The sequence below is a fragment of the Lepidochelys olivacea genome (genome assembly GCF_965140295.1).
Source record: "Lepidochelys olivacea isolate rLepOli2 genome assembly, chromosome: 18".
Taxonomy (NCBI): domain Eukaryota; kingdom Metazoa; phylum Chordata; order Testudines; family Cheloniidae; genus Lepidochelys; species Lepidochelys olivacea.
The window spans coordinates 13661349-13769266 of record NC_140428.1 but is presented as its reverse complement, the minus strand read 5'-3'; the positions used below and the strand labels follow the sequence as shown (position 1 = coordinate 13769266).

Below are 107918 nucleotides of genomic sequence, written 5' to 3'. Positions count from 1 at the left end.
TGTGTGTGCCCCTCCTCCTGCCACACAAGTACATACACTGTTCTATGCACACCGCGTCCTCTGAGGACCTGATTGGCTGGAGAAATCAGCATTGCTAGTTATTCACGGCTGTGGGTAAAATGTGTGCAGTAAGGTGTCTGTCATGTCCCTCCCCCCGCCCCAAGCATCTCATCCCCCCCAGTGATGTACCCCCCACCCCGAGAGGGGCTCACCTGCCAGTTTGAGAACCTCTGACCTAGAGGAAGCACTTCCAATCAGAGCTCGGTCTCCTTGGCCCAATCAGTCTCTGGCCTCTGCTGAAACTAGCAAGGGTGCCAACCACCAAAATGTTTGCATTGTTCCTGATTTCTAGAAACTCAGCTGAGACCACCAACTCATTCCTCCTAGGCCACCAAACTGCAGTTAGATCAGGCCTTTTGTTCACTGCTGACCGTAGCCTGTGCCAACATAGTAGCTTTTAATGTCTTTGGCCGTTTTGTGCCTATTTGCTGCTGGGTTAGCCCAGTATGTCATTGGCACAGAATAGTTAAACATCGGACAAATGTCCTTTGCGCTTTACCAGCAAATGGCGGGGCTAGCATAGTAACGTCTGTAGAGGGCAGGGAAAGCAATGCCTGTGTTGAAGTGCTAAGGAGCCCCCGTCATGGACAGGACCCCATGGTGCTAGGCGCTGTACAAACAGAACAAAAAGACGGTGCCTGCCCCAAAGAGCTGACAGTCTGAGCCTCTTGGGCTTCCCATCAGTTTGATGGAAAGAGGTTCTGCGTTACAGGGTGAGCCATCCAGCAGGCTTACGGGAGTTTTCTGTTCTCCCTGCTTTCAACCCCACTTCCAAACACTGTCATCTTAGATCAGCTGCAGCTTGATAAGGAAAAAGAAAAGGAGGACTTGTGGCACCTTAGAGACTAACCAGTTTATTTGAGCATGAGCTTTCGTTAGCTACAGCCCACTTCACGAAAGCTCATGCTCAAATAAATTGGTTAGTCTCTAAGGTGCCACAAGTCCTCCTTGTCTTTTTGCGAATGCAGACTAACACGGCTGTTGCTCTGAAGCGTGATAGGGGTCTCTCTTCAAAAGACTGGTCGCTGGGAGAGGGTTGTAATCCTACATCTGAACAGGGAATTTCAAGAGCACTACTGCAAATTTCACCTGCCCTGATAGGCGCCTGCTTGCAGTGCAGTTGCTGTCTGAGAAGCGACCACAAAAGTGGCAGGGCAGGATTCCACGGTTGTGCCGCAACGGCTCCCACAGCAGCTGCCTCAGTTTACAAATAAAAACATGGGGAGAAGGGTTTTTCCTAGTTGTCACTGCTGCAAACTCCTCTGGGGCTCTGAGGTGCAAGCTGGGTTCTTTCCTTCACCTGGACAGCTCCCTAGAGTTCTGTTAATGATAGCATAGGGTCTCGGTCGCTCTCCCAGGGCTGACCCTGGCTCTGCAGGGCTCACAGGTGTCAAATGCTCTGTCGCTGTGCTTTGGGCACGATGCTCAGATATTGTACCTCTGCTGAGTCACGATTGGAATAGCCTCTGCTGAGTAAGAAGCGGCCGTAGAGTATTGGCAGCTGTTCGTACCCTAACAGCTCTTCAAGATTTCTTCCTTGATTTCTTAAATTGACGCCTCAAGCATTGTATTACCACCCAAACTGCTCCTTTCGGACAAGAGCCTGTGTCCATGTCCACTCTTTCCTTGCTCTATTCCCTTGCCCTTTCTCTTCAGCGCCCCAAACTGAATTTGACTTGTTCCAGGCAGCACATAGGGCGGCTGGTGAGACGAGCCGACCCCTCTTACGTAGAGAAACCAAGAGGTTAAAAAAAACTTGTGCCCTTCTAAAAACAAAGGCCTCTGGGAACGCTTAGGCGCAATACCCAAAATCTGCTTGGTACGGAAGTCTCTTGGGTGCCGCTACTGATTGCAATCCACTCACTGGAACGGGTTTATTAGATCAGAAAGTCTTTTCAGCTCTAGGATCCTATGTAGTCTCAATGCTTTACCCAATTAAACATGCTCAAGCACTTCAGTGTAAAGACTCCATGCTAGAAAGCTGTTTAAATTGTCAAGACAACGTGAGTTAACCCTTTCACCGCCTCTCCCCTAGTACTGTGGGATTATGAACCGTGGGGGGTTATTAGCCATGTCTTGTAATTTCCTAATCTTAAAAAGAGGCTTAATTTACAAAATGTAGCGGGGATATAAACCCCCATGCTCCAGTCCCTAACTAGCAGGGGCTAGGAAGGCATTTCCTCCTGGCATGGTTCTGTTTTAGTTACCCGCTGCAGGGTGTCCTGCTCTTCCTGTGAACCATTTAGTACCGGCCAATAGGGTTGCCAGCTTTCTAATCACAAAACTGAGCACTCTTGTCCTGCCTCTGCCCTGCCCTGTCCCCAAGGCCGCACCCCTTCTGAGGCCCTACCCTCCACTCACTCCATCCCCCCCCATCACTCGCTCTCCCCCACCCTCACTCACTTTCACTGGGCTGGGGCAGGGGGTTGGGGTGTGGGAGGGGACGAAGGCTGGAGGTGTGGGCTCTGGGGTGGGGCCAGAAATGAGGGGTTCAAGGAGTGGGCTCAGGGCTGGGGTGTGAGAGGAGCTGTGGGGTACAGGCTCCGGGAAGGGGCTCAGGGATGGGGTTGGGGTGTGGGCTCTGGGAGGGAGTTAGGAAGGGGTTCCAGGCAGGGGTTGGGGTGCAGGTGGGGGTTCAGGATCCAGTCAGGTGGTGCTTACCTCAGGCGCTTGGCAGCTCAGCAGGGCTAAGAAAGGAACCCTGCAGCTCCCGGAGCTGGCTGGCACGTTTGCCTCCTAGGCGCAGGGGCGGCCAGGTGACTCTGTGTGTTGTGTGCGACCCACATCCTCAGGCACTGGCTCTGCAGCTCCCTTTGGCCACAGTTCCCGGCCAATGGGAGCTGCGGGGCGGAGGCAGCTTGGGGAGCCTCCCTGTTGCACCTGCACCTAGGGGCCACAGGGACATGCCAGCCGCTTCCGGGAACCACGTGGAGCCAGGGCAGCCAGGAGCCTGCCTTAGCCCCACTGCGGTGCTGACCGGAGCCGCCAGGGTCCCTTTTAGACCAGGTGTTCTGGTCAAAAACTGGTCATCTGGCAACGCTACCGGCCAATGTCCCAGACAGAAGGCTGGACTATATGGATCCCTGGTCTGACCCATCTTGGCAGTTCCTACAGCACGGGAAGTGGCTAGGCATTCCGTGAACCAGTCCGGCACGGTTCCAGCTCAAAGAGCTGACTTTAGAGATGGGCAGTAGCAACAATCAAGACTGAGGGAGGATGAAAGTTACAAGAATATTACGTGGCTACGTAAACTGGGTGTGCACGTGTTGGAGCATGTTTCTGGGTGTGGGGGTGCTTTGGGTTGTGGATCTGAGCACGGGAAGTGAGAGCTGGAGAGGCTGGGTTGGAGGAGGGAGGACGGGTGTGAGGGATGGGCAATGGGAAGGTGGCGGTGACCAGCAGCATGAATGCAGGTAGTGGGGTGAGCCAAGGCAGGGAGGTAAAATCAGCTGAGGGGCAGTGGAACGGATTAAAGCAAATGGCAGGTGGGTCCGTCGTGTGGGCCCCAGGCAGCTGCCAGGTGGTCGGGTCCCACAGTGAAGGGAGAGGGTGAGTGGCAATGAAAATGCTCCTCTGATACCCGGCTGCAGCTGTATCAGGGGCGTGGGGCTAACCAATTTAGTCTCTAAGGTGCCACAAGTACTCCTGTTCTTTTTGCGAATACAGACTAACACGGCTGTTACTCTGAAACCAGAAGGAATAAGGAATCCGGACATAACCCCCAATTTGCATCTTCCGCTCTAACCAAAGGACAAAGGGACTGGATCAGCCAGTAGAGGGCAGTAGTAAGCCACAAAAAGCATCCTAGCACAGTCCACAGATCTTTCTCTTCCGCATGAAGGGGGTAAGACAGGAATGCAATGGGCCCGATGCTCTTCTCCCACGGCTGTACGTCAGGATTGACCCTACTGGAAATCAAAGGAGCTGAATCTGTGTGAAAACAGACAGAGGAGCAATAGGCCCAATGCACTTACTGTTTATTATCTGCACCGACGTATAGATGAATAAGCTTTCGGAAGAGTTTATCCAAAGTGGATATTGCTCTGCCGTTCGGACTGTGACGGCACTGGCTAGCTCTTAAATAGCTCATTCAGACGCACGCTGGGTGACAAAAATGCTGCATGTTTAATTCTGCCCTTTCTTCACATCCTCCACTGTGATCTTTTTTAAAAAAAAAAATGGTCTGATGGTTCCCTTGGCTCCCTCATAGTCTTTACCTCGACCTGCAACACAGGTGAAAGCTATGAACGGCTTTGTCTTCACTAGGATATTGTGTCATAACAACAGTCATGTTGTGTCAGACCAGTGGTCCATCTAGCCCAGTATCCGGTCTCTAACAAGGGCTAGTACCAGGCCTTCAGGGGCAGTGTATAGAACAAACAGGGCAATTTTGGAGGGATCCAGCCCGTCTTCCCCTCCCATCTTCTGGCAGTCAGAAGCTAAAGGTCATCCCAAGCACAGGGTTGCATCCCTGACCACTTGCCTAATCCTCATTGCTGGACCTTTCCTAATGATGTCATGATATTTTTCTTATGTTGTATCCCTTTCCTAATCGTTAATGCTAACATTCTGTTAGCTCGTTTTGCTGCTATGCATTGAGCTGAAGTTTTCAGAGAAATCTCCACAGTGACTCTATGATTTTTTTCTTGAATGGTAACCGCTAATTAAGTTATCGTGTGTTAGCCACAGGAGGGTAAGAACACACACGTTGTTTTGCCCTCGCAAAGAGATTTTACAAGGAGCTTAAGGGTATGACTACAGAGTATGCTACGCCCAGATTGACTCAGTATCTATTGCCCCGCCGTAAGAGTTCACTGAGTATGTAAAACCTATATGCTCCGTGCATCTTACTGTGAACTCTTGAACTTTACATAACACAGGATGGTGGTCAACTTCCAGGTGGCCAGAACTTTACTGTCCAGTCAGGTGTTTTCTCCAAACTCAGGACATCTGGCCCTTGATGTACTCTGTGAGAAATATTACCATGCCAGGTCTGAAAGTTGAATGGTTGGAGTGGAAGTGATGAAAAGTTACTTTTCACCCTCCAAATGGAAAAAGCTACAGCCCTGCATGCCCCTTGACGTCTTGTAATTCAACAAGGTGTGGTTGTGAGGAGGCCCCTGTGCTTAAGTACTCAAATAACTTCTTTAAAGCGGTGGCTCTCAACTTTTCCAGATGACTGTGCCCCTTTCAGGAGTCTGATTTGTCTTGTGTACCCCAAGTTTCACTATACTTAACGAGTTGCTTACAAAATCAGACCAGCACCCTACTCCTGAAAAAAGTGCGGACTTTCTCATTTTTACCCTACAATTCTAAAATAAATCAACTGGAATATAAATACTGTACTTACATTTCAGAGTATGGCATATAGAGCAGTATGAAATTTTAGTTGGCCCTAACTTCACTAGTGCTTTTTAATGTAGCCTGTTGTAAAATTAGGCAAATCTCTAGGTGAGTTGATGTCCCCCTGGAAGACCTTTGCGTACCCCCAGGGATCCGCGTACCCTTGGTTGCCTTAAATAACAAACCAACAAAAAAAAAGAAAAGAAAAGAAAACTTACATGGAAAGTTGCAGCTCCCCCAGGTAATGGGGAGAGGAGCGAGCCCGAGAAGACAGGTTCAGCTTTCACTACTCTCCCTAACTTGTAGCTTTTCCTTTCTGTAGCAGAAGTGGGACCCTGTGCTTAAAGCTGGAGTTAGCTTTTTTCAACAAAATATGTAGTTTCATCAAAGTCAATCCAGGGAGGAGGGAGAGAGAGACTGTAGCCTGGTGGCTAGGTCCCGGGCTTGGAATGTGGGAGACCCTGGTTTACTCCCTGAATCAGAGTGAGGTGAGATTAAAACCATCTGCTTTGAATGAGCCGAACAGGGACTTGACTTCTGCATCCCAGCTCGGTGCCTTCCCCATTGCCTGCCTTCCTTCAAAATCTTGAAAGTTGCCATGCGAGGGAATTGTCGTCCTCCAGTCAGCTGTCGTTAAGGCACAGAACTGGGATACTAGACTATTCTGTTCCTGGCTCTGCTACAGTCTTCCTGTGTGACCTTGGCCACGTCACTTAAATGTTCTGTGCCTCAGTTTCCCCAACTGTAAAACGGGGCTGCTAGTACTTCTCTGCTGCACAGATGAGGATAAATACATGATGATTGGGGGCCTTATAGGTTCCTAGGTAGCTATAATAAATTAGGTGACACACACATCTTTAAGGTTCTATATTTGATGAGCGGCAAGAAACAGTGGTGGGGATTACAGTCCCAGCAAACTGTCTGACTTGTGCGGCAGAGAAGGGGATGGGGTAGCTAGCAATTTCATATGCAGGTTAGTAATGGGTTTCTTTAGAAAGTATTGCTTTTATTGAAGTTACAAATTCAGTGGTGGGTGAAGTGAACCCCAGGAAACTGTATGTCACGTTCATCTTTAGGTCACCTCCTCTGAAAAAAAGCAGTGAGCTTTATTTCACGCCCTTTGCTCAGGGGATCATATTCCACCACTTGAAGGAGAAGGGTTTCCTGCGGACGTTGGTGCCGCAATGGATCTCCCCGGAGAGGGTGTGGTAGGAGAAAAAGTCATTGATGAAGGTGCAGGTCAGGCCCAGCGGCTCCAGCAGGGAACGAACGTTCTCTTCCAGGCAGCACTGCCCGTCGACGATCGGCCCAAATGGCTTCGGAATGCCCAGGTGTTTCCCCAAGACGATCATGTTCACCTGTAGCCAGGAGAGGAAAGAGCGGATGGGAGCACTGAATATACTGTTAGGCCAGCCAGACACCTTCCTTTGCGGATTTCACTGCAGTGTCTTCTGCATAACTCCAGCGTGACGACAAGAAAGAGCGCAGAGCCAAGTGTTGGGGGATACAGTGAGGACTCAGCCTACAAAACTACAGCGTGCAGCTAGATTCAAGCCACAAACCTCAGCTGCAGATCCAGCTCCAGGCACCCCAAAGTTTGGTGTGAGCGCCTCTGCTACTGAGAGTTTTTATTTATTTTTTTTAAACAAGGCGTCGTATATTGACTCCTCGTTATACAGACCCCGCACTGACGAGTCACACACAGAATCGGGAGCTTGCTGAATAGTTTTAAGCTGAGGATCTCAAAGTTGGGCCCCAGCTTAATGCTGAAATTCTCGTAGGCACTAGCTCCCTTTCCTGTTTGTGACTGGGAGAACACTTCCCTTCCCATGCGTGATTGTGCACGGCGGGAGAGAGGGTCCATGCCACAGCCCAACAGCCCCCTGGCACCTACCGCAATTGCCCTCCTGGCCAACGACAATAAGAAAATCAAGGCCGCTGAGCCGTTCTTAAATACTGTCTAGCAGCTGGAAATGGGAAGGAGCCAGAAACGTGTAATTTCTACAGTTCCTAACTGATGGGGGGGAGAACGTTTTGAGTCACATGGCCTTGCCTGAGCCAACTGGATTGTGTTTAGCCATCAAGTAGCAGATGCTGTCTCCATTCTTATAGAAAAGAGTGTACCGTTAATGGAAAGCGACTCCCATGGGTGTCCCTGGCCATGCTGCAACCAGGGTTAGCTAGTCTCTACTGAGGTCTCCTTGGCTATGCCTGCACTGCAGTAAAACACCCGTAGCGCCGAGTCTCAGAGCCTGGGTCACCTGACTCGGGCTGCAGGGCTAACATCACCAATGTATATGTTTGGGTTGGAGCCTGGGCTCCAAGACTCTCTCCCCTCGCAAGCCCAAATATTCAGCCCAAATGTCTCCACGACTATTTTATAGCCCGGTAGCCTGAACCACATATGCCCAAGTCCGCTGAGCCTGGCTAGCCACGGCCCTGCCTCGGCTCTGATTGCAGCGTAAATGTACCCTCCGGGTCTGACTACACCAGAGCGGGAGGTAGAATTTCCAGCTTGCGGAGACGTACCCGCGCTCGCACTGGTTGAGCTAGTGCACTAAAGATCGAAGTGTGGCTGAAATCCAAGGCACGTGCTCGGGGTGGCTGCCCCGTCCTGCTTCTATTTTTTAGCAGGTTGGCTCAATCAGAACTAGCGTGGGTACGTCCTTCTAGCTCCAGCGTGGACGTGCCCTGCGTGGCAGAAGAGAATGATTTTGCTCCTCTGCACAGACAGGAGGCAATGCTGCCCAGGCAAACTGTAACGCACCGTTTTAGGATCCATTTTTATTTTTGGCTATTTTTAATTATGAATCACCGATTATCATGGTGGTGCCTGGGGGCTAAGATCAGGACCCCCCCTATGCTGGGTGCTGTCTGAACACAGCCCCTACCCTGAAGTACACCTGACAAAGGGCCTGACCTGAAGTCAATGGAAAGGTTCCCCCGACTTTAATTGAGCTTTGGAGTGGGCCCAGAAGGCAGACCAGGCACCTAAAGGAGGCAGCATTGTCTAGTGGAAAAAGCAACTATACTGAGACTCAAGAGACCTGGCTTCTATCCCCTGCTCTACCCTTCACTTGCTTAGTCTCTTCCCCACTCTGTGTCTCTTCCCCAAGTCTGTGTCTTAGATTTCCCCATCTGTAAAGTGGGTGTAATGAGACTGGCCTCCTTTGTAAAGTGCTTTACAATCTATTGATGAAACGCACTAGGTACTGTTAATTAAAGCAGCATTGCCAACCCCAAGATGAGTCTGCATATGCAATCCCCTCATCCGCCCCAGCCCCCTAAGACCCCAAATCCCATCACACTGGATTAAAAATCATGTAATTTTTTGCAATAATAAATGTTTACTCTTTTGGATTTGCCTTTGGCTTCCAAGCCATTAGGGGACTTCACATTTTCAGCTTTCCTTCACAATCATGAGGGTTACAAAGTGAAAAAGCAGAGATTCTCTTGCATTCACTTGACTCCAGTAGTTGGCACTTTATGGAAAAACAGCTGCCCCAGAAGAGACCGTGCTACTCGCAATAAAATCGTGAAAGTCAGCAACAGTGATCCTAATAAAACTGCAAGAGTTGACAACGCTGTGAAGGAGGCTGGACTCTGAATGGGCTGTCTGAGGAGGAGGACTGGTCACGAAGATTAGCCTTGTACTCAGCAAGGTTTGAATGTTTTCAGCGAAACCCAGTCCCCAGAGAAGAATCCAATAGAACGGGATGAAATTTTTCAGGTGAAACTGTTTTTCTGGTGAAAAATGCAGATTTGGCAACACTGAAATTTTTGTGACTTGAGGTTGGTTTGGCCAAATTGGAGAAACAAAACAAAAGTCTGGAGAAACCCTGTGTTTTGTGTTGACATTTTTGAAATGTTTTGATTTTTTTTCAGTTCAAAGGGACTTTTTGTTGCAAGATTTCCTTTAGTTTTGGGTTTTTAAATCAGAACTATTTAAAAATAGTCCAAACTGAAACACTTCATCTGAACCAAAACCTACTTTTTAACCCCTAGAATTGCAAGAAAATGGGAGAGACCCTTGTTCCTACGGCTCTTACCATGTCTGGGAAAAAAGCAGTGGCTTCCTTGTTGATTACGGTGAAGAGCTGGGGGAGGTCAATGATGTCTTTCTCGCTCAGGCCCAGCTCGCGTTTCAGGATGTCTCTGTTCCAGTCGATGCAGCTCTGGGGAGGAAGGACAAGGTCACAAAACCCTTCCTCCTACAGGCAGCCCTGGGAGGAGCAGTTTGGAGAGGCAGCGTTTTTGCTGTCTGTTCAGTAAGAGACAACGTGGGAAGTAAATTGGGAATTGAAATGGAGAAAGAACCTCGCCTGGAGGGCCGGTGGTGGCGGCATGTGAAACCCAATACCCAGCCATGAACCCAACTCTCCCCTTGCTAGGGTCTTATATCAGAGCTGAGATAAATCGAGGCAAAGTCTTCCCCGGCTATTTCACTGGTTCTCCGGCTCCACTGTGAATCTGGACACACTCGGCGCTTCCTATGCTCTCTCTCACCTGTCCCAAGGGTTGCAGTGCAGTAGCCCTGACCTGCTTATTGTCGGGACACAGCCATTTCTTCCATTTTGGCCACAAAGCCACCTCCTCTTCCCTTCATACATGACCCATGTTTACTCAGTACTTCATCCCCTTTGAGCTAGACCATGGCCCGTTGTGAGTAAAAACAGGACAGTCTGAGTGCAAGAATCTCAAAAAATGTCAGATTTTCTTAGTAGTGGCAAAATCCTATTTTCAATGTGGCTGTATGTATTTTGAGCAGCCCCCTTACACCAGCCTCTCTAGGCCACGTCTCCAATCTGCCACAAACTGCTTCCAACCAGACATTTTCAGTAAGGTTCTCACGTGCAACAGTGATTGGTTCTTACACCGGCACCTAGATGGACAGAAGGTGGGTCAACTGGGTTACCAGAGTCCTGCATCCAATATCGCCGAGTTATTGCTTTGTCTCCTGTCCCTACCTGAACGTAGTCGTTCTCCCACCTCAGGGTTTCATTGGCCAGAATCTCATCTATTGTTGTTGTGGTGACTGTCTCTAACTCTGCAAGAAGAAAGAAATTTAAGAGACGAATGAAAATTCATGTGCTAAGCAGGGATGTACATGTGACCTACGTGCATATGTAGATCTAAGAGCCTCATTTCAGCTGGTCAGAAAATGGTGTGTTTTTCCCCAGGGGAAGTTGTGACAAAAAACAAAGCAAGTGTCATTTATGTCAACATTTTCCATGGAAAATTTGAATACTAAAAAATTTAAAACTCAAAAAAAATATGCTGCTGTCATGCCTCATGGTGATTGTAATTCGGCTGCCTCAAACTCGCATTCTCCTCAACAGATTAGGTACCTTGGTAGGACTACATGTCCCATGATGCACTACAGTCTCCCCTCTTGGAGAGGGGAGGCGGTGCATCATGGGAAACCCTGGCCATGGTGTAGCATGGGAGATGTAGCTTATTCCAGGAGCCTAGTCTATAGAGAAGATTTGGACATGAGGCACCACGCAACACAACCAAATAGAAATTTTACCTTTTGGGGAGAGGCGGGGGGGAAATGAAAAATCAAAAGTATTCCATGGATAAACTTTTTCCTCGACAAAATTTCTTGTAATTGAAGACTTTCTGTTAAAACAGTTTTGACAGGAAGTTTTTGAGCAGCTCTTTGCTGAGCTGTCCTGTGCCCGTAGAACAGCTTGTTGAGGCAGGCCTGTTCACCACAGACGGAAACTTCCGGATGGTTTGTTCTAATGTGTGAAGTGGTGCAGGAGAGAGAAAAAAGATGAGCTATCCTACCTTCAAACATCCTGGCTTCTCCATAGCCCTCTTCCTGCTTCTCTTTGAAGAACTTGTAACAGGCACTGGGGCTGGCTAAGAGCAGCCGAAAACCCTGACAACAGACAAACCGGTTCATTGACAGATCTTTGCCATTCAATCACATTTCACATTACAAATCCTCTGCCCAGTGGGTTCAGTCTACAAGGAACGGTTGCAATAGTCTGGATCAACAGGTGTGGTACCCACGCTCATTACACCCTCCCTGGAGCAATCAGTTTTCTGGAGTGAGGTAAATTCAGCTTGAAAAGAGGGATCTTGCAGAGGAGAGTTCCACATGTTTTGACCTCCCTAAAATGTTCAGGTGTCTAAAAAGCAGACGGCAGTGCTGGAGCAGACATATGCTCTGGGGGTTTGAGGTCTCACCCAGTGAGCAGTATGCGTCTGCCCAAGGCCAGTCCGAGACGTCTCACCCAGTGTGTGGTACCTGTCTGCCCGGGGCTGGTCCCAGATGTCTCACCCAGTGTGCGGTACCCATCTGCCCTTGGCTGGTCCGAGACCTCTTGCCCAGTGTGCGGTACCCATTTGCCCTGGGCTGGTCCAAGACCTCTTGCCCAGTGTGCGGTACCCATTTGCCCTGGGCTGGTCTGAGACCTCTCACCCAGCGTATGGTACCTGTCTGCCCGGGGCTGGGACAAAGCTCAGGAATTCATCCACGTGACCCACAAACAACCAGTCAGAGTAGAGCTCCACAGGGGCCTGCACTTTCTGGGCATAGAGGAAGTCCCTGACGGCCCTTGTCATCCTCCTGCCGCCAACCCTAGAGGCCAAAGGGAAGCAAGAGAAGAGCCAGACACATTCTTCAGTTAATAGCAGAATGGGGATGCAAGGTGGACAGGGCCAAATTAAGGCATAACAGTTACAGGCTCATGGCTAGGCCCCCCGCCCCGGGAGTCAGATGAAAGTAAATTTCTAAGCCCTCATGGCTGCAGAGGAAAGCTTGAAAACATGACGTGAGTGGAACTCATGCAGGGACGTCTGCCTGAGTTTGCAGAGAACCTGAAACGACTGCTCTGAAAAGACCAGCCGTGTGCATCTCAGGGAGGAGCTAACCCCATGACTCACTGATCTGGGGGCCCCACCCAGCCAGTGGCCCTGGGTGTGGCAAGAGGAGAAGAGAGCAATAGTTCTGGCCTAGTCACATACCCAACAGCTCCTGGGGTAAGTACTGGGGTGGGGTAGGGGAGGTAGTCAGGAGACAGCTACTCTTTCTCCTGCCTCTGTGGGAGGGCAGAGCAGGCCACCCTCAATCCAAGCAGGAAGCAACACCATGAAATGGAGATGGGGCACGGGCCCCCTTGTCATGACATGCCTGTTACCCCAGATTCCCTTCATCTAGCACTAAAGGCTGATAAACTCTAGATCAGTGGTAGGCGTGTAATTGCTAACCTGACCGCCCCATGCAAAGTGTAAATACTACTTCGTGGCTTACGTAATACGTTGCCAGGAAGCTGAGGCCAACAACTTGAATCATCCTGAAATCGTCTCAACTGCAACTTGTCTAATGTGCGCCTAGAATCCGCCTCGATTAGGCCAGGGTTCCTGGTGATGCTGCTTTATTTGGCCGCTTCCGCCAAGGGCTTGCAGCCTGTCTTTTCATTAGCTACGTCTGTGCAGCGCTCAGCACGAGGCCCCGATCCCCGATGACTTAATCCCTAGCTGTGCCTAATCTTGCCTTAGCGCAGGGGGATGGACTAGATGACCTTGGAGGTCCCTTCCAGCCCTGCATGTCTATGGTTCTACCACCGTCGTATGCAGTGTCGTTGTAGCCGTGTTGGTTTCTGGATATTAGAGCGACAAGGTGGGTGAAGTAATGTCTTTTATCTCTTCCTCAAGCCCTGTGTAAGGTCGAAAGCATCTCTCTCTCCCTGGGGAACCCACCATGGCCCTCGGTGGACTGTTCTAATGGTTAATGACTCTCACATTAAACGTGCCCCTCGTTCCCAGGCTGTGGCAGCCGTGGCACCTCCGATGCAAAATCACACAGAAAATACCGAGGCCAAATATAGAGCAAAGCTTGTTTTTCAAGTGATCCCACATCTCAACCTGGCCAGATCATGGGCTTCTATCACTGCAGAAGCCTGGACATAATTATTGCTTGGCCCCACGCTGATTAGCTCATCAGATGGTAGCTTTATTGGGTACAGGTTGCAGGACATTAGGCATCAAATAAGGGATGTCCACTAAACTGGAAACCCAGTGGTTAAAATACTTGGAAGTCCCTCTGATGCGGGGCATGTCATGAGGTACTTCTGGAAGCTCTTTGGGGCAGAGACCAGCTTTTTGTTCTTGGTTTGTACAGCACCTAGCACCTTGGGATCCTGGCCCAAGACTGGGGCTTCTGCATCCTACCACAATGCAAATAATAAATGATAAGCCTAATTTGTAGGTGCTCCATCAATGTAAGACTGTTCTGTGATGAATTAAGTGAAGGACTGCAGCAGTAGGCATGGAGAAATTCACTGGTTATGGCTGCCGACTGTCTGCATATGAACAAGCAATTCAGTAGTTAAATGTCTGTCTTGTTGTGGGATGGGAGTAGGTTGTACCCCTTTCTCTGGGTGTCTATCTCCAGGGCTGCCACTTTCCCTATTGCCATGCTTCCCTTCATCCTCTGCTCCCCTGGCACTGATATTCCACGGATGCATCTGGAAAGCTTGTAGCACTTGCAACTTTGTCTTATTGCCACATCTACTCCTATTGAGCTCAGCTGGGAGGAGATGCTGGTCTATTCTCCCTAGGCACATGCTGTCCCGAACCATGCTCATGCCTCTCACCTGGGGAAGCTGCTGCCAATGAGGATCCTTCCCAGTGGATACTCCTTCCCTTTGACGGTCACTGGAGGGCTGACTTCCAGGTTCCCAAAAGAGTCGAGGCTGGAGACTCTTTCGTTATAAGGTTCTCGGGTCACGTAGCCAAAATCGGGGCCCTTCCAGGGAATAAGATGACAATGAAGTTGAGAGCAATGAATTGCTTAACGCGGACAAAGTGAGGCCCAGGCCTTAAATGGACATGCTACACAAGATACACTGCACCCTGCTGCAATTGAAGCAGTTAAAGTCGCCGCCTCACGGGGCTGGTGTTGGTGCTAAAAGCTCTGTCTGGAGTGGCCAAACAAAGAGGCACCATGGTCCAGGGGACCAGGTACAGCATGGCAAGTCAAACCTACATTATTCTATTCCCAGCTCTGCCACCAACTCCCTGTAAGACCTTGGTTGAGTCACTTTGCCTCTCAGTGCTTCAGTTTCCCAATATGTAAAATGAAGGCATGCTCCCCTCACCCTTTGCAAACGACTTGAGGTCTGTGGGTGGAAAACCCTACAGAAGCCTATGCTTAGTATTGTGAAAGTAGAATGAATTATATTGAAATTATAATTCTTTAAAGAAATGCTACTTGAAGGGTTTGTTGAAATATAGTTGTCAGGAAGAGAAACATTAAGGAGTGTGAGACAATGGGTCCTCAGACTAATTAGCTTAGAGCTCCTACTGAAAACCGTCAGGCATCGGACATAGTGCTGGCAGCAAAAGGAGGGACTTGTGCTCTCATTGGAAAAGACTGCTGTGTGTATATACCAGACAACACCAATGAGGTAATAGATCGTGCTAGCCACTTAGAACAAATCGCATATCTTCCCCACGAAGAGCCAAGTTCTTTATGGAAGTGGCTAAGTAACCTTTTCAATTTCTCTGGCATAGGAAACTGGTTGTTTCAGGGAGCCCTAACTCTCCTGTTTGGAATCCTAATAATTTTTGTATGTTTTCAGTTACTTTCCTGTTGTATCCAAAATTGTGTCAGGCATGCTACACAGATAGCTGCCCCAAACCAGAGTGCTAATTTGATGATTTTAAATATCACTGATGAACAAAGAGATAAAGAACGCTTGATATTTGGAACCCAGTCATTGCTGGTCATTGCGTAGCTTGACCAAAAGGAGGGATTGTGAAAGTAGAATGAATTATATTGAAATTATAATTCATTAAAGAAATGCTACTTGAAGGGTTTGTTGAAATATAGTTGTCAGGAAGAGAAACATCAAGGAGGGTGAGACAATGGGTCCTCAAACTAATTAACTTAGAGCTCCTACTGACCTAGAAGATTGGTAAATGTTAGTATGCAAATAAGATATGTATGTATATTTGTCAGTTTCTGCTTCCTTTTGTCTTTTATGTTAAATTGTCTTTGGCTTATTTGTATAAATAAGTTAGCTTGAGCCTCAGAGGGGGACTCACATATCTGGGTGCATTGGCAAAGCGCTTTGCTAATAAACAGAGTGGTCTGACAAATTATGTGAGTCCTGAATCTGACTTTGACAGTATTTTGAATACAAGTTAACAGGGCTGCACATCTGGCTGTGAAGAACAGAATCTGAGTCGGTCCTACAGCCCTCCAAGGAGTCAGAATCTCATCGCAGAGGCACGGAGCTGGACGGAAACCAGATTTTCTATTTCACCAAAAATAAGACACGTCAACATTTTCTGCTAAATGAAACGACCCCAAAAAGTTTGTTTTGGGTCGATCAAAACATTTTGATAAAATCACAACATTTCATGTCGATTTTTGAACTTTAAATAAAAATTATATAAAAAAGCCCAATGAATTTAGTCTTGAAAAATTCTTTCGGAATGAAAAATCCAAATGTTCCATTCTGAAATACACTTCATTCCATTTTTTAAATTAAATTTAGTCAAAATCGATGCATTTTTCAAAATGTCTCAATAGCTGAAAACTGCAATTTCTATCCAAAAAACCCAAAGCCTTTTAACACAAACTTTCCAACGAGCTGGTGTTAAATTGAGGGCTGGCACCGCTAGACAGCGTCACATACCAAAATGCTCTTAAAAGGGAAGTCCTGCAGCTCTTGGTCCCTGGGTGAGTCGAAGACCACGGGAAACGTTTTATGGGGAGCCTGCACATAGCCAAACTCCATCTCGTCCTGTTAGAGGGGACAAAGAGAATGGCAAATAAACAGCCAGCCAATACGGGGCTTGAACCAGAACCTGCAGAAGTGATTGCTGTTGATTTGGATGGGCTTTGGATCAAGCCCACACGGGATTGCGGTTGTACCGTTGCTGAACAGATGCAGGCAGGTTCTTCGTTTCGACCCAGCCTGTTCTTGGAGCTACATCTTTAGAGTGTTAGCTCCACTCCTCCAGCTTTGAACCTCGCTGGTTTCATCCAGGGACCCTTGTGATGCAGCAGGACGTGACTGAGCTTTGTGGCCCGCTTCCCCCGCTGCTCTGCACTGAGTGACTGACTGCCGCATAACAAGGGCACAAAACGCCACCTGGCAGCCGTCAATGACTCTGCAAGGCAGCAGAGACGCAGGCCCCGTGCATTTGGCTTTCCCGTTCCCGGTGGTATGACCTGGATCCAGCGGTCGCTGCGGTTCTCCACCTCCGGGCAGATGGTCAGCTTGCAGTGGGCTTTCCTGGCGAGTTCGCTCACGGCTTCCACAAAGTCGGCGTTGTCGCTCACACTGGGAATGAAAGGGGGGAGGAGAGTGAGGCCTAAACTAGGGGACAGACAGACACCTTCCCGCCAGCCCAAAAAAAACCCGTCATTGGGGAGATCCCAGCAGGTCCAGGTCAAACAACAGTGGGGAATGGATTGGCCAACCATTATTTATCCAACAGGGGATTTGGTATGTTAACGAGGTGCTAATTGGCTTGGTGCCTGAGAGTAGCCAAGCCCCTTTCCTGGGTATCAAGAGAGAATTTTTCACCCATCAGTCTCACTGCCACCACTTGGGGCTTTTGGCCCAGGTGTTCTTGCCCTCCCATGGCACAAAGGTGTGTTGATGGAAATGGTCCAGGCTATAATCAAGTGATTCCAGGCATGATGGGTCCAGGGACAGTTGTAAGGTCTCCACAATCTGACTTCATGTGCCTAAAGAGGCCCATACTAGTATGGGTCTTTGGGGGTGGCCTCTTCCAATCTGGCTTGCTCTTAAATCCCAGTTAGGCCCTTGGGGCTTGATCCAAAGCCCATTGAAGTCAACGGGGCTATGCACGTGTGTGATGTTATGCGTGTGCTGAAGGGCTGCGCTGGACCAGGAGCAGAGGGCTCAGCACCTCGCAGGATCAAGCCCCTGGGTAGAAAATGACAGCTCAGCCCATTTTCCCAGGGCAATTGACCCATCCTGCCCTCACCTGCAGACAAAGACCTCCAGAGGCCGCTGAGTGTTGGGGGTCATTATCCAGGGAGCCATGTGGAAAACCACCGTGTCTGTGAAAATCGGGGTCTCGGGAAGATTCTATGGGGGGAAAAAAAACAAGGGGTGATTGATGGATCTTAGTCCAACTTCAAAGATCTCTCTGGAGCAGGGGGGAGATCCCTGCTTGCATGTGGCCTCTGCCATCTCTGCTACGTCATCCCCACAGGATCTGGAGGGCAGTGATGCCTTTTATCATTCCCTTTGCTGCTCCCATGCATTTGGCCCTTTACCCCACTGTAATTCAAGCCTCTGCCTAGAAGGAAGGGGAAACTCAGGCCTGGCTCAAATGGCAGGAGACCTCGATATAGTTGCTATTGAAAAGCAGTTTCCTCCTGTTAAGTGTTTAGCATCAAAACCCTTGGCTCAGCTAGGGTAGCTCCTCATCCAGCCAGGACATTTTCGCCTTCTCCTACCAATGTTATGGCCCCCAGCATGGGTCAACCCAATGACCTTTGCTGCCGAAGCCTGCGACCACGTCAGCTAAAGAAGCAATTCCGTTAGCTGGCGGCAGTTGTAGGTAGTTATCCCGTAGTGAACCAGCTACTAGCTGTAGACTCACCACACTCTCTTTGCCAGCGTGTTTCATTAGTACCGAGGTGGTTGGCACAGCGATCTCCACAGCAGCAGTTACGGACCAAGCAGCCCATTGGGAAAGCATACCACTCACGTGGAGACCGCGCCCAGCCCTGCTGGTTTTAGGGGCCGTGGGATGTGTTATTCCGATACTGTTCCGTTTCCATCCCCTCTCCCCAAATCCTCCAACAAGCCTGCCTAGAAGCAGCTTTTCCTTTGGGTGGCCCACCAGAGACACCGATTCTGCAGAGGCTAATCCCGCAGGCTAGCAGCCAGTGGCCTGGCACCAGTGGCAGGACTCCAAAGCTGAACCACTCCATGACCAAAACGTCCAGCGCAGGGGAGGGGGACACGAGCCCGTCAGTCCCCATGACTGGATCTCCTACACCCAGGCTGTGCGGTGCTCTGGCTTCCTCCGGTGGTGGTCATGCCACGTGCAGCAGTTGACAGGCCTGCCATGGCTGAACCTATGCTCCAGCATAGAGCTCAGGCTTTAAGATCAAGCGGGCCACGGCTCAGTCCTTGCTGCTGCTGAGCCACCAAGGGGCATGGTGGACTGGCAGCACCCCCGCTAGAGAAGCCGCTCTGCAGAGCTTTCGTTCTCTCCAGCCCAGATAGGCGCAGGCCAAGTGAGCGCAGCGGCTTACTGTACCTCAACTGGGGCGTCCAGCAGCGTGACATGGAAGGACACCAGCCCTGAGAAGTCAGCGTCCGGGAAGGCAAATCCCTCCACGTAGAAGGTGTCCTGTTCTTGTCCGCTGGGACGATCCACTATGTAGGAGAGCTCATCTGACCCCAGCACGTGCTCATACTGGTGGAGAACGTCATCACCTACGAATGTAGAGAAGTATAGTGATATGTCGGGGGAACCACACTGAGTACAATGGAGCTAGCAGAGGTAGCTCACCTGTTCCCAGCTCCTGGGGATCAAGCTTCCAGACATGACAGGAAGTGCATTGTTGGACGATTGGACTAGACCTTGCATGCTGTGTGTGTAGGGCCTTGTCTACATGGAGAATTAGCCCCAGCATTGTGGCTGCACCAGTGCAAACCCCTCATGGAGATGGGCGAAGCCATGATTTGCACCAGTGGACCAATTTCCTCGCAGGAGTTAAATCCACCAGTGTAAATTGCAGCCTACACTGATGCAAATACACCAATGCTAGCAACTGGGGCCAATTTTCATGATAGAAAAGACCAGAGCGAGTGGACTTAAAGTCTGATTACTTCAATCTCATGAGAGGTGCTTTACAGGCCTGGATGCGGTCTTGCTGGCTCTGCATCAATCTCTAGTTTGGACTGGAATTTACAAGAGGAAAGGCCGGGGGTTAGAGGTGATGTTACCCAAAGCCCTGAAAGCAGCTTCATAATCTTTTAGAGCTAGTCAGAGAGCATCCAGTCAATGGTAGCCTTGGGATTTCAGGTGTGAACCAGCCCCATCAGCTGCCCAATGTATTTGGTTGGATGAGTAGTTTTCAGGTGATGGATTTGAGAACCAAACATAGAACATAGGAGCCTAGCTAATGACAAACAGTGGGCAGTGCATTTCAGCTCTGAATTCATGAAACTTTCAGGATGGGTGAAGGGTTTCAAAAACATCTTAGAAGTCACTGAATGTTCACAATGAATAGTGTGACCCTACGAACAGCAAGACAGATTGGAGGGGTTTATTCACCATTGATTTGCTAACCTGCTATCTCCTCGCACTCCATTATTACAGCAGAATCCGGGGCAGCCCCAGTTTTGATCATTTTATCCATTTACACTGCACGGGGGTGCGGTTGCACCTAGGAGCTTACTGACAATATTTAAGAAGCATCACTTAAATATACCCATATTGGGTCCACCCAAGTAACTGATGCTCCCAGCTGCAGAGAGGCTAATCCCAGCTAATCTTAGCCCTGGTTTACACTATGAGTTTAGGTCGAATTTAGCAGCATTAGATCAATTTAACCCTGCACCCGTCGACACAACGAAGCCATTTTTGTCCACTTAATAGGTTCTTAAAATCGATTTCTGTACTCCTCCCTGATGAGGGGATTAGCGCTGAAATCGACATTGCTGGGTCAAATTTCAGGTAGTGTGGACACAATTCAATGGTATTGGCCTCCGGGAGCTATCCCAGAGTGCTCCATTGTGACCACTCTGGACAGCACTCTCAACTCGGATGCACTGGCCAGGTAGACAGGAAAAGCCCTGCAAACTTTTGAATTTCATTTCCTGTTTGGCCACCATGGCAAGCTGATCAGCACAGGTGACCATGCAGATCTCATCAGCAGAGGTGACCATGGAGTCCCAGAATCACAAAAGAGCTCCAGCATAGACCGAACAGGAGGTACTGGATCTGATCACTGTATGGGGAGACAAATCCGTGCTATCAGAACTCTGTTCCAAAAGACAAAATGCCAAAATATTTGAAAAAAATCTCCAAGGGCATGAAGGACAGAGGCAATCACAGGGACCCGCAGCAGTGCCGCGTGAAACTTAAGGAGCTCAGGCAAGCCTACCAAAAAACCAGAGAGGCAAACAGCTGCTCGGGGTCAGAGCCCCAGACATGCTGCTTCTATGATGAGCTGCATGCCATTCTAGGGGGTGCCCCTACAATTACCCCACACCTGTATGTGGATTCCTGCAAGGGAGTCTCAAGCAACAGGGATGAGGATTTTGGGGACAAGGAAGATGATGAGGAGGAGGAGGTTGAAGATAGTGCACACCAGGCAGCAGAGAAACTGTTCCCCCTGACAGCCAGGAACTGTTTATCACCCTGGAGCCAATACCTTCCCAACTCGGGCTCCCAGATCTTGAAGGCAGAGAAGGCACCTCTGGTGAGTGTACCTTTGTAAATATAACACACAGTTTAAAAGCAAGCGTGTTTAATGATTAATTTGCCCTGAAGACTTGCGATGCATTCATGGCCAGTACAGCTACTGGAAAAGTCTGTTAACATGTCTGGGGATGAAGCGGAAATCCTCCAGGGACATCTCAATGAAGCTCGCCTAGAGGTACTCCCAAAGCCTTTACAAAAAGTTTCTGGGAAGGGCAGCCTTATTGCATCCTCCACTTTACCACGGCAGGCCAGTAACACATAGTCTGGCATCATTGCATCAGAAAGCCTGGCAGCGTGTGGTCCCGGTGTTTACTGGCATTCAAGCAACATCTGTTCTTTATCTCTCTGTGTTATCCTCAGAAGAGTGATATCATTCATGGTCACCTGGTTGAAATAGGGGAATTTTATTAAGGGGACATTCAGAGGTGGCCGTTCCTGCTGGGCTGTTGCCTGTGGCTGAAAATAAATCATCCCCGCTGTTAGCCACGTGGTGGGGGGAGGGGTGAAGCGATCATCCCAGAGAATTGTGGGGGGGGAGGGGGTTAGTTGGGTTTGTGCTGCACGTTAACCTGAAAACATCAGCCCCTCCTTTTAAGTAGCCAGCGTGTCTTTCTCAATTTTACTCTCCCCTTTTTTCCTCCCGCAGCTGCAAATGTTTCAACGCTGCCACTAGCATCTCCGTCCCAGAGGCTAGCGCAGATAAGAAGGTGAAAAAAAATGCACTCGCAATGAAATGTTCTATGAGCTCATGCAGTCCTCCCAAACTGAAAGAGCCCAGCAGAATGCGTGGATGCAGACAACGGCAGAGTCCAGGACAGCACAAAATGAACATGAGGACAGATGGCTGGAGCAACAGGACAGGTGGCGGCAGCATGATGAAAGGAGGCAGGATGCAATGCTGAGGCTACTGGAGGATCACACTGATATGCTCCGGCGTATGGTTGAGGTGCAGGAAAGGCACAGACTGCCGCTGCAGCCCCTGTATAACCAACCACCCTCCTCCCCAAGTTCCATATCCTCCTCACCCAGATGCCCAAGAACGTGGGGGGGGGAGGCCTTCCAGGCACCCAACCACTCCACCCCAGAGGACTACCCAAGCAACAGAAGGCTGGCATTCAATAAGTTTTGAAGTGCAGTGTGGCCTTGTCCTTCCCTCCTCCCCCACACCACGTGGTGCTTCCCTCCCAGACTACCTTGGCAGTTATCCTCCCATTTGTGTGATGAATTAATAAAGAATGCATGAATTTGAAACAATGACTTTATTGCCTCTGCAAGCGGTGATTGAACAGGGGGAAGGGAGGGCGGATGGCTTACAGGGAAGTAGAGTGAACCAAGGGGGCGGGTTTTCATCAAGGAGAAACAAACAGAACTGTCACACCATAGCCTAGTCAGCCATGACACTGGTTTTCAAAGCTTCTCTGATGCTCAGCGTGCCCTCCTGTGCTCTTCTAACCGCCCTGGTGTCTGGCTGTGTGTAATCAGCAGCCAGGAGATTTGCCTCAACTTCCCACCTCACCATAAACGTCTCCCCCTTACTCTCACAAATATTGTGGAGCGCACAGCAAGCAGTAATAACAGTGGGAATATTGGTTTCACTGAGGTCTAACCAAGTCAGTAAACTGCGCCAGCGCACTTTTAAACGTCCAAATGCACCTTCTACCACCATTATGCACTTGCTCAGCCTATAGTTGAACAGCTCCTGACTACTGTCCAGGGTGCCTGTGTATGGCTTCATGAGCCATGGCATTAAGGGGTAGGTTGGGTCCCCAAGGATAACTATAGGCATCACAACGGTTATTTTCTGTTCTGGAAAGTAAGTCCCTTGCTGCAGCTGTTCATACAGACCAGAGTTCCTGAAGATGCGAACATCATGTACCTTTCCCGGCCATCCCACGTTGATGTTGGTGAAATGTCCCTTGTGATCCACCAGTGCTTGCAGCACCACTGAAAAGTACCCCTTGCGGTTTATGTACTGGCTGCCTTGGTGATCTGGTCCCAAGATAGGGATATGGGTTCCGTCTATCACCTCACCACGGTTAGGGAATCCCATTGCAGCAAAGCCATCCACTATAACCTGCACATTTCCCAGAGTCAGTACCCTTGATAGCAGCAGCTCAGTGATTGTGTTGGCTACTTGGATCACAGCAGCCCCCACAGTAGATTTGCCCACTCCAAATTGATTCCCGACTGACCGGTAGCTGTCTGGCATTGCAAGCTTCCAGAGGGCTATCACCACTCACTTGTGAACTGTGAGGGCTGCTCTCATCTTGGTATTCTTGCGCTTCAGGGCGGGCGAAAGCAAGTCAAAGTTCTGTGAAAGTGTCCTTACGCATGCGAAAGTTTCGCAGCCACTGGGAATCACCCCAGACCTGCAACACTATGCGGTCCCACCAGTCTGGTGGGAGTGTCCCGGGCCCAGAATCGGCGTTCCATGGCATGAGCCTGCCCCATTGCCACCAGGATGGCCAAAGTGCCGGGGCCTGTGCTTTGAGAGAAGTCTGTGTCCATGTCCTCATCACTCTTGTCACCGCGCTGCAGTCGCCTCCTTACCTGCTTTTGCAGGTTCTGGTTCTGCGTATGTACTGCATGATGGTGCACGAGGTGTTTACAATGCTCATAACAGCCGCGGTGATCTGAGCGGGCTCCATGCTTGCCATGGTATGGCGTCTGCAGGAAAGCAGAGTTGCAGGGGAAGCGGTGGTTGGATGACCAGTTTTGCAGATCTACTGCACCGTCTGCTGCCAGGACACAACAGCTGAGTGGGCTTCACGCTTGCCGTGGTGTGGCAAGACAAGAGCAGCTGAGCAGAGTTGCAGCAGATGACAACGGTCATATAGAGGACCTGCGAGACCACCAGGAGAGCAGAGTGGCAACGGAAGCGGTCGTTCGATGATGACAGTTTCCAGACCTACTGCACTGTCTGCTGAAAGCAGTATGGCGCCCGCATGGAAAAAAGGCGCGAAACGATTGTCTGCCGTTGCTTTCACGGAGGGAGGGGCGACTGATGACATGTACCCAAAACCACCCGCGACAATGTTTTTGCCCCATCAGGCATTGGGAGCTCAACCCAGAATTCCAATGGGCAGCAGAGACTGTGGGAACTGTGGGATAGCTACCCACAGTGCACTGCTCCGAAAGTCAACACTAGCCTTGGGACTGTGGACGCACTCCGCCGACTTAATGCGCTTAGTGGGGACGCACACAATCGACTGTATAAAATCGCTTTCTAAAAATTGACTTATAAATTCGACCTATTTCATAGTGTAGACATATCCTTAGTGTATGGCAAAGACTTTCAGAAAAAGGAGCCTGCATCCCTAAATCTACATTTGGACTCCTCCAGACGTGCTCTCGTTTTCAAAAGTGCTAAGCATCCAGCAGCTTTCATTGAAATCATCGGGCAGCTCGGCAGGTTTGAGAACCAGGCAGTCTTTTTCAGAGCCCAGGTGAGGCTCTAGGAGCCGTGATGGGGGGGCACTGACCAGAAGGGGGTGCATGAGGCCTGTGGACCCAATTGGCCCTTGTCCAGCGACACTGGCAGCAGGCATCACACATGGACAGGGGAGTTAAAAGGGGATGGCCCAGCTCAGTTTGGGGCTGACCAGGAAGGAGACAGAGCTCTAAGACCCACCCCGGTGAGGGAACCCTGGTTAGAGCCTGGAGTCTGGGACAGCTTGCGGATGGGACGGCTGGACCCAGGGAGACTGGTTTGAACACAGGCCCTAAACAGTGCCAAAGACTCATCGGCCAATCCTATTTTGAATTCTTATTTTTCTCTTATTTTGGGGACTTCAGTACCCGGAAGGGGTGGGACTTGAGCCTTCCTTAGCCAGCGGGCTAAAGCACGACTGCATCAGACACCACAAGAGGGGGAGACCCATACTTGGCGATCCAATGGCCAGGTAAGTTGGGCCACAAAGGGGCCTTGCACAGGCAAGTCCTGGCAAAGGACCCTAACATTCAGTTCTGGTTTGGAATTAGTTTGACCTACATTTGGCTCCATAAGCAGGCTTGGAAAGGTTCGATTTTTATCGGTAAAGGTCGATTTCACCGTACACATGCAAACCAACAACTAAATATTTTCACCGACAATAATTGAAATTTACAGATTGGCAAAGTGAGGAAAAATGCTACATAAGACTATATTAGAGTCAAACTCCAGGGATTTAGGCTTTTGAATTACGCTTGTTACAAATGGACTAGCGAACGGCTAGGAAAAACGGGTCAGCATTGTTGATTTTAAGGATATTTACTTTCTATATTGTGACCTGTGATGTTGAAAAATTTGTGGTTGAAAGGTTTATGAAGCTTTGACTCTTTGAGTCTCAGTGTCTGCTGTCACTCAGTAATTGTTTGACAGCCCCCCACTGCCACAATTCCCAGCCACTGTAAAAATGTAAATCAATATTATTGGTTGAAATTATAGAAATCAGATTCTGCCAAGCCTATGCTCTACACACATCAGCCTCAAGCACCAAACAGAATCGCCTTCTCTCGAACCCTCACCATGTCCTTGCAGAGTTTTTAAGAGTGAGGTAGGGCAGTCAAGTCAGTTACCTCTAACTCTCCCACAAACTGTGTCGTTCTTTGCCTGGAGCCCAGTACCACTTAGAAATGGGTGAAATTCTCTCTCTGCCTTTGAAAGCCATCAAAGGAATTGCTTCCACTCTGATCCTGCCAGCCAGCCACCCCGCTCATCCACGTACTTGAATTCCCCCTGCGCATCTGATGTTTGCTCCTCACTGACCCCCAGGAGCCCCATGGGACTCTCTGGATTTTCATTTCCCAAATTGGAAAAGAAGCAGAAGCAGTCAGTCTCCAGGTGCACTGCCCTGTCCCTCGAACACAGCACCTCTGTCCTTCCCCAGAAACTAGGTTTTAACATCCTTTAGGAGAGCCCAGCAGACACTCTGCATTTACTTGCTGCCCCTGTTCTGGAACTGGTCATGTCTCTCTGGGATGTCTGGTCTCAGTAACTTATTTGGGCAATACTCTCCTTTTCACTGCATTGGTAGCTGATATCACATCTTCACTTCCACTGCCCTAACCCCAGTGCACTAAACACTTATAATTCAGATCTTCCCCAAGTTAAGATACTGTTCCATAAAACAAACACCCACTGTGCTGGATCTACTTGGAGCAGGTCAGTAGCGGGCATGTGGTGGATCATGGGAACAGGTCAACAGAAGCATGTGTTGGATCTGGTGGAAGTGAGTCACTTCTTCCAGCTGGGGAAGACACTGGCAGGAGGGCACTTGCATGTTGGGAAGGGTGGGGCTCTGAGTGGCCCTGGAAGGAGGGTGGTGTTAGGGGTAGTTGGCAGAGCACACATTGGAGGCCCCCAGGTGTGAAGGCGCACAGAGACTCGGCAGCTGAATCACTTGTGGCACTTGCCTCAGCTGTGGGGCATCTGGCACACTAGCAGGGGTGGTGCCAGGACAAAAGCTGGCCCGGACATCCATAATGGGCAGCAGTGACACTTGATTACACTAGGATGTCGCACTGGAAGGATGTTAAGGTGGCACGGAGAAGTACTCAATAAAAAAGCAGAGAAGTGCAACAGTTAAGGTCAACCAGACACCCTTAACTCTGCCCGCTCCTGTATCATCATTGTGATACAGTACAATTACAGCACTGCACTCTGGCCATGAGCCTCCAGTGCTGCTCAGGAGTGCCCTGGAGTGCAAAGAGGGCCTGTGAGTTCCCCCAGTCCAGGGCTAGCCCACTGTTTCTCAAACAATACAATAGAAAACCCCAACTGTGCAAATATCCAGGCACAAGTTAAAGCACCTGAATAGGTCCACTTGAGTCAATGGAAGTACTCACTCGCTTAGAGCTGAGCCTGTGTGTAATAGGGTGGTCTGCCTCTTTAAGGGCTGGCGCCCTGGGATCCCCCCACCCTCAGCCCTGTTTGGGGATGGAGCAAACAGGGAGTGGGGTGAGCAGACCCAGCTGGGAAGTGGGCAGGAGATTCCTTGTCCTGTCCAGGCCTGAGCACTGCAGGAGGGATGCTGGCAGGCCCTGGAGTAGGAAGGAAGACAACAGGGGAAAAGCCACTGAAGCCTGCTTTGGCTGGCGGAATAGCTTTGTTTTGGTGTGCTGCGGGGTTTGTGCCTAAAGAATAAAACTGTGTCCTTCAGGAAGGGCCGGGCCAGCTTTGGGGCCTGTCGTTGGTCTTCCCTGAGCTGGGGAGCCAGGCCAGCAGCATGCCATGTGTGGAAGTATTTGCGAGACCGGGGTGAAAGGGTGGAGGTAAATGGACGTGGATGCAGAGAGCAGCCTTCCTGAGAGGGAACAGCTAGAGAACAGCTAATTGAAGGGCAGATTTAGAACTTGATCCCACCCCCCTTGAAGTCAGTGGCAAAGCTCCCACGGGCTTCACAGGGAGCAGGAGCAGGTCCTCGGATGGATTCAATATTCCAGCCAATTTTTACTACCAACTTCCACTTGCTGTGTAGCAGACTGTTGAAGTACCAGCTCCCACCATAATAGGTTATCATGGCATGCACGACTGCAGTGTAACACAGCGGCGCAAAGGCAGAGACAATTCTAGACACTCTCAGAATGCCTTGGCCAAGAGCTGTGATTCCAAGCCCGCAGCAGCCAGAAGGCCAGATACTCACCCCGAGCGTGGAAAACTCCCACTTTGTATGCGTCTGACACGGAAACGTGAAGAACCAGCTTGTGGTCATCAAAGATTGCATCAGGGCCTTGAGTTCTCAAGATCATACAGGACATGTCCTGAAGGTCTGAGGGTAAGAGGAGACCAAAAGAGAAAAGAGTGGGGCTTATTCAAGCAGCTGCTTTCAGATTTGGATCATCACGTCTCTGGAACCTAACGTTCAGCTACTGCCTATCAGCCTAGCCCCACCAATGTCACTGGATGTAGGCCAATGTACACCGGGGGAGGATCTGGTCCATAGTGCATGTGATCCCTCTACAGAAACTCAGGTAACGCTATGTCTGATAGGACCACTGTATATATATCTCAATTGTATCAAGAAGGGATGGGGAAACCACTTTTGGGCTGGTCCTAAAGGAGGAAGATGCAGCTCATTATGAAGCTATGAGGTTAGAGCATCGGAACACGGGACCCCTGTGCTTTGTCCACCCTATCGGTTTCCATTGTGTTCCTTTTTTCAGGTGTGGGTTAGGGAAGACTGTAAGCTCTATTGTCAATCCAGGTGTCTCTTGTTTAGCATTGGAGACTCAAAGATGACCCTCCAAAAATCAAAACTAAAAGTGGTTGGGTACCCAAGAGAGAGAAGGAGATATATGCCCCCTTGGCTATTCCGTTCAACAGGCTTATTTCCAAGAGACTTGCACCTTAAGGTTAGTAGTATCACAATGTAAAATAAACCCCCTGGATATCTTGAACATGTTCTTCCATAAGAGGCACCCAACATCTAGACTTCCCGAGAAAGTAGACCAGCTATGGTTTGAAAATTGGCCTAAGCTGGAGCTGTCTCACTGCCCAACCAGTAGTCTGGCAGTCACATGGCTCAGTTAGAGGGTTACACTTCTAATACAGCCACTTGGCAAACATTTTTGCAGATCTTATGGTATCACTGAGATCCCTTGGATGTGCCTGGAGCCGTGTTCGGAATAAGTGAGACATCCTGATAAGCGGCGGTTATAGTGGACGATCTGGGCATTTTCCAGAGTACATGTTTTACAGCTCTACTGGTAGCAATTCATGGATGGGGGCCATGAAAATCCAGGCCCAGCTCTGATGAGTGGAGCCCATGAACCGCTCCTTGGGTTAGTGCCCAGTGTTCATACTCTCACTACTCCCTTTTATATAGGTGTAGTTTCTTCTTAGGACTCAGCTAACATCTTGCATTCTGGCCTGACCTGGCTGGAATTTCAAACATTCTGCATCATCTGATTAATGCCCATTCCAAAAGCAGTGATCCATTCCCAGTCAGTACCTGCATACGATCGCACACAGAAATCCATGTTGTCCATATCCGAGGACTTTGGGTCATCCCTATCACAGTTCACTAGCAGGATAGCTCCTTGCCCATCTGGGCCCCACGTCCACTCTCTCTGCAGAGGCAAGACACAGACAGGCTTGGTACGGAAACGAGGAACAAGACCAGAGAGCTGGAACCCAATTCTTTTCACTACTACAGTAATAAAAGCCGAGAGGACAGGCATGTGACATAGCTGCTTCCTATTGCACTAGCCCCTATGGAAAGTGTTTCCCTCCCAGCTGTTCTCCATGTTACTCATTCCCAACTCAGAAATATATGAGCTTCCAGGTTCCAGCCACTCACACACATACACTGTTGTAAGGCAAGTGGTGTGGTTTGAGCATAGGACTGGGAGCCAGGGTCCTACTGATACAGCTGGGTGGAGGACTGTCTTCCCATCCCAGGAACATTTCTGAGAGATCAACAAATTTTGTGTCAATTGAAACACTTCAGTCATTTAGAAACATTTTGGTTACTATTTTTACTATAATTAGCTTGAATTTCTACATGAAACCCAGAAAACAAAACATGTTTTTATCTTGGAAATGTCAAAACCAAAGATTAACAATTTCCAAACTTCTCAGAGTTTTTTCCAAGTCAAAAAATTTGTCAAAACTGACCCTTTCCTGTGAAAAGTTTCTGTTTTGATGAACTGACATTTTCCAACAAAAAAAAATAAAATCACTTAGGGCTTGTCTACACAGGGACACTCAGGAAAATTAATCCAAATTAACTAAAGGTGTGAATTTTAAATCAATTAGTTAAATGCATTAAACCCCTTTGTGGAAGCTCTTCTCCAGAATTAAAGTAGCCTTAATTCAGTTTAATTAATTTCCAAAGTGAATTAATAAATTGAATTAAAGCCACTTTAATTCTGAATGAGCATGTTCACACAGGGGTTTAATGCCATTTAACTAATCCACTTGAACTTCACACCTTTAATTAATTCAGATTAATTTTCCTGAGCATCCCCATGTAGACAAACCCTTAATTAATGCTACTGTAGCTGGTGCTCTAGGCTGCAGACCACAGTACTAGATAAACCATGTCTCCTTTACACTTGATACTCTGCTGGGGAGCTCTGGGATGTTCAGCTCAGGATTTACTCAGCCTACTGGTCTCCCTTATTCCTTGGGTACAAAGATGAATCATTCTTACCATATCTGTTGTTTTCCTCTTCACCGCCCCACTGCGAGTTGTATCCGCATCCAGGGAGATGTCTGCAATGGCACAAGAGAAGAAGAGAACCCATCAGGCTGGAGGGCTCTGAGAATCAATGAACTGGACTCGACCATGTTCTAGCCAAGCTTGGGATCTTCAGTACCAAAAGCGGAGATAGAGGGGGATCCTTCGGTGGGTATGTGCCATTATAGGCTTCTTTAAAAGTGTGCAGCCCCCATAGCCTCAGGGCAAGACAAGGCCTGGACTGAACTGAACACAGCTCAATGGGGAGAGGAGTGAGCTACAAGGGAACCGGTCTCCATTACATGGGGCTCAGATCAGCTAGCCTGTCCCTCTAAGCAGGGCTGCTTGAAAATTTTCCATCAAAACTGTCTTTGACTAAATGAAAGTATTCATGAAAAGCATTTGCTTTCCACAGAACATTTTGATTTTTTTTTAGTTGAAAAACAGAACACCCAAAAACTGAAATATTTTGAAACTGTGGGAATGCTGCCATGGTGCCTTATTGGAGTTGTAGTCCAAGTGCCTCTTATCCCCATGATCCCCTGTGGTCCAGTCTCCTGGCTGAACTACATCTCCCAGGATGCACCATTGCCAGCGCCAGCCATAGTGCACCAGCCAAGGGGGAGACAGTGGTGCTTCTTGGGAGATGTAGTTTGACTGGGGATCCTAGCCTACAGAAGAGAATGGGAGCATAAGGCACCCAAACTATAACTCCCATGAGTCACTGTTGCAGCATTTCCAAATAGAAATATTTTGGCTTTTGAATTTCTCCTGAAAAATTGAAATTTCTGTGCCCCTCTTCCACCTTCCCCCACCGATATTTTTGCCAGTGTACCCAGAAGCCAACCTAGAAAACGTGTCCTCCCACCCTCCTACCCAGTGAAGGGAGCGGCATTTTGGGGCTGAGTTTATTGAACAGGTGGATTCTTCGGTTCTACTTACCAACACAGGTAAGGTAGAGCATGGCTGTGTGCATAGGAGGCCCCCCATCTTGCCCATAGTATGAAATCCTAACCTGCAAAGACACCACGATCAGCACGACTATTTTCAGGACACCATCGCCTGTAGCAAAGCTAAGAGTAAAACAGATACTGCCTGGGGACATAATGCTGCCACGGATGAGACCAGAGTGCGAGTCTTGCACGTGGTCTTCCGCTCTCTACGCTGGGAGCAACTGGGAGTGCTGTGCAGATGACTCCTTCATTAAAATTCATTAGTTTAAGACAAAGAGGATAGTCATGTGGCTTGGGACCTAGGCCAGGACTCAGGAGTTCTGGGCTCAATTTGTGGCTCTGTGCCGTCAGGCAAGTCCCTTATTCTCTCTATGTCCCTGTTCCCCATCTGTGAAATGAGGATTATACTATCCCACTGTCTGTCTTCTCCATTTAGACCAGGGGTTTTCAACCTGTGGTCCACGGACCCTTGGGGGTCGGCAGACGATGTCTAAGATTTCCAAAGGGGTCCGCACCTCCATTCAACATTTTTGAGGGGTCTTCAAATGAAAAAAAAGTTTGAAAACCACTAATTTAGGCAGCTCTTCTGGGCAGGGACGGCCTCTCACTGTGTTTGTACAGCACCTAGGACAAGGCGGCCTGTGGGTGCTACTGTAATGCAAACCCTAATGCAGATTAGAGTCGTATTGCTCCCTCATGGAAATGCACAATAGGATAAGGAGTCTAAATAATAAACAACCCATCAGCAAGTAAAACCAAAGCAACAGGTCCCGGCTGCTGAAATGAAGCGGTTTTACAACTGGGCTGTTCTCTCAGTCTGTGAGGTGACAAAAGCCCCAAATGGGAACGCATCGCCCAGGGATTCATGGGATACCCCGCTCATTCTAATGCCCAGGACGTGGGCACCCTTAGCAAGCAGACATCTCACCAGCCAAGGCACAGTGTCTGTTGTCCAACTTCAAACACCCTTTTGCCTGGTCCAAGTCCCAAGTAACAGCTCTTTGCTCCTGCGCTTGTGGAAGTTTGACATCGTTTTTTCCAAGGGTGCTTCTCCCCCTCCATGACCAGCTCACCTTGTTATCATTGACAGCATTGCTTGGCGCCTTCATAGTCACCACCACCTCCACCCCGGCATCCAGGGGCCATCTGGGCACGCACGTTGGTACCTTGGCAACCTCAGGGTTGTGGACAATATAGATGTCAACACCAGGGGTGCCACGGACATCGAACGACGTGGCATCCTTCGGGGCTGATCTGAGGCAGAGGAGCACATTCAGTTACTGTTGCAGCTGGAAATCCTGTCTGCTCCCGACTTCAGCTCCGTAAAGACGCCACAGAGCCAGACAGTGGTCATGTGACCGCTCCTGTTCTAAGGTGAGGGGATTCCTGTGGGTGAGGTAAGTGGCACCCATGGAAGCTTATGACGTAAACTGCGGGAGTCCTGTACTCCATGATGGAGAAGACCTGCTGTAGGTGAGCAGATTTCATTCAGTATTTTGGGGTGGGCAGGTACAGCTGAGATCTGGTGTCAAAAGCTGCACAAAGGAAACTGATTACAGCAGCAGTTCTCAACCAGGGGCACATGTACCCTTGGGCGTACACAGAAATCTTCCAAGGGTACAACTCATCTAGATATTTGCCTAGTTTTACAACAGACAACATAAAAAGCACTGGTGAAGTCAATGCAAATTTCATACCACGATTTGTTTATACTGTTCGATATACCATACACTGAAATGTGAATACAATATTTATATTCCAATTGGTTTATTTTATAATTATATGGTTAAAAATGAGAAAATCAGCAACTCTTCCGTAATCGTGTAGCTGGGACACTTTTGTATTTTGATGTCTGATTTTATCAGCAAGTAGTTTTTAAGTGAAGTGAAACTTTAGGGGTACGCAAGACAAATCAGACTCCTAAAAGGGGTACAGTAGTCAGGAAAGGTTGAGAGCCACTGGTTTACAGTGCACAAGTAGTCTTACTAGGCCTACAAAACCCTGAGACTATGCTACATATCCATGAGAACCATTAACTATTTACACATATTCACTCATGTAATATTTCCTCAATTTAGATCAAGTTTTTGACACACAACTGGGTGCGGGGGGAATGGGTGGTATCATAGAATCTCAGGGTTGGAAGGGACCTCAGGAGGTCATCTAGTCCAAACCCCTGCTCAAAGCAGGACCAATCCCCAATGAAATCACCCCAGCCAGGGCTTTGTCAAGCCTGACCTTAAAAACCTCTAAGGAAGGAGATTCCACCACCTCCCTAGGTAACGCATTCCAGTGCTTCACCACCCTCCTAGTGAAAATGTTTTTCCTAATATCCAACCTAAACTTCCCACACTGCAACTTGAGACCATTACTCCTTCTGTCATCTGCTCCCACTGAGAACAGTCTAGATCCATCATCTTTGGAACCCCCTTTCAGGTAGTTGAAAGCAGCAATCAAATCCCCCCTCATTCTTCTCTTCCGCAGACTAAACAATCCCAGTTCCCTCAGCCTCTCCTCATAAGTCATGTGCTCCAGCCCCCTAATTGTTTTTGTTGCTCTCCGCTGGACTCTTTCCAATTTTTCCACATCCTTCTTGTAATGTGGGGTCCAGAACTGGACACAGTACTCCTGATGAGGCCTCACCAGTGTCAAATAGAGGGGAACGATCATGTCCCTCGATCTGCTGGCAATGCCCCTACTTATACACCCCAAAATGCCATTGGCCTTCTTTGCAACAAGGGCACACTGTTGACTCATATCCAGCTTCTCGTCCACTGTAACCCCTAGGTCCTTTTCTGCAGAACTGCTGCTGAGCCATTCGGTTCCTAGTCTGTAGTGGCGCATGAGATTCTTCTGCCCTAAGTGCAGGACTCTGCACTTGTCCTTGTTGAACTTCATCAGATTTCTTTTGGCCCAATCCTCTAATTTGTCTAGGTCCCTCTGTATCCTATCCCTACCCTCCAGTGTATCTACCTCTCCTCTGAGTTTAGTGTCATCTGCAAATTTGCTGAGGGTGCAATCCACGCCATCCTCCAGATCATTAATGAAGATATTGAACAAAACCGGCCTGAGGACCGACCCTTAGGGCACACCGCTTGATACCAGCTGCCAACTAGACATGGAGCCATTGATCACTACCCGTTGAGCCCAACAATCTAGCCAGCTTTCTATCCACCTTATAGTCCATTCATCCAGCCCATACTTCTTTAACTTACTGGCAAGAATACTGTGGGAGACCGTGTCAAAAGCTTTGCTAAAGCTTTAGGTAGGGATCAGCCAGTTCATTTACACCCGAAGAAAAATACTTGGAGACTTTACCAATCATCTCTGTGACAGACGTGGCAATTTCCTGCAATAGTCTTAGGAAACCTTACTGAATTAAGTTTGTGTGTTTGGGGTCTATTGCATTCAATGTATTTTTACGTGTGGTTTATGTATTATTGTGGGTTGGGATTGTATGTAGCCTCTCCGTAGAAGGCAGAGGGGGCTTGAATCCTGGGAAGTGTTATGAACTTCAAAGTACTGTAATGAACAACGTGCCAGATACCAATGGGCTCTGGGGACAAATAGTGTCAAGTGGTTTGCCTGGGGAATCTCTACAGGGAGTTGAATGCAAATTCCTACCTCTGGTTATGCAAAAACCCAGCCTTTGGAAGTTGTGTCCTGAGAAGGAGATCATTGTCTGGTGATTGCCTGTTCTTGGAATCTCAAGGTCAAGGGCCCAAGCTGTATAAAGGAAAGATTAACACTATGTCTCCACTACATCATTTGCAGCAGCGCAAGCTGCACTGATGGTAATGCTTCTGGTGAAGACACTCTAAGCAGACAAGAGAGAGCTCTACCATTGGCTTCATAACTCCTGCCTTCACATGAGGTGGTAGCTATGTCAGCAGGAGAAGCTCTCCAACTGCCATGGCGCTGTCTACACTGACGCTTAGTCAGTGTAACTTACGTCACTCAGGAGCATTTATTATTCACACCCCTGAGCGATGTAAGTTGCACCAAAGTGATTTGTAGTTTGGACATAGCCTGAGCTATTCATGGTGGTGTTAATTCTGAGCTAAGGCTGTTATGAACTTGTAACCACCCCATGTGGTGGAGTTTGAAGGACTGCCTCCTACCAGAGCCCCTGCCGGAGTTGGGGGGTGATCTTTGGTAGGCTTATTAGCACATTTGCAGGATCTTTATTATCTTAATAGGTTTTCTCTGTAATGCTTTCACCTTAAAAATAAAGGTGCTTACTTATACCCGCCGGATCGGTGGGCAGCGATCGATCCAGCAGGGGTCGATTTATTGCGTCTAGTCTACCCGCAATAAATCGACTCCCGAGTGCTCTCCCTTCGACTCCTGTACTCCAGAACCACGAGAGGATCAGGCAGAGTTGATGGGGGAGCAGCAGCAGTCAACTCACCACGGTGAAGACACCACGGTAAGTCGATCTAAGTACGTCAACTTCAACTACGTTATTCACATAGCTGAAGTTGTGTAACTTTGATCGATTTCGCCCCCCCCCCCCCCGCAGTGCAGACCAGGGCTAAGAGAAAGCGAAGTGCAGACGCTGGCTCATTTAAAGCAATCTGGCTTGCTGGGGATATCATGGTATAGACAGGGAACTCTGCAGCCTGGAAAAAGCCCAATTAGGAGGAAGAGAGACACTGGTCTCTACCCAAGAAAGATGATGGCTGAGGAGCCAGGAGTGGGTGCCCTCGAGGGACCTCAAAGGGGGATTAGAGGTGCAGTTGCCCTAACTTTTGACAAGTTCATTCCCCATTTCTCTGGGTACAGTTGTGGCAGGTTATAGGAATAGACTTTGGTAATACCACATTGGAGAGTGGTACTAAATCTTCCTATAAACCCGCTACTCCCACCGATACCTTTCCTTGTGGTTGGAATTAGCAATGCTTTCTTATGCTCTGTAAATGCCTTATTCCATGTGGTGGTTTCCTGAGCAGGGTTAGAGGACTGGGGTGTGTAAGGGTGCGTGTAGGAATACATGGGTCTTTATCAATCTAAGGGATTTCTATGGCTGACATCACCATCTGGTAAGCATCTCAGACTTTAATGTACAGATGTGGAACTGAGGCACAGAGAGATTAAGGGTCTCAGAGACACTGAGGCTTAGGGAGACCAAAAAGTGCCTAAGTGGTTTAGGAGCCTAAGTCTCATTAAAAATCACCAGGACCTAGGAATAAATCTGAGACAAATATCTCCCAGTAAAGCTGGGACAAATAGTTATTTGAGGAAAAATTAAGATTTGGTCAACTGGAAAGCATTGACAAATTTGACATGACTAGCTTGAGCCATTCACAAAGTGGCCAGACAAGGTGAAGGAGGCGGTAATGGTGGTAGGAGATTGCTCAGTGATTAGGGCACTCACCTAGGACGTGGGAGACCCACATTCCAAATCCCTGCTCTGGAACAAGCCTGCAATGAACTTTTTCAATTCAAGGAAAAATCTGAAACATTTCAGATGCCGTTCGACTTCAACCATTTTTTTTTTCAGAACTGCCAATGCACCGAAAATCAGTTATTTGCCCAGCTCTGCATCAGAGTCTAAGAGACTTAGGCACTTTAAAAATGATCCCCTAAGTGACTTGCCCATGATTACACAGGAAGTCTGTGGCAGAGAAAGGAATTGAACCTGGGACCACAAAAAGCTTGCTGAATATTTCACATATCGTAGAATTGGAAGGGACCTCGAGAAGTCATCTAGTCCAGTCCCCTGCACTCCTGGCAGGACTAAGTATTATCTAGACCATCCCTGACTGGTGTTTGTCTGACCTGCTCTTAAAAATCTCCAATGATGGAGATTCCACAACTTCCCTAGACAATTTATTCCAGTGCTTCACCACTCTGGCAGGAAGTTTTTCCTAATGTCCAACCTAAACCGCCCTCACTGCAATTTAAGCCCGTTGCTTCTTGTCCTGTCCTCAGAGGTTAACGAGAACAATTTTTCTCCCTCCTCCTTGTAACAACCTTCTAGATACTTGAAAACTGTTATCATGTCCCCTCTCAGTTTTCTTTTCTCCAGAGTAAACAAACCCAGTTTTTTCCATCTTCCCTCTTAGGTCATGTTTTCTAGACCTTTAATCATTTTTGTTGCTCTTCTCTGGACTTTCTCCAGTTTGGTCCACATCTTTTCCTGAAATGTGGCACCCAGAACTGGACACAATATTCCAGTTGAGGCCTAATCAGCGGAGAGTAGAGTGGAGGAATTACTTCTCGTGTCTTGCTTGCAACACTCCTGCTAATACATCCCAGAATAATGTTTGCTTTTTTTTGCAACCTTGTTAAACTGTTGACTTATATTTAGCTTGTGACCCACTATGACCCCCAGATCCCTTTCCGCAGTACTCCTTCCTACACAGTCCTTTCCCATTTTGTATGTATGCAACTGATTGTTCCTTCCTAAGTGGAGTACTTTGCATTTGTCCTTATTGAATTTCATCCTATTTACTTCAGACCATTTCTCCAGTTTGTCCAGATCATTTTGAATTTTAATCCTATCCTCCAAAGCACTTGCAACCCCTCCCAGCCTGCTATCATCTGCAAACTTTGTAAGTGTACTCTCTCTATGCCATTATCTAAATCATTGATAAAAAATATTGAACAGAACCAGACCCAGAACTGATCCCTGTGGGACCCCACTTGTTATGCCCTTCCAGTATGACTGTGAACCACTGATAAACTACTCTCTGGGAATGATTTTCCAACCAGTTATGCACCCACCTTGTAGTAGCTCCATCTAGGTTGTATTTCTCTAGTTTGTTTATGGGAAGGTTACGCCAGACAGTATCAAAAGCTTTACTAAAGTCAAGATATACCACGTCTACTGCTTCCCCCATCCACAAGGCTTATTACCCTGTCAAAGGAAGCTATTAGGTTGGGTGTGATACTATTTGTTTTTGACAAATCCATGCTGACTATTATTTATCAACTTATTATCTTCTAGGTGTTTGCAAAATGATTGCTTAATTATTTGCTCCATTATCTTTCCAGGTACTGTAATTAAGCTGACTGGTCTGTAATTCCCTGGGTTGTCCTTATAGTGCCATCTATAAAAAAGAGAATATTTGCCCTTTCCCAGTCCTCTGGAGTCTCTCCTGTCTTCCATGACTTTTCAGAGATAATCACTAATGGCTCAGATATCTCCTCAGTCAGTTTCTTGAGTATTCTAGGGTGTATTTCATCAGGCCCTGGTGACTTGAAGGCATGCCATAAAGCAGAGCACTTCTGGTTGACCGGAGACAATCCAGTCCATGCATTCAATTCAATCATTCAGACGCATGTTTTCAACCCCCTTCCTAACCAGTGACAGCAGAATGGCCCCTTGGAGCCATCAGGAGCAGAGGACACCGGTCACAATTGGGAGCCCTAGCTTGTCATTCAGCATCCACCTTTCCTGTTAACTCCCATGAGTCACGGTCTCTGTGGTTAGGGTGAGGATCCTTCCTGTGGCAGCCATGCAAACCTCTTCAAGAGAAAACATAGAATAGAATAGGAGGACTTGTGGCACTGTAGAGACTAACCAATTTATTTGAGCATAAACTTTCGTGAGCTACAGCTCACTTCATCGGATGCATACGGTGGAAAGTGTACATGATCTTTTTATATACACACAAAGCATGAAAAAATACCTCCTCCCACCCCACTCTCCTGCTGGTAATAGCTTATTTAAAGTGTTCACTCTCCTTACAATGTGTATGATAATCAAGTTGGGCCATTTCCAGCACAAATCCAGGTTTTCTCACCGCCCCCCCCATCCCCCCCCACAAACCCACTCTCCTGCTGGTAATAGCTTATTTAAAGTGACCACTCTCTTTTACTCTCTTATTCTTTTACGTAGAGACTGTCCAGTTTGACCAATGTACATGGCAGAGGGGCATTGCTGGCACATGATGGCATATATCACATTGGTGGATGTGCAGGTGAACGAGCCTCTGATAGTGTGGCTGATGTTATTAGGCCCTGTCATGGTGTCCCCTGAATAGATATGTGGGCACAGTTGGCAACAGGCTTTGTTGCAAGGATAGGTTCCTGGGTTAGTGGTTCTGTTGTGTGGTATGTGGTTGCTGGTGAGTATTTGCTTCAGGTTGGGGGGCTGTCTGTAGGCAAGGACTGGCCTGTCTCCCAAGATTTGTGAGAGTGTTGGGTCATCCTTCAGGATAGGTTGTAGATCCTTAATAATGCGTTGGAGGGGTTTTAGTTGGGGGCTGAAGGTGACGGCTAGTGGCGTTCTGTTATTTTCTTTGTTAGGCCTGTCCTGTAGTAGGTGACTTCTGGGATTTGTGCTGGAAATGGCCCAACTTGATTATCATACACATTGTAAGGAGAGTGATCACTTTAGATAAGCTATTACCAGCAGGAGAGTGGGGTGGGAGGAGGTATTTTTTCATGCTTTGTGTGTATATAAAAAGATCTTCTACACTTTCCACATAAGCATCCGATGAAGTGAGCTGTAGCTCACGAAAGCTTATGCTCAAATAAATTGGTTAGTCTCTAAGGTGCCACAAGTACTCCTTTTCTTTTTGCGAATACAGACTAACACGGCCGTTACTCTGACACCTGTCATTATAGAATAGAATAGAATATCAGGGTTGGAAGGGACCTCAGGAGATCATCTAGTCCAACCCCCTGCTCAAAACAGGACCAATCCCCAGTTTTTGCCCCAGATCCCTAAATGGCCCCCTCAAGGATTGAACTCACAAACCTGGGTTTAGCAGGCCAATGCTCAAACCACTGAGCTACCCCTCCCCCCTTTAGTCATTAGTCCTGATCATTTTGAATTAGTCACACCTGGCCAGAAGCAGACCCAGGAAACAAGCTGTTGCCAAACAGGTGGAGTTAAGATTTCCTGCTAATCCGTAAAGCAGAAAGAACAAGTTTATCCCAGCCGTCCTTCATGGATGGAGGAACCTGCCTGCTTGCTGGCAGGCTCTGACTTGTGCTGCCTTTTGGCAGTGCAGGGTCAGGAAGGAGACAGGCATTCCAAAGGCAGTTCTCCCAGCACGTCCTCCTCACCTCAGCAGAAAGTGCCCCAGTCATTGGTGACCCTCTGCATGAGGTGACAATGGCCAGTAGCCCTACCTGGTTCCCAACAAACAAGGGATTAAACCCAGCTCAGCTTTCCCCTTATCTGGCGCAGAGCTGGGGGGTGCCTTGGGAAGGTCCAAATCCGTTCCCAAAGCTCATAGCCCTGAGCCAAGTCCCAACCTGAGAGGCTGTTTCCTTCACCTTTTATTATTTATGACTTGGGTTACCATAGCCCTGAAGAGCCCCAGTCACGGACCGGGACCCAGTTGCACCTGGCACTGGATAAATCCCGAACAAAAAGATGGTCTCTGCCCCCAGGGGCTTACAAACCAGCAGACGGATACAAACAGACGGGGGAGTACAAGGAAACGCTGAGACAGCACTGGTCAGCATGTTGGCAGTGGTCCCCGCACAGCAGTGGCCTAACCATTGTCCAGTTTTTTGTGGGCATCGCAGCAAAGGAGAGTTTGGAGGAGGGACTGCCTCCTTGTTATAAGGATTATCACTTGAGGAAAAGCCTGGCTGAACACAGCTACTTCATCGTGCCAATTCATGCTGCTCAATTAGGGATGGGGTGGAATCTCCACCCTTAGAGGTTTTTAAGACCCGGCTTGTCAAAGCCCTGGCTGGGATGATTTAGTTGGGGATTGGTCCTGCTTTGAGCAGGGGGTTGGACTAGATGACCTCCTGAGGTCCCTTCCAACTCTGGTATCCTATGATTAGCGAGGACGGTTGGTTCCGTGGTTGAGAACTCATGACAAACTCATGTCAGTCCACTGTTTTTCCAGCTGACACAGAGGGAACAGCCAAGTGTTAGTCACCAAGCACCGAACAAACAAGAGATCACATCACAAAAATCTGTGACCAGTATGTTGCTGCCTATGTAGATAAGGATTAGCAAAGCTTTCCCCACCGTGCAGCCCCAGCCCCAGAGACTGGGGTATTAACTGTTACGAAGACTCACAATAGGCGGGGCACAAAGATGATTAAAGACAGGAGAGCCAAGATGTGAGGTGGGTCTGTCAGGGATGTAGTCAAGTCTGGCAGGCAAGGAATGCAGCTACCACCCTTAGCCTCTACCTGTGGGTATTTTCCAGGAAGTTCCCTGTTCTTGTTTGGGACATGCTGCATCTAGCAAAGGCGCCATAGTGCAGTGTTGCCAACCCCAAGTGCTTAAAAACTAATGAGTTAGCCCCCAAAACTCATAAAAATCATGAAAGAGAAAAAATACACTGGGGATTCTTAATCTTTGATATCTGGTTTCTGAGCCATTTTCATGTCAGCATTTTCTGAACGAACCGTTTTGCCATTTTGCTTTGAAATAAACCAGGTTCTTTTGAATGGTTTTGCAATTCGTTTTGTTTTTAAAGAAGCCGGGTCCTTTTGAATTGACATTTTCTAATTGAGGTGTCACTTCAAAACCAGCATTTCAAAATGTTTCCTTCTACCCAAACAAAGTATTTTTTCAGTTGTTTTGTTTCAGCAAGAAAAACAAACCAAGAAAAGAGTTCTGTTTCAGTTTGAAACTCCAACAGCTTGCATCTGGGATTTTTCAGTTGGGTCACTGAACAGAAAAAAACAATGATTCACTCAGCTCTAATTGAGGGCATTCCACATCACCTGGTGCTTGATTTCTTCAGTTTGGCAATCCTGCCACTTGCCAGTCACACCCAGAACTGCCCCCCGTTCCCCCTTCCTGAAGGCCTGGTGGTGGCTGGTCCACCAAGCTACCGGATGCAGTTACAGAACAGTGAAGCTTCTCTCCCTTCCTCTGATTCCAAGGACAGCCTGAGCTCTAAATTTATGGTGTGCATCAGTGACACTCCAAGCCATTCTCTGAGCCAACTATAAAACTATTAGCCCATCTACTTCCCTGCTGTACAACCGTGAGATAGCACAGGGAAAAGGAAACACAAGAGCAACTCAAACACTTTGAGAAGGAGTACTGGTGGCACCTTAGAGACTAACACTTTGCCCTCTCTTCCCCTAACACAGGCAGGGCTCCCCTTCTGCATTTAAGTCCAAATAGCTGCCTGAAGGGAATTCGCATCTGCAGCATGTAACATAAAGAGCTTTGAGGAAGCCATGAGCCTGAGCAACTGGACAGCCTGTGGAGGAGATGTATTTATTTAGATGGACTATATGGGCCAAAGGCGTTAACATCATCCAGTCACTGTCCAACATTAAGCAGCATTAAACAAGGTTCGGAGTTTAGTGCACAGAGGCCTCGGTCTGCTTAGTACCACGGCAAACACACTATTAGAATCACAGTAGTAGAATATCCCAGTTGGAAGGGACCTCAAGAGGTCATCTAGTCCAACCCCCTGCTCAAAGCAGGACCGATCCCTAATTTTTGTCCCCTCAATGGCCCCCTCAAGGATTGAACTCACAACCCTGGGTTTAGCAGGCCAATGCTCAAACCACTGAGCTATCCCTCCCCCCAAAATCTAATCTAATCTAATCTATGATTAGAAATCCTTTCAACCCTTTATTAAAGATATAGGAAAAGGACAGTTAAAGCATCTGAAATGTACTGTATTAAATAAACCTTTCTTTTTAACAACATCCCTTGTTCCCTTTCCTTGAGCTGGAGGGAGTTTTTAGAAGAAAAACCCCTTGTTAGACAGTCTCTCAGCTAATATCAGAAACGCTAATCGCTGTCCTTTGGGGCAAAAGAGAAGTTAGCTGAGATGGGCTGGAAGTGTTGCTGTTGTTAAAGTTTGATCCTGTTTCATCCCAGGTGGTGTTTGGAATTCAGCTGGAGCTGGTGGAGGTAGCCATGTCATCTGGGTCCCTCTCTCTGGTCCAGTCCAGTCAGGACATCTCTCAGGATCAGGATGACAAAGGTCCCAGGAGATGGTGGGGGAGGCAGGCATGATGGTGAAGCTTGCTCCACTAGCCAATTTCTCTCCCAATGTCTCTTTTCTGAAAGTCCCACAGAGGGAGTGGTGGGCGGAGTGGCCCATCCCCTCATTATCTGGTCCACCATTTAGGCCTCGTTTCCAACACACCACATTTGGTTCACTGATTTTTGGTTTCACACTTTTCTTGTTTACCAGACTTGATCCTAACACAGTCCTAAAGTTGTAGCAATCGGCCTTTTTGTTTGGACCAATCCAGTCTGTCTCCCTTTCCCCATCCCCATCTGTTGTAGGAGGTGATTGTGACATCTTATGACCTTACACTGACTTTTGACAGTTGAGCTCACTGTGAGGGTAAATAGATAGGCCCTGTGACCACAACAGAACCAGGGGGATGCTGCTGCCAGAAGAGGGATGGAAACAGAGGGGCCAAGTAGCTCTAGGAAGAGCAGATTGAAAGTTGTTCATATGGAGGGTTGGGGAGAGAATGCAGGAAGCACACTGCTCTCCCAGCAGGGTCTTTCACAGAGTGTATGCTGCAGTCTCAGTGAAGAGGAGCCATTACGGCAGGCTTGGAGGAGACAGGAAATCAAGTGAGTGCCTGATTTTACAGAGTCTCGTTGGGATTTAAAAGTTAGTTTATGTTTCAGGCCCCAGGACTGAGATATAGAAGATCCGGCTTCCATTTCTGGCTCTGTCACCGACCCCATGTGTGGCCTTAGGCAAGTCATGTATTTCTCACTGTGTGTCACTTTCCCCAGCTGTAAAGGTAGGGGAGCATAATCCTTTGACTATTGAGACTGTAAACAATTTGGGGCAGGATTATGGTGACCGTATGTCCCGTTTTGGCCAGGACAGTCCCTTTTTTAAGCCTTGTCTGGACTTTTTTGACAATAGTGGGCATTTGTCCCATTTGCTCTTGCCGACATGATCAGTTGGCCTGAGAGAATGTGTGAGGAGAAAGCCCGGGGAGGAGTAGGCCCTGGGACTGTATCCTGAGTAGGGAAGTCTGGCAAGAGGCCAGGAGAGACGAAGCAGCTGCTAGGCGTGGAACAGGCTCCAGCAATAAGCCCTGATAAAAGGGCAGGATCTAGGCCTCCAGGGAGGGCCAGGGAGGTGCTCAGTGAAGGAAGGCATGAAAGGCCAAGCCCGAGGAGGGTGGCAGTGGGTTCAAGATTTTGCTTTAATTTGGGGTCGTGAGAGCCAGGTGAGCCCACAGAGGTTGTGGGGAGAAGACCTGAGAGAGGCTGAGTAGGAAGAAGCCCAAGGAAGTAGCAGCAACGTATAGGACTGAGCAGACCTGGGCAACTGGTTATAAGATCCCCAAGCTGGAACCTGGTGTAGTGTGAGGGCCTGCATTTCCCTACCAGCCACTGAGATGGTGACACAGGCTGAACAAGGGGACAAAGGATGACTGGAACCCCTGAGCATAGGGCGCACAAGGACCACAGGGCCCAGAATTGGGACCAGAGACCTGATATAACAACAGTGAAGTTCTGTTGGTGGGACTTTGTTACTCCAGAAGGAGTGGACGAAACTATGACATGACTGGAGGGCCCAATCGTGGGAAGAGGCAGAGGACCAGAGAGACCGTCAGCAGGGGGCACAGGATGGGGAAAAAGACACTATGCCATGCTTGGCCCCATAGAGGCCCTGTCGTGGTGAGTGCATTCCCTTCAGAGGGGCCCCAGTCTCAACTGGGCCCGCTAGGGGCTACTGTAATATACATGATGGCGATGATGAAGGTCGGGGACTGGATTGTGGTCCAACAAGATTGGCTGCAGGATGAGAATGGGGAAGGAAAGCAGGAGTGGATTGGTTCCCAGAGCAGATGCATCTCAGGCCGCAATGGGGTGAACTTCCCGTACGCTGCCCTGCCAACATGCATCAGCACTGTCCTGGGGAGACCCTTCCTAAGGACAAGAGGAGACTGAGTTCAGTGACCATAGGCCATTCAGTCCCTGGCCCTTCCACTGAGAAAACGAACAAGGGTGCCAGTGTTGACAGACACCTGTCTCCTATGAACTGTGCTCAATTCAAATAGGCTACCAAACAGCCATCAGATGTGTAATGATCCCCCCACCCAAAAGGGTGTCTGTGGAGACTGAACCCCACTTCTTTAGCTCCAAGACACTGGTCTCTGCCATGTGACCTAAAGGAGTACTTCCACTATGTGGTAGCAGTAGAAGGCTTTTATCTCTATGAATCAGGCACTGGAGGAAGACAACACACTTAGCCAGCATGTTACCCATACTAACAACTTCTAATCTTCTTTGACTGGATTTGAAACAGTGACTGTCAAGCTGTCTGGAGTGGCTCCAGACAGCATGAGTGCCAACTCAGGGCAGACTGTTAAGCAGGGCACACAGCACAAATTGGGTATGAGTTCTATACTTAGATTTCACAAATCCAGTGTGAACTTCTCAGTACTCACAGACTGTCTCCTTGGGTACTCCTATCTATCTTGCCACCCAGATAAACCTACCTTTGTGATATGTGATCCCTTACACCAAAAATCACAACAATATTCAGGTTACTCCCAGTTCCAAAGGACTGATCATTTACTTCAGGTCAATTGCACCTTAGATCCTACTCCAAAGACAACACTTGTAGACAATCCTATAATAAACTATGTGAAGATCGATTAACTAAGAAAAAGAAATGAGTTCTTTAACCTTGTAAATACGATAAACGTACACATACCAATGAGTTCCAGTCTTCGGGTTCAAAAGGGGATAGAAGCTGCTGTAAGTCTTATGTCCAAGCTCTATAAGTCCTCTAAGGCTAACCCAGGCCAAGTACTGGGGATCCCTTGCTTATGCTTAGAAATCCTTGCCCCTCAAAGTCCAAGCACCATAAAGACCCAGTTTCTTCCTGCCAGGGGTTTTTATCCCCTTCCCCCAGAGTTCAAGCTGATGGGACAATTACTTATGCACTTTCATGGGTGTAGAGCAAGCAATTCACAAAGTCTTTTGTCCTCTGATGTCTCACAATGGTTCGTGTGGTGTCGATGGGCCTTCTTTCACTGGGCAGGAGATAATGCCTCCTGGGGCAAACTGGTATTTCACACTTGGTAATGCTCCTCTCCTGACTGGGGAGGTTTCCAGTTTCAGAGCAAGCACTTAACTATTACCTTATAACTAAGGCTACGTTTTAGTCACAGGTATTCTTAGTAAAAGTCACGGACAGGTCACAGGCAATAAACAAAAATTCACGGCCCGTGACCTGTCTGTGATTTTTACTAAAAATACTAGTGAATAAAACTTGGGGGAGGGTGGCCCGGCTGCTTGGGGGGGCAGAGGATGCGGGGGGTGGCCTGCGGCCCCAGCCCCCCGCTGGTGCTCGTTCAAGCTGATGGGACAATTACTCATGCACTTTCATGGGTGTGGCGCAAGCTGGCCCGGGACCCCTGCTGATGCTGGGGGGGCATGGTTGGCAGAGCCAGCAGGCTCCCTACCTGGTTCCATGCCTCTCCCGCCCCCAGCAGCAGCAGAGTTTGGATGTGGGAGGAAGTCGGGGGTTGTGGCATGGGACGGGGTGAGGGGGGCTCCCTGGAAGCGGTGACATCCCCCTTGCTCAGCTGCTAGGCAAAGAGGTGGCCAGGCAGCTCTGTGCACTGCCTGTGTGTGCAACCACCACCCCCGCAGCTCCCATTGGCTGCGGTTCCCAGCCAATGGGAGATGCGAAGCCAGCGCTGTGGGCGGAGGCAGTGCGCAGAGCTGCCTGGCCACGCCTCCGCCTAGCAGCTGAGCGAGGGGGATGTTGTCACTTTCAGGGAGCCCCCCGGGTAAGCACAGGCCAGAGCCCGCCTCACCCCGACCGGTGCTCCAACCCCCTGCCCCCTCCCACAGCCAAACACTGCTGCTGGGGGGACGCAATGGGTCGAGACTGCCCCAGCAGCTGCCGGTATGCCTGGCGCAGAGGCTGCCTGAGCTGCCCCTGAGCCAAGAGCACCAGCCGCTGCAGAAGTCATGGCAAGTCCCGGAGTCCGTGACCTCTGGGACAAACTCGCAGCCTTACTTAAGCATGGGATACAGCTGTTGTAAGTGAGATTCATGCAGGCAGCAACTTACAAGCACTTCATAAAGTCTAAACACGTTTATCATTCTAATACCTAGAATAACAACACTAAGACAGGTGAGCCACACTGGTTACCAGCGATGCATTTGTCAGTGTTCAGGTAAGGCCTAAGGGCCTTGACCTGAGTTGGCACCTGGTCTGCCAGCATCACAGTGACCAAGAAAGTATCCCATCCCTGGAGCCACCCAGCAGCAAAGAGCTGGCCTTGGAGCTCTGCATGAGGCTGGGGAGCTGGCTAGACTCTCTGTGTGCCTGCAAGTGGCAGCAAGAAGTTGCATCAGAGAGACACTCCATTATTTAACTTCTGGCTTTCTGCCAGGCAACCGATGTTGAATAATAGCTGTCAGAGGCTTTTTGTTCATCTCTGGCTGAGGTCTGGGATGCCTCAGGTCACCTGCTCCCTGATAACGAACAGTCACACCTGGAGATAAGTGTGATACAACATAGATCTTTCCTGCTTCCCCCGGGAGAGAAACTCAACTGCAGACGGGCCTTGCCCCGGGAAGCCTGGAGTTCAGCAGCAGTTGCAACATGCAACTACAAAGGTTCAGACTTCTCGGGAAGAAGAGGGAGGGACATTGCAGGATAACAGATAAAGACAGGTGGGTGTCTATAGGGAGGCGAACCTGGAGCTCTGCACTCTGATCTCACCCCACCTTCAAGTCCAATGTATTCTTTGCAACTTTACCTGATTTCCTACAGCCCTGGGTATCGAACCAGGGATAATTCCCCCTGCCTTCCCAACCCCAGGGGCTACCATAATACAAATAATAAAAGATGGCACTGCTGGAGATGCTGCGGATTCATTTATTAAGTATCTGTATTACAGTAGCATGCAGAGGCCCCCATCTGGGATCGGTGCCCCACTGTGCTAGGGGCTGTACATACGCATAAGAAGAGACAGCCCCTCCCCTAAAGATCTTACACATACAATCTCAGGTGACGGCAAAGAGTTCCCTGGACGAAGCAGCCCTATGTACTCTACCACCAGGAGGGACTCAAGAGTTCCCATTCTAATGCCTGACTTTGCCACTAGCCTGCTCCACTCTCTGAGCAAGTCACTTAACCATTCTGCCTCTGAACTTTCTCCTCGTCCCTTAGTGCCAGTAAATGAACTCCGTGAATTTCCTCACTCCAGACAAAATAGGGTGCTGGAGTGAGGAAGCCACATTATATCCCAGAGAGCGGGTGCAAAATTTCCCCTCCCTCGATCTCAGCCTCCACGCCACTGGTATGAGAAGCCAAGCACTCCCAGCGGAGAGCTGGGCATCACAAAGAATCTCGGAGTTCTGCAGCCAAGCCGTTCATCCCTAACAATAATGCATGCGCAAACAGTACATGTGAGGAGCATACCAAACAGAGCCTCCGCTGGGATAGATCCGCACGGCTCTACTGATTTCAGGGGCGCCGAGCCACTTTGCACCAGTGAGGATCTGGCCCCTGACTTTAGACAGACACGCATCTGGAGCCCAGTAGAAAATACCACTTCCCTTAGCTGTTTAGTCATTCCCAGTCTGACATGTGGCTGCTGGCACCCAGGGTATAATTTTCAACATATTTCTAGCTGAGTTCATTCCAAGTTACTTTTACCAGCGCTACACCCCTTGCCTTCCCCAACCCAGGGAACAGTATCCATTTAAAGCTGACACCAGTAAAGAGCCAAATGATCAGAGAACCGCCAGCAATTAAAGCTCGCATTTCTTACCCCTGTATGTCAATGGAGATTTCTGTGCCCAGCACATAGACCATGCTAGTATGCTGCTGCAAGGATAGCCGTATGGTTCTTTGCTGGGACATGTTTGTACTCTTCTTTCAGCTGCAGTCTTTCTTGTGCTGCTCTGTTTACAGCAGATGAGCCAGCAAGATCAGATTAAAAGGCATGGGCCAAGTGTCCCACCCCTCCTCTCTCTCTCCGGTAGGCTGTGATTAGCTGGAGATAGATGTAATCCCACCTCCAGGATCTCTGCTTGGTGATTGGAGGGACAGGTTGTGAAGCAAGCAGAACTCTGCTTGCTGTGATCAGCTGTTTAGAGGTCAGCAGCATCAGCAGGGGGTGAAAGAATGGGAGGAAAGAGAGACAGGTTAACTTGGGGAAACACCAGTTGTTATCTAAGGTACTGCCGATTTCCAGGGCTGGGAGTAGATCAGCATCCTCTCTGGTGCCTGCCTGTCCATGTACTATAGGGTTCTTTTACATACCTGCACACCAAGGAAACAGAAACTGCGGATGTAAGAAGAGCCAGCATCTTAAAATATTTAGCATGTTCCTGGAACAAACTTGGTCACTCACTGCAATGGAGCTCATTCGGGGGGGCGTCTGTATATGTTTGCACATGTCTATAATTTTGCCTATAAAACTGTAACAACAATAACTCTCAGCAGTCATGTAGTGCTTTACATCTTCTACTAAGCCCCAACACTCCTGGGAGGTAATTGAGGCAGTGCTGTTATCCCTATTTTACAGATGGAGAAACTGAGGCACAGAGAGGATTAGGCCTACATTTTCACTAATTTTGGGTGCCCCGTCTGAGCCACTTCATTTCAAGAGTTCGTGGGCCCATGCTCAATGTGTGTGTGTGTGCAACAATTATGTCTTACCTATGGTGCACTGGTGTTTTGGGGAGCAAAGCATGGGACTGAATTTGTACCGAACTAAAAGCAAGCCTCAGATTCCGACTTCTTTGGTTTATACTTTTATTGTTGGGAAATGACCTTGTGCAACCTAATAGCCAATGACCTATTGCCTCACAATGGGGGTTGATCCCTGGCAAAATAACCCCAGCAGCAATTAATTATGGTTAGCTCATGTGCTGGACTTAATGATGCTTTCAAGTTGAAAGCAGTAACATCATGAGCGTTTAGCACACTGCCCAGAACAGAAGAGCCTGGCGTGGAATTCTACAGCGACTGCATTTGGGATGCAGAGGCCTGAATGTGGGCTGGGGGGAGCGTAGGTATTTAGGATAAAGTTTTCAAAGGCACCAAAGTGTTTTAGGCTCCTAAGTGCCCAAGACAATTTTGAAAATAGGGCCTAAGTCTCCTTGTAGGTTGATGGGACTTGGACTAGTGCCTAAATATCTCTGAGGATCTGGGCCCACTTGCGTAAGTTACTTTTGAAAATATGACTTCGGTGCTTTGAAATGTGCCTATAGTGAGATCTCAGACTCAGCTCTGGTCCACCACGCTCAAGCTCAGCCAGTTTGTCAAGAGTCCTTCAGTCTTGGCTCAATTAGCTAAGCCCTCCTCACACTGCAACAAGGACCAGTGACATGGAATTGTGCCATGGGCAGTGGGTATCGCAGGCCAGGGGAAGCTGAGTCTCACCAAACAGCCAGGCATGGCCCTGCCCATGCTCCGCCCCGAGGACCCCTATTGCTTCTCGCTCTTCCCCCACAGCCCCAGCCCAGGCTGCTCCTCTTCCCCAAAGGGGGTTGGGGCTGGGGGTGGGTCTATGGCGGGCCAGCCTGCGGCCCGGGTCCTAGGGCAGCTAGGGCCGGTGCTGGGGCCACCTGGCGCTGGGGCCCACCCACCGTTCCGGGGCTGTGGGTGCCGGAGCCACCCACCCAGCGCTGGGAGTGCTGAGGCATCCCAGCAGGTGCTCCAGGGCTGGGGGCTCTGCGGCTGTGGTGCCCAGCACTCCAGGGGTGGGGGCATTGCTAATCTAAAGCAACTCCACTGGATAGCTAAAGTGGAAAGACTACTTAGGGTGTCACGCCCGAAAGAGCGTCCTGGAAATGGTAGGCATTTTTTCACTGGAAAACTGATGCCAAAATTCCAGGGGTTCTGAAAGGACCTGCACAAATTGTACTGAACAATTCCTTGTGAGGATTGCATCCAGGACAGTTAAAGCAGCAGCATCTCGTTCTCCTGGGGAAACGGCCTGAAAGCAATTGACTTGTACAACGGTCAGGGTTGCAATTCCGCCCCCTGCATGATGTTGCTAAGGGCGGACCAGTCTCTGTCGGGGAGCAAGAGTTCTGTCTTCTGAGGCTGCCTGGGAATGGAGATGATTTAATAAAGGCAGAGAAATGGCTTGAAGCACACGGTGCATCCAGTGATTTAGGGCCCGTTCAGTGAGAGGGAGGCTATAACACCCTGCAGGAGCTTGCTGTTAAATGAGTGTTGTCCCCAGCAGCCGGTCCTGGGAGGTCCCATTTTCAATTCCTCCCTTGAGCACCCGTCTGAACCGGAGTGCAGCTCTCCTGCAGAGAGACGTGTGTCACGCTGGCTAGGCGCGTCATGCCCCTCTCTAGTGGAGCAGCAACCTAGAGGATAACTGACCCAGAGAGTCCCAGTGTCAGAGGGCCCAGCACCCTATAACTCTCATCAGGCCTGGCACACTCATTGCCCAACTCGCTGTTGTCATCATCTGAATCGAAAAGGTATCGTATGATGTGTCGAAGGCCGACTGGTAACGCGCTGGCCATTCATACTATTGTGTGATGTGCGTCTGAGCGGCGCATAACGAATTAGAGAGAGGGGCTGGCAATCCTTCCTCAGATGTGTCTGGCAGACAGGGCTTAAGCCCAAGGAATGTGGTTTCACAGATTCTGTGTCTCCAGTGTAAACTAAGCCGGGGGAACCTGAGACAATGAAAAGCACATTTGCATGCAAGGTAAACAAAGCCGTCAGGTGAGCAAGTTGGGGGGAAATGACCATGGAGCACCCGCAACAAGGGATGGAGGTGGCACCCCCCCCCAGGAACAACTGGGGTTTGTGGTGGAGGAAAACTAGCAACTGTCCAATGTTCCCTCTAATTTTTCCATCCATGGGCGGAATGAGTTTTGTTATCTGCACCAAGATGGAGGTGATGTGTGGTGGGGGTGGGGCTGAGGGGTTCGGAGTGTGGGAGGGGGCTCAGGGCTGGGGCAGAGGGTTGAGGTGCAGGGGGTGAGGGCTCTGGCTGGGGGTTCAGGCTCTGGGGTGGGGCCGGGCATGGGGGGTTCAGGGTGCGGGAGGGGGCTCAGGCTGGGGCAGAGGGATTGGGTGTGTTGGGGGGGGTGAGGCCTCTGGCTGGGGGTGTGGGCTCTGAGGTGGAGCCAGGGATGAGGGGTATGGGGTGCAGGCTACCCTGGGGCTACAGCGGAGAGAGAGGACTCCCCCCAGCTCTCTCTCCTCACAGCAGCACCTGGGCTGGGGGAGAGCATCTCTCCCCGCCACGGCTTCTCCAGGGTTGGGGCCAGGGGAGAGCGCCTCTCCCCGCCGCAGCCCCAGAGCTGGGAGGAAGAGGCTTGGGGGAGTTAAATGCACGGCCCTTGGTGGCCTCCTGCACAGCCACGCACCTGAGAGGGAACTTAGGTGGTGACTAGTAAAAAGCAAAGCAACAATTGAACTTTGGGAAGATACAAGCAGAGGCAAAAGCCATTTTGTCATCCATGACTGAGGGGACATGATGGGTGCGGCACCCTTCGAGCCAGTCAGAATTGGGACCCCTAGTCTGGAGGACCAGGGATGCTGAGAACATGAGGTAGGTGAGGAAACTGGGGAGGCAAAGACTGTAACTTGCGAGGTTTTACTCGCCAGGAAGTGTGTTCTGTTTGTAACCTTCCCGGTCTCTTTCACTCGCGCTCGTCATCACTTTCGCCTCCGTTCTTTGTTAATACACTTATTTTTGTTTTATGACAAAACCAGCTCAGTGCTGTATCTTAGTGTGAGTCCTCAGCCAAACTAACAGGCTGGGGTGGGCTCTGTCTCTTTGAAGACAGCGAACTCGAGAACTGTTGTGTGGGTCCAGGCAGAGGGACTCTGCAGGCGAGATGGTTTGGGGGCGACTCTGGACTGGAAGGTTTGTTGGGGTCACTTCTGGGAGAAGCCACGGTGAGGTTATAGTGCTGCTTAGGTCAGGGCTTTGACCCAAAGGAGCACAGCACAGAGGTACCCCGGCCTACAGGGAGGCTGGCAACACAACCCCTTACTGGTGTGGGTGAACCCCCAAAGTGTCACAGTAATAGCTTACTACTGCTATCAGCTGATGGAGCTCATACTGTGGTTCAAGTGGCAGAGAATTGTGCTTTGCACTTGAAGGTCTTGAGTGAAATCCAGTTGATAATCCATGCTGTGCGTCGATAAGGTGCAAATACACTCGAGGCAAGTTAGTAATTAATAAATTAGCTCTTACCAACAATTTACAACATCCAAAATTCAACATGGAAGAATACATGGGAAACAGGAGACATTTGGAGAAAGCCCTGGATGCTTTCCAGTTGAAATGCCCACATTCTGACTGCACGGTCATGTACTGTGTTGCCCTAAGCAGCCTTTCTGCAACACCAAGCCAGAAACAGTGCAAACTCTTAATGAGATTTGATGACAGTTAAAAATCACTGCCCTGCCAGGGAAGTTAGGGGGAAAAACGTTTCCTCCTTGGCTATCCAGATATATAGTTTAAAAATAATACTTTGCATGACCATTGGGCTTTTCAGCCCTGGATCTCAAAGCCCCATATGAAGGAGGGGAAGTATTTTACAGATGGGCGCAGAGAGAGGAAGTGACTTGCCTATGATCAAACAGCAGGTCACTTGTAGAGCTGGGAATAAGAGACCTGGCTCCCTAGTTCGGCCTCCCTAATAGATGACTATAATACTGGAACATTAGTAGGTTTTGAAACTGATACAGGGTAGGGACTGTGGTGGGGGAGAGGAGACCAGGCTTATGGCTAAAACACCAAGCTCTGAAGCAGGATCCGCTGTAGGTGGTGAGTTTGTGGTGGATATTAAAATGCAGAAGAATAATGGAGCCGTGCAGCTGTGCATTATGTCCCGCTATGTATGTGTAGCTGTGATTAGCATGCACCTCTAAAGAGCACCTGAGCTCTAATTGCAGTGGCAGGACCGTGTGTTAGAGGAATGAAGGAATGGCATGCTAGATAGAGCTTCTAGCTTAGGGTCTAGGGCTTCCAACTTAGGGTCTAGGGCTTCCTTGGATGGTGTTCTCTTTATTTACAAAACTTCTTAGATTGCCAGATTCCAGGAGCCCTTATCCAGAGTTTGTTAGAATCAACTTGGTCCCATGTTCCCTCGTTAGTGCTGAGCAGTGGGTTGGGGCTTCACCTCTTCTGCTCAGGGGATCATGTTCCACCACTTGAAGGAGAAGGGTTTCCTGCGGACGTTGGTGCCGCAATGGATCTCCCCGAAGAGGGTGTGGTAGGAGAAAAAGTCATTGATGAAGGTGCAGGTCAGGCCCAGTGGCTCCAGCAGGGAGCGAACGTTCTCTTCCAGGCAGCACCGTCCATCGACGATTGGCCCAAACGGCTTCGGGATGCCCAGGTGTTTCCCCAAGACGATCATGTTCACCTGCAGCCAGGAGAAAAGGGACAGATGGACTGTGCAACATACAACAGCCAGACGTGGTCCCAAACAGGGCATCTCCTCAGTGGTCTACGTGTAACCCCGGCTTGTGTCCTATCCTCTTAGCTAGAGCTGGTGTCAATTATTCGACCAAAACTTCTTTTAAACTAAAAAATGTAGTTTCAGTGACACTGAAATGTTTTATGGATTTGTGTTGATTTCACAGAATTGTTCATTTTTTTTAAAAAAAATCTTAAATTTCCCCCCAAATCAAAACTTTTCATTTTGCCTTTTTCCCCATGGAAATTTTTCCATTTTTCATTGTGAAACAACCCTTTGCTTTGAAATTTCCTTTCCTTTTATTTTTAAGTTGTTTTTCAAAAATTAAAAAATGATCCAAATCAAAATGAAACGTTTCGAGTGGAACAAAATGTTTCCTTCAACCCCTCAACCATTGTTGTTTACTCTTTGCTGAAAACGTCAATAATTTTCTTTTTGGTCTGACCCAAAACGATTTTCCCCCTGACTTTTCTAAATCACCACAGAACTGAAAAATCTGTCATTTGCTCAGTTCTGCTTTCAACCTTCCTGCATTTAGCAGAGAGGTCTTGCTTCCTGTCTGAGACCCATTCTCTGACGGCATGGGAGTTGAATGAGTTCCAGGAGGTCACCAGGGGGAAGGAGAAAGGCAGGGAAGAGAGGGACATTATGGAAGATAAGGACTGAGTGCTTGGCAGGGGGAAGCAAAGTGGGGAATAGGAGCCTGTTGGGCAATGCAGAGGATGGGACAGAAATGAGAAGCAACTGCATGAGCAGGACGGTCCCCTCACCATGTCTGGGAAGAAAGCGTCCGCTCGAGAACTGTTCAACACGAACAACTGAGGGATGTCAATGATGTCTTGCTCAGTCAGTCCCAGCTCCTCCTTGAGGGCATGTCGATTCCAGTCAATGCAGCTCTGGGGGAAGAAAGGATTGGCGAGGAGGGAGGTGACTACGGGCCAGTTGGGACGATTGGAGCGAAGGCGCTGTATTTCTGCTGCTAGTGATTTGCAGCGACAAACGCGCAGGTAATTCTGTATGAGGAGGAGTTTTATTGGGATAAGTTAATTTCCCAGGGCAAAGATTCTACCCCTTCTAGATGTTGTCAGGAATCACTGTACAGTCCATCCCTGTTCTCAGCTTGAAGCAACTGGACACAACATAGCAACGCCATGAGGAACCTGATTGAAAGCCCATTGTGTTCAATGGAAAGATTCCCGTTCAGATCAATGAGCTTTGGATCAGGACCCCTGGAGCCTCTCATTCTCCCCCGTCCGCACTGGGACCCCACCTGAATGTTGTCACGCATGGCCCCCTGACACCAGATACCATGTTCTCTGCTGCTTTCGTACCATTAGATGCTTTAAACCACTGCTCCATTGCAGCTGGTCTTCCCTGGACTTTTCTGCTCTCCTGTCTACACAGCACCTGTTCTAAAGCCGCTGTTACAGCAATGAAGGTTGTAACTTGCTATCCACTAGAAATTTCCCCTCGCTTTGCTATAAAAGATTCTCTCCCTCAGACATGTCGCATATATGGTCTTTAGGGAGAGGATGTGATGCTGTATGGCCATTTATAATATTATTGATACCAATATTACAAAATTGCTATGAATCTTACAAGATATGCCATGTACGGTATCAGTGGAGAAGTTATGCTTTGCTAAGTATGATCATCTTGTTTATAGGTATGTATCATCATTGTATCATAAGTTATAAATATGTGTGATATAGCTGTGTCTCAAACTTGTGTTTTGCAATCTGTCTGACGCCCCCAGACAGATTGGCATCAGCACTATCTAGCCTGTTTGTTGGCCCACCAAGGACAATCAGCTGTACAATGAGCCCATTGAGAAGCCAGGAGCTACCCCTATGAGTCAGCAGGACATGTAGGGACAAGGACATGCCTGTGGACAGGGACACCAAGAGCTTTTCCATGCCCGTGTGCTGTGAGTTTGTGTTTGGGACAAAGGATTTTCAAGCCACATGGCAAAGGATATAAAAAGGCAGCTGCCTCTTCTCCATTTTGTCTTCACTCCTGCGTCTCACCTCTGGAGTAACTTCTCTACAATCTGAAGCTTTGAACAAAGGACTGATAGACTCATCCAAGCTTTGGGTGTGTCCCAGAGGGACTTTACAAGCCAGCTAACTCACCAATGCTGCTGTGAACCTGATATATGGACTCTGAAGTCATATTATGTATCTGATTGCTTTGACCATTTAACAATTCTCTTCTCTTTTCCTTTCTTTTATAATAAACATTTAGTTTTAGATACAAAAGGATTGGCTGGCAGCGTGGTATTTTGGGTAAGATCTAAACTAGTATTGATCTGGTAATACGGCTGGCCCTTTGGGGATCAGAAGAACATTTTGTATAGTGAGTAGAGTTTTAAATAACTTCTCACTTTACTGGACCTATTTGCTGATTGGGAGCCTGAGACCGGAATGCAAGAAAGGGGGCTGATTTCTTTTTGGTTGGCTTCTTGATAACCAGTGTGGGGGATCAGGAGCACAGTTTGTGACTGGTTGGTGAGTCCAACTACAATGTTAACCACCAGTTCGGGGAGCAGCCTGCCCTGACTTTGGCATTTTCAGTGTGGGCTACCCTAGGCACCTTGAGTCACAGAGGAGATGGGGAATTTTGAGGTTAATTTGAGAAGATGGACATAATCTGACCATCCAACTAGACCATCTTAAGGACTTAGCTAGAGATCAACCGGGGTGGTCTTGATCTGCAAGGAGACGACCTCCTTTTGGGGTGTGCCGTGATGATGATGAAGAGCATTACTCAGTATGGGTGGCTGACCCTCTGCATGTGGTGGAATTCATGAACTTCATGCCCACAGTCACACCTCCGCCTCTTCATGGATCACATCCAAGGTGATTCTGGGACAAAGCCCATGAGCTGATCTGCTCAAGCTGCAGGAGGATGCATGCTCCTTCAGTAAGGGAGGAGCCATAGGACTTCTAGGGTGCTGCATTTCGTATTACTGGGGTCTTTTTCAGGCCTTCCCTCTTCCCCACTCCTACCTGCACGTATTCACTGTCACTCCTCAGGGTCTTATCAGCCAGCATCTCGTCTATTGTTATGGTCTTCACATTATCCAGCCCTGGGAGCAAAGGAATACAGCAAGTGAGAACCACCCGACGGCCTCTGTGAGTGCCAAAGGCGTCCTGACTGAGCCACTCACCAGCAAACTGGACCGCGTTGCCGTTCCCCTCTCTTTGTTTCTCCTTGAACAGCTTGTAGCAGGCATCGGGGCTGGCCAAGAGCAGCCGGAAACCCTTAACGGAGAGAGTCAGTCAGTGTCTGGCCTTGTCTACATTAGACTTCTTCCTCCGAGATCTCTCATCTCACTGGTTCAGCCTCACTGGTGACACAATGGTGTGAGGGCTCCTGTAGCTGGGGAACTGGTGTTCACCGGCACTTGATGCGTTGCCTTACGCAGACCTGCTCTGAGCATGGTGAGAACACCAATGGCTGCCGGAATCCTGTCTACACTAGAGTGGCCACTGTTGCTATCTCTGGGGGAGCTGAACCAACAGAAGCAGCAGTGGGGAAATTGGGGCCAAAAAAGACCCCCACATGAGGCTGTGTGGTCTAGTACATCCAAGCAATCGACCAGGCAATAGACGTGGGTTCTAGCCCCAGCTCTCCTGCAGACTTGTCTATTCCACCCCACCTGCCTTATCTAGACTGTGTATGATTTAGGGCAGGACTATCTGTCACCTTGCACAGGTACAGCTGGCCCCCAACTATAGTTGGGGAGGTTTCAGCACTGCTGAAATATACATTAGAATTAAAACCATGTGCATCTAACCCAAACTTCCTAGAACATTCCTCTTCATTTCGTGTGATTTCTGCCTCTCCCCTCCCGCCCCATGAGAGACAGTGGAATATCAGGGAATTGGAAGCTTTTTTGCCCATGGAAGCATGAGAAAAATGAAAGGCAATTGGGCTGAAAATCTGCATTTGGAACCAGAAGCGTAACGAGCCTGGTTCTGCTGAAGTGATCGTAGAATCAGGATGCAGCCATGTGTCCCAAAGAGAATCAGGTAACAGAGGCAAAGAGACTTTCTTTTACAAATATATGTTGTTATTATTACATGATGCTGTCCCTTGAGGTAAGTCAGAGTGTCATCTCAGACAAGTCGCTTCCTCTGCCTCAGTTTTCCTAATCTGTAAAATGGCCATGCTATTTACCCATCCTAACAGAGGGATTGCGGGGCTTATTTGATGTATACAGAGAGCATCGAGAGTCTCAGGTGAAAGGCACTAGAGGAATTCAGAGTATGTGTGGAGAGGATTATGCAAGCCCAAAATAACAGGAACACAGCCAAAAGTACATCCATGTGGCTTACAGACTAAGTTACTGCAAGAGTGTAACTATTATAGACACATGTTCTGTGACTTCTCCCCCTCTAAAAGGAGACAGTACAGTCTAGTAGGTAGGGCACCAAACTGGGAGGTAGGAGATGCATTTTCTATTCCCAGCTCTGCCACAGACTCACCATTTCACCTCAGGCAAGTCACTTTCCCCTCCCCATGTGCCTCGATTTCCCCATCAATCAAATGGGAGGAATGCTTCCCAACCTCTGTAAATTGCTTCCAGAGGCGCAGATGAAGAATGCTCTCCAAGCACCATGCCTGACTGGAAGGGAGGGAAGGGCTGGTTAGAAACGTCACCTGGGGAGTGGTACCTTCCTATCGGGGGCCGGGACAAAGCTCAGGAATTCATCGACGTGACCCACACTCAGCCAGTCAGAGTAGAGCTCCACTGGGCGCTGCACCTTCTGGGCATAGAGAAAGTCCCTGACGGCCCTTGTCATCCTCCGGCCGCCCGACCTGAGAACTCAGACGGAGGGGAGAACACAGGAGTTCGTATCAGTCCCAGAAGTCCCAACTCCCAACCCTCCCTCGTAACTAGCTGTGTCTTGATAAAAATTGCCAATACGCTGCTATTCTGAGACAGTGCCTTTGCTTGACCTTTCCAAATGCCTGAGTTTGTGCTGGTAATGCTATTCCATTGAATGTCCCACGTAAACGCCAGGCCAGATTTGGGGGGAGGGGGCTGTTTGTCTCAGTGAACAGACTGCTTTGTAAAGCAGGGTTCTTTATTACACAAAGCACATCTCAGCCCTCTTGTTTTAGCTGAACTGCCTCGTACTGGCTGCCCGGAACAGCTGCTGAGTTCAAGTCACCAGTCTTTCGGAGCAGAGCAAACCAGCCTCCACTCACTCCAGGCCTTTAACCTTTTCTGAGCCGTCCCTCTTTTCCTGTTTAAGGCCTGCCTCTCCCTTGTCCGGCAATCTGTGGGGTCATTCCCACTAGAGCAAAACGGGTGTAGACATCAGAATGGTAGCAACTTGTACTCATGCACTGGGGAAATGATGCTGCATGGGTGCAAGCCAATGAGGAATCAAGCCCCTAAACTCTATATTTTAGCTTCAACCTCTAATAGGTTGACATGCACAGTGGAGCTCAAATGACTTTATTACATGGGGAATTTAGGTCCCACTCTCAATCCACTGAGTAGCATTTATCCATGCTAGCCGTCCCACTCGGATCAACAGCACTATCCAGATCGGTGCGACTCAGAGCAAGGAAGGGTCGCAGATCAATAATATTTCCATTGCTTAAACTGGGAAATGGGCCCAAGGTGCAGAACTCAGATCCAAATGTCTCCATCATTTGGTGGTGTCCTGATCAGGGGGGGTTTGGTTCAAGCCATTCTAAAGTCACAGAGGCCAGCTCCAACTCTCAGTGTGGAGATATTAAAAACCAGACTTCCAGTCTGGTCCTTCCTCTAGCCGAACATCATGGCTGGTGAATTCTTCCGCAGCAAGAAGCAGGATTGTTCTTCCAGACCCTGGTACTGACAGTGTCACCAGGATCTGTTGATACTGCAGAGCTGCCAGCTTGCTGAGAGTTTCCCAGCAGCCCTTTCTGGGCTTGGCTCAGCTTCATTCAAAGGGCAGATTCAAAGCAGAATGCTTTCTTGGTGGGATAACAGGTGTCTCCTAGGTCAGCAGGCAGGGATCCCATTCTCTGTCCATATAACGAAAGTAAGTGGAATCACTTCTTCCTCCACTTATGCTTTACTATCCATCAGCCCTCACTGTAAGTATATTACCTTGTTACACAGGCTGATAAAGTGGAGGTGGTGAGATGAGCCTTGACCTGCTTCCTTGGACAGAACACCTGTAGGTGGTGCTTGGAAATACACGTCTCTGAGCAAACGTGACCTCAGAAGCTTGTTAAATAAGAGCACTCCAGGAGACTTCCTATTCCTGTAACTCAGGACGGTTGGATTAGATAAGGCTCTTCCCCTGCTGCTACCATGTTCTATCAACATGCACTCCAGGGTCTTCAAGTCTATTAGCTCTGGGGATGGCTGGCGCCTAAGGTTGTGTGTTCAAATATACATGGTTTGGCAAGCCTTGCAAACTGCAGGCCATGGAAGTGCGCTCCATTGAAACGAAGGGCAATACTGGCCAATGAGGAAGGATGGCCTGGTGGTCCAGATGCCAGCCTAGGCTGACCAGCCTTTAGCTTCCTGCTCTGCCACAATCATCCCCTGTGACCCTGGGCAAGTCACTTTGGCTCTCCCTGCCTCCGGTCTCCTTCTGTAAAATAGGGCCATAGCATTACCTCATCTCCCAGCAGCGTTGTAAGGATAAATAGAATCAATCATAGAATATCAGGGTTGGAAGGAACCTCAGGAGGTCATCTAGTCCCACCCCCTGCTCAAAGCAGGACCAATCCCCAATTTTTGCCCCAGATCCCTAAATGGCCCCCCTCAAGGATTGAACTCACAACCCTGGATTTAGCAGGCCAATGCTCAAACCACTGAGCTATCCCTCCCCCCTGTAAGATGCTCAGATACTGTGGTGACGGGAGCCATACAAGCATGGTCACTAGCTAGGAACAGCAGGGTATGATCTTGTTGCCCATCCCCTCCCATTGCATGATAGAGACGGTCGGAGGGGTGGGGGTATAAATTCCTCCGGCTTCATTAATGTCTCTGTGCAGAATGGGGCTCAGACATTGCATCTCCACGTGGTTAAAAACACCTCTTCCATGTTAAGGAGATGATAACAGACTTGAAGCAGCTACAGTGACAGGCAGCAGAGGGAATGTGAAAATTCTCACTGCTGTTTTCGAGGCTCAAGCAGCAATTCGGCAGCAAGCTGACCGTGTTGGTTGTAGGGGGAAGGTCACACCACTGCAGGCCTTAGTAGCGAGCTATTAAGCTACCTGCATCTGCAAATTTCCCCTCCAGTTCCCCCCTCGGGAGCTTTCCCCCCTGGCGTCTTTATTCTGTTAGCTGCACCTTTAATCCTCTTGCACACCAAGACCTCAGTGTAGGAGGCCTAAAAGTCCCAACTCATGCTCCTCCCTCACCTGGGCAAGCTGCTTCCAATGAGGATCCTTCCCAGCGGGTACGTCTTCCCTTGGACCGTCACCGGAGGGCTGACATCCAGATTTCCAAAGGAGTCGAGGCTGGAGACGTGTCCGTAAGGAGGTACTCGGGTCACGTAGCCAAAATCAGGGCCCTTTTGGGGATGAGAACAACACAACGCACCGTCCAGTTAGACGCGCTATTCATTGCGGTGATGAGTTGCAATCCTGCCTGCACCCATGCAGCTGCTGTCAGAACATGTGCTAAAGGCTTGACCTGCCCATCTAAAAGAATCCTTACCCAGGCCGGCCATGTGGAAGAGCTAAGGAGCCAGTCTTCCAGGCAAGGAAATCCGCTCCTCTCCTAACCCTGCCAGGAGGGGGCACTGTTCCTTTCAACCAATCGTGCCTCACCCCAATAAAACCTATCATTGGAGGGTAAGCATTCAACCTCCTTTGCGAAACCATATAATACTAGATCCAGAGCCACACTTTGGCACCTCCCTGAAGTGGTAGAACATGCCCCATCCATTCCCAGGAGTTCTTGACTTTTGTTCCCAGCTGGGGAGGGGTGTAAGTCAACAAGAAGCAACATAGAAAGAACTGGGCTGGGCTAGTTTAACCCACACTGGTCCCGCCTGGCTCTCTGACTCCCTCTCGTGACTAGCCCTAGCAGGGTTTATGAGTGCAGCTGGGCAGATGATGGATTTTTCAGTTCACTGGCAATTCCAAAGAAAATTGAAAAAAGGGCTGTTTCAGGTTGAATGGAAAATGAAGATTTTCCAGAATTTTTGGTGAATCGAAAAATCAAAACATTTTGTGTGGGGTGGAGCGACACATTTCCTTTGACCTATCTCCAATTTTCATTCAATTTTGGGGCATTTTAACAAGAAGCCAAGATTCACAAAACACATGGAGGAGGAGCTTGTCCTCACCCAAGATGTGAGAAACCTGGGTTTAGGGCTTTACATTGCCTGCTGTAGAGAAGGGGTTTGAACTCAGGTCTCTTACAGGGCTAGAGAGCAGCCCAGCCACTAAGCCACAGGCCGGGTTTTCTTCCTTACTCTTGCTCACTTCCCCCCTACTGCTGTTCCACTCTGTATGACAAATTAAATAAGTCATCAGAACAGAGATCTAAACTTGCATCTCCCTCATCCTCTGGACATGCCCCAAGCACCAGGCTGTAAAGTCGCTCTTGCGCTTTGATTGCCCCACTGACTCTTCATCATCTTCGTGACTGACAGCAAATAATTGATTCTCACACACACACACACACACAAATTCATCACACAATTCCCCCCGCTCTAATCTGAACTAACACTTGCATTGGCTTGATGTACCTAGCTTGTTGGAGATCAGCTTTATAGTCCCTTGACTCCACCCCCTTTTTAGTTTCGTCCAATCATCCCTCTCCAGTGGAGCTTCCCCCCCCCCCGATCCCCTTCCCCACCTTTTTTTAAAAAGTGCTTTTGTTTTAGCCATCAAAACAAGCAGCCCGCTTAGCATCCCCAGGCGAGGACAGAATATGGAGCCCCCAGCACCAACCGCCCATGAACACAAAAGCCAAGAATATGAGACCAAACCAAGCGAAGATCAGGCAGTTTCAATGGGCGGCTGTGGGGCTGTGTTCCTGGCACAGGTGGTACTGTGTGGGAGGGTATAAAGATCCGTATTCACAAGCCCCCTTCCTCCCATCCCAGGACGTAGAAAGTTAGTCTAGTCTCCTGGCGATGCACCTGGCGGCATCGCAGAACACGCCCACCAACTTCTCCCACAGGTCGGAGTGGCCAGGCCTCTGCTTTGTGTAACGTAACTGCGAAAGGAAAGAGCAAAGCAACTCTGCGGCCGGATTCTGCTTCTAACTTTGCCCAGGGCTTGGTCTTGTGTTCAGCGAAGTGCTGTTTGGATTAATCCTTGAACAGCCGGGCTTTCTAGCCCTTTCTGGAGGATGGCTCCGTTGCAGTAAGACGGAGATTTTTTTTCCAGCGAGAAGTCTATGCAGAAAGGCTGGGGCAGGGGACATAGTGGTTGATGGTTGGCGTTGTTTAGAACCAGCCATCCAGGGCAAACTCTCCTGCTGAGTCTTTAGGTTCAGGCCTTGCAGGGAGTGAAGCCAGATGTAAAGCACGAGTGATTCTGTCCTCTGGCATCAAACTGGGACATTAGAGGCTAAACTGGGAGTGATTCCACTGTAGTCAGTGCAGTTGTGGCCCTGTACAATAGAGGTAAGCAAAAGGAGACTGCTGCGCTGCATTTGATTGCCTGACTCATCTATTGCAAGTGGCAGGTTTTTCTGAGGTTTAGAGCAATGGTGCTTTAATGGATGCTAGTTGCTTATCAGCCATGTGCTGGAATTAATGTGTGCTGAATGGTGCTTCTGCATTTAGAGCTTTTAATCTGCACATGTTGGACACCTGACAAGTAAACTCACCAAAGTCAGAAGGAACCCTCCAAGCAGCCCCCAAATGAGCAACAGCCCCTCTCCAGGGCGGTGAGCTCCAAGAGACTGGATGAAGTGAGCTGTAGCTCACAAAAGCTTATGCTCAAATAAATTTGTTAGTCTCTAAGGTGCCACAAGTCCTTCTGTTCTGTTTAAGAGACTGGATGACACTGAGCGGCCAAACCTCGCCCAAGGATCAGGAACACTCTGGAAAGAGTCTGTTCTCGGCCGTTTAAAAAAATAGTTACTAACCAGAATCCTTTTAAAAGCAAAATCCTTCAGGCCTCTGTCCCGGGGGGAGTCGAAGACCACGGGGAACATCTTGTGGGGAGCCTCCACGTAGCCAAACTCCATCTCGTCCTGTTGTGGGGAGAAAGCGGGGAGGAGGTCTCTTACAGCAGTAGTGCTATCAGTCGCTGACTAGTGGGAACGGGTGGTGCAGGCTAAGCGTGCATGGGGGGTATTTGGGTGATGGCTCCCCTGGTGGGGATTGAACTGCAGCTCTCCAGAGCTGCTACGACGTGAGCTTGCACACGTAGCTGGGGGCTGCAACAACTCCAGGGGGGCCTATAATAGCTGCTCACCGGTGGCTTACACTTGTATACGCCAAACCTTGCTCTCTCCTCCTTCAATCCCATCCTTAATCCATGCTGTTCCTGCAGGGCCTATGAACCCTCGTCCTTCCCCTTCAGGCTGCGTTAACTAAGCAGAGGATCACAAGTATGAAATAGGCCCCACATGACAAGGGGGCGTGGTTTTCCTTTCTCCCCCAGTGCCTGCAAAATGATGCCTTGGGTAATGCCAGCTGAGAGAGTCATTGCTGAGACAGCGAAGGGGCGGTTGGCAGGGTCTAGCTACCTATCTGGCGTCATTTGTACCGTCCTGATTGCTGTAGTAGCCAACCGCTGATCAAAACACCACCTACTGATGAACGTCGCCAGTTTTATTTATTTGATTCTGGCCCCATATAAGGCTCCTAATCCCTGTTGGCTTGGTTTGGGTTTTGAGGAAGCAGTGGTGACACAGTGATGGGCTACGCAGTGTGTTCTAGTGGCCTGAGCAGTGGCCTGGGACTTGAAAGACCTGGGCTCTGTTCCCAGCTCTATCCCTGGCCTGTTGGGTGAGTTTGGGCAAATCACTTTGCCTCCCCGTTCCTCAGTTTCCCCATCAGTAAAATGGAGATCATGATAAAGCGCTTTGGGATCTACTGATGAAAAGTGCTAGGTAAGAGTCATGTATTATTACCTGGATCCAGCGATCATGTCGGTTTTCGACCTCAGGGCAGACGGTCAGCTTGCAGTTGGCTTTCTTCACCAGGGCTCTCAGAGCCTCCAAAAAGTCCCCATTAGGGTTTGAGTCTCTTTCCATGCTGGAAGGAAAATGAGTAAACAGAGGGACCTAAATGGAGCAGAGGGGCCAATTCGTTATGGGGAATGGGTCACGGGGACCCAGCCAGAAACCAAACTGTGCCCTGCGCTCCCCATTCACAGGCTGCTCTGTTTGTTAAATGTTGTGAGTTTAGCTCCCGTGGAAGGAGGAGCTTTGCAAAACGGCAACATGACAAATGGGGCCTTGATGCTCAACCTATTTCAATGGATGCCAGTGGCAGCAGGTCCAGGTTCTTCAACATTTGGACCGGGGCACCTGGAGAACAGGAGAGCAAGCCTGCAACACGGCTTCCCCTGCAGTCTGGGCTAGATTGTCCTTGGGGAGGGGACGGGGGCAAGACTCAAGGAGAATCTTCCCCTGGGTGCCACGGACAATTGCAGTTTCTGCTGTCACGAAGCTCAGGGACTGTCCCTTCCATGCATCCCCAAGGACACAAATTGCCCCATAAACAGCAGATGGCCAGACGCAGGGAGGGGAGCCGACTGTGCCATCCTAGGGGCACCAGTATGGTTTGAATCTGCATCCAGGCTTGGGCGCCATTGCACACACACCTGTGCTGCTTGAACTAAAGGAGTAAGACTGTAGTTGGTAGCGGTAGAGGGTCATTGTACCGGGACGCTGTGTGAGCGTGATACACATGTACCCACTGTGCTCCTCTGAGCCACAGAATCAGCGTGACTCCACCCCACCCTACAACAGACTGGTGACTGAAATGATCCGTCGTATGACTTGTATCGCTCTCACCTGCAGACAAAAACCTCCAAAGGCTGCAGGGTGTTGGGCGTCATTATCCATGGGGCCACCCGGAAGACCACGGTGTCTGTGAAAACCGGGGTGTCTGGCACGTTCTACAGGCAACAAGAGATGAAAATCACTGAGCGCCAAGCAAAAGCAAAACCTGGTCTTTGAAGGGGCAAAAGGACTCGCGTCCAAGATTGCTGAGCACCTAGACAGATGCCCCATTCACAGCTGCTGGCTAACAGGATGGCTCCCAAACGAAGGACTCAGAAGCCAACTGTGCGCCACTCTCCACTAGGCTCACCGCAGCAGTGACAGGACTTCTGGGAACTGAACTGCAGAGCAAGCTGAGCAGAAGATGGAGAGCTCCTGGCAAGAAACGCCTTTAAATTGCAAGTGTGCAGCTAAGGAGGGCCACCCAATGGTTAGATCCATGGCTGCCACTTCGCTTATGACGCCATCTCCACACAGGGTGCAGGGGGCGCTGGCCACTTTCATGGCTTTTTCTTAACCCCTTCTGTTACCCACGGAAGGGAGCGGTCTTCTCCAGTGCCACTCAAAGCCCCTTCCCATGGGAAAAGAGGGTGAAACCCCAGTCTGAGTTTTGGAAGGTCTCAGCAGGGAGAGCTGAGTTGGTTTAACATGTGCTGAATGTGGTTCCTCTCTGTTGGGGGCCTGGCTAGCCTAATTACATAGACGTGGTCAGGAGGTCCTGTCTACACTGCACAGTAACGCCACTTTGTCCTGGTGTAACTGAGCTCATCTCTAGCCCTGGCAATGTTGAAACACGAATGTGGTTAGGAGCCGGGCCTTAACTGCCGCGTGTATAGCCGGGACCCCTCCATCACATCTAAGGCTGCGATTTAATCCCAGGTGTTTTTAGCAAAAGTCATGGACAGGTCCCGGGCAAGAAACAAAAAAATTATGGCCCGTGACCTGTCCATGACATAAACCATACCCTTGATTGAATCTCGGGAAGGAATCCCAGGGGCCCGTGGCACCAGCTGCAGGGAGGGAGCCCTGGGGGGCCCGTGGCACCAGCTGGGGGGCAGGGGCCCAACTGCCACTCCAGCCTCCGGGGGGAGAAAGCCCTGGGGGCCTCGCTGCCACTCCAGCCACCACCGGGCGGGGGAAGCCCCTGGGGGCCAGCCACTGCCCTGGCCGCCCCGAGATCGCTGCCGGGAGCCACAGAGCTGCAGTTGCTCCCGTGACAAACACAACCTCCGTGACTTCCTGCAACCTCTGTGACAAACACAGATCCCTAATCACATCACAAGCTGTCAACAAACGCAATAAAACATTGTAGTGTGTACGGCCCTTTAAAACGATGGTCATTCAGACGCAGGGTTCAGTCAGCAGCCCCATCCTTTCAGCCGGAAGAGGGCTCGACGGGAGAGCCATGGGTAGCACCAAACTGTCCAGGGGAAAGTTATTGATTGGGGGTACAGCAGGTTCTCTTCACGGAGACCCCGATGGGTGCCAGATTTGGCTGCAGAGGGTAGATGAGTGTCACAGGCCAGCCCACCTCATGGGGCATCTGGGAGAGGCTGGTTTAATTGACTTTATTCTGTCTTATGCTTCCTGATGTGCTCAAAAAGTGCTCCCAAGGGAAGGTTCCTCTCTGAGCAACTGACCAGAAGCTCAGGTTCTGGGAACCCTTGTTCAATGCAATGAAAGCCATAGCCAGAGTTGGAAGGCTGAAAATTCAAGGTTGTTTCTGATTTGTCTGAGCCTTTTGGTCTTTCCGAAAGCCTCCTCCAGGGCAAGGGGACTATGCTGGCCTGGGGAACCCCGTGAGGGCAGTGTCCTTGAGCCTTGCCTCCCTATGTGATCATCCTTCCACTGGCTGAAAGGCGCTGCAGTTAGAAGCATCTCTCTGTACTGCCCACAGTCCAAGAGTGTATTGTACCTTATCGGAGACCTCTAGCAGGGTAACGCTGAAGGAAACCAGCCCTGAGAAGTCAGCGTCCGGGAAGGCTAATCCCTCGACATAGAAGGTTTCCTCTTCTTGTCCACTGGGACGATCCACTACGTAGGAGAGTTTATCCGACCCCAGCACATGGTGGTACTGGGCGAGTGAGCCGCTGCCTAGGAACACAAAGGAATACACACCACAGTGTGACCGGGACATTTCACACACTGGAGTGGATGGGGCAGCCAGGAGAAGATGGTGTATACCAAAGAAGAGCATCTCCTGCATTATCCAGTGGATACAGTTAATATTCCTTTGTATACCCTGGAGCCAAAACTTTCAAGTGTGAGTTGTCTAAAGTTGGCTCCCTAAATCCATGGCCTCATTTTGGATGGGAGCTGCAAGGGCTCTGCACTCAGCCATGGATTTAGGTGTTGAAATAAGAATCTGTTTGCCCAGCGAGGTACCCAGCTTTGATCTAAGTGTTGTGCCCAAGTTCATGCAATAAGTTAGTGGCAGGATTAGAACTTGGGCAATCTTGGATACTAGCCTTGTATTTGTTCCCCTGGGTCACACTGCCCCCCTCTGAAGTTTGTCCTGCAAAAACTGACTTGCATCATGATTTGGTGTCGTGGGTGGGCTGGCAATCATATTACAGAGCAGTGCCCACCACTCATATGTATTTGGGCTCTCCAGGCAGTCAGGCCTGCCTCAGGCGCGCTTAGAAATGCCTAATGGAACGTCAAACGCAGTTCATCGTCGGAGACGAACTGGTGTGAGAAGCAGACCTTGCCCTCTGAAATTTCAAACAAAGCCTTCTTCTTCTTTTTAATAACCCTAACTGTCTTGTAACCTGATCTTCTAAAAGGGCTAATGCAAGGGAATGCAGAGATGCTCAGAGGACAGGAAATACCTTTGAAATCAGAGGACATCAAATTGTACAGGAAAAATGAGTCGAAGGAACAGGAAAGTAAAATGACACAGACGCCTAAATTATCAGGATGATTACAAAGCCAGAGAAAGCAGAAGTAGAACGATATTGACTGTTGAGAGCTGTAGAGTTATGCTCCAAGTGTGTTGTCAGATCACTGGACGTCAAGAGACTGCCATGGAGGAAGGATGGTCTTGTAGCTAAGGCTCCGGAGAGATGGATTCTGTTTCTGGCTCAGCCACAGGGTACGTCTAGACTATGTGCTAGGGGCGGGATTCCCAGTTCATGCAGAAATACTTGTGCTAGCTCTTGTCTGAGCTAGAAGACAGTAGTGTAGCCATGGCGGCTGGGGGGAGCTGCCTGGTGTACGTCCCTATGGGTTTGTACTCGGGTGGTGAGCCCATGCTTCTGCCCATGCTGCTGAAGCTACACTGCAATTTTTAGCATGCTAACCCAACGAGGGGTAGTGTGAGTCTGTCTGTGCGAGCTGGCAGTCACGCCCCTCGCTCCTAGTGTAGACATGCCCACAGACTCCTTGTCCCTGAGTGAGGTAGCGGGGTCAGCATTAAACCCCTTGCTCACCCTGCTGATCAGTTATTCACACAAGGAGGGGGACTGTTGGCAGCGTAAAGCATTTCCCAGTCTGGTCCTTAATTTCTAAGCGCCTCCGTTAGGGTTGGTACTTTCCTGCTTCGTGCTGATATCGGAAACAGACAGTGGAACAAAGTCTTAGGAGTTGAACTGGGGGGACATTTTTGGGCAAAACTGTTTTCTAGCAAAAAATCCAGATTGGGTGACACTGAAGCGTGTTGCCAATTTGTGTCAATTTTCACTGAATTATTTTCGGTCAAAAAACCCCCACAGTTCTGGATTTTGACCTTTTCAAAATGAAACTTTTCAGTTTTCTGATTTAAAATGACTTTTCTGGTTTGAAATGTCCTTTAATTTTATTTCAAAGTTTTTCCAAAAGTTAGAAAATGTTCAAAAATGAAATAAACATTTTATTTGGGGTTGACTTAAACATTTCATTTGACTCAAATCTATTTTTTTAAGTTTAGCAATTTTCAGCAAATCAAAACACCTGTTTTTTGTCTAGTTCTGCTTAGCCATCCTAGTTCATTTAGGCACTCAAGCAAATTCCACCTAAACTCATTAATGTATGTGAGTGGCTCGATTTTCTGGTGATGGGGCCACCCAAGCCCCTAGATAGACAGGAAGGCTAAATGCTCACCATTGGCATGGAAAACTCTCACTTTATCCACATCGGACACAGAAACATGAAGAACCAACTTGTAGTCAGCAAAGATGGCACTGGGTCCTTGGATCCTCAGGATCATAAGTGACATGTCTTGAAGATCTTGGAAAGAGAAGAGATCGGCATTAGCTGCTGTTATTATTTGTATTATCATAATGCCTAGACGCCCCAGTCATGGACCATGGTGCTAGGAGCTATACAAACACAGAACAAAGAGACGCTGCCTGCCCTGCAAAGAATTCATAGTCTAAGTATGAGACAAGCGACCACAGAGGGGTCAGATGGGCGGAATACAAGCAAACAATGAAACAACATTGGTCATCATGACAGGCAGTGATCTCAGAACACCAGCAGCCCACCCGTTGTCCAGTTTTCTGTAGGCTTTCTGCCAGAGGGGAGTTTTAAGGAGGGTTTGAAGCAGGAGAATGAGTTAGTTTTGAAGAAAGAAAAGGAGTACTTGTGGCACCTTAGAGACTAACTAATTTTTGAGGATGTCTATAAGGACCTTCTCTCAAGCGTGAGGGGGCTGCCTGGGAGAAAGCATGAAGGTGCTGGTTTGAAAATTTACCAAGTGGGTGAAGGAGGCTGGCATCATGGGCTGATCGGAGGTGGGAGTCGACCTTTTGCTGTTGGATGAGAGATGATGGGGGGGAGAGGGGGGATATGTTGTGAACGGCCTTGAAAGTGAAGACAAGTAGTTTCTTACAGTGACCTCTTGAGGTTTTCAAGCTCAAGCCTTGAAACTTTGACTTTCCCAGTGTGTGTCCAGATACAGAGTTTATACTGAGCTTATACCTGGCTGTCAGATTATATGGCACACCTGCTATGTTTTTATGTTCTTGCTACTAGGGCTGTCAAGCGATTAAAAAAATTAATCCGGATTAATCGTGCTGTTAAATAATAATAGAATACTCTTTATGTAAATATTTGGATGTTTTCCAAATTTTTGAATATATTGATTTCAATCACAATACAGAATACAAAGTGTACAGTGCTCACTTTACATTTGTTTTTTATTATACAATAAAAGCTGTTTTATCCGGCACTTCACCAATCAGAAAGTTCTATAAACCGGCATTTCTGATCTTCGTTGAAAGTCCAGTTGGCGCAGGACTGGCAAGGGGCTGGGGCACGGGAGGGGGTGTGGAGTGCGAGCTCTGGGAGGGATTTTGGGTGCAGGAGGGGGCTTGGGGCAGCAAGTTGGGGCATGGGAGGGGGTTTTGGGGTGCCGGATCTGGGGGGCGCTCACCTCGGGTGGCTCCCTGCAAGCGGCGACCTCTCCCAGCTGCTCCTAGGTGGAAGCGTAGCAGGCAGCTCTGGGAACCTCAGCCAATGGGAGCTGCAGGGGTGGCATCTGCAGGCGAAGGCAGAGCACAGAGCCACCTGCTGCGCCTCTGCCTAGGAGCAGCAGGACAGGTCGCTGCTTGTGGGGAGCTGCCCGAGGTGAGCACCCCCCGGATCCAGCACCCCACACTCCTTCCCATGCCCCAACCTGCTGCCCCAAGCCCCCTCCTGCACCCAAACTCCCTCCCAGAGTCTGCACTCCACACTCCCTCCCATGCCCCAGCCCCACACCCCTGCTAGGACCCAAACTCCCTCCCTCTTAGTTAACCAGCATTTTTCACTTACCAGTAACCCCCATTCCCCTATAGCATTTTTCAATTCACTTAATACAAGTACTGTAGTACAATCTCTTTATCATGAAAGTCGAACTTACAACTGTAGAATTATGTACCAAAAAAAAACTGCATTCAAAAATAAAACAATGTAAAACTTTAGAGCCTACAAGTCCACTCAGTTCTATTTCTTGTTCAGCCAATTGCTCAGACAAACAAGTTTGGTTACAATTTGCAGGAGATAATGCTGCCTGCGTCTTGTTTAAAATGTCACCTGAAAGTGAGAACAGGGGTTCTCATGACACTGTTGTAGCTGGTGTCACAAGATATTTACATGCCAGATGTGCGAAAGATCCATATGTCCCTTCATCCTTCAACCACCATTCCAGAGGACATGTGTCCGTGCTGATGAGGGGTTCTGCTCGATAACGATCCAAAGCAGAGCAGACCAACGGAGGTTCATTTTCATCATCTGAGTCGGATGCCACCAGCAGAAGGTTGATTTTCTTTTTTTGGTGGTTCAGGTTCTCTAGTTTCCTCCTTGGAGTGTTGCTCTTTTAAGACTTCTGAAAGCATGCTCCACGCCTTGTCCCTCTCAGATTTTGGAAGGCACTTCAGATTCTTCAACCTTGGGTCAAGTGCTGTAGCTATCCTTAGAAAATCTCTCACTGATACTTTCTTTGCGTTTTGTCAGATCTGCAGTGAAAGTGTTCTTAAAATGAACAACATGCTGCATCATAATTCGAGCCTGATATAATATGATATATCTGGCAGAATGCAGGTAAAACAGAGCAGGAGACTTTCAATTCTCCCCCAAGAAGTTCAGTCACAAATGTAATTAATCATTATCTTTTTAACGAGTGTCATCAGCATGGAAGCATGTCCTCTGGAATGGAGGCCAAAGCATGAAGGGGCATACAAATGTTTAGCATATCTGGCACGTAAATACCTTGCAATGTGGCTACAAGAGTGCCATGCAAACACCTGTTCTCACTTTCAGATGACATTGTAAATAAGAAGCGGGCAGCATTATCGCCTGCAAATGTAAACAAACTTGTTTCTCATAGCGATTGGCTGAACAAGAAGTAGGACTGAGTGGACTTATAGGCTCTAAAGTTTTTCATTGTTGTTTTTAAGTGCAGTTATGTAACAAAAAAAATCTACATTTGTAATTTGCGCTTTCATGATAAACAGATTGCAGTACAGTACTAGTATAAGGTTAACTGAAAAATACTATTTCAGAGGCTCGTTTACCTGCACATCTACCAATGTGATTTATGTGCCAGCAATGCCCCTCTGCCATATACATTGGTCAAATGGGACAGTCTCTACGTAAAAGAATAAATGGACACAAATCAGACGTCAAGAATTATAACATTCAAAAACCAGTTGGAGAACACGTCAATCTCTCTGGTCACTCGATTACAGACCTAAAAGTGGCAATACTTCAACAAAAAACTTCAAAAACAGACTCCAATGAGAGACTGCTGAATTGGAATTAATTTGCAAACTGGAAACAATTAACTTAGGCTTGAATAGAGACTGGGAGTGGCTGGGTCATTACACAAAGAAAAACTATTTCCCCATGTTTTTCCCCCCCCACTCCCCACTGTTCCTCAGACGTTCTTGTCAACTGCTGGAAATGGCCCATCTTGATTATCACTACAAAAAGCTTCCCCCACTCCACCCCCATCCCCGCTCTCCTGCTGGTAATAGCTCACCTTAAGTGATCCCTCTCTTTATAGTGTGTACGGTAAAACCCGTTGTTTCATGTTCTCTGTGTATATACATCTCCCCACTGTATTTTCCACCGAATGCATCCGATGAAGTGAGCTGTAGCTCACGAAAGCTTATGCTCAAATAAATTGGTTAGTCTCTAAGGTGCCACAAGTACTCCTGTTCTTTTTGCGAATACAGACTAACACGGCTGCTACTCTGAAAACTATTTCTTTTGTTTATAATTTTTACAGTGCAAGTTTTTGTAATAAAAATAATATAAAGTGAGCAGTGTACACTTTGTATTCTGTGTTGTAATTGAAATAAAAATATTTGAAAAGGTAGAAAAACATCCAAAATATTTAATAAATTTCAATTGATATTCTATCATTTAACAGTGCGATTAAAACTGCGATTAATCTCAATTAATTTTTTTAATCGCGATTAATTTTTTTGAGTTAATTGTGTGAGTTAACTGTGATTAATTGACAGCCCTAATTGCTACTGTTTGTATAGTGCCATAGATCTGCGTGGGGCAACAAACAGAGAAATGATAGGCCCTCACCTTGGGTCCAAACCAGACACAACCCACCAAAGGACAGGATGGGATGTAGCAGGTGAGAGGTGCATGGGGTTGGGGAGGTAATTTTGCAGAGGAAGGGAACCTGTCAATCTTCTGTCATGAAGGGGTCAAAGGTTGAAAATTGGAGCCCCTTTTGAAGCCATGAGGATACAATGTTAGACTCCCACTTCTGTTTGTCTACTTGGTTTGTTTTCCCAGCCAGGATAGCATCTAAGGGTTTGTCGAAATAGGGGAAAAGTCCCCCAAAGTTAGTGCAGAATAGCCAAATAGCTGTTCCAGATGAGTTTCCTGTGTGGACATGCCGATTCCACACTCTGAGTGCCTTTGTGCAGATTAGGTCAGTACACTTCCAAAGTGGATTAAGCCACACTGTGTAAAAGGCACTGTCTGTGAGGAAAAGGAGCATCTACATGGGGAGTTAATGGAGAATAGTTACTGAACTTAAATTCATACCCTCGCTAGCTGTTTTTGACTCACTTCCCTGTGTAGATGAGCCCTAAGAGGGGAGGGAGATGTGCAGACAAAGGGGGATGGCCCCCCCACAACAAAAGATAAGTAGCCGTGGTTGGAGACATGAGTCGAGGGACCGTCCGATCCCATCGCCAGGTGTTACGCACTGAAGCTCACTTCCCCTGTGTTGGAATCGTAGTGGTAGCACATGAGAGTTGGCCCATCTAGTTGTGGCCTGGCCTGGCTCACGGTCAGACCTCCCCCTGCACCTGTCTAACGCTTGGCCCAGAGCAGAGGTCTGTTCCCAGCGAGTACCTGCGTAGGACTGCACATACTGGTAAGCACTGTCCATATGCTTGGAGCCCGGACTGTCCCTGTCGCAGTTCACTAGTAGCACGGCTCCCTGCCCGTCAGGGCCCCACATCCATTTCGTCTGTAGAGGAAACACAAAGGGATCTGGAACAAAAACTAACCAGGCCAGTAAGTCTGAATTCCATCTTCCTCCTCACCCGGAATCTACCCTTCCTCTCCTCCCTCCGAACAACCCTGGCAATGATCAGGGCATGGGGCCACACCTGTGACGGGGTGTGGTCAGGTGTGTACAGCAGATGTGCTGAGTCAGCACATCTGGATTGCAGCCTCCAGCAGAAACGACAGGTCCATCTGCGACGCACGGGGAAGGTGATTGCCACACAAGGAGACGTTCCTGAGAGCAAAGCTAGCTCAAGAAACAATCGCTGTGAAGCCACAGCAGCTGGTGGCTGCATGGACTAGCCCTGTCTGGACAGGACTCTCGGTAGCCAGTCACGTATGTACCCCTGGGTGGGCGGAGCCAGCCATCAAACCTCCCAATTGCAGTGCAGACATACTCTAAGGGTGCCCCTGGCTGGCAAAAACCCAGAACCATGTCTACACTAGGAAAATAAATTTTAACATGTTAACAAACTAATGTGCTAAAACCCTAATGTAGACAAGGGAGTTAGTTGTAGTTTTAACCCATTGGTAAGATCTCAGCCCCATATTAAACTCACATTAAACCTGCAGCTGCCGGGTCTACACTAGCATTTTAATCCAAATTAGGCCATGTCTACACAGAGATCTTACAGCGGCACAGCTGTACCGATGCGGCTGCACCGCTGCAAGATCTCCCGCGGAGAGACTCTCCCGTCAACATAATTAAACGACCCCCACCGAGTTTCAGTAGCTATGTTGGCGGGAGAGCGTCTCCCACCAACAAAGCGCTGTCCACACCGGCGCTTCTGTCAGTGAAACTTATGTCGCTCGCGGAGTTTCACACCTGTGAGCAACATAGGTTGTACCAACGAAAGTGCTAGTGTAGACATAACCTTAGTTAACCCATGGGGTTTTTTTCTAGTGTAGACATGGTTTGACGAAAAGCAGAAGCTACTTGCCCTCCCCTGGGAGAGTCCCTACAGGAGAGCAGCTGGGGTGAATCTATCCCTGTATTGTTCCATGAAAAAACATTCCCTGGGAACTTGGGCATCTGACTGTTTAACCTAGGCATGGAGCAAGCTGGGACCCACAGCAAATACACAGATCCAGGACCAAAGGGATAGTTTCTTTCTTTTTGCACAGCCCAATGGAAAAAGATAGGGAGCCAAATTCTTTTCTCTGGTGCTACTTCTGCTCTCCTGACCCCTGACTCTGCACTGGAGAAGCAGGGAGGAGAATTTTGTCCAGGGCCAATGCCATGGTTTCATAGTGGTAGGGCATGGAAAAACAATACCGGGATTAGGCTGGCTTCTTCAGAGATCCAGAAAACAGCCTGTCTCCACACACAACCTTTGTCACTGTCAGCTTCTGGTGGCTAGTGCCCTTTAGGAACGGGAATGGAAGTGGATCCACCCAGTGTGTTTCAATGCCGAATGCTTTACCTTGCTCCTTGCTTGCAAATATGAACTAAGTCTCATTACCTTGTTGGTTCCATTGCTCTTCACCATCCCGCTGCGGTCTGTGTCGGCATCTAGAGAGACATCTGAAATCACAAAGGGAGAAGGAAGCCCTGGTCTCAGATGGCAGGAGAATGATCACACTCAAATCATTGATGTCTTGGGTGCTTCCTTAATGCTATCCATCCATACCTGGACAGCACCAACTCCCCCTTCCCCCCCACCCCCCGCCCAACACACGCAACAGGATAGGGCTGTGTGAACAGGACTCCCCGGGTCTCCATTCAGAATCTGTATGTTCCAGCCTTTTCCTGCCACTTCCTATGATTTTCATCTGTCTACTCCCATCTTTGGTCCCTTGAGCAGGAAAGCACGGGTGGAAATAGTTTCATGGATGCACTTTTACCTGTTTCCTTGATATCTGCCTTTTGTTGTTGAATGAAAATTAAATGCAGTGGAAGCAGGAAGAAATGTTTCCAGAATATGGGCATGTAAACACCAAAATATTTGCTTGCAGTGATGAAATATTTTAATGGGGCCCTTCGTAAGCAAATGCTCCTTCCCCCCTTCCCCCCAGGTTTCTGGCACCTTACTGGACCGCTAGTCAATAGTAGACATTAGGCGGTTCTCTGTCTGGTAGTCCACTGAGTGATCAAAAAGAAACAAAGTGAGAGAAACAAAGTGAGCATCATTAAGAGGGTATGGGAATGGAGGAGGAGGTGGCTACTTCTCTGAAAATCAAAAGGCAGGTCACAGTGTAGAGTGTGGTCAGTATGTTGAAAACTGTGTTAAAATGAGATGCCATCACTTTAATTTACAAGGGCCTTCCTGGTCCTGCTTGCAGGCTCAGAGGATCTGCAGGGAAGCTTGAAACCTGGTCTTTCAGCAGTCAGTCTGCAGAGAACCACCCTGAAGTATGGTGGGGTGAGTTGTGCCTCTTTGTTTTAGGGAGCAGCCTGCTTTGTCTAACTCTGGCTTTGGGTTCTTTTGTGTTAGGGTTCTGAATGCTAAGATATAAAGTAGAGTTACATTGCAAACTTCCAGCAAGAGAGAGCTGTGTTTATCTAACTTCTCTCTGTGTGTGTGCTGTGAACATTACATAGAGAAGCTGAATCACTTTGTGTGCCCTGGTAGAATTGGAGACTAAGGGAGTGCCCATACGTGCCCAGAGTTTGAGCCCAGGGCAAACATTGGGTTGAGAAGCCAGTGTCCATCGCTCGACTTCCTAGGGTGTACAGTAGAACCGCAGAGTTACGAACACCTCAGGAATGAGGTTGTTCGTAACTCTGAAATGTTCATAACTCAGAACAAAACATTGGGGCCATTCTTTTAAAAAATTTCAACTGAACATTGACTTAATTCTTTATTTATATAAACTTTATTATATAAGCTTTAAAACTTTATTATACAGAAGAAAAATGATGTTTCCCCTTTTTTTTAGTAGTTTAGGTTTAACACAGCATTGTACTGTATCTTTTTTTTTTTTTGTCTCTGCTGCTGTCTGATTGTGTACTTCCGGGTGGTTGACTGGTCAGTTCATTACTCTGATGTTCGTAACTCTGAGATTCTGCTGTATGTGCCTTTTTTGAAAATCCCACACCCAGTTTCCTTGTGCCCCTTGCTAGCCAGCCAGATAGTCGTATTGTTCATAGAAAAGGGGTGTAGAACACCGGGTGGGTAGGGCCATGACACAGCAGATGGATTTGCTGGGGTGGGCAAGATTAACACACCAACTTTCTATTTCTTGCATTCATCCACTTAATTATAAGCTGTTCAAAGGGAAGAGAGAAACGTACAAACCTCCCTGCATTAATATATATATGGTGAGGATGTGGGTGTATAATACGTTTATATCAGTGGGTTTCAACCTTTTTTCATTTGCAGACCCCAATAAAATATTGACTGGATGTGCAGACCCCTTTGGAAATCTTCGACTTAGTCTGCGGACGCCCAGTGGTCTGTGGACCACAAGTTGAAAACCACTGGTTTCTATTATATACTCTGCATATATATTAAATATACACGTAGACACAAACATTTTATCTATTTGAAAGGAATGTTTGTACATATTATATTTAATATATACACATACACATATCTTATATATATTTAATGAAGGGAGGCTTATCCAGTTCTCTCTTCCCTTTGAATAGCTGATAATGAAGTGGATGGAAAAATAGAAAATGTTACCGTATTTATACACGCACACAAACTAATTCCCATTTGCTGAGTAGGTTGCCTGTCTCGAGTGTATTTAGCCAATTGTTTTTACAATACTTACTGACACAGGTGAGGTACAACCAAGCCCCCTCTATAGGTGCATTCTCTTTCTGTCCATAGTACGAAATCCTAACCTGTGAAGACATTGCCTGGTCACGACCAATTCCAGCAAATGTCCATCTCATGCCATGCTCCCGTTGTCGAACGTGATCTCTTCACTGCCCTCAGAGAGGCGTGATGCCCGATATCTGCTGAGGTTGGGTGATGGGGGTATGGAAACCACCCTCAATAAATCAACTGTAGGACCATCCTGCATGCTCATGGCAGTTGATGATTCAGTGGGGGGTCATTCATTCAAATAAAAAATCAACTGTCCAACGGGCCTCATTCACGCTAAGGGGAGTTGGGAAAGGTCTTGGCAATGGATTTATACCCCGGGGCAATTGACCAATGGAACAGTGGGTGGGGAAGCCCATTCCATGGAATCCTCTGTGTCGTTTCTGGGCTCATGGCGCATGTGTCCTCAGCTCATGGCAGCGAGCCTCCCGGCCTGGGTTAACAAATTAGGGCTAGCAGGGCTTCCGTTCGTGCTCTAAACATAGGTGTGTGTTCAGTGCTTTGAAGTAGTGGCTTGGCCTGGAGCTTGTGTTCTGAAGTCCACTGCTATTTTTAGAGAATCTGCTGACCCGAGCTGGGAGGCTCTCTGCCCCGGGCTATGCAGACCAGCAGTGCGCAAGCTTTTCCAGTCACACACACACACCCCTTGCCATTCACAGAATTTGTCACCGTCACCATCACCGTCCCCCCCGTTACTTGTAATCTGAAGTAATCTGCGCTGCTGCTGACAGCGACGCTGCCTTCAGAGCTGCATGGCCAGAGAGCAGCGGCTGCTGGAGCGGGCATTCATGGAACCCGCGGGATCCCAGTTTCTTTTCGCCCCCCCGCCGAACCTCTTGTGCACCACCAAGAGGGCGCCCCCCCCCAGTTTGCGCACCACTCATCTAGACAATGCCTATGCACAGTTAGTCTCCATTGGGGGTACCATTGCCACAAGTGCATTGCACCAGTCAAGTGAAAGAAGGGTTTTCCCTTCTCTTGCACCAGCTCCTGAGCGTCTACCACCAGACTTTTCAGTTGCTGAATTTCCAGCACGTTAACCCTTCCTCTCTCCATTATTTGGACAACCTCTCTCCCCTTCACACACACCCTTACTCACTTCTATGTCTTTTTGTGGCTGTTAACGACACAGATTTAACTAGGAATCTATTCTTTAGAAGTTGGGTGATCGCTGTGCTTCTGACATACAAGCACTCTGCAACTGAGCCGCATCCTGTAGTTAAAATATCCCCTTTCCTCTGATCCTGCAAAGATTGACCCCATGTTTCCAGGAGTGATCATGTGATACTTTCAAAGCCCAGCAATCCACGCACCTTGCTATCATTGACAGTACTGCTTGGGATGTCCATGGACACTATGACCTCCACCTGAGAATTGAGGGTCCATCTCGATGCACCAGCAGGTTTCTTCACAGCACTAGGGTTGTAGACAACATAGACCCTCACTCCAGAGGTGCCACGGGCATCAAATGACGTGGCACCACTTGGGATGGATCTGGGACAGAAAAGAGCGCTTGGTTACTGTCATAGAATCATAGAATATTAGGGTTGGAAGAGACCTTAGGAGATCACCTAGTCCAACCCCCTACTCAAAGCAGGACCAATCCCCAACTAAATCATCCCAGCCAGGGCTTTGTCAAGCCAGGCCTTAAAAACCTTAAAGGATGGAGATTCCATCACCTCCCTAGGGAACCCATTCCAGTGCTTCACCATCCTTCTAGTGAGATAGTGTTTCCTAATATCCAACCTAGACCTCCCCCACTGCAACTTGAGACCACTGCTCCTTGTTCTGTCATCTGCCAACACTGAGAACAGCCGAGCTCCATCCTCTTTGGAACCCCCCTTCCGGTAGTTGAAGGCGGCTATCAAATCCCCCCTCATTCTTCTCTTCTGCAGACTAAATAACTCTAGTTCCCTCAGCCTCTGCTCGTAAGTCATGTGCCCCAGCCCGCTAATCATTTTCATTGCCCTCTGCTGGACTCTCTCCAGTTTGTCCACATCCTTTCTGTAGTGGGGGGCCCAAAACTGGACACAATACTCCAGGTACGGCCTCACCAGTGCCGAATAGAGGAGAATAATCACTTCTCTTGATCTGCTGGCAATGCTCCTACTAATGCAGCCCAATATGCCGTTGGTCTTCTTAGCAACAAGGGCAGACTGCTGACTCATATCCAGCTTCTCGTCCACTGTAATCCCCAGGTCCCTCAGAGTTGTCCCTCTCACTGTTTATGTATACGCATAAAAGCACTAACTAAAGATCCCCATAGACTCAGGAAACTCCCATAGATGCTGTGGGTCATCAGTGAAATTGGCGCAAATTCATTCACGAAACATTTTGATGTTGCCAAATCTGCATTTATTTTTTGTGTGGAAAAGAAGTTGTCTGAAAAATTTTGCCCAGCTCTAATCCTGACTAAATGGGATTTTTATGAGGCTAAAAATTAATGATTGAGATTCTCAGATAAAAGGTGGCATTTCAATGCAAAATCCAGTCCATCTGCAAGCAATAATTATTCTTTGCATGCAGCATATATGGCATGTCACGCTTTCAAAGCACCCCGTGAACATTAATTAACCTATTAACACCTAACTGTGCTGTGGGGAGGCATTTTTGTCTTGCATGTGACTTGCATCCCTCCTTTCTTTTCCCAAAGAAAAGGGATGAAGTTGTAAACATTAACCATAAGAAAAATATTTCAGGGATTTATTCCCTGTTTCCCTTTGCATGAGTATGTCAGTGCCTGAAGCAACTTGTAAAGAAAGAGATTAATCTATCGTCATTCACCCACCTCCAGAATTTTAAATCTACCTATAAACCTGTGTAATAGCTTCTTGCCTTCTGGTGGGTACTGCTGAAGTGTTAATGTCAGATTTATCGCATGCCGCCAGAACTAGTACATGGCTTCTGGGGCCACTTTTGGAAGACTGGCAAAGTGCACGTGGGTTTATCGGCATAAAGAAAACAGCCATAGACTTTGAGTGAGTTACTTCCAGGCGTGGTACTTATGTGGTCCCTGTCATTGCCGTATCTGAGCGTCTCATAATCTTTCATTGGCTGAGCAAAGTGGAGTCTAATGTTCAACTCAATGGTGTTTGTCTGTAATGTGCTAACTTTGGGGTGCCACGTCCCATCAACCCCTCACGTTTCAGGGGACATGGGCACACGACTACTGATTTTAATTTAAATGGGACCACTAAGTCACAGGAAATCGGGGCCTCTGGGCTGCCTTGTGCAGCCGGCAGAGAAATCTTTCTGCAGCCCCCTACTGCTGCCTATTAATATCAGAGGCAGCACCTTCATTTGCTGCACGGTGACATTGTCTGTAGCCTGGACTTAAGACATAAGAGAGCCTTATAGGGAGGGTTTGTAGTGGGAGAAGTGGGGACCTGATCGGGGGCAAACCAAGGGAAAGGAATAGGGAGGCTGGGACTGGAGGAGTGGACTTGGCAAGGGGGAGCAGGGACTTGCAAAGGAATGAGGGGTTGGGGAAGTAATGATGATTGAAAAAAGCAGGAACCCAGAGGGGCATAGGTGTAGTTTCACTTCTATATTTGGGGGTGGGGGCTCCAATCAGGCCAACAGGGCTGTGCGTGGGGGTCGGGGGTGAAGAAATTCCATGCCTGACAATAGGGGCGCCATTTCAGATTCGGGGGGGAGGCAACTTTAACTGTGATTCCAGGGGCTAGTCAGGCAACTGAAAACTCCAGTGTTTTTTGAAGATAATAACTTAGAAATATCTGACAGGAGCACTGTATCTAATTCCTATATCAAGAAAGAAAATTAAATATATATTAGAGCCACTCAGCTCTAATACTGACATGTTCTGACATCTTGTGGCAAGTCACTTAAGGGACACTGGTTAGTTTAAAATTGTAATGTCTATTCGTACTCAGATACTCTTATTAAAGCCAGAAGGACCATCATGATCATCTAATGTGACCTCCTGCATGCTGCAGGCCACAGAACCTCACCCTCTCCTCCTGTGATAGACCCCTAAGCTCTGGCTGAGTTACTGGAGTCCTCAAATCATGGTTTAAAGACTTCAAGTTACAGAGACGCCACCATTTACACTAGTGTAAACCTGCAAGTGACCCGTGCCCCATGCTGCAGAAGAAGGTGAAAACCCTCCAGGGTCTCTGCCAATCTGATCCAGGGGCAAATTCCTTCCTGACCCCAAATATGATGATCAGTTAGACCCTGAGCATGTGGGCGAGACCCACCAGGCAGATTTAAAAATTTGATTAAAGTTAATGTTTAAAGTCAAATTTACACAAGTTAAGAGGGAAGGTACTGTACATCTGGGGTCAGGCTTGGGTTATGAGGGATTACAAGTATCAGTTACAAAGTTCACAACATACATACATACATAGCACATAACCAGCATAGACCCAGATTGGGGTGTGGGAATTTTTAAAACATCAATGGATAAGTGATCTTGGGTGTGCCACCCATAGAATGTATTTAGAGTCCAAGTCAGTATTGGTGTAGTGAATAAGTACATGGGTGGGGTGCATCCCCTGGTTCATCAGGGAAGGAAGGGAGTGGGTTATTTCTCTGACCAGCGTTCTTCTTTCCCAAGTAACTCTCAGCCTCCTCATCTAGTGTCTTGTCTCCAGCCGTTGGGGATTTTTGCGACAGGCAGTCGCCGATGGGCCACACACCATTGTAGGTGGTCCTGTCATACCATCCCCTCCATCAACTTATCAAGCTCAGTCTTGAAGCCAGTTAGGTTTTTTGCCCCCACTGCTCCCCTTGGGAGGCTGTTCCAGAACTTCGCTCCTCTGATGGTTAGAAACCTTTGCCTAATTTCAACTTGCCTAAACTTGTTGATGGCCAGTTTATATCCATCTGTTCTGAGGTCCACATTGGTGCTTAATTTTAACTTCTCTCCCTCCCTGGTATTTATCCTTCTGATGTATTTATACAGAGCAATCAGATCTCCCCTCATCCTTCTATGGGTTAGACTAAACAAGCCAAGCTCTTTGAGTCTCCTCTCATAAAGTAGGTTTTCCATTCCCCAGATCATCCTCGTAGCCCTTCTCTGCACCTGTTCCAGTTTGAATTTATCTTTCTTAAACATGGGAGACCAGAACTGCACACAGTATTCCCGATGAGGTCTCACCAGTGCCTTGTATAATGGTACTAACACGTCCCTGTCTCTACTCGAAATACCTCACCTGATACATCCTAGGACTGTGTTAGCTTTTTTTCACAGCCACATTACATTGATGGCTCATAGCTAGCCTTTGATCAACCAATACACCCACCTCTTTCTCCTCCACTGTCACTTCCAACTGATAAGTCCCCAGTTTATAGCAAACATTCTTATTGTTAGTCCCTAAATGCAGGACCTTGCACTTTACACTATTAAATATCATCCCATTTCTGTTACTCCAGTTTCAAGGTCATCCAGATCTTCTTGTATGATATTCCAGTCCTCCTTGGCATTGGCAATATCTCCGAACTTTGTGTCATCTGCAAATTTTATTAGCACACGCCTACTTTTTGTGCCAAGGAATAAACTGTTAGATAAGGTTGGTCCCAAGACCGATCCCTGAGGAACTCCACTAGTAAGTTTCCTCCAGCCTAACAGTTCACCTTTCAGTATGACCTGTTGTAATCTCCCCTTTAACCAGTCCTTATCCACCTTTCAATTCTCATATTAATTCCCATCTTCTCCAATTTAACTAATAATTTCCCATGCATCCGATGAAGTGAGCTGTAGCTCACAAAAGCTTATGCTCGAATAAATTGGTTAGTCTCTAAGGTGCCACAAGTCCTCCTTTTCTTTTTGCAGATACAGACTAACAGGGCTGCTACTCTGAATCATGTGGAACGGTATCAGATGCCTTACTGAAATCCAGGGAGATTAGATCTGCTGCATTTCCTTTGTCTAAACAATCAGTTATCATCTCAAAGAAAGGTAGCTTTCGTTATTACCTCTTGAATACAACAATTGTAAGCTACTTACTTTTTGCAGTTCACCAAGCTTGGAACAGCTCATTTAACTTTAGGAAACACCCTCACAGCCCTTTCTTATCTTAATCACCAGTTAATCACTCTATTTATAAACAAAATTCTGACTCCCTGCCTCAAGGGCATAAACTGGGAGCAGCTCCTGACAAGTCTCTTGTCTCCTCTGCAGAACTCTTACATTGCACACTCAGGCTGCCTGTCTGAGGCTTGCAGTTTGGGGAGGCAATGCCCTCCCATGTCCCCCCAAACTCCACCTATGGGGCGAATTGGGTGGATGGGCAGGCATGGAAGCGGGGACCCAGAGTGAGGGAGGGGAAAGCCCCCTGGGGGGAAAGAGGATGGGAAAGTGGGGTTGCATCCTATTACATCTTATTCAAGCTGGTTGAAATTTTGGTTTGAAGCAATTTTTCAGCAAAATACGGCCCTTTCCCCAGACCAAAAACATTAAACAAAATTTCACAAATGTTCTAGATTTTTGTCAAAACTCAAAATTTTAAATTGCCTGATTTTGATTTTTTAACCCTCCCCCCTTCCTTTTTATCCTTTTATTCCTTTCACAAGGTTAGAGAAAGTGTGAAAAGTTACAGAGTAGCCAATGGAAAGCGGTGGGGGGAGGGATGAACAAATGGAAGAAAGAATCTGGAATGTCATTCATTTAATTGCATTCAACAGCACCAATGAAGAAGGGAGGGCCTGGGAGAGACATTTAATAACATCTAAACATTTTGAAAAAGTTTCACGATTTTTTTGGAGGGGGGGGGGGGGAAAAAAGGGAAAATAGTTCCATTTTGGAGCCTGCAACACAGAAACAACGTAGACCATACCAAATTGTTCAGGACAGCTTTTCCGTTTTTCTGCTAGCTCTACATTTTGTGCCATTCCGTCAGCTGATGTAAATGATTGTAGCTCCTTTACAGTCATGAGGATCTGGCATGTTATGTGCTCAGAGCTGTATCCTTATAGCAGGGGTGGCCATCCTGGGGCTCCGGACCCACGTGCGGCTCTTCAGGAGTTAATACGCGGCTCCTTGTCCAGGCACCGACTCCGGGGCTGGAGCGACAGGCGCCAACTTTCCAATGTGCCGGGGGGTCCTCGCTGCTCAACCCCTGGCTTTGCCACGGGCCCTGCCCCCACTCCACCCCTTCCCGCCCCCTCCCCTGAGCCTGCCATGCCCTCGCTCCCCCCCCCCCGCCCCCACCCCAGCATCCTGCACACCACGAAACAGCTGATCCGTGTGGGGAGGGAGGGGGAGGCGCTGATCGTGGGGCTGCCAGTGGGTGGGAGGAGCTGGGAGCAGGGGGAGCTGATGTGGGGGCTGCTGAGGCTTTTTGGCCATGTACATTGGTAAATTCTAGCTCCTTCTCAGGCTCAGGTTGGCGACCCCTGCCTTATAGGTTTGGGGGCAGATGATTTACTGAAACTAACAAATCGTTTCATAATTTTTTGGAGGAGTTGGGGGAAAACTCGATTATCTTTGGATACGTGGTGGATTTGTATGAGTAGAGTTGGACCAAATTCCCCTCAAATTAAGATGTAGGATGAGATGACCCATGTAGGGGAGAGAAAGAGAGAGATCCTGGAGCCCTGGGCCTGGTGCAAGACCTGAGGTCTCAACCAGAGGCTCTGCACCAAAGTGAGGCCATGTGTTCAAATGGATGCTCAAAAATTCACAGTCCAATACATGACCTTGGCAAAAGTATTGCTACTGTTCGTAAAACACAGGCACTCCTGAGAAGCAAGAGATACTGGATATGTGTGTGATTAGCCCAGGGACCTCCTGACCTAGCACCAGATAAGAGGGTTTGACAGAAGTGATGAATAGGGATGTTTTGCCCCAGACACGTGGAGCCAGGGACAAGGGGACCAAACAAACCAATGTCATGAAACCTGTAAGGTGGTATGTAAATTGTTTGTCTCAACCTATAAATGTGAGGGTACCTCGCCTTAACCCTTTGTGCAGCCAAGGGGACAGCAGAAAGTCCTGCTGTTGAGCTGCTCCTTGCCACAGGGCACTTGTGTTAGCCAGGGCGCTGGGATGGTAAACCTGGCCGAGAGCCTTTGTCACTGAACCGTGCCACTGGTCATTCTTTCTGGGTAGTGCTATCGAGGCCTGCTGAACCTCCGATCTGTACAGGGCTGGGACAGTATCCGGAGAGCGCGCACACACACCTAACTGACAACAGCCACTTGGAAGGAAAGTCTGAAGAACCCACTGATGTTGCTGATGTTGCAATCACACTGACCCCTAAGTAGCAAATGTAGCCATGGTCTCCATCGCTGACCATTCTAAAATCAAAGTTGGATGTTTTTCTAAATGATCTGCTCTAGGAAAAATTTTGGGGCAGTTGTCTGGCCTGTGTTATCCAGGAAGGCAGACTAGATGACCACGATGGTCCTTTCTGGCCTTGGAATCTATGAGTGACATCAGCTCTCACAGAACACAACTCTGACCTTGGTTCACATTTAAAGATTCCAACCCAATTTTTTGTGTGCGTGCAAAAGAACTATCTTTGCTCTAAAGCTAAATGCTTTGTGGCTGATTCCGGGCCCCTGACCCTCTCTGCTGCTCTGGTGGCTGCACAAGGATCAAGGGAAGAATTCCTGCCCCTCCTCACAAGCACATGAGCAACCTAGAGCCCCCCACCCCACTCCAGGCCTTTGCTTAGAGGGGATGCCAGGCTGGGAGTGGGTGGATGAGGAGTTGTATTCATATTGCTCAGTGCTACAAGAATTTTAGGCTACAGCACAGCCTCTAGGCAGCCATGGAGAGGCTGCTGTAAGTTAGAGCAGCCCCAGGGCTGCTCTAATTTATGCCAAAGGCCATTTTGACCCCTACATCAGCACTGAATTCAGGCAGCACAAATCTTTGTCCCTGGACTGCATTTTCTATGTTGTGTCTTTCAGGAGATGCAGCCCAGAGCCTGCCCCTTTATTCAATAGAGAGGAAAGTGATCAGGAACAGTCAGCATGGATTCACCAAGGGAAGGTCATGCCTGACTAATCTAATCGCCTTCTATGATGAGATTACTGGTTCTGTGGATGAAGGGAAAGCAGTGGATGTATTGTTTCTTGACTTTAGCAAAGCTTTTGACACGGTCTCCCACAGTATTCTTGTCAGCAAGTTAAGGAAGTATGGGCTGGATGAATGCACTATAAGGTGGGTAGAAAGCTGGCTAGATTGTCGGGCTCAACGGGTAGTGATCAATGGCTCCATGTCTAGTTGGCAGCCGGTGTCAAGTGGAGTGCCCCAGGGATCGGTCCTGGGGCTGGTTTTGTTCAATATCTTCATAAATGAGCTGGAGGATGGTGTGGATTGCACTCTCAGCAAATTTGCAGATGATACTAAACTGGGAGGAGTGGTAGATACGCTGGAGGGCAGGGATAGGATACAGAGGGACCTAGACAAATTGGAGGATTGGGCCAAAAGAAATCTGATGAGGTTCAATAAGGATAAGTGCAGGGTCCTGCACTTAGGACGGAAGAACCCAATGCACAGCTACAGACTAGGGACTGAATGGCTAGGCAGCAGTTCTGCGGAAAAGGACCTAGGGGTGACAGTGGACGAGAAGCTGGATATGAGTCAGCAGTGTGCCCTTGTTGCCAAGAAAGCCAATGGCATTTTGGGATGTATAAGTAGGGGCATAGCGAGCAGATAGAGGGACGTGATCGTCCCCCTCTATTCGACATTGGTGAGGCCTCATCTGGAGTACTGTGTCCAGTTTTGGGCCCCACACTACAAGAAGGATGTGGATAAATTGGAGAGAGTCCAGCGAAGGACAACAAAAATGATTAGGTGTCTGGAACACATGACTTATGAGGAGAGGCTGAGGGAACTGGGATTGTTTAGTCTGTAGAAGAGAAGAATGAGGGGGGATTTGATAGCTGCTTTCAACTACCTGAGAGGTGGTTCCAGAGAGGATGGTTCTAGACTATTCTCAGTGGTAGAAGAGGACAGGACATGGAGTAATGGTCTCAAGTTGCAGTGGGGGAGGTTTAGGTTGGATATTAGGAAAAACTTTTTCACTAGGAGGGTGGCGAAACACTGGAATGTGTTACCTAGGGAGGTGGTAGAATCTCCTTCCTTAGAAGTTTTTAAGGTCAGGCTTGACAAAGCCCTGGCTGGGATGATTTAATTGAGGATTGGTCCTGCTTTGAGCAGGGGGTTGGACTAGATGACCTCCTGAGGTCCCTTCCAACCTTGATATTCTATGATTCTATGACCCTGTTCCTGGGACCAGCCTGGTTTGATTTTTGTTTATAACCAAAGGCTCCCCAGCATTTCCCACAAATCAGAATGCTGCATAGAAGCAAAATCGCTGTTCCGCAGGGAGAGGGGAGGCCAGGAAAAGCAGTTTAACAGACAGGTTGACCCACTCATCACTGGGGCTCACCAGCTCAGCCACAGACTGTACCATGCTTCTCCTGCAAGTGGGGACCACTCCAAGAGGGAGGAAATACCTTGGCCTCGGGTGCATCTCCCAGGCTCTGGCCCAGCGCGGGGGCTGGGATGGATTCACACCACCCCAAAGCAAGCCTGGCCGCTGCTACATACAGAGTGTGCTCCTCTCTGAGGCTAAAAGAAAAGGAGGACTTGTGGCACCTTAGAGACTAACCAATTTATTTGAGCATGAGCTTTCGTGAGCTACAGCTTATGCTCAAATAAATTGGTTAGTCTCTAAGGTGCCACAAGTCCTCCTTTTCTTTTTGCGAATACAGACTAACACGGCTGTTTCTCTGAGGCTAGTACAGTGGGAGCTGGGACATGACCCTACAGCCTCTTCCCTCTTCTGGCATGGCTTGTGTCCACACAGACACTAGCGGGGAGGGCAAGGGCCATAACTGGGCAGCCCTATTTGAGGTCTGGGGGGGAGAGGCTCCGTACACCCTCCCCTCCTTGTGGACCCGGACTGGGCTAGGGTGACCCAATGTCCCAGGTTTTATAGGAACAGTCCTGATTATTTGGGGCTTTGTCTTATACAGGCACCTATTTCCCTCCCCCCTCCCCCTCATCTCAATTTTTTCACACTTGCTTTCTGGTCCCCTTAGCCGGGGCCATCGAAAATGTTCGCCAGGTCACTTCCAGTCGGCTCCTTAATTCTGAATCCAAATGGCCTGCATGGGATTTAAGTACACCCGCTCCGATGGGAATTTGCTTTTGGAGCACGTGACTTGATCCACCCAGAGCTCCATAACTGCTGCGAAAGGGGATCATTGACACCTTCCTCCACAAGACTCCTTCGCTCACTTCAATTCAGGGCTTGTCTGCACAGGGAAGTTGTGGTGTTTTCACCTCACATGTGACTTTAAACCCATGTCATTAAACCCCCTTTTCTTTAGGTTTGATTTAATTGGATTCAGAACAGAGTTAAGTGAACTTCGCAAATTTCCAATGGGGTTGGAAATTCCCATCTGTCACCTGGCTCCAGCAATCAGCCTAGCTGAGATGAAGCAGTAGGATGATGTGGTTAGAACCCAGGTTGGCCTCACCTGTTCTTGCCTTTAAGACAGGGGTAGGCAAACTACAGCCTGTGTCCAGCCCATCAGACCTTTTAATGTGGCCCTCAAGCTCCTGCTGGGTAGCAGAGTCGGGGATTTGCCTCACTCCATGCGTGCTGTGGCTCCACGCAGTTCCTGGAAGCTGTGGCATGTCCCCTCTCCAGCTCCTACGCGTAGGGGCAGCCATGGGGCTCTGCGCACTGCCCCTGACCCAAGCGCTGGCTCTGCAGCTCTGATTGGCCTGGAACTGTGGCCAATGGGAGCTGCAGGGGCGGCACCTATGGACGGGGCAGCACACAGAGCTGCCTAGCCGGCGCCACTCCTCCGTGTAGGAGCTGGAGGGGGTATATGTTGCTGCTTCCGGGAGCTGCTTGAGGTAAGTGCCACCCTAAGCCTGCACCCCTGACTTCCTCCCACTCCCCAACCCCTTGCCCCATCCCTGATCCCCCTCCTGTCCTCCAAACCCCTCGGTCCCAGCCCAGAGCACCCTCCTGCAACCCTAATCCCCAGCCCCACCCCAGAGCCCGCACCCCTAGCTGGAGCCCGCACCCCAACCCCCTGCCCCAGTCCGGAGCCCCCTCCTGCAACCTGAACTCTTCATTTGTGGCCCCACCCTGGAACCCGCACCCCCAACCCAGAGCCCAGACCCCCTCCCACACCCCAACCCTCTGCCTCAGCCTGGAACTCCCTCCCATACTCCAAACCCTGCTGCTCCACCCCCAGCCCACAGCCCCCTCCTGCACCCAAACCCCTCATCCCTGGCCCCACCCCAGAGCCCACACCCTCAGCCAGAGCCCTCACCCGCTCCTGCACCCCAACCCCCAATTTCATGAACATTCATGGCCCGCCATACATTCCATATGCAGCTGTAGCCTTCAGGCCAAAAAGTTTGCCCACCCCTGCTTGAAGAGGTGATTCTCAGACCAGTACGTTGCTCATGTTCCCTTAGTCATATGTTCTCAATGTAAATCATCCTGATTGGTTTACATTAGGTAGTAACCATGACAATGACTCAAGGGAATGGGGAAAGGAAGGAGGAGGGTGACTCCCTGGTTACACGGGGAACCACGTCCACCCCTGGATGGGTCCGAGTTGTTCTATTATTATTTTTTTAATTCCGTCCCGAAGTCTGAGGACGTGGCTGGAGATGGAAGAGAGGAATCGAGGCTTGGCGCCAGACGTGCGTGTGTTCTCCTGGTTTTATTGTACGTGTCTGGGGGAGAAGGAAGTCGTCTATTGACTTAGGCCTAAATCCTCCAACACAGCAAGGTGCCTAACCCCTGCTGATTACAATGGATCTGGGCCGCAGCGTCTGTCAGGCAGCAGGACCGAACAGTGCCGTGATTGTGAAAGGCAGAGTAGGGCTGCTAGTGAGGGTGGAAGCTCCCAGCCAGCCAGGGCCTGGTGCCCCACCCATGCTCAATCTTCATAGCCAAAAACTATCGTTAACCCTTAACTTCCACGCTTACCTCCAACCCTGCAGCACCTGCAGTCAAATTCTCACCCCCACAACCTGGGCTCCTGCACCACCATTGCTCTTGTGTAGCAATAAGGCAACAACAGGACAATGTTGACCTTTAAATGACGACCATTGTGTTACCTAGACAGCAACGACTTTCATTCTGTGGTTGTACAGCGCCTAGCGCGGTGGGGTCCTGGTCCCAGCCGGGGGCTCCAGTCATAGAAATGCTTTTAATAATCATGCGTAGAACAACATCTAGAAAAATAGGTTCCCAGCGTGGTTTGCCTATAGGCGCTATATCCGTTCAAATGTCATTAAATCATAACAATGGAACAGCATTAGCAAATACAGCCTCACTTCTGTACAAATAAAGTAACTCTTGGTCTTTGCACAGGAAAAATCTTCTTTTCCTTAGGTTACCCCTTAAAACTTTCTCTGGCATATTCATGTGTTTTTATGCGCTTAGAAGAATGCATATTTATTCTTTCATCCAGTTTAATTCTTTACAAGTTACTCACCCAGCAAGGTTGCTGCCTAGCACTCTGATGGCCAAAAATAGCATCCATTTAGCAGGGGTGTGCACTGGCTTTAGTATCTGCAGCTGTCTGTGTTTGAATCTATGCATTTCAGAACTGTTGTAATACCTCACGTAGCCATTTAGGGGACACGGTGATGCAAGGCCGTGGTCTCCTTCCAGCAGTGGAATGGACGCAAGGAGACCAAGGGAAAATTTCCAAAAGTGTCTAAGTCCCATTTTCAAAAGTGACCTAGTCATTTCCCTTGAGTTTCAGTAAGTGTTTGATTCCCTTTTGAAAATGGGAGCATTTCACCCCAGATCTCTCATTATGCTAAAGCTTCATAGGAAGTTGGGATGGAGGGCCAGAGACGGGATCCAAATTTCAGCGAGGGAGTTTAGATCCAAGTTTTTCATTGGCGCTCATCTGTAAAATAAACATGAAATACTAGAGGCTGCTCCCCACCCTATGGCCTCGGACAGTCGAAACGGATTAGAGAAAGTGACAAAGATCGGCAAATCTCCCAGTATTAAAAATGAATGTCTTACCCATAGATGTCTATAGAGACCTCTGTGCCCACCACACAGATGGTGTAGCTGGGACTCTCGGTGGACACCCGGACTCTCCGCTGCGTCATGGTTGGCCTTGGACCATAAACGTGTGTGAAGTGTGCGGCTGTGCTCCTGTGCTCTTCTGTTTTTACAGGCAAACCAGCATGACTGGATTACAAGGCATGGAAAATTTGTTCCACCCTCCTCCCTTCCCTTTCTGAACTGACTAGCTGGAGGCACAGTCCCTTCCCCCTCCAAGGTCTTTACCTACTTCTGTTTTGGCTTTATATTAGGGGGTGAGGGAAGAATGGGCCGGAGCTGTGTTGATCCAAGCCCCAGTTGGAGTTTGCCACTTCCAAGCATTGACTGCATGGTAGAGACAGGCTCGCGGCAAACTCAGGTGTGGAAGATAGGACAGTCATGGGCATTTGCATGGTGTGTTGCTCCTGGGGATGATCATATGGAGCACTTCACACGGGCTAAGGGCTTTATAAGGTTACTTGATTCTTAAAACCCCCTCTTGGGGTAGACAAACGGGAGGGTTATAGGAGGTGGTGTCCAGACCCAGCTCTGGGTTCCATTCTGCCCAGTCTGGGTTCAGGTTCAAGGCTGAATCGAGGCTCTGGGTAGGATCAAATGGTGGCGAAATCCCATGCCATTTTTGGCTTCATCTGAGCAGAGCTGGCCTTAGGAAAATTGACACCCTGGGCCAACTTGTATTTTATCATCCCTGGGCCCCGCTGCCTCCCCACCCATCCCTCCATTGTCCCTGGCTCCCGCTGCCTCCCCCTCCGTGGCCTCCTCCTGCAGGCCCGCCCTGCTCTGCTCCTTGCATCATTACTGTGGCGCCTCCCCTGACTACGGCATTCACCCCATGTCACTCACCCGGAAGGCCAGCCCTGCATCCTTTTTGTTCTGTGTTTGTACAGCACCTAACACAATGGGGTCTTGCTCCATGACTAGGGTTCCTAGGCACCACCACACTACAAATAATAAATAATAGTAGCAGGCTCCTTCTGCTGACCCCCTGCGCAGGGTGGAGTCCATCCTGTCTGACGTTGCACCAGAGGGGAGAAAAGAGAGTCCTTTTCACTTTGCACAGTGACTCTGGATCTCTGACCCCAACGGAGGTGGCTCTGTTTTACCCAGTGAAAATATCTGTTAACTTGGACTGGGGAGAAAATGTCTTCCCAACAGTCTCAGGGGTCGGCAACCTATGGCATGCCAGCCGATTTTTAATGGCACGCTGCTGCCTGCCGCCGGCCCCACTCAGCCCGCTGCCGAACCCAGGCCGGGACCCCGGCAGGCAGCAGCGAGCCATTACAAATCCTGCCCGCCCTGGCCCGCTCTTCTCCGCCCCCCCCCCTCACCCCGGGGCAGGGTGAAGAAGCTTGGTCCTGCCGGCTGCTGCTGCAGGGCAAGCAAGGTCCCCCCTCCCTCACCTCTTCCCCCGCCATGCTGGGTTCCTGCCCCTCGTCCTCTCCCTCCCTGCCGCCCATCAGCTGATAGCCCTTGCTGGGGAGGGGGAGAAGTGGGCCTTGGGGAAGGGCGGTGGAATCAGGGCATATCCCCCCCAGCCCCCTGCCACAAGCCCGCTCTGGGCAGGGGGCTGGGAACACCCCCACGGCCCTAGCCCACACCCCCAGCCCTCTGCCCTGACCCCTGCACCCCCCTCACACACCCCCAGCCTCCTGCCTGACCCTGCACCCCCCCACACCCCAGCCTCCTGCCCTGACCCCTGCACCCCCCTCACGACCCCAGCCCTGACTCCAGCACCGCCAGACATACCCAGCCTCCCCACACCCCATGCCCTGACTCCTGCACCCCCCTCACATGCCCCCAGCCCTCTGCCCTAACTCCTGCACCCCCCTCACATGCCCCCAGCCCTCTGCCCTAACTCCTGCACCCCCTCACACGCCCCCAGCCCTCTGCCCTGACTCCTGCACCCCCACACATACCCAGCCCCCCAACACCTTATGCCCTGCCTCTTGCACCCCCCACACATTCCCACCTGCACCCCTCGCACCAAATGGGAGCTGCCCAGGTAAGCGCTCCACACCCAAACCTCCTGCCCCAACCCTGAGCCCCCTCCCTCATTCTAGCTCCTGGCCAGACCCTACACCCCAACCCCCAGCCTGCTTCTTCACCCCCAGCCCTGTGCTCAGTGCACTCCCACCCTCAGCTCAGTGCAGAGAGAGAGGAAGAGAATGGGCCAGAACCAGGGAGAAGGTAGGTACCCACTCTATGTGGGCAGGGCCGGGATCCCAGACCGGCAGCGGGCTGAGCGGGGCCAGCAGCCGGGACCCTGGCTGGCAGGAGCCAGCAGACGGAACCCCAGACCGGCAGCGGGCTGAGTGGCAGCGAGCTGAGCCGCTCAGCCCACTGCCGGTCTGGGGTCCCAGCCACCAGCCTCACTCAGCCCGCTGCTGGTCTGGGGTTCTGGCTGCCGGCCCCGCTCAGCCCGCTGCTGGTCTGGGGTTCTGGCTGCCAGCCCCTTGCCAGCCAGGGTCCCGGCCGCCGGCCCCGCTCAGCCCGCTGCCGGCCTAGGTGAACTGAACCCCAGGCCAGCAGCGGGCTGAGTGGGCCGGCGGCGTAAGATCTGCATTTTAATTTAATTTTAAATGAAGCTTCTTAAACATTTTGAAAACCTTGTTTACATACGGCAATAGTTTAGTTATATAATATATAGACCTATAGAGAGAGACCTTCTAAAAAACGTTAAAATGTATCACTGGGACACGAAACCTTAAATTAAAGTGAATAAATGAAGACTCGGCTCACCACTGCTGAAAGGCTGCCGACCCCTGGTCTAGAATGAATCAAAATAAGTACTGGATACCAAAAGGAGCCGACGTACTCATAGACTTTAGGACTAGAAGGGACCATCAAGGTCATCTAGTCTGACCTCCTGCACATCGCAGGCCACTGAACCTCACCCACCCACTCCTGTAATAGATCCAGAACCTCTGGCTGAGTTATTGAAGCCCTCAAATCATGGTTTAAAGACTTCAAGTTACAGAGAATCCACCATTGACACTAGTTTAAATCTGCAAGTGACCCATGCGGCAGAGGAAGGCGAAAAGACCTCAGGATCTCTGCCAATCTGAGCTAGAGGGAAATCTCTTCCTGACCCTAATAAACCAGTCAGCCGGACCCTGAGCATGTGGGTGAGAATCAGCAGCCAGACACCTGGGAAAGAATTCACTGTAGTAACTCAGAGCCCTCCCCAACTAGTGTCCCATCTCCAGCTGTTGGAGATATTTGCTAACAGCAACCACGGATCAGCTCCATGCCATTGTAGGCAGTCTCATCCTACCATCCCCTCCATAAAGTTATCAAGCCCAGTCTTGGAGCCAGTTTGAGGATCTTAACAAAGCTTGTTCCAGAATCACTGGCCTTTTGCTGACAACCAGCAAACCCTCCTAGCGTAGATGCAGCTTCTGCTGGCATAAAAATGCTTCTGCAAGCATAGCTGATACCTGTTCCCTGGGAGACACAAGCTGTACCAGCAGAAGAACTTGTATGCCTATGTAAGTGTTTAGGGCTTATACCGACACAACCATATGTTGGTTAAAAAAAAAATCACACTTGTAACTGACATAGTAATGTCAGGATAAGTTGTAAGTGAATACCGGCCATAGTAAATTTAGTTGAAGGTTCTTTGTTCAGGGGTGTGATCTTTAGACAGGTTTCATTGTAATGCCTGTTATAATCCCTGTGTTTTCCAGTTGCCTTTTCTTTTTAGAAATATTTTAGTTCTAGAGCCACTTAATAGATACATTTTCTTCTCTCGGTTGGTCAGTTGCAACTCTGCCTGCTTCAGGAGCACTGACTGAGGTGTAGACACTTTCTACATTAGCGGAAGAGGTTTTTTCCATCAATGCAGGTCATCCACATTTCTGAGAGGCCGAAGAATTCTTCTGCCAACCTACCTGTATCCACAGTGGGGGTTAGGTCGGCCCCAGTAAGTCACACTCTGAGCTAAATTCTTCACAGCCCTGAGCGACATAGTTAGGGTGACCTACGTTTTAGGCATAGACCAAGCCCAAGGCACCTTTATACCCATAGAACTCCATCCACACCGTATAGGGGGTTGTGCGGCTTTAATTACCCTGGTAAAGTGGTACGAGTTCTGTAGACAAGCCTTTAATGCCCGTGAAGGAGTTGGTCATGGGAAGCTATGACAGAAAAACTGCTCACAGCCATTTAATATTTAAATGTTTAAAACTCTTTAAAAACCTGCAGTTTGCTGGGTCTGATCCTGCCCCGTTGAAGTTCATGATTTCAGTGAGATTAGGGTCAAGGTTATAAAGAACCAAATTTCATGGAGGAGTGGTACTGAGGACTGCACCTTTAAGGGCTGAGCTTCCCAGACAGAGTCTGGGTGAAGTGCTGGGATAGCTCTTGTTTAACATGGAGTCTTGTTTGCACAAACATATTATAAGCTTTGACTGTATATACACTGATATACTTTAAACTGCACAACCACCCCAGTGTGGACACAGGTGTAATAATACTGTACCTACCTCACAGGGAAACTATGAGAAGGAATTCTTATTTGTTATCTGTCGTGAGATCTGTGGCTGGAAAGTGCTATATATCCGTGCAAGTGACATTGTCACTGCTTATCAGTGAGTTCCTGGCTTGAGCTGGGCATAGTGCTAGCTTCCTCAGGTTGTTCTGGCATCTGCAGACCAGTCCTGAGCCACCCGCTGCCCCGATAACTCCCCTCATTCCTCTCCCACAGTGCCCCGCTATTCCAGTCCACAAGCTGCAATGAGAAATGAACCAAGATCGAGAACCTTAGAATCATAGAATATCAGGGTTGGAAGGGACCTCAGGAGGTATCTAGTCCAACCCCCTGCTCAAAGCAGGACCGATCCCCAACTAAATCATCCCAGCCAGGGCTTTGTCAAGCCTGACCTTAAAAACTTCTAGGGAAGGAGATTCCACCACCTCCCTAGGTAACGCATTCCAGTGTTTCACCACCCTCCTAGTGAAAAAGTTTTTCCTAATATCCAACCTAAATCTCCCCCACTGCAACTTGAGACCATTACTCCTTGTTCTGTCATCTGCTACCACTGAGAACAGTCTAGAGCCATCCTCTTTGGAACCCCCTTTCAGGTAGTTGAAAGCAGCTATCAAATCCCCCCTCATTCTTCTCTTCTGAAGACTAAACATCCCCAGTTCCCTCAGCCTCTCCTCATAAGTCATGTGTTCCAGTCCCCTAATCATTTTTGTTGCCCTCCGCTGGACTCTTTCCAATGTTTCCACATCCTTCTGGTAGTGTGGGGCCCAAAACTGGACACAGTACTCCAGATGAGGCCTCACCAGTGTCGAATAGAGGGGAACAATCACATTCCTTGATCTGCTGGCAATGCCCCTACTTATACATCCCAAAATGCCATTGGCCTTCTTAAAGGGCACACTGCTGACTCATATCCAACGTCTCGTCCACTGTTACCCCTAGGTCCTTTTCTGTAGAACTGCTGCCGAGCCATTCGGTCCCTAGTCTGTAGCGGTGCATTGGATTCTTCCGTCCTAAGTGCAGGACTCTGCACTTGTCCTTGTTGAACCTCATCAGATTTCTTTTGGCCCAATCCTCCAATTTGCCTAGGTTCCTCTGTATCCTATCCCTGCCCTCCAGCGTATCTACCACTCCTCCCAGTTTAGTGTCATCTGCAAACTTGCTGAGGGTGCAATCCACACCATCCTCCAGATCATTTATGAAGATATTGAACAAAACCAGCCCCAGGACCGACCCCTGGGGCACTCCACTTGATACCAGCTGCCAACTAGACATGGAGCCATTGATCACTACCCATTGAGCCCAACAATCTAGCCAGCTTTCTATCCACCTTATAGTCCACTCATTCAGCCCATACTTCTTTAACTTGCTGGCAAGAATACTGTGGGAGACCGTGTCAAAAGCTTTGCTAAAGTCAAGGAACAACACGTCCACTGCTTTCCCTTCATCCACAGAGCCAGTTATCTCGTCATAGAAGGCAATTAGATTAGTCAGGCATGACTTGCCCTTGGTGAATCCATGCTGACTGTTCCTGATCACTTTCCTCTCCTCTAAGTGCTTCAGAATTGATTCCTTGAGGACCTGCTCCATGATTTTTCCAGGGACTGAGGTGAGGCTGACTGGCTTGTAGTTCTCAGGATCCTCCTTCTTCCCTTGTCAGGGTGTCGTGGCCTGTGGTGTAGAATTTGCTCCCATGTCGTGGGAGCCCCAATGTTTCTGTGGCTTAATCTCCAACTAAAACAGATACCAGCATATCACACCTCCTGCCGACACAGCTATGTCAACGAAACCCCCAGTGCAGATGCAGCTATGCCAACAGCTAATGACATTCAGGGAGGTGCCAGCAGAAAAACTCCTTCTGTTGGTGCACGCTGCGTCCATACTGGGGCAGAGGAGGAGAGATGGAAAAGTACCATGCCTGTGGGTACTGTAGCTGGACCCCTGTCTGTTTACGGCTCTCTGGATCATTAGCAGCTATATTACGGGGGTGACCTCTAACAGTTCCTCCTGTTAACACACACAACGTTCCTTGCTCAAAAGCTACACCCACCTCTTCCTCCTCCATCTGTCAGCAGCTAGCACATGGCTCTTACCTGCCCACCCAGCAGCAGGGGTGCTTCGAACTTTAAATCGTATATTCGGTCAGGGCTGAGTGTTTTCTTGTAATTATACCTTGTACCAGAGGCTGCTTATTAAAAGCTTGGAAGACACCCAACTAAGGGTGGGTGGAGGAATCTGGACCACAGAGAGATCAGTGAACTCCCCTCTGTGCTCCGGAGACGGGTTTCGCTGGAGTATAAAGCTCTCCTGTGGCTACTCTTCTCCTGTGGCCCTATCCTCCTGACCTTCTGATGTCTGCAGCCTGTGACCGACATGTCACAGTGCCTCGACACGCTACCGACATATCTATTTGGTGGTAGCATTATTCCCCTCTTCCCACCCCCAGTGTCAAACTGAATTTGCTGAGCTGGGGTGGGGCCTGGCAGACTGTAAAGGAGCTGGTTTGGTCAGGCTTGTTTTTCAGCCTGACTCGTTCCCCTGGCTCTGATTACAGCACTGGCCACCCAGGGAAGATTCTCTGCCCCGCCGTAGTTTCGTCTCCTGTGTCATTGTGTTTGAAATGGCTCCTGGATGCAGCCAGGCCTGTGCCAAGAACAAGCCACTTATTTCAGGGCCTAGGGGCGGCAAAATCATTGATCCGCCACTGCTCAGTGGTATAAGCAGGTGTTTTTTAAAGAGATGCAAGAGGCTACACTAGACATCTGTGCACCCTTCCTCTGTCTAGGGTGGCACTCGAGAAGCCCTGTGACCGGAAGGATCTCTTCTCGGAAGCAGAGGTTGTAAGAAAATACCTGGTTAGCTCTAAGGCAATGATCTTGCCCTATTGAGAGAGAGGCTAGGAGGCTGCAGGGAGACAGACAGGAACCTGAGGAACAGGGAAGGGCAAGAGGTGGGAAATCTACTCCGTTGACTTTGGGGCTGCCAGAAAAATTCTTCAAGGGCGGCAGCACAGTTGGATACCAGCACAAAAGCAGGTCTCCATGAGAGAGAGCACAGTGTGCATCTCCTTTGACCCGAGCTGCAGCTGACCTGAACCCAAAATGGCAGCCACCTCCGGCAGACCCCGGAACACTGAAAGGTGCAACACCCCCCCCCCCAATTCAGGCTGCCCAGCTGCTTGTGACCCAGAATGGATTCACAGCAGAGCTCCGGGATGATTAATTCTGGGGCAGAGGAGAGGGAATGCTTCCTCAGAACGTTTTGTTGAAAATTCATTCCATGTGGTCCATTTAAACATTGCTGTAATTGTCATCATTATTCGTATTCCTAGAAGGACCCCATTGTGCTAGGCATTGTATGAACACAGAGCAAAAAAATGGCCCCTGCCCCGCAAAATACTGTTTAAGTTCATTTCGATCATGCTACACAAATCTCTCGCAAGGGGAAAATATACTATTTGTAACTTTATAAGCAGTATTGCACAATTGGGTGTTGTGAAACTAACATCGCCCTGAAAATCGTGCAGCAGGGCTTGCAGAAATAGAAATGACTGTGTGACTGTACTCTAACAAGGGGGAGCAAGCTGCCTACACATTGGACCTGATTCTTTAATACCCTGTGCCTTCTGGAACTGCTATCAACTGTGCAAACTGCCTTCTGACTTGCACAGGTGTCAGCAAGTCCACACTGCACACGGGGATCGGGCCCATCTTTTATCTGGAAGAGACTCATCAGACTCAGGAAATATGATCAGGTGAAGCTGCAATGGGGAGATCATCTGAGGAGAGCCACCTTCCGGAGAAGGCAATTCCAGAAATAATTCCATGCCTGTTTGGAGTACCTTTCATGTAATTTTTTCATACCCACCAGTCTGGCAAATGGGGTGTAACTTAATCCTGATCTACCCAGGGTCCTGTGGGTGAATTAGTAGCCAGGCTCGTGTTGGTAGAACCCAAACCTGTGACATACCAAGAGGTCCCAATACAGGCACTCACTGATACGACTTTGGCAACTCCCTGCTCCCACGGTTTTGGAGGGTCCCAGATACAGCATCAACGCTGGAGCTGTGTAGGGCGGGAGTGAGACAGGCTTTGGAGTGTCTGCTCAAGGGGAGTGAGCCCGGCATTGTGTGCTATGACTCCCAGCAATCAGGGCTGCTGCAGATGGTGGATCTGTGGATGCATGGATCCACTGGCCGTATTGCCATCTGCGGCGGAGAGCTGCAGAATCCACTGAATCTGGAATAGTAGCCAAGGAACTAAGTTTCTGGTTCCATTGCCCAGGAAGGAGGCTTTTTCCTCACCCACCTAGGGCTGCGCAGCTCCCAGCCCAGTTACTCATGCTGACAACAGGGTTTGACATGGAAATGTGCACACACTTATGAGCCCTCGCCATATTCTCTGTTCAATGTTTCCCTGATGGCGGTAGTTCTGTCTTTTCCCTACTAGGACCCACCTCCGAGCCAGGATCTACCAATCTCTCATTTAGCAGTGTGAGTGGAGCAGGTTGGTTACAATCCCTTGATACCTATACATGCCCCCTATTGGGTCGTGACCCCTAGGTAAACAAATCCCTCCCTTATGGAGAAGGGAGTCAGAGCTGACCTGACCCTTTGTTGGGCATATGTTTTAAGCGGCCTCATAGCAGGAAAAGTTTGATAATCTCCCCAAGCTGATAATTACACATTATTTATTCCTCCATGTGCGTAACTGAAGGAAGTAATTTCAATATCCTTGTTGGCTAACTACCTGCAATACAGAGAGGCATTGAACCAGTCTTCGCTTGCCCTTCTTGTTTGCATAAGGATTTATTTAATGAGAGGGGCGACTGTACCATATGGAAAGCCTATCTAATGAGCACAGAACCTCCAGCCAAGTTTAGCAAGATTGTCCTATGTGCTTGTGCTTAATGGGCTGGGAGTGTTAACGCTGAGGTGGTCCTGCGAACCTGCCTTCCTATATGTTGGTAACGCGCCTGACAGAATGGGGCCCCGATCCTGACGGAGGCTACCACGATACAAACCACTGATCGTCATCCTGGCCTGATTAATCAGCTGCCCCCTGCTGGCAGAGCTCAGAAGGGCTATTAAAGCTTCTCTCCTGGTGAAGGTTGGTGCCAGTGTCTACAACGGATAGAATCCGTGAGGAGCAGACGGCCTGTGGTATCTGGAGATGACTGAACCTCAGTGCAGGATCTAGCTCCTCCCTGGCATGGAATCACACCCATTCCTCTATGTCTAGGTCTTTCCATGAGCCTCAAGTAGACTGGAAGATCTGGCTCCTCAATGGACTTGTCCAGCTCCTCTGCGTTTAAACTATTCTGCTTAGATTCTTGCAACCATCCTTCCCAACTATCAACTTCTTGCCTGTTCTAAGAGAGGGCAACCAAATGCCTGGTGCTGCTGCCCATGAGAGCAAAAGCTGGGACTCTTTAAGTCACACAGTAACCAGATATCAAACCACCCCATGACACCTCCACTCACACCTCTATGGCAAGAAAACAGCTTTGAGCATAGCACAAGGACCTGCAGGATCAAGGTTTAAGAACTAGATGTGTTGGACCCCAAACCTCAGGGAGACAAGTTATAAAGGCAATGATATCTCCGTGGCTCCTTTTGGTTTAGCCTGATGTTTCATAATTCTCTTTCATAATTCTCTTTCTCTCTCTGTGGTGCTTGCTTGGCTCACCTAAGGAGGTTTCCAACCAGAAGTGTTGGCCTTTGTGTGTCTTTGGAGCATGTCTCTGATCAAAGCATGTTATGTTCTCTTCCTTGCTGGCAGTCTCCAGCTGTGACATGCTTTGGGATTTCAGTTGTTGTTCAGCTAAAATTTGGACAAAAACCTATTGCCATTTGAAATTCAGGTGAATCCAGTTGCTTTTCTCATCCTGTGGGTGTCACTTTCCTGACACCTTATACCAATGGCTACACCTTGGTTGGCTGTGCACGTACGCCCATTTTCCCATTCTGAGTACCAAGGTCAGCTAATGGAAACGTGGTATGTGTCTGTTTCACTTCCCGATCTGTACAGCTAACAGGTTTCAGAGTAGCAGCCGTGTTAGTCTGTATTCGCAAAAAGAAAAGGAGTACTTGTGGCACTTTAGAGACTAACAAATTTATTTGAGCATGAGCTTTCGTGAGCTACAGCTCACTTCATCGGATGCATTCAGTGGAAAATACAGTGGGGAGATGTATATACACAGAGAACATGAAACAATGGGTGTTACCATACACACTGTAAGGAGAGTGATCACTTCAGATGAGCTACTACCAGCAGGAGAGCCGGGAGGGGGGGGAACCTTTTGTAGTGATAATCAAGGTGGGCCATTTCCAGCAGTTGACAAGAACGTCTGAGGAACAGTGGGGTGTGGAGGTGGGGAATAAATATGGGGAAATAGTTTTACTTTGTGTAATGACCCAGCCACTCCCAGTCTCTATTCAAGCCTAAGTTAATTGTATCCAGTTTGCAAATTAAATCCAGTTCAGCAGTCTCTCGTTGGAGTCTGTTTTTCAAGTTTTTTTGTTGAAGAATTGCAATTTTTAAGTCTGTAATCAAGTGACCAAAAAGATTGAAGTGTTCTCCAACTGGTTTTTGAATATTATAATTCTTGACGTCTGATTTGTGTCCATTTATTCTTTTACGTAGAGACTGTCCAGTTTGACCAATGTACATGGCAGAGGGGCATTGCTGGCACATGATGGCATATATCACATTGGTGGATGTGCAGGTGAACGAGCCTCTGATAGTGTGGCTGATGTGATTAGGCCCTATGATGGTGTCCCCTGAATAGATATGTGGACACAGTTGGCAATGGGCTTTGTTGCAAGGATAGGTTCCTGGGTTAGTGGTTCTGTTGTGTGGTGTGTGGTTGCTGGTGAGGATTTGCTTCAGGTTGAGGGGCTGTCTGTAAGCAAGGACTGGTCTGCCACAAGTACTCCTTTTCTTTTTGCGAATACAGACTAACACGGCTGTTACTCTGAAACCTTTGATGGTTCAGTATAACATCATTGGTTCTTTTCATTGCCATCTGAGTGGGAGATGGGGTGCCATTTGGAGGGGCAGAGGGGCCTCCTGCCCTCCCCCCACACCCCCAAGTTTCCTACCAGAGGTCTTCTCATAGCGCACGCCCTAGCCCCAGATGGAATGTGATGAGTTCTATGCTGCTCCCAGCTTCCGTCCTTAGGGCAGGGAGTTTGTTTATAAACAGAGGCACGGTGATTAAGATAACAAAAGGCTTGTCATTAAATTAAATTAAATAAATTAAATTAAGGATCTTTAGATGATCCTGAAAGCATTGCTAGGCACTCCAGTTAAAAGATAGGAAACAAAGGATAGGAATAAATGGTCAGTTTTCACAATGGAGAGAGGTAAGTAGTGGTGTCCTCCAGTGGTCTTAATGGGACCAGTCCTATTCAACATATTCATAAATTCATTTATGGTGTAAACAGGTGTAAACAGTGAGGTGGCAAAATTTGCAGATGATAGAAAATTATTCCAAAGCTGACTGCAAAGAGTTAGAAAGGGATCTCCCCAAACTGGGTGACTGGGCAACAAAATGACAGATTTCAGAGTAGCAGCCGTGTTAGTCTGTATCCACAAAAAGAACAGGAGGACTTGTGGCACCTTAGAGACTAACAAATTCATTAGAGCATAAGCTTTCGTGGGCTACAGCCCACTTCATCGGATGCATACAATGGAACATACAGTAAGATATATATATATACATACAGATAAGTTGGAAGTTACCATACAAACTTTGAGAGGCTAATTAGTTAAGATGAGCTATAATCAGCAGGAGAAAAAAACTTTTGTAGTGATAATCAGGATGGCCCATTTAGACAGTTGACAAGAAGGTGTGAGGATACTTAACATGAGGACATAGATTCAATATGTGTAATGACCCAGCCACTCCCAGTCTCTATTCAAACCCAAGTTAATGGTATCTAGTTTGCATATTAATTCAAGCTCAGCAGCGTCTCGTTGGAGTCTGTTTTTGAAGCTACGCTACCAGCACTCCCAGCTATCTTCAAGACACCACTGACTTCCTGAGGAAACTACAATCCATCGGTGATCTTCCAGAAAACACCCTCCTGGCCACTATGGATGTAGAAGCCCTCTACACCAACATTCCACACAAAGATGGACTACAGGCCGTCAGGACCGCTATCCCCGATAATGTCACAGCAAACCTGGAGGCTGACCTTTGTGACTTTGTCCTTACCCATAACTATTTCACATTTGGGGACAATATATACCTTCAAGTCAGCGGCACTGCTATGGGTACTGCAGGGCCCCACAGTATGCCAACATTTTTATGGCTGACTTAGAACAACGCTTCCTTAGCTCTTGTCCCCTAACACCTCTACTCTACTTGTGCTACATTGATGACATCTTCATCATCTGGACCCAGGGAAAAGAAGCCCTTGAGGAATTCCACCATGATTTCAACAATTTCCATCCCACCATCAACCTCAGCCTGGACTAGTCCACACAAGAGATCCATTTCCTGGACACTACTCTGCTAATAAGCGATGGTGACATAAACACCACCCTATACCAGAAACCTACTGACCGCTATACTTACCTACACGCCTCCAGCTTCCATCCAGGACACACCACAGGATCCATCGTCTACAGCCAAGCTCTAAGATACAACTGCATTTGCTCCAATCCCTCAGACAGAGACAAACACCTATAAGATCTCTATCAAGCATTCTTAAAACTACAATACCCACCTGCTGAAGTGAAAAAACAGATTGACAGAGCCAGAAGAGTACCCAGAAGTCACCTACTACAGGACAGGCCCAACAAAGAAAATAACAGAACGTCACTAGCCATCACCTTCAGCCCCCAGCTAAAACCTCTCCAGCGCATCATCAAAGATTTACAACCTATCCTGAAAAGTGATCCCTCACTCTCACAGATTTTGGGAGACAGGCCAGTCCTCACTTACAGACACCCCCTCAACCTGAAGCAAATCCTCACCAGCAACCACACACCACACAACAAAAACACTAACCCAGGAACCTATCCTTGCAACACAGCCCGATACCAACTCTGTCCACATATTTATTCAAGTGACAGCATCATAGGACTTAATCACATTAGCCATGCCATCAGGGGCTCGTTCACCTGCACATCTACCAATGTGATATATGCCATCATGTGCCAGCAATGCCCCTCTGCCATGTACATTGGCCAAACTGGACAGTCTCTACGTAAAAGAATAAATGGACACAAATCTGACATCAGGAATCATAACAATCAAAAACCGGTAGGAGAATACTTCAATCTCTCTGGCCACTAAGTAAAAGATTTAAGGGTGGCAATTTTGTAACAGAAAAGCTTCAAAAAGAGACTCCAACGAGAAACTGCTGAGCTTGAATTAATATGCAAACTAGATACCATTAACTTGGGTTTGAATAGAGACTGGGAGTGGCTGGGTCATTACACATATTGAATCTATGTCCTCATGTTAAGTATCCTCACACCTTCTTGTCAACTGTCTAAATGGGCCATCCTGATTATCACTACAAAAGTTTTTTTCTCCTGCTGATTATAGCTCATCTTAACTAATTAGCCTCTCAAAGTTTGTATGGTAACTTCCAACTTATCTGTATGTATATATATATATCTTACTGTATGTTCCATTGTATGCATCCGATGAAGTGGGCTGTAGCCCACGAAAGCTTATGCTCTAATGAATTAGTTAGTCTCTAAGGTGCCACAAGTCCTCCTGTTGTTTTTAAAATGGCAGATGAAATTCAGTGTTGATAAATGCAAAATAATGCAGATGGCAAAATATAATGCCAACTATACATACAAAATGATGGGGTCTAAATTAGCTGTTAGCACTCAAGAAAGAGATCTTGAAGAGATTGTGGAGAGTTCTCTGAAAACATCTGCTCAATGGGCAGCGGCAGCCAAAAAAGCCAACAGAATGTTGGGGATCATTAAGAAAGGGATCAATAATAGGACAGAAAATATCATGTTGCCCCTGTATGAATCCATAGTACGCCCACGTCTTGAATACTGCGTGCAGTTCTGGTCACCCCATCTCAAAACAGAGATATTAGAATTGGAAAAGGTACAGAGAAGGGCAACAGAAATTATTAGGGGTGTGGAACAGCTTCTGTGTGAAGAGAGATTAAAAGGACTGGGACTTTTCATCTTGGAAAAGAGGCAACTAAGAGAGGATGTGATGGAGGTCTATGAAATCATGACTGGTGCGGAGGCAGTAAACAAGGAAGTGTTATTTACCCCTTCACATAACACAAGAATTAGGGGTCACCCAATGAAATTAATAAGGAGCAGATTTAAAACAAACAGAAGAAATTACTTCTTCACAGTCAACCTGTGGAACTTCTTGCCAGGGGATGTTGTGAAGGCCAAAACTATAACAGCGTTCAAAAAAGAACTAGATAAATTAATAGAGGATAGTTCCAACAAT

At 48.7% G+C, this 107918-nt stretch overlaps 2 protein-coding genes across 2 annotated transcripts; both read right to left on the bottom strand.

Moving 5' to 3' along the window:
- Positions 1 to 6255: 6255 nt before the first annotated feature.
- Positions 6256 to 48841, bottom strand: LOC311532695 (protein-arginine deiminase type-3-like). The gene is made up of 16 exons (XM_084651384.1): positions 48644 to 48841; positions 32038 to 32218; positions 30954 to 31026; positions 29985 to 30046; positions 28782 to 28899; positions 27474 to 27599; positions 18676 to 18854; positions 17386 to 17489; positions 16601 to 16712; positions 16062 to 16169; positions 14013 to 14164; positions 11851 to 11995; positions 11197 to 11290; positions 10371 to 10450; positions 9453 to 9578; positions 6256 to 6761 (listed from the first exon to the last, which is right to left on the bottom strand). Exons 1-16 carry the CDS (start codon positions 48733 to 48735, stop codon positions 6528 to 6530), a joined length of 1986 nt encoding a protein of 661 aa, XP_084507510.1. The 5' UTR covers positions 48736 to 48841; the 3' UTR covers positions 6256 to 6527.
- Positions 48842 to 53105: 4264 nt separating this feature from the next.
- LOC311532977 (protein-arginine deiminase type-1-like) lies at positions 53106 to 93027 on the bottom strand (the record flags this gene model as incomplete). The annotated part of the gene is made up of 16 exons (XM_084652000.1): positions 53106 to 54230; positions 55055 to 55180; positions 57293 to 57372; positions 57454 to 57547; positions 58964 to 59108; positions 61668 to 61819; positions 64357 to 64464; positions 65350 to 65473; positions 66238 to 66341; positions 68141 to 68319; positions 70306 to 70431; positions 75010 to 75127; positions 76629 to 76690; positions 78886 to 78958; positions 80255 to 80435; positions 92939 to 93027. The coding sequence occupies 16 exons, from the start codon at positions 93025 to 93027 to the stop codon at positions 53997 to 53999; spliced, it is 1995 nt and encodes a 664-aa protein (XP_084508126.1). The 3' UTR covers positions 53106 to 53996.
- Positions 93028 to 107918: the final 14891 nt, after the last annotated feature.

Excerpts from the sequence above, each read along its gene's own strand:
- LOC311532695 (XM_084651384.1), bottom strand. The coding sequence starts at position 48,735 with ATGTCCCAGCAAAGAACCATACGGCTATCCTTGCAGCAGCATACTAGC. Across the intron at positions 9,579-10,370 it reads GGGAGAACGACTACGTTCAG|AGCTGCATCGACTGGAACAG; the intron begins GTAGGGACAGGA and ends CTTCCTCCCCAG. Across the intron at positions 6,762-9,452 it reads CTGCTTTTTTCCCAGACATG|GTGAACATGATCGTCTTGGG; the intron begins GTAAGAGCCGTA and ends TCCTGGCTACAG.